This window comes from Ylistrum balloti, unplaced genomic scaffold (assembly GCF_031769215.1).
Source record: "Ylistrum balloti isolate Yb309-2 unplaced genomic scaffold, AGI_CSIRO_Ybal_v1 Utg369736, whole genome shotgun sequence".
NCBI lineage: Eukaryota > Metazoa > Mollusca > Bivalvia > Pectinida > Pectinidae > Ylistrum > Ylistrum balloti.
In genome coordinates this window covers 62,183-186,499 of record NW_026781948.1, presented here as the reverse complement: position 1 = coordinate 186,499, position 124,317 = coordinate 62,183, and the positions used below count along the sequence as shown (strand labels likewise).

Genomic DNA, 124,317 nt, shown 5'->3' with positions numbered 1-124,317 from the left:
CAAAGCCCAAATTGACACACATATATAACAGTGTCCTTACCTCGCCTCTCTCTCTCTCTCTCTCTCTCTCTCTCTCTCTCTCTCTCTAGTAGACAGATAAATGGATGGAGAGAGAGAGAGAGAGAGAGAGAGAGAGAGAGAGAGAGAGAGAGAGAAGGAAATCAATCAAAGTGATTTAAGCAAAGACGATACACACATACATATATATATATATACTGGATCCTACCCAACAGGAACATTATAATATCTTTACCCTCCCTGTCCCTCATAGGCTTCAACTGCTTCAGCCATGTCTCGCCAGGGGCTGCAAGAAAATAGTAGTCATGAATGCACTCGAAATCTGTAAAGTGTTCAATTAAATTGGCATTGAAGTTGATATTTTTGATTGTGAATTGATGGAAACCTGCTGTACTGATGTAATGTTTCAAACGAATGTTTTTCTATAATGAAGTCTAAAGTATAATACATTACACTCCTTATAAAGCATGACGTTCTGTGTTCAACGGAGGCATGTGATATTTAGGATCAACTCTACATTATCAGTTAACCGTTGTGATCGTTGTCTCTATAATTGCTATGTGTGTCTGTAAACATGTGTACCTTCCGTCGTCTCTTCTCCCATTCAGATTTACATGCTGGACTGGTATTCTCACACCATTGGCACTGACGATCACGTGACTAAGTTCAGATTCCAATATCTTCAAAATACGATCAGCTTCACTTGAACGCATGTCATGTTCTCCACAGAGCTTCTGCTTTGCCTCCGATAGTTTACCTTCATGCCATAGCTGATAAGACTTATAAAGATTCTGAAATTAAATTGAAAAAAGTAACGAACAGGTGTAACTGCAATTGATGGTAGGTGTAACTTATTGACGGTAAGTGTATCTATTATTGAAGGTAAGTGTAACTTCGCTTGACGACAAGTGTAACTGCAATTAACACCTAACTGATGGCAGGTGTAACTGTAATTGACTGTAGGTGTATCTAACTGACGATATGTGTAACTATGATTAACAGAAGGTGTAACTAACTGATGGGAGGTATAACTAACTGACGATAGGTGTAACTGTAATTAACAGAAGGTGTAACTAACTGATGGGAGGTGTAACTAACTGACGATAGGTGTAACTGTAATTAACAGTAGGTGTAACTGACTGATGGTAGGTGTAACTGATTGATAGTATGTGTAACTAACTGATAGTAGGTGTAACTAACTGACGGTAGGTGTTACTTTTTGACGGTAGGTTTAACTAACTGATGGTATGTGTTACTGTCTGATGGTAGGTGTAACTGACTGATGGTATGTGTTACTGACTGATGGTAGGTGTAACTAACTGATGTTAGGTGTAACTAACTGACGGTATGTGTAACTAACTGATGTTAGGTGTAACTGACTGACAATAGGTGTAACTGACTGATGGTATGTGTAACTAACTGATGGTAGGTGTATCTTATTGACAGTAGGTTTAACTAAATGATGGTATGTGTTACTGACTGATGGTAGGTGTAACTGACTGATGGTAGGTGTAACTGACTGATGGTATGTGTTACTGACTGATGGTAGGTGTAACTGACTGATGGGAGGTGTAACTAACAGATGGGAGGTGTAACTAACTGACGATAGGTGTAACTGTAATTAACAGTAGGTGTAACTGACTGATGGTAGGTGTAACTGACTGATGGTATGTGTTACTGACTGATGGGAGGTGTAACTAACTGATGGTAGGTGTAACTAACTGACGATAGGTGTAACTGTAATTAACAGTAGGTGTAACTGACTGATGGTAGGTGTAACTGACTGATGGTAGGTGTAACTAACAGATGGGAGGTGTAAGTGACTGATGGGAGGTGTATCTTATTGACAGTAGGTTTAACTAAATGATGGTATGTGTTACTGACTGATGGTAGGTGTAACTGACTGATGGTAGGTGTAACTGACTGATGGTATGTGTTACTGACTGATGGTAGGTGTAACTGACTGATGGGAGGTGTAACTAACAGATGGGAGGTGTAACTAACTGACGATAGGTGTAACTGTAATTAACAGTAGGTGTAACTGACTGATGGTAGGTGTAACTAACTGATGGTAGGTGTAACTAACAGATGGGAGGTGTAAGTGACTGATGGGAGGTGTAACTGACTGATGGGAGGTGTAACTGACTGATGGTAGGTGTAACCAACTGATGGGAGGTGTAACTAACTGACGATAGGTGTAACTGACTGACGGTAGGTGTAACTAACTGACGGTAGGTGTAACTAACTGATAGTAGGTGTAACTGACTGATGGTAGGTGTAACTGACTGACGGTATGTGTAACTAATTGATGTTAGGTGTAACTGACTGACAATAGGTGTAACTGACTAATGGTATGTGTAACTAACTGATAGTAGGTGTAACTAACTGACGGTAGGTGTTACTTTTTGACAGTAGGTTTAACTAACTGATGGTATGTGTTACTGTCTGATGGTAGGTGTAATTGACTGATGGTATGTGTTACTGACTGATGGAAGGTGTAACTAACTGATGGTAGGTGTAACTAACTGACGGTATGTGTAACTAACTGATGTTAGGTGTAACTGACTGACAATAGGTGTAACTGACTGATGGTATGTGTAACTAACTGATGGTAGGTGTATCTTATTGACAGTAGGTTTAACTAACTGATGGTATGTGTTACTGACTGATGGTAGGTGTAACTGACTGATGGTATGTGTTACTGACTGATGGTATGTGTTACTGACTGATGGTAGGTGTAACTGACTGATGGTATGTGTAACTAACTGATGTTAGGTGTAACTGACTGACAATAGGTGTAACTGAATTATGGTAGGTGTAACTGACTGATGGTAGGTGTAACTAACAGATGGGAGGTGTAACTGACTGATGGGAGGTGTAAGTGACTGATGGGAGGTGTAACTGACTGATGGTAGGTGTAACTGACTGATGGTAGGTGTAACTGACTGATGGGAGGTGGAGCTAACTGACGATAGGTATAACTGACTGATGGTAGGTGTAACTAACTGACGGTAGGTGTAACTAACTGACGGTAGGTGTAACTAACTGATAGTAGGTGTAACTAACTGATGGTAGGTGTAACTAACTGATAGTAGGTGTAACTAACTGATGGTAATTGTAACTAACTGATAGTAGGTGTAACTAACTGACGGTAGGTGTAACTGACTGATGGTAGGTGTTACTTTTTGACGGTAGGTGTTACTGACTGACGGTAGGTTTATTTTACTGACAATAATAGGCTTAAACATAACAAATTATTTTTATAACAGAACAAGCAAATTGGTAAATCAGAGAAGTTCTTGCTGTTAATGTTTTCGAGGATGGAGTAAGCTTGCGGAAAAGAGATATATAGAAAAGTTACTTATAAATGATAAAGAAAACCCATGTCTGTTTCATTACTTCCGTGAAAAAAGCGTCCCTTTTTAACAGACCTTTGGCAAAACCGTGAAATGTTTATACGTCAAAAACAAACAGTATATAATCTACATTCTGAGATAGAGTGGGAGAGATTTATGGAAGGCGGAATATTACATTTCCTTGGAACTTACCATAAACAGTGGGTTTTCGTCCTTGGCAAGACGTTCTACCTGACGTCGTAAGTAAGGGTTGTTGTCTAGTTGTATAAACACCATATTCAGCCAGTTATCAAGGCCACACGTATTAATTGTGCCGTTACCGCCAGGACATACACCTAGAGGGAAACAGAGTGTGGCATGATCCGCTATAATCCTGTTACTAGTGACACAAAAATGTTCGTTTTATATACAAATGATACTTTATTTAGTAAGTTAGCATTGTTCGAGTTTACGACGAATTTAACAATATATACATATTGGATTATTTGTCGTTTGTTAATTATATAGCTGTGAGAATATACAACACTAAAGTATAGAATCGATACGTCATATTTATGTCAAAGTATCTTATATCGAACACATCGTTTCCCTGGAATACCAATTGGGGTTGGACTAAATCGTTATGCGTTGAAGTAGATGCGAAAAAAGTGTGTTATCACAATAGAAAAAACAAAGCATACCAGAATATATGACTGCCCTCGCGCGCGACAAGTTGTACTAAATGCTAGGTGTAAAGTGATTTTGGTTGTTCTATGAGCCGGACTGTCCATGACAACTACATGTTGATTTACAAAAGTGAATAATACCTTCATGACATGACAACTCATTAAGCTGTTTCATGTTGATTTACAAAAGTGAATAATACCTTCATGACTAACTTATATATTGGCACTACAAAGTCACATAATGCCTTAAACTGCATCATTAAGCTGTTTCATACTTCTAGGACTCGTCACTGGATATATTGGCACTACAAAGTCACATAATGCCTTAAACTGCATCATTAAGCTGTTTCATCCTTCTAGGACTCGTCACTGGATATAATGGCCTAAATTGTTAACCCTAAAATTTGAAGTTTACAAGGTGTGGAGTCATTTTTATGACGTACTGTAAAACAGAATCATTCCTTACCTTGAATAGTCTCTTCTTGTGGATCGGATGACCTGGTTTCCTCATTGTATCCTGAATTGTTATCCCCCGAGAGTCTCAGAATGTGGTAATGGCCATCACTCATCGTGACTTGGTTTCTGTCTGACGTTCCCTGTGTGGAGGTAGATACCATGCCGAGGTTTCCGACTACATCACATTGGTATTGATGTGATTGTCCGCAAACATACAGTCCTGTTGAAGCATGCCTCTGTTGTGTTTCCTCAAACACTTGAGCGTTATTGTAATTATCATCGGCATGATGAATATTAATGAAATATAATGCATATGCAAAAAGAAAAAAATATACCAAGATATTATGTAAAAAACGTGCACCGCTGTCCCTCCGCTCTCTGTCGCTGATAGTGTGACCTTCACATACACCATTGTCCTTCTGCTCTCTGTCACTGATAGTGTGACCTTCACATACACCATTGTCCTTCTGCTCTCTGTCGCTGATAGTGTGACCTTCACATACACCATTGTCCTTCTGCTCTCTGTCACTGATAGTGTGACCTTCACATACACCATTGTCCTTCTGCTCTCTGTCGCTGATAGTGTGACCTTCACGTGCACCATTGTCCTTCTGCTCTCTGTCGCTGATAGTGTGACCTTCACATACACCATTGTCCTTCTGCTCTCTGTCACTGATATTGTGACCTTCACATACACCATTGTCCTTCTGCTCTCTGTCACTGATAGTGTGACCTTCACATACACCATTGTCCTTCTGCTCTCTGTCGCTGATACTGTTACATTCACATACACCATTGTCCTTCTGCTCTCTGTCGCTGATAGTGTGACCTTCACATACACCATTGTCCTTCTGCTCTCTGTCGCTGATAGTGTGACCTTCACATACACCATTGTCCTTCTGCTCTCTGTCGCTGATAGTGTAACCTTCACGTGCACCATTGTCCTTCTGCTCTCTGTCGCTGATATTGTGACCTTCACGTGCACCGTTGTCCTTCTGCTCTCTGTCACTGATTTTAACTTTATCTTTTGTTTCCGTCCCTTGCACGCCGACTATTATAAAACCCTCTTCTGAAATTTCATCAGATCCGTCGTCAGTTTTGTCCTTACTTTGTTCTTGATCCGTTATGTCCTTACTTTGCTCTGTCATCGGTGTCTCCTTACTGTTGTTTCCCTCCGCCATGATTCAATACTGGAAATGATTTGACAACTTTTGCATAACTGCGAGAAAACAACCTTTTAAAACTGGTCACTACTGTCAGATAGATCTCAGTAAAAACTAGGAAGTAGAAAGAAAATCACTCAGGTAGTATTCCAATCATGTGAATGATATTCTACATAGCATTCACTTTAAACATAACGATATTGTACATGTCGAAAAGTATGCTCTACATTTCTCCCTCCAAACTCGAATTTTACGTACAACCCACTAGACGAACTCCTATCACAACTGTCTCCCCTGTTCATACTTTTGGATGAATTCAATGGTCATTACAACCGTTGGGGTTCACCGGAATCTAATGACAGAAGAACAAAAAATTGAAAACATTATATCGGAAAATAACCTTTGTTTTCACAATAATGAATCTCTATTGTCATCCCTCTTCCGGAACATTCTCGCACCTTGCTTTAACATTATGTCACCTATCGTTGTTTCTCGATTTCGAATGGACGGTGCATGGCGATCTCTGTGGAAGCGACCACTTTCCAATATTTCTAAGGACTGTGGATCCACAGAGCATGTACCCCATTGGAAATTATATAAAACAGATTGGAGTAAATTTGAACATCTCGGTATCAAATTTCTCAACACCATTTATTTCCTGAATTTAGAAGATCCGATAGAATAATTTGCTACCGGACTTCTTGAGGTAACCGAAGAATGTATACCATAGTCCTATAGAAAACACAAGAAAAAACCTTGGATAAATGAAGGTGCATAGGATGTGATGAGCCATTCACCAATAAACATTGCATTGATCTTCTGGTTACTCGAGAAACTTTTTATCATAACGTTACAAGTTTAAAGACCCTTTTTGAAACTGTTGAGATTTATAAAATTTTAGGTTATCTGAAAAATGCTCGTTTAATTTTTTGTGATAATATAACCATTTAAGATTTTTAGTGTTTGTCTTTTACCTTTTAGTTTGTTTGATGTAATTTCCTTTTTAGATCGCTGTGTGTTTTACCGGTTGATGGTCCTAATGACCTTTTATGTGTTGACGAGCCGTTAAGAATGTAATAATAATAGTTTGAAATTTGTATTCCGTTCCAATTTATCAATTTAAGTCTGTATAATGGGTTGTATAAACAAATAAACGTCGAAATTTTCGTGTTGTTTTTCTAGTAAAAATTATAAAATTCTCCATGATATGAGGCATTGTTAGTGAAAATCAAAACACAAACGCTCAAAGGACATTAGTATCGTCAAAGAAATGATATGTTTAGAGGAAACGGTTCAATTGCTGACTTAATATTGATAAACAAAACATTTTATTATTTCTACTCCAAAATATATCAATCCATTTGAAGTTTCAGAATCGTGACGTTCTTCTTCACAAGGAAATTATTATCACTTGAAAGTAATACTTTTGTTGGAGGCGTCGACCTTAATATTTACAAGAATCATTGTAGATATAAAAAAAATAAACAAACTGCTTGTTTACAGCTGAATTTCCTGTTATGGTTACGCCGTACCTACAATTTCATACTGAATATGTCTGAAAAGAAATCCCGAATGCGTCGGATACCATTTCAGTGGCTGGGCTATAGACGACACCAGCAGCAACAAGCAAAGGAAAAGTGACACTATCAACAAATTTGCAAGTGATGGTACGACAGACAAACGGATAAACGAGGAGCCAAAACCTATACCAGTTCACTGCTCTTCATCAGTGCCGAAAATTTCTCCACTAGAAAAATCTACAACCGATAATACCAGGATTGAACAGACAAATGATACACCAAAACCAATACAAGTCCACTGCCCTTCATCAGTATGTAACATACAGCGCGAACAGTTTGGTGGATTTAAACCTGTGAATCGTAGTAGAGTCCAAAGATTCTACGTGCATGGTATCAATAAGGCCACTTCGTCAGAGGAGCTGATGCGACAATACCTCGAGCGAAAAAATGTCAAAGTTACTTTTCTTCGATATTTCGAAAGGGACTACAAACGAACAGCCTCGGCACAACTAAACGTGGTAGATGACGGCAAATGTTTTGTTGGAAACCGGTCTTTCTGGCCAGAAGGCATATATGTACGCCCGTGGCTACCTCGCGAAGTATTTCTAACTGAGAATGGGCGTGGCTGAAAAACTGAACATTATGTGTTGGAACATCGAGGGGATAATGGCTGGCACGCCGTATCTTCTTAATTGTCTCAATACACACAGCATTGATATATGCGGTGTCTCCGAACACTGGTTGAGAGAATATAGCATGTCCTTTTTTGATACTTTTAAAAGTAGCGGTTACTCTTATATAGCAAAACCAGTCTATGAAATTGACCCACTACGTTACAGATGTAGTATTAGAGGTGGTGTTGGTATTCTGTACAAAGACAAATCGCTAATTGTTCAAGAAATCCCCGTGGATAGTCCGAGAGTTATTGGAAGTGAGATTCAAACTCAGAGTGGGGAGCATATATATTGTTTTCTGGCTTATATGCCAGCCTCCTCGAGACCTATTGAAATGTTCACTGACCACATAGACCTATTAGAATCGCTTATCTCTGTTTATTCGGAACAAGGACTAGTGATAGTTATAGGTGACTTAAATGTTAAAATTAAGGGTCCCCGGTACCAATTTAAAGACGACGAGAGATCCACAATTTTCCGATCATTTTTAGATAGAATGAACCTACTGTCTGCCAACGTACAATCAGACTGCAAGGGACCTGGTTATACATTTTGGCCTCAGACGGGTAACTGTACTTGTATTGACCATGTTCTTGTCCAGTCAAATAAGATTGACTTAGTTGATTCATGTGAAGTACTAGATGATGAAGCTATGAATGTGTCTGAGCACAGCCCTATTGTATGTTCTATAAAGGTCTCACCGTTGCTATATCGGTGTAATGCATCAAATACATCAAATTTCGTGAAATATAACTGGAAAAAAGTCCTGCATAACGGTAATATTAATAATTATATGCTGGAGTTGGGAAATAATTTAAAGTTAATAGAATTGCCTGCCGGACAAATGTCTAACGAATGCATAGACCAGTTCTCCAAAGATATTGTTTCAGCTATATTGCAATCCTCCAACTCTACCTTGCCTATAAAAAAGTACAAAAGCTATTTAAAACCATATTGGTCTAAAGAATTGTCAGAAATGCACACTTCGGTGCAAATTAAAAGGCAAAAATGGCTAAATGAAGGAAAACCTAGAAATTTCTCTCATAGTTTTCTGCAGTATAAAGAGAGCAAAACTTCTTTCAGAAGAAAACTTCGTGATGCATTTAATAGGTATATGTCTGAACAATTTAATGAAATAGAAAAATCCAGTGAACTTGACCAGAATTTATTCTGGCATTTATACAAAGGTAAATCTTGTAAAAGCAAAACACTTCAGACTGAAATGAAATACAACAATGTAATTTTACAAGACCCCAAAAATATCGTCGAAGCGTGGGCGACACATTTCGAAAATTTGTTCCATGATAAACCGAATGAAGAATTGGACAACACGTTCCAAAGAGAAATCATAACCCGCGTGAACGAAATTGAAAAGAAAGTTCATAATGAGGTAGACATATACCTGAACGAATGCATTACCACTTCAGAAATTGCCTTGGTGTCTAGAGGTCTCAAATCTAAAAAAGCAGGAGGGTGGGACGGTATAGTATACGAACACATTAAACATGGTGGAACAGTACTTTTTGAATATATCGCCACCTTATTTAATAATGTCATAAAAAACGAATACATTCCAAAAGACTGGAAAAAAGGCATTATTATAACATTGTATAAAGGTCAAGGTAAAAAGAAAGAAGACCCCAACAGCTACAGGGGGATCACATTATTACCTGTATTTTTTAAAATGTTTGAAATGGTTTTAGCACAAAGAATCCAACGAGTTTTAAATTCCCGTGTATTTCCAAATAGACAACAGTCTGCCTATCAAAAAGATTTGTGTAGTCTATGCACATCATTCAGTCTTCAAGAATGTATAAGTCACAATATTGAATATGGTTCCAACGTCCATGTTGCTTTCTTAGATAGTAACAAAGCGTTCGACACTGTGTGGCACGCTGGACTATTGTACAAAATTTATGAATTAGGATTAAATGCGAAGACGTGGATTTTACTAAAATGTATGTATACAAATGTTGAAAGTTGTGTTTTATTCAATGGGTTAAAATCCTCCATGCTCAAAATGGAACGTGGAATATTACAGGGAGGGGCATTGTCTGCCAAAATGTACCTAGTATTTATTAACGATTTACTAAATGAAATAGAGAATTCTGGCCTAGGAGCAGTAATTGTTGATTTAAATGTTAATGTTCCTACTCAAGCAGACGACATCTGTTTGGTCAGTACGAGTCTTAGAAGTCTTCAGAAAATGATATCAATAAGTGAAAATTATAGTAAAAGATGGCTTTTTCATTCTCTGCTGTAAAAAGCAAAATTGTTACCTTCACAAACCCAAATAGTAGAACTTGCGCTGTGTATAATGAGCTTTATCTGTACAATTGAATTATACCACAGACTGATGGCATTACACATGTTGGTATCTTATTAAACTGTAAACAGAACTCATTCGAGAGAACAGCACGTGCATGTAATAAGTTAAGATCGGGTACGATGTCCCTTGTTCGTTCTGGTGCACATCCTTGTGCTCTAAACCCTTTAACAGTGGTGAAGCTTATCAAAATTAAAGTTTATCCATCAGCCTTATACGGATGTGAGCTTTGGAAATTGACAAAAACCGAAATAATAATGCTAGAAAGGGCGCAACATTTTATTGTTAAATCTATTCAAGGGTTTGAAAAGAGAACCAGAACAGATATGTGTACATCTTTACTTGGTTGGACCTCTATCGAAGCATATATAGATATTAGAAAGTTGTTGTTTTTTGGAAGATTGTGTAGATTGAAAACAATGTCTTCTGTTTATAAAGTTTTCATTACCAGACTATTTTTGTTTCGACTAGGTAGACCATACCAGATCGGTTTCATCCCAGACATAGTCAAAATATTAAAAAAAGTATTCACTGTTTCAAAATCTAGATACTTTTGAAGAAACTGGAATTTTTCGAAAGAAAAGCCATTGGAAAACAACAGTATATAATGCTGTAATGAAATATGAAGAGTACAATCTAAAGGAACGTATGAAGTTTGATGATGATTTTACAAGGTTTAGAGAAATACATAACCAACCCAAACCTAGTATTTTATGGAAGTTAGCACTTCGATTTCCTCAATACAGAAAATATATACATTACATAATGAAAATAGTGGTAACCATTCGTAGCTTGACTACCATGGAATTATGTCACAAATGTGGGTTTCTATATCAAGACCCTATGACACATCTAGTGCTACAGTGTACTTATACTTCCGAGTTGAGGGACCAACTGTGGTGCTGTATAATTAATACCACTGATATACTGTTTAGTGTTTATTTACACTCTCTCCCAGACCTTCAGTTATTACATATATTGATTGGAGGAAATGTAAACTATCAAATTAGTGCAGAAGAGCTGATTGAATTCAGGATAAAATCCTGTATTTGTGTGTTCAAGATGTGTAAACTATATTATAATTAATATATATAATGATAAGGATAACAAATAGTCCATGTACATTTTGTAGGAGTCATGTGACTTAACAATTCATTATAATTTACCTGATTTGTGTCAGAAAATTGTATTTTGAAACTCTTTGGGTATACCTTAAAATACCCCCTTTCGCTTAATTTGCACTTGATATGCCTACTCCTAAAGCATAAAGTGTGTATCTATGTTATTCATATTCTGTAATCATTTATATATGTATCGTATGCTTTGTATATATGTTCAACATTCTTCTGTAATCTTCATCTCTGGAGGCAATAAAGAGAATAATAAAGAGAATAATAGCACTTACCACAATACGTAATGCCTGAAGTTCAGGGCAGGAGAAAGAGTAAAACAAATAAATCCAAATTCATTATATAACAACGTATTACAAGCTATATATAGACTGAAACTCTGACTTCATATTTAGTACAAACGCATTCCGAGAAGTGTATTTATAGAACGAGTTCCTAGTAAAACGTGTCGCCAGTTATACAATGACTCCAAGCATTACTGTTGTTCCACAAACTTATCTAAACAATCTGTGTAGTATGTTGTTTAGTAGTTAATGTACCTGTTACCTTTACATGCATCAGCTTAAAAGTAAATCATCATTACGGTAATTAGATATATGTCGTATGAAGTAAAATTAGTATAATGAACAGCGTCCAACCTACACATCCCTCTACCACTGTAGAAGCAAGCTCTTACCAAAGCTACCTCCATTTACTTTAATTTATGACAGCCATAATCATACGATATCAGTACTTCTATCATAGAAAAGAAACATTGTGTATGGTCAAAAACAGCCGAAGATTTGAGTGTAGTTTTGTACCAAAGAAAGGTTATTGATAAGCCATCGTATGTAAGAAAATAAATCCAACGAACATAATTTATTGTATTGAAGTCTTATTCCACCACTTTCATAACGAATATATTATGTAACTCAATCACTCATCCACGCTTTACTGCACTGACTTACAGATGATGAAAATGTACACAATGACAACATCCACTATTTTTACAACTTACAGCCACTTGATTTCCCCCTTTTATTTGGCACTCCCCCCTCCATCCCCCATCTCTGTCTCTTCCAACGACAATCATAGATATGTTATGCATGTACATATTTATTCCCTTAAAGTTTGGCATCTACTAACTTGTTTTCGGATCCGATTCCTCTGTAGGTGATCCGTTTTGCTTAAGTAATCCAATATAGAAGTTGATTTTTACAGTTATACGCTAACAATAGAGTGAAGAGATGTAAAATCTCGGTACCAGCTGTGTGTCCCTGTCATGACATATTCTACTTTCACTTTCGAGATTTGTGGGTTTTTTTGTACCAATCTACCATAAATCAAGTGCAAGGCCACAGCAACATCAGTGGAAGATTCTGCATAACTAATACTTAATTATCGAAAATTACGTTTTTCTGTGCGTCGTTCGATAACATTTGTATATAAATGTGTATATAACTTTACTTACGAAGATGTCTTTGTAACCCTTATGTACTTTGAGCAGCGTTAAGGTTGACACAATCTACAACTAGAACACAATGTATTTATAGGAAAGGGGAATAATCAACAGAATTAGCTGTACAACATTTTCACACATGGCAACCATCACACACACACACATCGTGTCACACACAAACATACCTCACAACCATCACACATAAACACCCACACACATCTGTCACACACAAACATACCTCACAACCATCACACATAAACACCCCACACACATCTGTCACACACAAACATACCTCAAAACCATCACACATAAACACCCCACACATCTGTCACACACAAACACACCTCACAACCATCACACACAAACACCCACACACATCTATCACACAAAAACACACCCTCAGAATCATTACACACAGACACACACCCTCACAACCATCACACATAAACACCCCACACATCTGTCACACACAAACACACCCTCACAACCATCACACATAAACACCCCACACACATCTGTCACACACAAACACACCTCACAACCATCACACATAAACACCCACACACATCTGTCACACACAAACACACCCTCACAACCATCACACATAAACACCCACACACATCTGTCACACACAAACATACCTCACAACCATCACACATAAACACCCACACACATCTGTCACACACAAACATACCTCACAACCATCACACATAAACACCCACACACATCTGTCACACACAAACATACCTCACAACCATCACACATAAACACCCACACACATCTGTCACACACAAACATACCTCACAACCATCACACATAAACACCCACACACATCTGTCACACACAAACATACCTCACATCCATTACACATAAACACCCCATATATCTGTCACACACAAACATACCTCACAACCATCACACGTAAACACCCCACACACATCTGTCACACACAAACATACCCTCACAATCATCACACATAAACACCCACACACATCTGTCACACACAACCATACCTCACAACCATCACACATAAACACCCACACACATCTGTCACACACAAACATACCTCACAACCATCACACATAAACACCCCACACACATCTGTCACACACAAACATACCTCACAACCATCACACATAAACACCCACACACATCTGTCACACACAAACATACCTCACAACCATCACACATAAACACCCACACACATCTGTCACACACAAACATACCTCACATCCATCACACATAAACACCCCATATATCTGTCACACACAAACATACCTCACAACCATCACACGTAAACACCCCACACACATCTGTCACACACATCTGTCACACACAAACACACCCTCACAACCATCACACATAGACACGCAACACATCTGTCACACACAAACATACCTCACAACCATCACACATAAACACCCCACACATCTGTCACACACAAACATACCTCACAACCATCACACATAAACACCCACACACATCTATCACACAAAAACACACCCTCACAATCATCACACATAAACACCCCACACACATCTGTCACACACAAACATACCTCACAACCATCACACATAAACACCCACACACATCTGTCACACACAAACATACCTCACAACCATCACACATAAACACCCCACACACATCTGTCACACACAAACATACCTCACAACCATCACACATAAACACCCCACACACATCTGTCACACACAAACATACCTCACAACCATCACACATAAACACCCCACACACATCTGTCACACACAAACATACCTCACAACCATCACACATAACACATAAACACCCACACACATCTGTCACACACAAACATACCTCACAACACACACAAACACACACCATCACCAACCATCACACACACACACACACACACAAACATACCTCACAACACACACACACATCTGTCACACACAAACATACCTCACAACCATCACACATAAACACCCACACACATCTGTCACACACAAACATACCTCACATCCATCACACATAAACACCCCACACATCTATCACACAAAAACACACCCTCACAATCATCACACATAAACACCCCACACATCTGTCACACACAAACATACCTCACAACACACACACCCACACACATCTGTCACACACAAACATACCTCACAACCATCACACATCACACACACACATACACACACATACCTCACACACTCACACAAAAACACACCCTCACAATCATCACACATAAACACCCCACACACATCTGTCACACACAAACATACCTCACATCCATCACACATAAACACCCAACACATCTGTCACACACAAACATACCTCACAACCATCACACATAACACATAAACACCCACACACATCTGTCACACACAAACACACCCTCACAACCAACACACATAAACACATACATCTGTCACACACAAACATACCTCACAACCATCACACATAAACACCCACACACATCTGTCACACACAAACATACCTCACAACCATCACACATAAACACCCACACACATCTGTCACACACAAACATACCTCACAACCATCACACGTAAACACCCCACACACATCTGTCACACACAAACATACCTCACAACCATCACACATAAACACCCACACACATCTGTCACACACAAACATACCTCACAACCATCACACATAACACATAAACACCCACACACATCTGTCACACACAAACATACCTCACAACCATCACACATAAACACCCACACACATCTGTCACACACAAACATACCTCACAACCATCACACATAAACACCCACACACATCTGTCACTCACACAAACATACCCTCACACACAAACACACCCTCACAACCATCACACATAAACACCCACACACATCTGTCACACACAAACATACCTCACAACCATCACACATAAACACCCCACACTCATCTGTCACACACAAACACACCCTCACAACCAACACACATAAACACATATAGCTGTCACACACAAACATACCTCACAACCATCACACATAAACACCCCACACACATCTGTCACACACAAACATACCTCACAACCATCACACATAAACACCCACACACATCTGTCACACACAAACATACCTCACAACCATCACACATAAACACCCACACACATCTGTCACACACAAACATACCTCACAACCATCACACATAAACACCCACACACATCTGTCACACACAAACATACCTCACAACCATCACACATAAACACCCACACACATCTGTCACACACAAACATACCTCACAACCATCACACATAAACACCCCACACACATCTGTCACACACAAACATAACTTACAACCATCACACATAAACACCCACAGACATCTGTCACACACAAACATACCTCACAACCATCACACGTAAACACCCCACACACATCTGTCACACACAAACATACCTCACAACCATCACACATAACCCACACACACCACACACAAACATCACACACACCCACACACATCTGTCACACACAAACATACCTCACAACCATCACACATAAACACCCACACACATCTGTCACACACAAACATACCTCACAACCATCACACATAAACACCCCACACATCTGTCACACACAAACATACCTCACAACCATCACACGTCAACACCCCACACACATCTGTCATACACAAACATACCCTCACAATCACACATAAACACCCACACACATCTGTCACACACAAACATACCTCACACACACACATAACACACCCCACACACATCACACACAAACACACACACACATAAACACCCACACACATCTGTCACACACACACCTCACATATCACACACAAACACACACATCACACACATAACAAACATCACACAACATCACACATAAACACACACATCTGTCACACACAAACATACCTCACATCACACACACACACACACATCTGTCACACACAAACATACCTCACAACCATCGCACGTAAACACCCCACCCACATCTGTCACACACAAACATACCTCACAACCATCACACATAAACACCCCACACATCTGTCACACACAAACACACCCTCACAATCATCACACATAAACACACCCTCACAATCATCACACACAGACACACACACAACCATCACACACAAACATACCCTCACAATCATCACACATAAACACCCACACACATCTGTCACACACAAACATACCTCACAACCATCACACGTAAACACCCCACACACATCTGTCACACACAAACATACCTCACACACCTCACATCACACACACACATCTGTCACACACAAACACACACACCATCACACATAAACACCCACACACTGTCACACACAAACATACCTCACAACCATCACACATAAACACCCCACACTCATCTGTCACACACAAACACACCCTCACAACCAACACACATAAACACATACATCTGTCACACACAAACATACCTCACAACCATCACACATAAACACCCCACACACATCTGTCACACACAAACATACCTCACAACCATCACACATAACACATAAACACCCACACACATCTGTCACACACAAACATACCTCACAACCATCACACATAAACACCCCACACACATCTGTCACACACAAACATACCTCACAACCATCACACATAAACACACACAACACACACATCACCCACACACATCTGTCACACACAAACATACCTCACAACCATCACACATAAACACACCCACACATCTGTCACACACAACACACACACACATCACACACACACACAAACACACACACACACAACACACACACACACCTACAACATCACACATAAACACCCACACACATCTGTCACACACAAACATACCTCCCATCCATCACACATAAACACCCCACACATCTATCACACAAAAACACACCCTCACAATCATCACACATAAACACCCCACACATCTGTCACACACAAACATACCTCACAACCATCACACATAAACACCCCACACACACACACAAACATCACACACACACACACACACACCACACACAACCATCACACACACATAAACACCCACACACATCTGTCACACACAAACACACCTCACAACCATCACACATAAACACCCCACACACATCTGTCACACACAAACACACCCTCACAACCATCACACATAAACACCCCACACATCTGTCACACACAAACATACCTCACAACCATCACACATAAACACCCCACACATCTGTCACACACAAACACACCCTCACAACCAACACACATAAACACATATAGCTGTCACACACAAACATACTTCACAACCATCACACATAAACACCCACACACATCTGTCACACACAAACATACCTCACAACCATCACACATAAACACCCCACACACATCTGTCACACACAAACATACCTCACAACCATCACACATAAACACCCACACTCATCTGTCACACACAAACATACCTCACAACCATCACACATAAACACCCACACACATCTGTCACACACAAACATACCTCACATCCATCACACATAAACACCCCACACATCTGTCACACACAAACATACCTCACAACCATCACACATAAACACCCCACACATCTGTCACACACAAACATACCTCACAACCATCACACATAAACACCCACACACATCTGTCACACACAAACATACCTCACAACCAACACACATAACACATAAATACCCACACACATCTGTCACACACAAACATAACTTACAACCATCACACATAAACACCCACAGACATCTGTCACACACAAACATCACACACAACACACACCCACACATCATCACACACAAACACACCTCACAACCATCACACATAAACACCCACACACATCTGTCACACACAAACATACCTCACAACCATCACACATAAACACCCACACACATCTATCACACAATAACACACCCTCACAACCATCACACATAAACACCCCACACACATCTGTCACACACAAACACACCCTCACAATCATCACACATAAACACCCACACACATCTGTCACACACAAACATACCTCACAACCATCACACGTAAACACCCCACGCACATCTGTCACACACAAACATATCTCACAACCATCACACATCAACACCCACACACATCTGTCACACACAAACATACACACATCACACACATCACACACACAAACACACCCTACAACACACATAAACACCACACACATCTGTCACACACAAACACACCTCACAACCATCACACACACCACACACACACAAACATACACAACACACACATAACACACACAAACCACACACATCTGTCACACACACAACACACCTCACAACCATCACACACACATCTGTCACACACACACACATCACACACAAACATACCTCACAACCATCACACATAAACACCCCACACTCATCTGTCACACACAAACACACCCTCACAACAAACACACATAAACACCCCACACACGTCTGTCACACACAAACACACCCTCACAACCATCACACATAAACACCCACACACATCTGTCACACAAAAACATACCTCACAACCATCACACGTAAACACCCCACACACATCTGTCACACACAAACAACCTCACATCATCACACACAACACACAAACCCACACACATCACACATCACACACACAACACACACATCACACACACACACACCCACACAACCATCACACATACACACACACACATCACACACAAACATACCTCACATCCATCACACATAAACACCCCACACTCATCTGTCACACACAAACACACCCTAACAACAAACACACATAAACACCCACACACATCTGTCACACACAAACATACCTCACAACCATCACACCACATCACACACATCACACACACACACACACATCATCACACACACACACACACATCACACACATCATCACACACAAACACACCCTCACAATCATCACACATAAAAACCCCACAAATCTGTCACACACAACCATACCTCACAACCATCACACATAAACACCCCACACACATCTGTCACACACAAACACACCCTCACAATCATCACACATAAACACAAAAACACACCCACACAATCATCACACACACACACACCACACATCATCACACACACACACCTCACACACACACACAAACACAACCATCACACACAAACACACACACACACACCCACACACATCATCACACACAAACATCATCACACACACAGACACACACACCATCACAATCATCACACACACACACACACACATACCCTCTTACACACCCTCTTACACACCCTCACACACACACACAACACACACACACACACATCATCACACACAAACACACCCTCATCACACACACACACACACACACAATCATCACACACACACAAACACACCCTCACAATCATCACACACAGACACACCCTCACAATCATCACACACAAACACACCCTCACAATCATCACACACAAACACACCCTCACAATCATCACACACAGACACACCCTCACAATCATCACACACAGACACACCCTCACAATCATCACACACAGACACACCCTCACAATCATCACACACAGACACACCCACACAATCATCACACACCAACACACAAACACACACACACACACACACACACATCACACACACAGACACACACCTCACACACATCACACACAGACACACACCACATCTGTCACACACAGACACACACTCACACCATCACACACACCCCTCACACACACACACAATCACACACACACAAACACAAACAAACACACACACACAAACAAACACACAAACACACAGACACACACACACAGACACACACAACACACATCACACACACACACACCCTCACAATCATCACACACAGACACACACTCACAATCATCACACACAGACACACACAATCATCACACACAACACACACACACATCACACAGACACACCCTCACAATCATCACACACAGACACACACCCTCACAATCATCACACACAGACACACCCTCACAATCATCACACACAGACACACCCTCACAATCATCACACACAGACACACCCTCACAATCATCACACACAGACACACACACAACCATCACACACAGACACACCCTCACAACCATCACACACAGACACACCCTCACAATCATCACACACAGACACACACACAACCATCACACACAGACACACCCTCACAACACGGCATCACACACAGACACACCCCTCACAACGGCATCAACAGACACACTAACACTCTCACCTATCTAACCTGACACAGAACACTATCTTTAACGGCCTTCGAGAAGCATCAACCTGACCTCCATGTCGGCAATAACACATCTTTGAACCAGTCAACCTATCTAACCTGACCTCCATGTCGGCAATAACACGGCTATCTTTGAACCAGGCTTCAACCTATCTTAACCTGACCTCTATGTCGGCAATAACACGGCTATCTTTGAACCAGAACCTATCCTAACCTGACCTCCATGTCGGCAATAACACGGCTATCTTTGAACCAGTCTTTAACCTATCCTAACCTGACCTCCATGTCGGCAATAACACGGCTATCTTTGAACCAGTCTTCAACCTATCCTAACCTGACCTCCATGTCGGCAATAACACGGCTATCTTTGAACCAGTCTTTAACCTATCCTAACCTGACCTCCATGTCGGCAATAACACGGCTATCTTTGAACCAGTCTTTAACCTATCCTAACCTGACCTCCATGTCGGCAATAACACGGCTATCTTTGAACCAGTCTTCAACCTATCCTAACCTGACCTCCATGTCGGCAATAACACGGCTATCTTTGTCCAGTTTCCATGTCGGCAATAACCTATCCTAACCTGACCTCCATGTCGGCAATAACACGGCTATGTATTAACCATTCGGCTTAACACCTATCCTAACCTGACCTCCATGTCGGCAATAACACGGCTATCTTTGAACCAGGCTTCAACCTATCTTAACCTGACCTCCATGTCGGCAATAACACGGCTATCTTTGAACCAGTCTTTAACCTATCCTAACCTGACCTCCATGTCGGCAATAACACGGCTATCTTTGAACCAGTCTTTAACCTATCCTAACCTGACCTCCATGTCGGCAATAACACGGCTATCTTTGAACCAGTCTTTAACCTATCCTAACCTGACCTCCATGTCGGCAATAACACGGCTATCTTTGAACCAGTCTTTAACCTATCCTAACCTGACCTCCATGTCGGCAATAACACGGCTATCTTTGAACCAGTCTTTAACCTATCCTAACCTGACCTCCATGTCGGCAATAACACGGCTATCTTTGAACCAGTCTTTAACCTATCCTAACCTGACCTCCATGTCGGCAATAACACGGCTATCTTTGAACCAGGCTTCAACCTATCCTAACCTGACCTCCATGTCGGCAATAACACGGCTATCTTTGAACCAGTCTTTAACCTATCCTAACCTGACCTCCATGTCGGCAATAACACGGCTATCTTTGAACCAGTCTTTAACCTATCCTAACCTGACCTCCATGTCGGCAATAACACGGCTATCTTTGAACCAGTCTTTAACCTATCCTAACCTGACCTCCATGTCGGCAATAACACGGCTATCTTTGAACCAGGCTTCAACCTATCCTAACCTGACCTCCATGTCGGCAATAACACGGCTATCTTTGAACCAGTCTTTAACCTATCCTAACCTGACCTCCATGTCGGCAATAACACGGCTATCTTTGAACCAGTCTTTAACCTATCCTAACCTGACCTCCATGTCGGCAATAACACGGCTATCTTTGAACCAGTCTTTAACCTATCCTAACCTGACCTCCATGTCGGCAATAACACGGCTATCTTTGAACCAGTCTTTAACCTATCCTAACCTGACCTCCATGTCGGCAATAACACGGCTATCTTTTGTCGACAGTACACGACGGATTAGATGACTATGTGTTATTTTTCGTGTTCTTACATAGGTCTTGACGCTATAGCTGTCTATTGCTCTCTGAGGTTTTGGGTTTCTCCACATTCCGACATGTTTTATTGTTGCATTTTGGTATCTAGTTATAGTTTAGAACTAGTGAAATGAGTAAGGTAGGGCGGACCAGCAGATGAAGGAGGAGGATTCCACTTTCCCAGGGTTTAGAAACAAGTAGCAATCCACCCTAGTTCAATCTCCATTGGTATCCTGGGGATCCTATTGTATGTATTGTGTAGTTATTCCTAATTTAGTTATTGTCATTCATACACTACAACGATTACAATGGAGTAGCCACAAGGATATGGACGGAGCCCAACTGTAGGTAAAACAGCCCCCGTATTGGCACTCTCGTTGTCTATACCGTCAAATATATATAGATTGAAGGCGGAATTATTGGAATAGTCCAAAACTTACGTATAACAAAATAAGAAACATTTCATAACCGACAATTTACGACATTCAGTTAAAACCTTGATGAGCTTGAATTGACTATTCTTCTTGGAAGAATTATGCGGTTTTCAAAATAAAAATGTATGAAATGCTATTGGAAAAGCTTAATTTACTATTCTGCAAGGGAAATGTAGCGTTATCGAATTCACAAAGATTCAGGGTAACTTTTGCATTCCTTTCACATGTGTGTGTTTTTTAAATCTACTTTACTCTATTAAATCTCACTGCTCTTCTATTCTCTTATCGTTTTTTCCAGTCAATCCGTCCATCCGTCGATATTTGCGTCCTTGCGTGGGTGTAAAACAAATTACACAATAGCACTTGAATTCCGTGACACGCTGACCTTGTATTTATACCACATTATCACACCATCAATTTCTACGCCTGATTAGAGTTTTGTGATCATCAGTCAATGTAAAAGGCCAAACTTTAACATTTGGTTTAGTGTTGCTTTTACGTCCTGTTAACCGCCACGGTCATTTAAAGACGTGCCAGGTTTGGACAGAGGAAACCTGGAGTTTCCGGACAAAAACCAGTTACCTGCGGTTAGTACCTGGCAACTCCTTCACGTAGGCCCCTAACCCTCGACCCGGAACTTATATTCCAATACCAATCTTGTTATCAGGATAATACACAATCATATAGCTTAACGTCAAGTTCCTAACATGGTTATTAGATTTTGGGTCTCATTGGTCGAGCTTAAGGTGACACTTAACGGTAACTTCGACAGCGGTCAAATGATAAGCGGTCAAACTTGACTTTTAAACTTTAACCTGTACTGATGACCAACAAAAGCCAATCAGGTGAATCAACCTTATAGTTAGGATTATTTTTTCAAAAACATCATCCCATGAAAGCCTCAACAGATCTAGATCATATTCATGGCCACTATACAAAGCTAGTAGTTCAGTAGTTTATATTCACATAATAATATACGAAAGTTCTACACAGTTCACTTCAGTTCTCATTGGTCGAGTTTATATGGACAAATGTCACACTGGACAACTTTTGAACAAAAATATCATTAATGTAAAATATCAATCCTTAAGCATATGCAAAATATTTCTGCAGCTTACTGACACACGAAAAATAGACATTGTTTATTTTTGTTTTTCAAAAATAGAAATAAGGCGGTTTTTCGGTCTCGCGAGAATTCAACTTTAAATCAATGTCATCTTGATTATGATAATACATCTTTTCTTAGCGATCACATCTAGAATTCAACAAAAAAACTCTAAGTCACTTTAAAGCTATCATATTTATTTTACAACCTGCATGTCGAAAAGATGTCGCCACGACCACGTAAATAAAGTAAAATTGAGGGCGAGATTAAGAAATATCGTTCGATACAAGAATTTGTCTTTCCTATGTACAGTACTATGTTTTGCATAGTGACATGAAATCGAGGCTATAAACAACATGGCGTCCTAACGTGCACTTGCTGTAAAAGTTTAAACTAGAAAGGTAAATGTGAGCTTCGTCACTACGGAGTTTTTATATCATTGATTAGTACATAAAGGCGTTGAAATGTTAGACCATGACATATTTATATATAATGTTTTGAATAGCCGGTATGTTTCCATTTCAGTATCACTTCGATGTCGATGATATCCGATGTTTGGTACGCTATATGTAATCACCTTACTTTACATGAGTTTGTCTTTACCATCACCTTAGATAGTCATTTGCTAGAGTATACATATGATTTGATATATATGAAGTGAGTTGTAGAATTGGCCGTGTACATTACAAATCAGTAATGCATTTTGTTTTTAATTTAGAGCTTATTCACAATCTAGAGAAATCAAAGATGTCGGTTAACGAACGTTTGGTACAAAATGTACGATAAATTACGGGGGAATGTCGTTTCGGTACCAGGTTGTTTTGGTTCTTCAAAGAATAAGTCGTTTTGGCACATTCAAAATAGTTTGATTTATGCATTTAATTAGGATTTTTAAGGTGTGTTGTCATGAACAAATATTACTCTTTCCATTACTAAAAACTGTTCATTCAAAATAACACTCTTGCTGTGTAAACGATGTTCCCAAAATGACATTTGTAAGTATCGAAACAACTGGATGCTGAACCAACTTGGTACCAAAATGACTAGAATTCACTCACCATCCAACATATGAAATAAGCACTGCCTAGCTAATTGTGAGTGCATTGGGATTTTCTCACATTTAATGTAGACATTCTGAGTAAAACTGTAATTTTTTTATGAGAGATATCAATAATTGCAATTTTTGGCATTAGTTTCAAATTATTAACATATATGTTAGGTTTGAATTAGTTCAGATTTTAACAATACTTACAGAGTTTGACAGTCCAAACTTTTTAATATGCTGGTTTAATTGTAATTTTATGTGGAAATGTTCCAGGCAGGATGTCGCGAAGTGTGGCATGGCGACGAACATGTAATGATCTAGTCAACTGGCGCCAGACTGAAGCTCTCAATGCCACCATGTACATCCTGCGAGAGACTGGCCCAACTGGCTTTCTGCTACAGGAGGAAGGCGAGTCAAAACCCTACAAGGTATGGTACCATATGACAATAATCGGGTACATTGCATAATCAGGCAGTCGGCCCTTGTCTTTTATCTTTGTATTTCTACATTAATAGCGACAAATATAGTTATTTGTCAAGTAATAATATCAATCCTCCTATTTAAATCAGAGATGTGTTAACCCCTGGACTTATTACAGGAGAGATATGCTAACCAATATTCAAAGTGTTCTAGCTATCTTTCTGTGATTTTCTGTTTGTCTTGGTTGTGCTTGATAGACTTTTGACTGTGACCAAGACAAAAACACAATTATGGATAGATAGTTGGAACCCCTTCAGACTAGTTAGCGAAGTAAACATTTACCACTTTCACAAATATCAAATGGGTGGAAATCAAGCTAATCTATCAAATTCATGTTGTGTTAATTACTTGTCATAATAGGTTAGATATGTTGATCAGAACATTCTTCCCATTAAGTACCAGGACACTGTTAATAGTTTCTACAATATTCAACAATACATTTTGTTGTGTTAGAAGAAATCTTTAGTCATATGTGTAATATATTGTTGATCTCTGCATAATGAGATGATGTAAATGTGACTGCAGTTTTAGTATGTAAAGAAAGTTGTCCTGATGAAGCCAAACACATACAGATAAGGTGAAATGAATGAATCAAGTAAAATGTAGATAGGTAATCCCAATTCTGTTTTGATTGATTCACATTTACACTTACCCTGGATGTATCAATCCATGCTTTTTCTCAGTGTGAGGTTTTCTTGTCTCACACTGAAACAGGGTACACATGCTCTTTATACACTAGAAAAATTGAAGTGACACCACTGACATAACCCACTAGTAGAACCACTTCTATGAGGTCACAGACATATACTTTTTTCATCTGCTACAGAAATCTTGTGTTATCCACAAAATGGAAAATCCTATGTTATCATCACAACTTATTATCAGAAATATATGTAAAATACCAAGAGTATAATTTTATTTGACATTTATTGACTCGTTCAGTAGAATTATATTATGTGTAACATTTAATCACATTGTGTGAAACGACTGTGGTACAGAAGTCGTCACTGTTCATATGCCGTCCACATGTCTTTTGATTACACACAATATGCTTCATCTTGCACTTGGACAAGGAAAACTGGGTAAGAGAAAAACAATCATTCACCCTCTTTAGGGTGAGATAGGGGGATCTCAACCCTCAGGGGAAGCCTAGTGTTTGACAACATAATAATCTCCCCCTCTGGTTGAGATCCCCCTATTTCACCTTAAACAGAGTCAAAGATTCTATCATTCTGATTCAACCATTCATCAATTCCTTGCTAACCTTAGATGATCCAGGCAAGGATCTACCATGGTATAAATTCACTGCTCAATTACTACAGCTTTGGTTCCATCTCTAACCAAAGAAAGCAATGATGGTGTCAAGCTGAGCATAAAAAAGTGTCAGAAAGGATGAAGATGTAACCATAAAAGTTTTTTTCAATTCAGAATTTAACTTTTACTAAATTCTCTTTTTAACTCATAAGAGTTTTCAGGTTAAAGTAGTCATACAGAATTTTACAAATAAGTCATCATCAAAATCTCAAAAAAGTTAAAAATGATAATTTTCTTAGAGAAACTGTTAAGAACTGACCGTTATTGGTTGCAGGCCTACCTGGGGGACCCCCACACATGTACCTGTCCTCAGTTTAAGAAGGACAGAGATCTGTGTAAACACATATGCTGGCTGCTGCTCAAGAAGTTCAGGGTGCCACAAAATGATTCCAGTAAGCATGATTTTAGGATTGGTGTGTGATAATGAATAAATTCTACAATTATTAGAGATGTCAAAGTGGTCAGTTTTCAACCAGAAACAGCACTTTAACAACAAATGTTAGATGTGATAAGCCAATGTTTAAAATGTATTTACATTATGTACCACCTGATAGTAAACTCATAATTCTGTAACCCAAAATACCAGAGGCTCTAACATCTGTGGAGAGCATTGGGCAGATTAAAATGGAATATAAATATGATATACTGGTAATAGGTATTACCAATTGAGATACATAAATAACATCCCTTCATATGTAATTGGTTCTGTTAGGAAAAAAACATGGATATTTTGGTGGTGCATTGTATTCGAGAAGCCTATCCGTTTGCAAGGCAGGTGTAAGTAAATTGCAATGCTGTAAATTTATAGAAAATTTCTGCTTTGTTTGTAAAGATATTCTATACAATCATACTCACAGAATTCATGTTCAGTTATAAGTAAAAATATGATTGCAAAAAATTTCTGACTTTTGAATCATAATATTTTTGTAATTCTCCCATCAAGTTTTCCATGGCGTAGTTATATCATTAGTATTTTCTGTTGGTCTCAGTAACATGGCAGCTTGGTCTAGTGGAGAGAGAAATCAATGGCATTCTACATGGCTTTGCTGCAAAGCAACAGCGACAACAACCCCAAGGGCCACGATGGCAGAGGGCTCAGTCAGGTAACAGTGAGGGTAAAGAGAGTGGGAGGGAAGCCCTACAGCAACGGCCAATTGGGGATGATGATGTTTGCCCTATTTGCCAAGATGAGCTCCTGTCAAAGCACCTTCCTGTGACATACTGCAAGTGAGTGGAAATTGTCTTGAATACTGAAGTCATGTATGTGATTCTATGATAACTATGAATGAGAATTAAGGGTTGGGTTATTTATCCAACCTTCTGATTTGCCTTTTTTTCTAGATTAGGATAATGGAGTACTAATTTGTGTTAATAATAATCTGACATTGAATGTCACAGATTTTAACTCAATAAGGACTGTCCTGTAGAATGACTGTAAAGGGATTGCTTGCTGTAGTATAAACTTGTCCTATCATGGATAATAACCTCAACTAGTACAATTATCTAGTAACTGAGAGTTTATAGCAATAATGTACTTATTACCATTCTTTCTAGATCATTACTTCAGGATAGAATTGTAAGAATATCATATGAATAAACAACTGATTAAAATGGTATAAACTTGATTTCTAGACTTGTGTATCCTGAGTGCATTGTGTATGTAGGTGATTTGGTTATTTGGGTCGAGGTTGTAGCACAAGTTAACAGTTAACGGCTGATACATCTTAAACTTTATGCTTGAACATTTACAGTATTTGTGATGTATATAGGACCTAGCAGGAGTTTCCATTTCATATGTGATTTATAGAATAAGTCTAAAAACCTTTCGTTTTGCTACACAGGCCTTTGACATGTTAAAATGAAAACAATATAACAAGTTTAACAAAGCAGACATGAAATGGAAATAAATCTTAGATCTTTTTTTACCACATGATTAGAAAATGCATGAAACATACTTCTCTATGTCACACCTGAAATCCTCATTACTTTATATCTACGGTCTCCATTGTGATGTCACATTGTAATCTACACACATGTAATGTCCATTCATTGTCTAATTCTAAAATTGCCAGGTAAAACACAAAAATCCTGGCTTTAATCACCTAATAAAACTGTGAAGATGTGATGAATGAGAGTAAACATTTGTTATATCTACTGATGCTGTGTCTTTGTTGGGGGGAACATGGTCTGTTGATTAGAAGATAATTATATGTGCATGTAATTAAATTCAAATTCTATCTGCACAGATTTGGATGTGGAAACAGCATTCATATCAAATGTATGAAGGTTTGGGCAGATCACCAGAAGTCTTCTGGCGATACAGTCATCAAATGCCCATTTTGTCGTGAGGATTTTGGACCCTTTGAGCTGCTCAAGCAGGAAAGTCGGAATGCCATAGGGGCTCCTCAGGGTGGCAGAATGGATCGCCATCTTGGAACTGATTGTCAGAGTTGCCATATATCACCAATAGAAGGAAAATGCTACAGGTTATTGTGCCTTCTTATATATATTTCCTGTTTCTGGTGTAAATCTACACTATAACAAAATGCAATCCTTGCACACTACTCTCAGAAAATCTAGTTTTTGTCTTTGATTTCTTAGTCAACATTTCCAGCTTTTTAATGTAATATGTTTGATTATTGGGATAAATTAAACAGCAAATCTAACCATTACAATCTTGTAGCTTCAGATCTGTCTCTTTACAACATGAATTGTGTATGATAGGTGTCTTGTGTTATTACTAGTATATGTATATGTGTATGATAGGTGTCTTGTGTTATTACTAGTACATGTATATTGTGTATGATAGGTGTCTTGTGTTATTACTAGTACATGTATATTGTGTATGATAGGTGTCTTGTGTTATTACTAGTACATGTATATTGTGTATGATAGGTGTCTTGTGTTATTACTAGTACATGTATATTGTGTATGATAGGTGTCTTGTGTTATTACTAGTACATGTATATTGTGTATGATAGGTGTCTTGTGTTATTACTAGTACATGTATATTGTGTATGATAGGTGTCTTGTGTTATTACTAGTACATGTATATTGTGTATGATAGGTGTCTTGTGTTATTACTAGTACATGTATATTGTGTATGATAGGTGTCTTGTGCTATTACTAGTACATGTATATTGTGTATGATAGGTGTCTTGTGTTATTACTAGTACATGTATATGTGTATGATAGGTGTCTTGTGTTATTACTAGTACATGTATATGTGTATGATAGGTGGCTTGTGCTATTACTAGTACATGTATATTGTGTATGATAGGTGTCTTGTGTTATTACTAGTACATGTATATTGTGTATGATAGGTGTCTTGTGTTATTACTAGTACATGTATATTGTGTATGATAGGTGTCTTGTGTTATTACTAGTACATGTATATTGTGTATGATAGGTGTCTTGTGCTATTACTAGTACATGTATATTGTGTATGATAGGTGTCTTGTGTTATTCCAATGTACACTGTATATATTTACAACAGGTGTCGTGTGTGCACCAACTTCCATCTGTGCCAGACCTGCTTCAACACTGCTACTCATACTCAACACCCATTTGAGTATCGTCATGTGAGTATTCTCTTGTTCATTTAAGATGGAATATGTTTAACTAATGTTAATAACCTAAAGCTTGATTCTGAAATCATCTGTAACTAATCAAATGTATAAATATATACAAATGACCTGACAAAATATAACAAACTCTGTCTAAATTAACATATATTTGTGAGTGATTTATTTTTGTGACATTCAAGTATCAGAAAAATCTCAAAAGTGAATTGCCACAAACATGCTCACTTCCCAACATATTAATGATTGACTGTAAGGTTCACAGAAAGTGTATCACTATGAAATAGTCTAGACACGTAAAACACAAAAATTGATAGCTGTGAAAAAGGATTAACAAGAACAACTGGGTAATCATACATATTAAATGAACTAGATTAATGATATGACATTCAATTCTAGATTGAAAAGAACAATAATTTGCCATTCACTTGATCAAAGTGAATATTTTATATTAAGAAAATGCAAATGCAGTTTGTACATTGTACATTCTTTAATGTTAGACAATGGGCCAAGTAAAATGGTGAGAAGTCATACATTTGTCAAGTTCAATCATTTATATTCATTATGTTGTCAACTATATTGAATAAAAAATTGTTGGTAATTGTAAACATTTTTAAGTATATCTATTGCATAATTATTAATTTGTTTTGTCTACAGAAGCGTAACCAGCATTGGAAAGCTGCACAAAGGATGTATGGAGCAGTACTTCCGCAGGCTGTAGCCGAAAGTCTAGCGAACCGTGAAATCTCGGAAAATGACTATGACCTTCTCATGCAGCTTGACAGGTAAATGATACAACAGAATATATGAAACCATGTAGAACAACTTTGTTTACAGGAATATAGATTGGTTTCCACAGTGTGCTACTTTATCATTTGGTACTCTTCAGGTTTTTTGTGGTGTGAGAACTGATATCCATTGTCCAACTGTAGCAATTAATTCTAACACAAATTCTATGTTTCGGCCTACAGTAACACTTCAACCCAACAGAGTGACATTCCAGAAAGTGTGGTGAATTCATTTCCTCTTGAGAAAGTACGAGAAAATGGCCCCCTCCTCGCTCCAGGGATGCAGTGCAGAGTGTGTCTCCGTGGATACCAAGTTGGACAGTTTGTCAGGAAGCTGCCTCGCTGTAAACACAAGGTAGAAACTTAATGCCAGGTCTTTGTCCTAGAGTCAAGATAGAAATATGAAGTGTGAATATAACTATAATCTTCATGATAATAAAAAATACAATAATTTGTAATTTCAGTTCCACAGAGACTGTATAGATAACTGGCTCCTCCACTCTCACTCAACATGTCCAGTTGATGGCCATAGTGTGTGGGATCCCCACTCGGATCAGATAGATGATACAGAACAGCGTACCAGGTACCTCTATACCCATTACTTTGTAACACAGCACTGAGGTTTGATTTGTTGAAAGTAGATACTGACCTAAGGTAACTCAGTTTCTATTGATTTTTTGACAGTAAGTACAGACCTAAGGTAATTCAGTTTCTACTGATTTGTTGACAGTAGATACTGACCTAAGGTAACTCAGTTTCTATTGATTTGTTGACAGTAGATTCTGACCTAAGGTAACTCAGTTTCTATTGATTTGTTGACAGTAGATACTGACCTAAGGTAACTCAGTTTCTACTGATTTGTTGACAATAGATACTGACCTAAGGTAACTCAGTTTCTATTGATTTGTTGACAGTAGATACTGACCTAAGGTAACTCAGTTTCTATTGATTTGTTGACAGTAAGTACTGACCTAAGGTAATTCAGTTTCTATTGATTTGTTGACAGTAGATACTCGATACTGACCTAAGGTAATTCAGTTTCTATTGATTTGTTGACAGTAGATACTGACCTAAGGTAACTCAGTTTCTATTGATTTGTTGACAGTAGATACTGACCTAAGGTAATTCAGTTTCTATTGATTTGTTGACAGTAGATACTGACCTAAGGTAACTCAGTTTCTACTGATTTGTTGACAATAGATACTGACCTAAGGTAACTCAGTTTCTATTGATTTTTTGACAGTAGATACTGACCTAAGGTAACTCAGTTTCTATTGATTTGTTGACAGTAAGTACTGACCTAAGGTAATTCAGTTTCTATTGATTTGTTGACAGTAGATACTCGATACTGACCTAAGGTAACTCAGTTTCTATTGATTTGTTGACAGTAGATACTGACCTAAGGTAATTCAGTTTCTATTGATTTGTTGACAGTAGATACTGACCTAAGGTAACTCAGTTTCTACTGATTTGTTGACAATAGATACTGACCTAAGGTAACTCAGTTTCTATTGATTTTTTGACAGTAGATACTGACCTAAGGTAACTCAGTTTCTATTGATTTGTTGACAGTAAGTACTGACCTAAGGTAATTCAGTTTCTATTGATTTGTTGACAGTAGATACTCGATACTGACCTAAGGTAATTCAGTTTCTATTGATTTGTTGACAGTAAGTACTGACCTAAGGTCACTCAGTTTCTATTGATTTGTTGACAGTAAGTACTGACCTAAGGTAACTCAGTTTCTATTGATTTGTTGACAGTAGATACTGACCTAAGGTAACTCAGTTTCTACTGATTTGTTGACAGTAAGTACTGACCTACGGTGACTCAGTTTCTACTGATTTGTTGACAGTAGATACTGACCTAAGGTAACTCAGTTTCTACTGATTTGTTGACAGTAAGTACTGACCTAAGGTAACTCAGTTTCTATTGATTTGTTGACAGTAGAAACTGACCTAAGGTAATTCAGTTTCTATTGATTTGTTGACAGTAAGTACTGACCTAAGGTAATTCAGTTTCTATTGATTTGTTGACAGTAAGTACTGACCTAAGGTAATTCAGTTTCTATTGATTTGTTGACAGTAAGTACTGACCTAATGTAACTCAGTTTCTATTGATTTGTTGACAGTAAGTACTGACCTAAGGTAACTCAGTTTCTATTGATTTGTTGACAGTAAGTACTGACCTAAGGTAACTCAGTTTCTATTGATTTGTTGACAGTAGATACTAACCTAAGGTAACTCAGTTTCTATTGATTTGTTGACAGTAGATACTGACCTAAGGTAACTCAGTTTCTACTGATTTGTTGACAGTAGATACTGACCTAAGGTAACTCAGTTTCTATTGATTTGTTAACAGTAAGTACTGACCTAAGGTAACTCAGTTTCTATTGGTTTGTTGACAATAAGTACTGACCTAAGGTAACTCAGTTTCTATTGATTTGTTGACAGTAAGTACTGACCTAAGGTAACTCAGTTTCTATTGATTTGTTGACAGTAGATACTGACCTAAGGTAACTCAGTTTCTATTGATTTGTTGACAGTAAGTACTGACCTAAGGTAATTCAGTTTCTATTGATTTGTTGACAGTAGATACTCGATACTGACCTAAGGTAACTCAGTTTCTATTGATTTGTTGACAGTAAGTACTGACCTAAGGTAACTCAGTTTCTACTGATTTGTTGACTGTAGATACTGACCTAAGGTAACTCAGTTTCTACTGATTTGTTGACAGTAAGTACTGACCTAAGGTAACTCAGTTTCTATTGATTTGTTGACAGTAAGTACTGACCTAAGGTAACTCAGTTTCTATTGATTTGTTGATAGTAAGTACTGACCTAAGGTAACTCAGTTTCTATTGATTTGTTGACAGTAGATACTCGATACTGACCTAAGGTAACTCAGTTTCTATTGACTTGTTGACAGTAGATACTGACCTAAGGTAACTCAGTTTCTATTGATTTGTTGACAGTAAGTACTGACCTAAGGTAACTCAGTTTCTACTGATTTGTTGACTGTAGATACTGACCTAAGGTAACTCAGTTTCTACTGATTTGTTGACAGTAAGTACTGACCTAAGGTAACTCAGTTTCTATTGATTTGTTGACAGTAAGTACTGACCTAAGGTAACTCAGTTTCTATTGATTTGTTGATAGTAAGTACTGACCTAAGGTAACTCAGTTTCTATTGATTTGTTGACAGTAGATACTGACCTAAGGTAACTCAGTTTCTACTGATTTGTTGACAGTAAGTACTGACCTACGGTAACTCAGTTTCTATTGATTTGTTGACAGTAGATACTGAACTAAGGTAACTCAGTTTCTATTGATTTGTTGACAGTAAGTACTGACCTAAGGTAATTCAGTTTCTATTGATTTGTTGACAGTAGATACTCGATACTGACCAAAGGTAACTCAGTTTCTATTGATTTGTTGACAGTAAGTACTGACCTAAGGTAATTCAGTTTCTATTGATTTGTTGACAGTAGATACTGACCTAAGGTAACTCAGTTTCTATTGATTTGTTGACAGTAGATACTGACCTAAGGTAATTCAGTTTCTATTGATTTGTTGACAGTAGATACTGACCTAAAGTAACTCAGTTTCTATTGATTTGTTGACAGTAGATACTCGATACTGACCAAAGGTAACTCAGTTTCTACTGATTTGTTGACAGTAGATACTGACCTAAGGTAACTCAGTTTCTATTGATTTGTTGACAGTAAGTTCTGACCTAAGGTAACTCAGTTTCTATTGATTTGTTGACAGTAGATACTGACCTAAGATAACTCAGTTTCTACTGATTTGTTGACAGTAGATACTGACCTAAGGTAACTCAGTTTCTATTGATTTGTTGACAGTAGATACTGACCTAAGGTAATTCAGTTTCTATTGATTTGTTGACAGTAAGTACTGACCTAAGGTAACTCAGTTTCTATTGATTTGTTGACAGTAGATACTGACCTAAGGTAACTCAGTTTCTATTGATTTGTTGACTGTAAGTACTGACCTAAGGTAATTCAGTTTCTATTGATTTGTTGACAGTAGATACTGACCTAAGGTAACTCAGTTTCTATTGATTTGTTGACAGTAAGTACTGACCTAAGGTAACTCAGTTTCTATTGATTTGTTGACTGTAAATACTGACCTAAGGTAACTCAGTTTCTATTGATTTGTTGATAGTAAGTACTGACCTAAGGAAACTCCGTTTCTATTGATTTGTTGACAGTAGATACTGACCTAAGGTAACTCAGTTTCTATTGATTTGTTGACTGTAAATACTGACCTAAGGTAACTCAGTTTCTATTGATTTGTTGACAGTAGATACTGACCTAAGGTAACTCAGTTTCTATTGATTTGTTGACAGTAAGTACTGACCTAAGGAAACTCCGTTTCTATTGATTTGTTGACAGTAGATACTGACCTAAGGTAATTCAGTTTCTATTGATTTTTTGACAGTAAGTGATGACCTAAGATAACTCAGTTTGTATTGATTTGTTGACAGTAGATACTGACCTCAGGTAATTCAGTTTCTATTGATTTGTTGACAGTAAGTACTGACCTAAGGTAATTCAGTTTCTATTGATTTGTTTTCTATTGATTTGTTGACAGTAGATACTCGATACTGACCTAAGGTAACTCAGTTTCTATTGATTTGTTGACAGTAGATACTGACCTAAGATAACTCAGTTTCTACTGATTTGTTGACAGTAGATACTGACCTAAGGTAACTCAGTTTCTATTGATTTGTTGACAGTAGATACTGACCTAAGGTAATTCAGTTTCTATTGATTTGTTGACAGTAAGTACTGACCTAAGGTAACTCAGTTTCTATTGATTTGTTGACAGTAGATACTGACCTAAGGTAACTCAGTTTCTATTGATTTGTTGACTGTAAGTACTGACCTAAGGTAATTCAGTTTCTATTGATTTGTTGACAGTAGATACTGACCTAAGGTAACTCAGTTTCTATTGATTTGTTGACAGTAAGTACTGACCTAAGGTAATTCAGTTTCTATTGATTTGTTGACAGTAAGTACTGACCTAAGGTAACTCAGTTTCTATTGATTTGTTGACAGTAGATACTCGATACTGACCTAAGGTAACTCAGTTTCTATTGATTTGTTGACAGTAGATACTGACCTAAGGTAATTCAGTTTCTATTGATTTGTTGACATTTGATACTGATCTAAGGTAACTCAGTTTCTATTGATTTGTTGACAGTAGATACTCGATACTGACCAAAGGTAACTCAGTTTCTACTGATTTGTTGACAGTAGATACTGACCTAAGGTAACTCAGTTTCTATTGATTTGTTGACAGTAAGTTCTGACCTAAGGTAACTCAGTTTCTATTGATTTGTTGACAGTAGATACTGACCTAAGTCAGTTTCTACTGATTTGTTGACAGTAGATACTGACCTAAGGTAACTCAGTTTCTATTGATTTGTTGACAGTAGATACTGACCTAAGGTAATTCAGTTTCTATTGATTTGTTGACAGTAGATACTGACCTAAGGTAATTCAGTTTCTATTGATTTGTTGACAGTAGATACTGACCTAAGGTAACTCAGTTTCTATTGATTTGTTGACAGTAAGTACTGACCTAAGGTAACTCAGTTTCTATTGATTTGTTGACAGTAAATACTGACCTAAGGTAACTCAGTTTCTATTGATTTGTTGATAGTAAGTACTGACCTAAGGAAACTCCGTTTCTATTGATTTGTTGACAGTAGATACTGACCTAAGGTAACTCAGTTTCTATTGATTTGTTGACTTTAAATACTGACCTAAGGTAACTCAGTTTCTATTGATTTGTTGACAGTAGATACTGACCTAAGGTAACTCAGTTTCTATTGATTTGTTGACAGTAAGTACTGACCTAAGGTAACTCAGTTTCTATTGATTTGTTGACAGTAGATACTGACCTAAGGTAATTCAGTTTCTATTGATTTTTTGACAGTAAGTGATGACCTAAGGTAACTCAGTTTGTATTGATTTGTTGACAGTAGATACTGACCTAAGGTAACTCAGTTTCTATTGATTTGTTGACAGTAAGTACTGACCTAAGGTAATTCAGTTTCTATTGATTTGTTGACAGTAGATACTGACCTAAGGTAACTCAGTTTCTATTGATTTGTTGACAGTAAGTACTGACCTAAGGTAACTCAGTTTCTATTGATTTGTTGACAGTAGATACTGACCTAAGGTAATTCAGTTTCTATTGATTTGTTGACAGTAAGTACTGACCTAAGGTAACTCAGTTTCTATTGATTTGTTGACAGTAGATACTGACCTAAGGTAACTCAGTTTCTATTGATTTGTTGACTGACCTAAGGTAACTCAGTTTCTATTGATTTGTTGACAGTAAGTACTGACCTAAGGTAATTCAGTTTCTATTGATTTGTTGACATTTGATACTGATCTAAGGTAACTCAGTTTCTATTGATTTGTTGACAGTAAGTACTGACCTAAGGTAATTCAGTTTCTACTGATTTGTTGACAGTAAGTACTGACCTAAGGTAACTCAGTTTCTATTGATTTGTTGATAGTAAGTACTGACCTAAGGTAATTCAGTTTCTACTGATTTGTTGACAGTAAGTACTGACCTAAGGTAACTCAGTTTCTATTGATTTGTTGACAGTAGATACTGACCTAAGGTAACGATACTGACCTAAGGTAATTCAGTTTCTATTGATTTGTTGACAGTAGATACTGACCTAAGGTAACTCAGTTTCTATTGATTTGTTGACAGTAAGTACTGACCTAAGGTAACTCAGTTTCTATTGATTTGTTGACAGTAGATACTGACCTAAGGTAACTCAGTTTCTATTGATTTGTTGACAGTAAGTACTGACCTAAGATAACTCAGTTTCTATTGATTTGTTGACAGTAGATACTGACCTAAGGTAACTCAGTTTCTATTGATTTGTTGACAGTAAGTACTGACCTAAGGTAACTCAGATTTGTTGACAGTCTATTGAACTCAGTTTCTACTGATTTGTTGACAGTAGATACTGACCTAAGGTAATTCAGTTTCTATTGATTTGTTGACAGTAGATACTGACCTAAGATAACTCAGTTTCTATTGATTTGTTGACAGTAGATACTGACCTAAGGTAATTCAGTTTCTATTGATTTGTTGACAGTAAGTACTGACCTAAGGTAACTCAGTTTCTAAGGTAATACTCAGTTTCTATTGATTTGTTGACAGTAAGATACTGACCTAAGGTAACTCAGTTTCTATTGATTTGGTAACTCAGTTTCTATTGATTTGTTGACAGTAAGTACTGACCTAAGGTAACTCAGTTTCTATTGATTTGTTGACTATTGATTTGTTGATTTGTTGATTGATTTTTTGACAGTAAGTGACTGGTAACTCAGTTTCTATTGATTTGTTGACAGTAACTAAGGTAATTCAGTTTCTATTGATTTGTTGACAGTAGATACTGACCTAAGGTAACTCAGTTATTGATTTGTTGACAGTAAGACCTAAGTTTCTATTGATTTGTTCAGTAGATACTGACCTAAGGTAACTCAGTTTCTATTGATTTGTTGACAGTAGATACTGACCTAAGGTAACTCAGTATCTATTGATTTGTTGAAAGTAGATACTGACCTAAGGTAACTCAGTTTCTATTGATTTGTTGACATTAGATACTGATCTAAGGTAACTCAGTTTCTATTGATTTGTTGATAGTAAGTACTGACCTAAGGTAATTCAGTTTCTACTGATTTGTTGACAGTAAGTACTGACCTAAGGTAACTCAGTTTCTATTGATTTGTTGACAGCAGATACTCGATACTGACCTAAGGTAATTCAGTTTCTATTGATTTGTTGACAGTAGATACTGACCTAAGGTAATTCAGTTTCTATTGATTTGTTGACAGTAAGTACTGACCTAAGGTAATTCAGTTTCTATTGATTTGTTGACAGTAGATACTGACCTAAGGTAACTCAGTTTCTATTGATTTGTTGACAGTAGATACTGACCTAAGGTAACTCAGTTTCTGTTGATTTGTTGACAGTAAGTACTGACCTAAGGTAACTCAGTTTCTACTGATTTGTTGACAGTAGATACTGACCTAAGGTAACTCAGTTTCTATTGATTTGTTGACAGTAAGTACTGACCTAAGGTAATTCAGTTTCTATTGATTTGTTGACAGTAGATACTTGATACTGACCTAAGGTAACTCAGTTTCTATTGATTTGTTGACAGTAGATACTGACCTAAGGTAATTCAGTTTCTATTAATTTCTTGACAGTAGATACTGACCTAAGGTAATTCAGTTTCTTTTAATTACAGTGACCTTATGATAGATTTAGATAAAGGTTTTAAGGTGCCATCCCAGTTTAAAGTTTCATATATTTATAGCTTAGAATTCTCTGATTCTTTATAGAGCACCTAGACAAGCAAAGGAAAATGGTCAGACATCCAGAAAGGAATTGGTCCTGGAGGTGCCAGGAATTGGAATTGTTAGGCAGACAGAAGAAACAGCTGCTCGTGAAAGTGCTCTTAGAGGTTTTGGAAGACGACTTCCTGGTACACAGCCCCAGCTTAAACAAAGTCGTGGTTCCAGCTCCGACAGCAAAAACGTCATCCCTCTTAGATCAAGCTTTACATTAAGTGGTGTCAGCTTTGGTAACAGGTACAAACTAAAGGCAACAGCAGTTACGGTGATAATAAATACTGGGAGTGAAATCAGTCCTCTGTGTTATGGGATGAAATATTAAAGCAGTTACGGTTATAATAAATACTGGGAGTGAAATCAGTCCTCTGTGTTATGGGATGAAATATTAAAGCAGTTACGGTTATAATAAATACTGGGAGTGAAATCAGTCCTCGATGTTTAGGGATGAAAGTTCAAAGGCAGTTACAGTTATAATAAATACCGGGAGTGAAGGCAGTCCTCAGTGTTTAGGGATGAAAGTTCAAAGGCAGTTACAGTTATAATAAATACCGGGAGTGAAGGCAGTACTCAGTGTTATGGAATGAAAGATCAGAAAAGTAGAGATACTGGGATGGAATGTTAGAGTGACGTTGATATCAGGAGGGAGACTCAGATAAGTGGTGATTTTGAAGGAGAGATGGTGGTGATCTATAACAGGGCTCGAATAATGGTCAGAGGGGATGTATTATTAGGAGGTAAGGCCAGAGGGGATGTAATATTAGGAGGGAAGGCCAGAGGGGATGTAATATTAGGAGGGAAGGCCAGAGGAGATGTAAGATTAGGAGGGAAGGCCAGAGGGGATGTAATATTAGGAGGGAAGGTCAGAGGGGATGTAATATTAGGAGGGAAGGCCAGAGGGGATGTAATATTAGGAGGGAAGGCCAGAGGGGATGTAATATTAGGAGGGAAGGGTAGAGGGGATGTAATATTAGGAGGTAAGGCCAGACTGGGATGTAATATTAGGAGGTAAGGCCAGACTGGGATGTAATATTAGGAGGAAAGGCCAGAGGGGATGTAATATTAGGAGGTAAGGCCAGAGGGGATGTAATATTAGGAGGAAAGGCCAGAGGGGATGTAATATTAGGAGGTAAGGCCAGAGGGGATGTAATATTAGGAGGTAAGGCCAGACTGGGATGTAATATTAGGAGGAAAGGCCAGAGGGGATGTAATATTAGGAGGTAAGGCCAGAGGGGATGTAATATTAGGAGGTAAGGCCAGACTGGGATGTAATATTAGGAGGGAAGGCCAGACTGGGATGTAATATTAGGAGGTAAGGCCAGACTGGGATGTAATATTAGGAGGGAAGGCCAGAGGGGATGTAATATTAGGAGGGAAGGCCAGACTGGGATGTAATATTAGGAGGTAAGGCCAGACTGGGATGTAATATTAGGAGGTAAGGCCAGACTGGGATGTAATATTAGGAGGGAAGGCCAGAGGGGATGTAATATTAGGAGGTAAGGCCAGACTGGGATGTAATATTAGGAGGTAAGGCCAGACTGGGATGTAATATTAGGAGGTAAGGCCAGACTGGGATGTAATATTAGGAGGTAAGGCCAGACTGGGATGTAATATTAGGAGGTAAGGCCAGACTGGGATGTAATATTAGGAGGTAAGGCCAGACTGGGATGTAATATTAGGAGGTAAGGCCAGACTGGGATGTAATATTAGGAGGTAAGGCCAGACTGGGATGTAATATTAGGAGGTAAGGCCAGACTGGGATGTAATATTAGGAGGTAAGGCCAGACTGGGATGTAATATTAGGAGGGAAGGCCAGACTGGGATGTAATATTAGGAGGTAAGGCCAGACTGGGATGTAATATTAGGAGGGAAGGCCAGACTGGGATGTAATATTAGGAGGGAAGGCCAGACTGGGATGTAATATTAGGAGGGAAGGCCAGACTGGGATGTAATATTAGGAGGGAAGGCCAGACTGGGATGTAATATTAGGAGGTAAGGCCAGACTGGGATGTAATATTAGGAGGTTAGGCCAGACTGGGATGTAATATTAGGAGGTAAGGCCAGACTGGGATGTAATATTAGGAGGGAAGGCCAGACTGGAATGTAATATTAGGAGGGAAGGCCAGACTGGGATGTAATATTAGGAGGTAAGGCCAGACTGGGATAGTGAAATTATCTTAGAAGATTATCTAACTGTAATTTTTTTTTAAAATTTGATTTATTTATAACTTGTCATCTGTAATCTAGATGATTGTCTTCTTGAGAGAGAAGCTGTATATAGAGTTAACTGTATTTCATAATAAAAACCTTACAGTTCTGAAGGGGCCTCTGGTGGCAGTGAAACAACTCCAGTTGAAGATCTCCCTGGCAACCGACTACTCGGACGTGCTCAGGCTCGTCGCTCAACCCTCAACAAAAAGCTTGCAGTTAGAAGTCAAAGGCCAAAGCAGAAGGAAAGCAGGACACAACAAGAAATAAATGGTGCTCAGTTTGACATTCATTCAATGCCAGTCGTACCACAAGAGCAGCATATTGATGATGTGCTAGGTCCTATGACCCCAACTCAGAGAACTATCATGAATCACCTCGCCATGCTGCACACACCAGATGAGGACGAGATCCTGGGCGACATTAATCCATCCACACCTCAGCGAGTTCATTGTATGCGTACCTCTATGCTCAGTAGCACGGACATGAGATCACCGTTTGTGCGAGATTTACCTCCCCTGATTGAGTCTGAACAGGAACACGAGACACCAGACTACCCAACTATTGGAGAGTGTGATCAGGAGACAGCTTCCCTCAACAGTTCAATCAGTCTGAATCAACACAGATACAGACATACAAATAGACAGCCTGAGATGGAGGCACAGACAGACACTGTCGTCACGACCTCTGTAAGGTCAACACCTGAAATCAGATCATGCACTGGGTCTCAGAGGTCCTTGACAAATGGTGCAGTAACCCCTTATGGTGAAACTGTAGGAGGAAGTGAGGTCAGTGAAGGTCAGACGAGCATAAGAAGTAGGGGCAGACAAGCAGGTAGGCTATCTTACTTCTGTATGTTAGTTAAATCAATACAGAAAAATGTACTACAGTTAGTTATGTCTGAATACACACTCAGGGGAGAGAAATGACTTTTAAAATGGCATGGAAAAGTGGAACTTATACATTATTTGATAAAGTCTAATTGTTTTTTTTTTCCTTTTAGCTAGTCTCTATCAAAAAAACTTTGACACATTTCTGAAACTAATATTAATTTGTTTGTCAGTTATTGATCGCAAACTCATTAATTGTGTAAAATACCTAGTTTGAATTTTTTCCATAGGTTTATATAGACACTTGGATTGTCAGATTAAATTGAAGAAAATTGAAACAATATCTTATATCAGTCTGGAATCCTATATGTGCTAAGTTTTTTTAAACCTCTGTGCACATGTAGTAAAGAGAAGATTTAAAGTATTCTGTGTGACTGTACGTCCATCCCAAGCAAAAAGCTGACAGATTTGATGGTTACTGATATACTGATTCATCATAACTAATCCCTTGTAGTAGCCACTCTAATCAAACATTGATCAGAAAAGCAAAATTGTCACATGGTTTGGCAAATGTCTTAGTGGATGAAATGAAGGACAACCCTCAGTAGAAATATACAGTATATATCTGTACTTTACTATTGTATTGTATCCTGTTTAATTCTGGATCTCCACATCTTTTATATAGCTTTTTTTTTATTTTAGTCAAATTTTGTTGAGTTTTTTTACCTTAGTCTACTTGTATCTTGTATCCTATATCTTAATGTAATCTCAAGGTGCTTTATTTCTTTGTGTTACATGTTGCTAAATAAATAATAAAACTACATGATTTAAGTCTTAACTGCATGGTGCTTTGTATCATAGCCTAACTGCATGGTGCTTTGTATTGTAGCCTAACTGCATTGTGCTTTGTATTGTAGTCTAACTGCATGGTGCTTTGTATTGTAGTCTAACTGCATGGTGCTTTGTAATGTAGTCTAACTGCATGGTGCTTTGTATTGTAGTCTAACTGCATGGTGCTTTGTATTGTAGTCTAACTGCATGGTGCTTTGTATCATAGTCTAACTGCATGGTGCTTTGTATCATAGCCTAACTGCATGGTGCTTTGTATTTTAGCCTAACTGCATGGTGCTTTGTATCATAGTCTAACTGCATGGTGCTTTGTATCATAGCCTAACTGCATGGTGCTTTGTATTGTAGCCTAACTGCATGATGCTTTGGTATCGTAGTCTAACTGCATGGTGCTTTGTATCATAGTCTAACTGCATGGTGCTTTGTATCATAGCCTAACTGCATGGTGCTTTGTATTGTAGTCTAACTGCATGGTGCTTTGTTTTGTAGTCTAACTGCATGGTGCTTTGTATTGTAGTCTAACTGTATGGTGCTTTGTATCATAGTCTAACTGCATGGTGCTTTGTATCATAGCCTAACTGCATGGTGCTTTATATCATAGCCTAACTGCATGGTGCTTTATATCATAGCCTAACTGCATGGTGCTTTATATCATAGCCTAACTGCATAGTGCTTTGTATTGTAGCCTAACTGCATGGTGCTTTATATCATAGCCTAACTGCATGGTGCTTTGTGTTGTAGCCTAACTGCATGGTGCTTTGTATTGTAGCCTAACTGCATGATGCTTTGGTATCGTAGTCTAACTGCATGGTGCTTTGTATCATAGTCTAACTGCATGGTGCTTTGTATCATAGCCTAACTGCATGGTGCTTTGTATTGTAGTCTAACTGCATGGTGCTTTGTTTTGTAGTCTAACTGCATGGTGCTTTGTATTGTAGTCTAACTGTATGGTGCTTTGTATTGTAGCCTAACTGCATGATGCTTTGGTATCGTAGTCTAACTGCATGGTGCTTTGTATCATAGTCTAACTGCATGGTGCTTTGTATCATAGCCTAACTGCATGGTGCTTTGTATTGTAGTCTAACTGCATGGTGCTTTGTTTTGTAGTCTAACTGCATGGTGCTTTGTATTGTAGTCTAACTGTATGGTGCTTTGTATCATAGTCTAACTGCATGGTGCTTTGTATCATAGCCTAACTGCATGGTGCTTTATATCATAGCCTAACTGCATGGTGCTTTATATCATAGCCTAACTGCATGGTGCTTTATATCATAGCCTAACTGCATAGTGCTTTGTATTGTAGCCTAACTGCATGGTGCTTTATATCATAGCCTAACTGCATGGTGCTTTGTGTTGTAGCCTAACTGCATGGTGCTTTGTATTGTAGCCTAACTGCATGATGCTTTGGTATCGTAGTCTAACTGCATGGTGCTTTGTATCATAGTCTAACTGCATGGTGCTTTGTATCATAGCCTAACTGCATGGTGCTTTGTATTGTAGTCTAACTGCATGGTGCTTTGTTTTGTAGTCTAACTGCATGGTGCTTTGTATTGTAGTCTAACTGTATGGTGCTTTGTATCATAGTCTAACTGCATGGTGCTTTGTATCATAGCCTAACTGCATGGTGCTTTATATCATAGCCTAACTGCATGGTGCTTTGTATCATAGCCTAACTGCATGGTGCTTTATATCATAGCCTAACTGCATGATGCTTAGTATTGTAGCCTAACTGCAAGGTGCTTTGTGTTGTAGCCTAACTGCATGGTGCTTTGTGTTGTAGCCTAACTGCATGGTGCTTTGTATCATAGTCTAACTGCATGGTGCTTTGTATTGTAGCCTAACTGCATGGTGCTTTGTATTGTAGTCTAACTGCATGGTGCTTTGTATTGTAGTCTAACTGCATGCTTTTCTTCTTTCTTTTATCTTTTCTTTTGCTCCTGTGCTGTTCAGACATAGAATACATGTTGAGCTTTATCTCAGAAGATCGAGGACACAGTGCTGCCACAGGAAGTAATCGAAGTAACCGTTCCCGGAGCCGAGATAGAGTGGAGTCTGCTTCAACTAGTTCCACCATTACAGAAGAAGAGTCAGCAATCAGGAAAAGACTGCAGGTATAAGATACACATAGATTGATGGCACAGGTCAGGAAGCCTGCCATTATGACTACCTACATCAATAGCTTTGGACCAAACCTTTATTGTGAACACATCACCTTCCATTTATTGTATGATCCTACATCTATAATTCTATCATACATATATTTAAGTGTAAAATGTCTCAGATTACTGCATGTATTACACAGATAGCTCTTATACAAACTGTCTCACTAACATATGTACATAATTATTTAGTTATTTTCATACCACAACATCACACCATTATGTTCTCCATCTGCTAAAACTTCGATGGTCATTGGTCAAGGTTCAAGGTCAGAGATCACCACTGATCCAATATGAATAAAGATGTATACAATTAAGTTTTTAACAAACTTTTGACACCACAACATCACACAATCAGGTAGTACACTTGATTACATCTTGATGATTATCTGTCAAGGCCAAAAGTTATGCTGGACAACTTTTAAAATAAGATGCTTGTAATTATGTTCAAGATATTTAATGAAACTTTTGTTAGATCTAATTAAGAAGTGTCAGGACCTGTTTGAACTCCTACACACTCTATAGATCACACCTGATGTTTTATTCTATATTTACAGCATTACAAAGACTTGTATGTCGGCAACAGTCCAGATGGTCAATCTCCAGTAGATGCTGTCACAAGGGGGCGCCCTCCACGCAACCCCAGGCGACAGTTTGGTGAACACCTAGCACTGAGGCAGACTAAAAGTCGCAAGAAGATGGAACACCGTCGTCAAAATAATGACCTTGCTTTAGAGGGAAATGCATTTGGGAATCTCACACTAAGAGATCTCATATGAATAAAATGTATATTTCCTGCTCATTAGAAGTTAATCAGATGATTTAACATTCTTTTATGAAGTGTTATGCAATATTGTAATATTTTCTATGAATTTAAAGCATGACAAGTGTTGAAGGGATTCTTCACATGACCTTTACATACTCCTAGTTACCTTTGGCCAATAATTAATACTAGCTACCACTTCACAGGTTTCGAGTTGTCTGCTGTTGATCCTTTCTCTTTTTCTCAGCCTTAAAACACAACATAATGGTATGTAACATATTGTGTAGAAACCTTGAGAGTTACAGCCAGAGAACTAGTGTATAAGGTATAAGAGATGGTGTGAGCAGACAGTAAATCAGTGTTTGTAGATTTTATTGAACGCAGAGTGTATGAGATGTTTCAGACAAATGTCCTTCAGCTTTGAGACTGATTGATATATAACCGTAACTGTTATCATTTTGTGGTTGATAAAGTGTGTTCAGTGACTGCACTTTAATTTTTTTATGGGACAACACAGGGTACATCCTTAGTGTACTGTTGTTTGATCACCTCTAGTGGACACTTGATTTGCATAATTAAAGCTATATTTGTACATGGTGCATCATGATTTTTCATTACTTTGTCTTAATGTTTGTTTTTTTTTCTTCAGTTTTCTATTTCAAATGTACAAGATCAGTTCCTGAATTTTGATCAGAAATAATCCAAAGCTGAAAACTGTGCTGGATGACATTGGTATGAGCTAGAATGCCAATACGTGGTATGTAGTTGTAGAATGGCCAATTCTAGTATATTAAGCTGAAGGTATTAAGTGCAATTTATAAAATCTTCAATGAATATTGATAGGATGTTGAGTGCTTAAGTGTATGACATGCAGTCAGACCTGTCTATAAAGGTCACCTTTAATCAAAGATCGCCTGTCCATAAAGGCCACTTTTTTGGTTCCCTGAGTAATGCAATTTATAGTAATTGAATATCTACATAAAAGCCACCTGTGCATGAAGGCCATTTGTGTATAAATGCCACCTGTGTATGAAGGCCACTTGTGTATAACTGCCACCTGTGTATGAAGGCCACTTGTGTATAAATGCCACCTGTGTATGAAGGCCACTTGTGTATAAATGCCACCTGTGCATGAAGGCCACTTGTGTATGAAGGCTACCTGTGTATGGAGGCCACCTGTGTATGATGCCTACCTGTGTATAAAGGCCATCTATGTATAAAGCCAACTATGTATAAAGGCCACCCATGTATGAAGGCTACCTGTGTATAAAAGCCAACTGTGTATGAAGGCCACCTGTGTATAAAAGCCAACTGTGTATGAAGGCCATCTGTGTATAAAGGCTACCTGTGTATGAAGACTACCTGTGTATAAAGGCCACTTTTCTGGTTCCCTTTGATAACTTTTATAGACAGGTTGACTGTATATGTAAAACTGAATGAACCTTGTTCCTGTGTTCTGACCGGCAGTATTAACAGACTTTCTACAAGCACTTTATAGTAAATACATACAGTAAATTAGATATCTATGGTTCTCCACTTCTGTGTAGGTAGTATGTAGATAAATATTGAAAAATTAGATACAGTTTTCACAGACAGGTCAAACTCATTGTTCCTTGAAATATTTGTGACGTAAGATTCATGAAAATGAAGTAGTGTTCCCTAATTTTTTTTCACTTCAAATTATTAAGTTGAATGTGCATTCTATTTTTAGATGTGAGAGACAATCTCTATAACAGTATTTGTGAGAAGGTTGTGATTTAAGATGATAATCCATGTTACTGACAGTATTCTTTATATTGATAATTGTGTTCTCTGTATGTTGTTAGACTAGATCTTGTGTTGTCTGTGATGAGTAGACCTGAGATATACTGTGTTTACAGGGATATCTTGTTTCCTAGTCAGTGTCAGCTGTGTGGTATATTGTTTTACCTGATCCTCCCTGTTATATCACTATGGTATATCTGTACTATTCACTAGTCTTTTTGTTCTTAAGTCTGTTATCTCTGTGTTTATTTGAACTTATTTTGATGATTTTTGAAGTTCTAAAGTTAGCATACACGTACATGTACTCCTTAACTACAAAACTACTGTCCTATATGTTCTACAGATCTTATATATAGATTATGAACTCTTCTTTTTTTGTGGAATCTTTGGACGGGGTTATTTAATCAGAGTTCCAGTCTTGTTGTGCCTTCAGCATTGTTTTCCTCTTGTTATTAGCCATATTAATCATATAAATGGCTACTTCTCCCTGTGATTACATGTTTGCTTTTGTGTGTATTCTAATTGGAGTTCTTTAAATGATTCCTATTACAATTTAATTAGTTTGAGTAAACTTTTAATTCTAATAATCTGATCGATATTGGAAGATTGAATTTGAAACATTTTTCACAAATAGACGATGGAATTATACTAGAAAGAGGGACATCAAGACATATATATGATATACAGCTGGGGATTTGAAGTCTACTTATATTTGGAATGACCTAGTAACTTATACAATGGTTTATAAAACAACGAGAAATTAGAAATATTTTATTTTCATCACTAATTGAAAGTTTGTATTGAAATAAGAAGTTTTTGAATGTGTTTCTATCTTGTATGTTATATTTTGTATACTATATATTCTGTAATACAGAGGCTGCTTGTTAATGTAAAAATAATGAACAATTGTATGTAAATGAAAATTTGATATTATTGACTGTGATATGGTTTGTTGAGATACCTTATATAAACACTACTATATTACATAGCCAGTATAAAATTCACTTCCTGCTGACTGGGAAACAAAACAATTATTGTTGGTATTCAATGTTTCTGGGGTTTTTTCACAACTCTTTTTTGTCTCATTACTAAGGTTTTGTTCTATTCTAGTGAAGATGTTTCTACTGCTGATTGTTCTTACTCTGATTTATCTATGACTGGAGATAAATTCTCTGTGATTTATCTATGACTGGAGATAAATTCTCTGTGATTTATCTATGACTGGAGATAAATTCTCTGTGATTTATCTAAGACTGGAGATAAATTCTCTGATTTATCTATGACTGGAGATAAATTCTCTGTGATTTATCTATGACTGGAGATAAATTCTCTGTGATTTATCTATGACTGGAGATAAATTCTCTGTGATTTATCTATGACTGGAGATAAATTCTCTGTGATTTATCTATGACTGGTGATAAATTCTCTGTGATTTATCTATGACTGGAGATAAATTCTCTGTGATTTGTCTATGACTGGTGATAAATCCTCTGTGATTTATCTATGACTGGAGATAGATCCTCTGTGATTTATCTATGACTGGAGATAGATCCTCTGTGATTTATCTATGACTGGTGATAAATCCTCTGTGATTTATCTATGACTGGTGATAAATTCTCTGTGATTTATCTATGACTGTTGATAGACCCACTGTGATTTATCTATGACGGGAGATAAATCCTCTGTGATTTATCTATGACTGGTGATAAATCACCTGTGATTTATCTATGACTGTTGATAGACCCACTGTGATTTATCTACAACTGGTGATAGATCCTCTGTGATTATCTATGACTGGTGATAGATCCTGTGTGATTTATCTATGACTGGTGATAAATCCTCTGTGATTTATCTATGACTGGAGATAAATCCTCTGTGATTATCTATGACTGGTGATAAATCACCTGTGATTTATCTATGACTGTTGATAGACCCACTGTGATTTATCTACAACTGGTGATAGATCCTCTGTGATTATCTATGACTGGTGATAGATCCTGTGTGATTTATCTATGACTGGAGATAAATTCTCTGTGATTTATCTATGACTGGTGATAAATCCTCTGTGATTTATCTATGACTGGAGATAAATCCTCTGTGATTATCTATGACTGGTGATAAATCCTCTGTGATTTATCTATGACGGGAGATAAATCCTCTGTGATTTATCTATGACTGGTGATAAATCACCTGTGATTTATCTATGACTGTTGATAGACCCACTGTGATTTATCTACAACTGGTGATAGATCCTCTGTGATTATTTATGACTGGTGATAGATCCTCTGTGATTTATCTATGACTGGTGATAAATCCTCTGTGATTTATCTACAACTGGTGATAGATCCTCTGTGATTTATCTATGACTGGTGATAAATCCTCTGTGATTTATCTACAACTGGTGATAAATCCTCTGTGATTTATCTATGACTGGAGATAGATCCTCTGTGATTTATCTATGACTGGTGATAAATCCTCTGTGATTTATCTATGACTGGTGATAAATCCTCTGTGATTTATCTATGACTGGTGATAAATTCTCTGTGATTTATCTATGACTGGTGATAGACCCTCTGTGATTTATCTATGACTGGAGATAAATTCTCTGTGATTTATCTATGACTGGTGATAAATCCTCTGTGATTTATCTATGACTGGTGATAGATCCTCTGTGATTTATCTATGACTGGTGATAAATCCTCTGTGATTTATCTATGACTGGAGATAGATCCTCTGTGATTTATCTATGACTGGTGATAAATCCTCTGTGATTTATCTATGACTGGTGATAGATCCTCTGTGATTTATCTATGACTGGTGATAGATCCTCTGTGATTTATCTATGACTGGAGATAGATCCTCTGTGATTTATCTATGACTGGTGATAAATCCTCTGTGATTTATCTATGACTGGAGATAGATCCTCTGTGATTTATCTATGACTGGAGATAAATTCTCTGTGATTTATCTATGACTGGTGATAAATCCTCTGTGATTTATCTATGACTGGTGATAGATCCTCTGTGATTTATCTATGACTGGTGATAAATCCTCTGTGATTTATCTATGACTGGTGATAAATCCACTGTGATCATAAAGACAAAATGACAATATTTATTTAGATGTCTTTCAAACAGAGTAGCTTCCTTTATTTATTGTGTCCTGGACAAGATGGCATATTGTTATTGTTTATGTAGTCTATTAAGCACTGCAGATGTTACAGCACTTCCTTATAAATAAATTATTAAAAACAGGTCATTGTCTTTGTTTTACAGTTTTGTATACATCATGTAACATGTAGTTAATATCAGATGTAAGTGTCATAAGATATGTGAGTGATATGGCAATTAAGTACAAAACATTTATGTTTAATCCAAGTTTTCACTATACAAGGAAATCTTTCTGATATTTGATGAATACATGCAGCTAGTCAACTTTCCCTGGCACTGAGCTACAAATAGAACCGTCTTTAAACTGTAGCAATCTCAGTACACCTGCATTCTGAAACTGAAACTCTAGACAAGGCAATTATAACTAGAAATAACATAACCTATACACAACACAAAACACAACACAAAGCACAAAGCAACGTGATTCAAAACACAACACAAAACACAACACAAAGCACAAAGCAACGTGATTCAAAACACAACACAAAGCACAAAGCAACATGATTCAAAACACAACACAAAACAACACAAAACGACACAATTAAAAACAAACACATAATAATATCAGATAATTCAAAACAACAATTAAAAAACCGACACAAAGCACAAGAAGACAATTCAAAACACAACACAAAACAACACAATCCAAAACACAAAACAATTAAAAAACAACAAAATTCAAAACAACAAACTAACATAATTCTCAACACAAAACACAACACAAAACAACATAATTCAAAACACAACACAAAACACAACACAACACAAAATAACATAATTCAAAACACAACACAAAACAACATAATTCAAAACACAACACAAAACAACATAATTCAAAACACAACACAAAACACAACACAACACAAAACAACATTATTCAAAACACAACACAAAACACAATAATTCAAAACACAACACAAAACACAACACAACACAAAACAACATAATTCAAAACACAACACAAAACACAACACAAAACAACATAATCCAAAACACAACACAAAACAACACAAAACAACAAAACACAGTGAAAATGTCTGATCTAGGAAAAATAGATCACAGATTTTGATTCAATACCAAAGATTACATCGTAGTTGAAGCAAGAACGACTTTTTTTGTCCCAGAATTGTTGGAGTATGAAATCTGAGATATAGGAGCTATGACAGGAATTGTTGTGTCTTCTTACTTTTATTGGTTCTTTAGCAGTTTGATCTTTTCGGTTCTTTCTTCTTTCTAATCCCTCCAAAAGTCATACATCTACAACTAGAGATGAACATGAAGTTTTAGAATGATCTGTCACAGATTACTCAAGATAAAGTGAAAACCATCAAAACTACATGTATTGTAATCAACATTGTCAGCCGTACACCATGTTGTTAGTATAACTGTCAATGTATAATTAGGGACCAAACAGAGTTAGCAGAAGGAGATAATCATCGCAGAAATTCTTTTGAAATAGCAATCAAAAACTTTCAAAATCAAACATGGGTGCCTGTCGGCCATATTGTTACTTCAATCAATCCTCAGCAGAAAAGAGAATCTACACTTCTATAGCTATAGGTGGCATCCTGTACTCCTAAAGAAATAATGATAACAAGTTAATTATAATATCGGTGTACTTCACCGTAATATACACTGATAATATCGATGTACTTCACCGCAATATACACTGATAATATCGGTGTACTTCACCGTAATATACACTGATAATATCGATGTACTTCACCGCAATATACACTGATAATATCGGTGTACTTCACCGTAATATACACTGATAATATCGGTGTACTTCACCGTAATATACACTGATAATATCGGTGTACCTCACCGTAATATACACTGATAATATCAGCTGCAATATACACTGATAATATCGGTGTACTTCACCGTAATATACACTGATAATATCGGCCGCAATATACACTGATAATATCAGTGTACTTCACCGCAATATACACTGATAATATCAGTGTACTTCACTGCAATATACACTGATGATATCGGTGCACTTTACCACAATATACACTGATAATATCAGTGTACTTCACTGCAATATACACTGATAATATCGATGTACTTCACCGCAATATACACTGATAATATCGGTGTACTTCACCACAATATACACTGATGATATCGGTGTACTTCACCGTAATATACACTGATAATATCGGTGTACTTCACCACAATATACACTGATGATATCGGTGTACTTCACCGTAATATACACTGATAATATCGGTGTACTTCACCACAATATACACTGATGATATTGGTGTACTTCACCGTAATATACACTGATGATATCGGTGTACTTCACCACAATATACACTGATGATATCGGTGTACTTCACCGCAATGTACACTGATAACAATTCTATAATCTAACCAATGACATCCATAAGCGTGAAAAATAGCCCATCATTTTTTTTTTCAGTCATTTGTATGAAATAATAAATGGAAAACTAAGGTCTTATTTTCGTGTAAGAAGTTGTCATTTAATGGAAAAACTGGTAATATATCGATTCAAAAGATGCATGTCGTAAATTATGGGGAAGTTTTATGGTCTTTGTAGTGATTTCATTGAGAAATATTCCATTTATTTGTTAGTTTTCAGAAGCCCTTACTCTTCCAGAACACCTTGTCTTATTCTCCTTTTACTTATTCTGGAGTAGCCGTATAATCTTTGTTTCTTTTTTTCTTATTTGGCATTTTTATTTACTTATTTTGTACTAGAGCCAGGTCTCAGTATTTCCTATGAAGCTAGTAAATACCCTGTCATTTATCGCTTCCAGGCATATTTTTCATGTTTCACCTGGACCTCTGTATCATGTGTCACCAGCTCCCTGAGCAAATATCAGGATACTTAAAAAATATCATTTCTCATTCAGACAAAGCTGCATATTAAACACATGATAATGGTAATCTAGTAACAATAATAGTCAGGGACTTGACTGTATTTATGAGAAGAAAATGAAATTGATAACCACGAGAAATATGAATTTGTCGTCATGAAACAGAATTCACATAATATATGAAAAGGAAACATGTCGAAATTAATCTCAAAACATGGCAAGATTGTGTTTTTTTCCCAATTCACTTTCTGTGTCTCTAAATATCTATATTATATCTATATTATATCTATATTACGGTAAATCTGATGAAAGATTATAAGAACCCTACAAAAAGACACACTATAAAGCAGTGAAGCATGAAATCACTCTCATGAGGTTTCTATAATATGTTGTTGTGATCCGTATCTTTAAACATTCCGCTTTATGGAGGAACCCATATCCGTCAAAATTCGGAAATTATATACATCCTGTGTTCCGCTTTGTTGGTCTTCCAAAACGAATCAAGATGGCGTACAAACCTTACGAAAAGCGACACCGGGATTTGCAGGAGGATGTGCGTCCCCCTAATAGTAGGCTTTTTGTCATCTGTGGAAAGGGTGTCAAAGAAGAAACTTTCAAAGAAGCTTTCGAAGAATATGGAACAATCGAGGACATTTGGGTCGTAAAAGATAAACGAACCAATGAAGACAAAGGTTAGTGTGACTATCAGCTATTGTAATAATAAATGCACGCGTGTGGCTATATCCAATATAGCCTATAGCCAGTCATAGAAACAGTATCACCGCATAGTCTTCATACTTCAGCTAATTAAGTCACACCCGATTTATCATATTCATATAAATAAACTCGCTCATTTCTATAAAAAGCAAACAACGCCCAACTTTGCGCAAAGGATGTCTGAACGAGTTGGCCATTCCCGGCGTGGCTGGTGCAAAACGATACGCTTCATTAAGCAATGCATTAGTTACTTAGTTCTTACAGTATCCTTTAAGACCGTTTGCAAATAAACAATATTGATCTATACAAACTCGAAAATGAAAATTGAAGGCTGTTCACTGCATGTTGCGAGACTTATTGAAGGAAAGCTACTCGTGTTGTCTATATACTCAATTTGTATTATATGCCCATATGGGAGATACTTCTAAGTCCCTGGCCTATCTTAAAAGTGTCGACAAGCATCGGAAAGCGTCTTGTTTGAAATATGATTATGATTCATCACGATATGAATTTTCAGTTTCATAACTGTACATAGGCCAACTTTAGTGATTTTGCTACAGCAAGATTGACAGTTTGGCACACATGTACACTTTTTCACACATAACATTGGTTGTAGTTAAGTGTCTTCAGACTGTATCTCCCAAAACAGTGACATCACAATATATTATGAATAGATGGAGAGTTAAATTATCCGAGATTGTTATTCTAGTATGGATATTTTGTGCAGACTGGCATCCGTAACTCAATTAAAATAGTTGTGTAAACATGCTAATCAAGTATTTAAGTCATTAAGCATATAAAGATTTGAGTTTGAAGAGACTGCTCTTGAGTGTGGGATACACAACACACAAGTGTACTGTTGACTATTGAGTGAAAATCAACTCTCCTTAACATACTGTAATAAAGTTTTAAAACATCAACATGAAACTTGGTACAATAGTGTTACTGTGATGTATTTTCTGATGTCACTAATTTTATTGAGTACATTAAAAGATATTTTCTCAAGACACTTGTCGCTAGTTGACACTATTTAGACAGACCTGAAATTCCTGTTTCCTATGTAAAATATCATCTTTTTAATTTGTTCATGTAATATAGTATCAAAAATGTTCCTCAAAAATCTACAGAGGATTTTAGCTTTAACTAATTGCTTTAAAATCATGACAAATTTTCTAGATGAAAATGCACAAGTTTGCATATTTGATTTATTTTTGAACACTAAATTTTTCTGTCTGAATATTAATGTCCTTGAAAAAAATGTACAAAAGGTAAGGAATGCAACTTGTATGTACTTGTCATAAAAAACATAAGTGATCAGGGTTTTCCATAATTTTGTTAGTAGTAGGCTGTGTAGTGAAAGTAGGAGGCTGGCCTGCCGTGTATGTGTAGCGTACGGAACTGGATTGGTGTAGGTGGCCAAATGATCAAAGTAGCTGGTCAAATTGGCTGGCGACCGGCCCTTATGGAAAACCCTGAGAATATTGTGTATTTCTCCAGTGATGACTGCACTCTACAACATCCTTATTGTGTTTTAATGGAGCTATATAGAACCATTAGATATTATCAAAAACCTTTTTGATTTGGCTTTCATGATCAAGACCAAGGTTGTTAGTTTATGTATTCTTTCAGTTTGTTTTTACTGACTAGATGAAGTATTATGATAGACAATATCAAAGAAACTCTGTAATTCTGAGGTCCTTTTAATCTCTGTAACCCCTTGTAATTCTGAGGTCCCTTTAATCTCTGTAACCCCTCGTAATTCTGAGGTCCCTTTAATCTCTAACCCCTCGTAATTCTGAGGTCCCTTTAATCTCTGTAACCCCTCGTAATTCTGAGGTCCCTTTAATCTCTGTAACCCCTCGTAATTCTGAGGTCCCTTTAATCTCTGTAACCCCTCGTAATTCTGAGGTCCTTTTAATCTCTGTAACCCCTCGTAATTCTGAGGTCCCTTTAATCTCTGTAACCCCTTGTAATTCTGTGGTCCCTTTAATCTCTGTAACCCCTCGTAATTCTGAGGTCCCTTTAATCTCTGTAACCCCTCGTAATTCTGAGGTCCTTTTAATCTCTGTAACCCCTCGTAATTCTGAGGTCCCTTTAATCTCTGTAACCCCTTGTAATTCTGAGGTCCCTTTAATCTCTGTAACCCCTCGTAATTCTGAGGTCCCTTTAATCTCTGTAACCCCTCGTAATTCTGAGGTCCCTTTAATCTCTGTAACCCCTTGTAATTCTGTGGTCCCTTTAATCTCTGTAACCCCTCGTAATTCTGTGGTCCTTTTAATCTCTGTAACCCCTCGTAATTCTGAGGTCCCTTTAATCTCTGTAACCCCTCGTAATTCTGAGGTCCTTTTAATCTCTGTAACCCCTCGTAATTCTGAGATCCCTTTAATCTCTGTAACCCCTCGTAATTCTGAGGTCCCTTTAATCTCTAACCCCTCGTAATTCTGAGGTCCCTTTAATCTCTGTAACCCCTCGTAATTCTGAGATCCCTTTAATCTCTGTAACCCCTCGAAATTCTGAGGTCCTTTTAATCTCTGTAACCCCTCGTAATTCTGAGGTCCTTTTAATCTCTGTAACCCCTCGTAATTCTGAGGTCCCTTTAATCTCTAACCCCTCGTAATTCTGAGGTCCCTTTAATCTCTGTAACCCCTCGTAATTCTGAGGTCCCTTTAATCTCTGTAACCCATCGTAATTCTGTGGTCCCTTTAATCTCTGTAACCCCTCGTAATTCTGTGGTCCCTTTAATCTCTGTAACCCCTTGTAATTCTGAGGTCCCTTTAATCTCTGTAACCCCTCGTAATTCTGTGGTCCCTTTAATCTCTGTAACCCCTTGTAATTCTGAGGTCCCTTTAATCTCTGTAACCCCTCGTAATTCTGTGGTCCCTTTAATCTCTGTAACCCCTTGTAATTCTGAGGTCCCTTTAATCTCTGTAACCCCTCGTAATTCTGTGGTCCCTTTAATCTCTGTAACCCCTTGTAATTCTGAGGTCCCTTTAATCTCTGTAACCCCTCGTAATTCTGAGGTCCCTTTAATCTCTGTAACCCCTCGTAATTCTGAGGTCCCTTTAATCTCTGTAACCCCTTGTAATTCTGAGGTCCCTTTAATCTCTGTAACCCCTCGTAATTCTGAGGTCCCTTTAATCTCTGTAACCCCTTGTAATTCTGAGGTCCCTTTAATCTCTGTAACCCCTCGTAATTCTGGGGTCCCTTTAATCTCTGTAACCCCTTGTAATTCTGAGATCCCTTTAATCTCTGTAACCCCTTGTAATTCTGAGATCCCTTTAATCTCTGTAACCCCTCGTAATTCTGTGGTCCCTTTAATCTCTGTAACCCCTCGTAATTCTGAGGTCCCTTTAATCTCTGTAACCCCTTGTAATTCTGAGGTTCCTACAATTTTATTTTTTTTGACTTTAACCTAGTGTTTTGGTGAATTAACTGTTCTCACATATTTTTGGAAACACCAAAAGAACATGTAGCCTTCAGGGTAAGTCATGTAAGTTAAGCATGCATTGCCAATCACACTAAAAGCATGCACAGGTGAGTGAATCTATTTATAGACTGACTGTTCTCACCTGTGTTTTCGCTGGGATTACAATACATTACACACAGATTTGTATTCAGACTGGCAAGATGAATAGGTGGTATGGTTAACAAGTTAAACAGTGATCTTTAAAACTATTTGTCAATGGTTGCTATAATAATGTATGTGTTTTTTTCTCTAAAAATAACATATAATAGCACATAATGTATATACTACCTGTAACAACTTTGGGATCATTCAACAACTCCAACATGATCAGGATTGTATAATTAGACTTTTTTTTTCTTTTTAATGTTTACTAGGATTTGGACAGGCATTTGTAGGGTCTAATTATGGGCTCCAACTTGATCATTCCCAATAAAAAATTAAAAACTTTCCTGTATTTCCCCTAATTAGACCTTAATTTTTCCAATCAGCATTTTGTATTTAAATTGTCTAAGTCCTTGAACAATTTCTCTGTGTTAAAATTCTGGAGGAACTAGGGCTATATTTTTCTGTCAGTTGGCTGGTTCTGTGCTGATGATATTTGAAAAAAAAAATGAATTTTCGATCACAAAAAAAATATTACTGTTTCAACAAATTTTGATTGTTGTATGTTGCACATTCCAAATTCAAATCCTCATTTATAATTTTATTTTACAGGTGTAGCTTACATCAAGTTTTCCAAGTCATCCGAGGCTGCTCATGCAATGGAAGAAATGAATGGCAAACAGTTGGAGGGCTCTCCTAAACCTATTAAAGTATGTAGATCAACATTTACCATTAACAGAAAGCTATAGATAATGTAAAGGGCCAATGATTTTTCGCGATCGCGGACAGAATTTTGGTTTTTGAATAGGAACGAGAATCCAAGTCAGAAAAACTCCCATATATTCATATTGAATTTGACTGAAATTCTGTATGCTTTTCATTCCAATCCCAATGTCTGTGCTGATTTTCATTAATTTATGGCATAAACAAGGAAATTGTTTGAACAGCTTGAACCGTGCTTCGGAAACATTAGCGACATCCCACACTGGACCAGTTTACGTTGGTAACCAAAGTCACATGGTTAGTGCATGTACACATCGTGATTGACAGTGGTGACAAGCCAAGCACTTCGAGTGTGAAAAAACGTAGACTTGATCCTATTAAAAAAGTCAATGAGAAATCTAGGGCATCACCGTTCCCAGATGACCTTTATGAAAATGACGACGATTTATTTTGCAAATTTTGCCAGTACAGCATTGATTTTACCAGAGCTGACATGGTCAAGAGTCTTATAAAATCCAAGAAACATGCTGAGAGAATTAGGATCTCAATCCATATTTGTTTTAATACTACTGCTGCAATATATTTTGCGATACTAGTCAGAAAACTAGTCTGAGATATCATATTCTAAGATTGTTTATGAGTTCAATTGTTCCAGTCAGGAAAATTTCAATTATCCAGTCAATAAAGTTTTGATGACTATCTGCTATGTCAGTGTTTGATCTCATGAAACCGATAAAAAACGGAATTCATGAAAATCTGAAACGGAATTGGTGCAAATTTGAAATCGAAAATCATTGGCCCTACATGTATTAGGTGTTATCATTCATGTGACTTTATTTTAGTTAACAAGAAACTTTGATCAAACTTTATAAAAAAAGGTTAAGTTTTAGAATTCCTAAGGCAAGTTGTGGAGGGGTTTGATGGTCAGTGTCACTAACTCAATATCTAGAAAGTAAACATCCAAGTAAAATTTAGTGTCATTATCCTAGAAACTCTGTAGAGACTTGGGTGTAACATTAATGGAATAATTGAAATCACTTGTTTTGAAATTTTTTTGGTATATTGTTCTGTTAAATATCTGCATTTTCGTTTGGATTATGTCAGGACAAATTAAAATCCAATACCGAAGGTCTCATAGTTTGACATTTGATTGGTACCAATAACTACCTGGAGCTACATCTTGCACAAAATCATGTATTACTTTTTCACTCTATGATAATTTTTTTTTTACAAAGATAATAAAATCTATGTGCCTAGATTCCGTCTTACTCTATTTCAAACTTTTGCCATTTTTCATTTGCAAAATGCATTTTAGTACAGAAATTTTTATTCTATCATCTTTGTGTCCCAAGAATGGCATGTTGGACATACATTCTGTTTCTGTCTGGTCAGATTTTTGTCATTGTTTAAGATTTTAAAGAAACCACTTTCATGGGTTTAAGGCTGATGTTTGTACATAATGTACAATACATATCATTAGCCCTCAATTGGTTTTTTACCTCACAAACTCGATAAGTCACTCTGTTGAACTCTGCGTTATTGGAGATAATAATCCCCAATATTGATAAACTTCCTCCTTGAATGGTATGGTAATACCTGAAAATGACCCAAGTGTAAATTTCAGTATAGAAACAGCCAGTCATAACCAGGAATTTAGAAAAAGAAAGTTGTTAGTGAAACTGGTCTAGACATACATATACCGTTTTCTAGATTTAATTGGGATTTATGACTTAGTCTAGACACAGATATTTCATTGCTGTTTGGTTTGAATAGTATATTGTAATAAACAAAACAGAAAACAAATACACATACTATTGACTGTATTTTCCACAGAATATTTTGTGTTTTAACGCTTTTTATAATCATTTTTTGTCAATCTGCTTGTTGTATAGGTTCTCATTGCCAGCAGTAAAAGGGAAGGATCTGTTCGAGATCCTAAGGAAGATGAGAAACTGCTAAGATTGTTTGTTATTGTTCCAAAGTCATATACTCGTGATGACCTGAAAAAGGAGTTTGAGGTAAGTGACTTGAGATATTTTTTTGTCAGATGAGACACCTTATTCTCAGTTTCAAGATTTTTTTTAATGTTTTTAATGTTATGTTATTTTCTATTTGTTAAAATCATGTAAACTTGATGTTTACTATAGTAACCATTTTAGTAAGACAAATAGAAATACAGACTTGTATTCTCTTCTGCAACAAGAAAGTAATGAAGGCAGCCACCGTGTTCCTAAAAATACATCTCTTTACTGAACACTTCAGTAATATCAGTACTTTGTACTGAAATGTTGATAGTTTTCATTTCATGAACATTTTATTCTCGCAGGATAATTATCGCTTCTAAGTCATTGCATATAAGTAAATATATTCACAGAGAATATGAATGGATTTTGATTAATTTTTAATGATTGTGTCAGAGTGAAAGTGAAATGTCATTTATGATAAATTTTCTGTTTGGTTAAGCAATTCAGACCACTTACAATGGCAGACAAATATTTCAGAAATATGGTGATGTGGAGAGTGCCACATTGGTGACCGATCGAGTGTCTGGGGAGTGTAAAGGCTTTGGTTATGTGCGTTATCACAGGGCCTACCATGCTGCCCTGGCCATGGAGACTTGTGATCCATGTACGTATCTCGGGAATCATTTTAGGGTTTTTTTTTTTTAAATTTTCCCATCATGCATCACGATTTTGTTGAGATTTTTCCATCATTCACCAGTGATAAATTTCAATATTTCCATAATCCATCATGTGTCTGTCAAACTTTGAACTTCCCTGTTTAACTATATGACTTCTTTTATTGATTTGCTGATATTTTCCTGTAAACATGTAGATGGCACTATCAAATTTTAGCACTTTGTCATTTTTTGGAAATCTAAAGATGATTTGTAAATAATTCAATGATGAATTTGTGCCTCCACAATAATTGCTAAATAGAAATTAAAACAAACTGCAAATGCTACAGTTATATTTTAGCACAATACTTTCATTACAAAAAGCACTGAAGTAAGATGACTATTTAATGTACATTTACAGTAGTCACAGTTCCATAATTAAGATGTAAACTCATTGAGATGTGGATAAAATTGTAACACCGGATTTGTCAATACGAAATAATTTACAATTCACTTAGAAAAATCCTACTTGTCTGTCCTATGTTTTTGGTATCAATACTTAAATGATTACTTTGATTGATGTACAGAGATTATCAAATGTATGTAAAACTGATAATTATGAAAAAAAATCCAAATGTTATTTTAATGTTGTTTTCAGCTTTCAAGCCAAAGTTTGCTGACCCCAAGCCAAGTAAGGATGATTATGACAATCATAATCGGCGAGATCGTGGCGACAGGGACAACATGTACGGAGGATACCAAGGGGGGTACCGTGACATGATGGGAGGTTATAACACCAGAGGAGATAGAGGTAAGTTTTCTGTTAAGGGAGTGACCCAGGGAAAATTATGTAGAAGGCAGTAACTATCAACAGGGTATTAAGGGTTGACTCTAGAGTTTAGAAAGGTAGGCTGTCCTTCAGATAAATCATTTGTCACAATAGCTAGTCAGGTTTGGTCACTCACAATGGTTTTGTACTTCTACTAAATGAGAAAATCTAGAAAGTTATTGAGGTCCTATCATATACAAAACATATCACAAAATGTAACCGGATTGCCAATAAGATAATATTTAAAACATTTCTTTACCAGTAACTTTCAACAATGATTTACATTAAGGTGTTACAAAATTTACTAAATCCTAAATCTGTATTTGTGTTGGACACTTTTGATTTCATATCTCTTATGCTGATATTCTGATACTTGCTTTTGCGAAAAATATCTAATATATAAAGAATAGAGAATCAAGCAAGATTTAAATTCAATTTAATAATAATGTCACCATGGATGATACTAATTGACAAGGGTTTATTTAGGTAAGATATTTTATAGATTTATCTGTTTCAGGTATGAAGAGGGGTTACCAGGATATGGGAATGTCTCGATTTGAAATGGGTCGTAGCAACAACCGAGAAGAGTATGGAGGTGGAGGTGGCGGTGGCTATTACCAGGAACCAAACAGGAGTAAGTTGGCAAATTTAATAAGTACACCACCTCAATAGTAAAATATCTTATATAGATAAAGGAGTTTAGATAGAATGATTTTTAAATTCAAATCAGTTATTGACAACATATGCTACAGTAGATATAAGTGTGAAAGATTAATCTGCTGATTATCTGTCTGGATTTGGATTGTTCATAGATTTCTGATATTGTGTTAACAGTGTCAGTTCCAACACCCTCCCAGCCCTTGCTATCTATGGGCAACAACCCCCAGCCTGGACCTATGGAAATGCTCCAGTCCTATCAGAGTCATGGCAGTACAAGACTTCACATCACAGCACCCATTGGTCTCACCCAGGGCTATCTCACACGCCTCTTCAGTCTCATTCCGGGCCTCGAGTACTGCGATCTTAACGAGACCACTGGTAAGTGTGGCTGTATCTAATTCATATTTTTAGTGTCGACTCATCAAACTGAAGTAATGTCCACTTCAAACAGATAAAAGTTAAATAGTATCCAAAATATTTAAGTTTTTGATCTGATTTCTTCTTTACAGATATCTGTTATTAAGTCATAAGTGATGCTTTTTTCATGCTAAAGCCATAATTCACCAGGAAATTGATTAGGAAGAAATTAATGGAAAGGATGTTTAACTGAATTGTCATTGATTAGGAAGAAATTAATGGAAAGGATGTTTAACTGAATTGTCATTGATTAGGAAGAAATTAATGGAAAGGATGTTTAACTGAATTGTCATTGATTAGGAAGAAATTAATGGAAAGGATGTTTAACTGAATTGTCATTGATTAGGAAGAAATTAATGGAAAGGATGTTTAACTGAATTGTCATTGATTAGGAAGAAATTAATGGAAAGGATGTTTAACTGAATTGTCAGTCAATTTGGTGAAAAATTCATTGATTTTTTTATTCTATGAATATTAAAGAGTTAAATTGTTCCTAGGATTTTCCATAAGATAAGAGGACAAGAGTAATGAGATTTTCTTATACTGACTTATCAATGGCAGCCCTTCCCTCTTCATGATAAAAGGTGTAGAACTCATAGTTATACTCAATTTTAGATACATATTCTGCCTGTTTTAGTGATCCTTGTTTCCTCTACTTCAGGTGTAGCTTATGCAAGATACACTACTGGGCAGTGTGCGTCTTACGCTCGTGACAAACTTGATGGTTTTGAATATCCCATTGGCAGTCGATTGATGGTGAGGTTTGCTGACGGACCAAGCACTGCACCAACACAAGACACACAACAGGACATGAGTGGTGGCTATGACAGGTAATATTATATATACAATCAACAGTTGCTCTACTGACTAGTGAATGGATTATCATCTCTTTATAATGTTGATTGGAAATATTGAAACAGACTCTGTCCACCCTTCCATTATATTGAGGAATTCCATGGTCCATATCTAGAAGAAAATTAAACAGTAATTACACTAACATGAGTGATACATAAGGACTGGAGAGTGTGTTCTACAGAGCGCATGCTGTAGATGCTATATCCACAAACATTTTTTTAGGTATCTGTGCACTAATTTAAAATCTGGTTTAGACAAAGTTTGAAAGGGAAGCTGTGTCTACATAGAGAATGTTTTAGAATAACGTCATTCCTCAATGCTTTGTAAATCAGCAAAGGATGTTGTATGGTATGTGATGTGTTTGAAAACTTTTTATGGTTGGGGAAATACTGATGATGGTGTCTTGTTATTGTGGTAGTGGGATAACTGCAAGTTACTTTGGCAGCAACAGAAATTTATCTCATTACTAAATTAAATGATGGGGGCTATAACAAAAACTAAAAGGATACAACCATCTGAAGTTTCATTTTACAGACATTGTCAATTCTTCATCAACTAGAACTACACGTCTCTTTTATCTCATTGCTTGTTTTTAATGTTACCAGTTATCGTGGCTACTGTGCAGCACGTCCAGACCAACACAAAGCTGAAGACATGATTCAAAGGGTGAGTACATTGTATATATAGACATGTTGGGTTTGTGTGTTGGTTAGAACATCTCGGTACATATATGCATGGAAGGACGAAAACAAAAAGTAAGTATTATAAGTAGGAACAAGAACTATTTTGTTTGGATTAGTCCATTTATTCTGGATTTATCTTCTCTGATATCATGAGTACACTAAATCCACAAATTTACAAAATAAGTAAATTTATTGAGTGTGTGTGTGTGTACTCATCCCATAGAAGGTATGGGCTGGGCCAAATTCCGTAGCCACCTATATTTTCTGTTGGTTAATAGTCTGGATGTTTGATGATGATGATTATGATGATTGATGTTTGATGATGATGATGAGGATTGGTGCTTGTTTGATACATGTAATTCTTTGCGAATGATAATGATATGTTATGTACAATTTAGAGTGAAAATGATGTTAGGCCCTTAAATTGTATGGCGTGTCTGTGTATTGGTGTGTGAGGGCATGTGTGGCTTTGAAAGGCTGCAAGTGAAACATTTATGTTTTGAAAAATCTTTGAAAAATAAAAAATTATAAAAAAAAAAAAATTTATTGAGTTATCAACAAAATCAAGTGTCCACTGATTATTTTGGAATAACCATGTAAATTGAACCCCTCAAAATATATTATTTTTTCAGTAAGTAAGCATACATCTTTTTATACCTTTTGCCAAACCCAGGACGACAATTGTAAACATTTAACAATGTACATCCTTTAATTATTACGGCTTATTAAGTACTTACAGCTGAAGTTAAAGTAAACCTTGATTTCAGAGAAGGAAATATGCTTAGTGATACCCCCAAAAAAAAACTGAAAGGTTATTTGTTCTGTAAAAGTCAGTGATGATTTATGCAATTATGATAAAAATTGAATTATATCATTTATATCTGAGAAGATTTTACTGATAGAAACGTTATGACGGTATAACATTTGGTAAGTCTTATCAATGATATCATCTATAAGTTTTTATCACAGAATTTATTTGTTCAGGTTTTCTTGCAGGCGGCCCTGATACTTGAGAAAGCTGGCATTAACCCTGACCGAGTGCTGACTGGCAACTCGGGGGCAGGACTAGGACCTGTAGGTGGGGATATGGAGAGGGTGGCATATACTTCCATACCCCTCCCTTATCCTCAATCCATGAAACCAGAGGATACAGAGGTAGTACAGAGACTGTTTATTGTTTGCCAGCCCTCAGGTATACCAGAGAAAGTTTTACGGGACGCCTTTTGTAGATTTGGGAATCTCATCGATGTCTACTTGCTTCCTGGTAAGTGTTAAAACCTGAAAAGTTTCCGACATACATTTATTGTTTCATTTACTGCTTAAGAAAGTTTAAAGAGGAAGCTTGTTCATAGACTTGTGCATTACACTTTCTTCTGTCAAAATGTATCTTCTTCCTCTACTGGTCTTAACTTTTTATTGTTAGGTTATCAAACCCCAAGGGTCAGAATGACCTATAGCCATTGTGTTTTGTCCGTCATGGTACGCCATCTGTTTTGCGCCGGCTGCCATGCATGATCTTTTCATTCAAATGACTTCTACTCAATAACCAAAAGGCCAAGGATGGTGATATTAGGCCTGTAGCATGATGGGATGAAGGGCTACGAGCTTGGTTATATAAATGACCTTGATATGCTTTCAAGGTCAAGGGGGTCAAATATGTTAAAATATCTAAACAACTTCTTCTCAATTACCAAAATGTCCATGGTGCTGATATTGGGCCTGTAGCATGCTGGGATAAAGGGCTTCGAAGTTAGTTCATCATGACCTACCGTCACGGTCACAGGGGTCAAATGTGTTGAAATGCATAAGCAACCTCTTCTGTGTTACGAAAAGGCCAAGGATCTTGATATTGGGCCTGTAGCATGTTTTTTCAACAAGCAATATGTCTGGAGTAATGGCATTTGTGTAATACATGTATGAAGAATATGATTTAAAGTTTGCAGAAAATATTTTTATGAACCAATCAGTGCCTTCTATGTAAACTGTAGCATAGTTGAGCAATATATTTTTGGCCTATTTGACCTCTTTCATATAGGTCTTTATAGTCAGATGACCCTTAAGGCCTGTGGGCCCCTTGTTTATCTTGTTTCAGTTGATGCATTTGATTAAAGCGTTTCAGCAGTAGTCATCTAGGATTGAATTAGAATATTTAACCCTGCTGTAGCTTTGCTATTGTTTACTCATCAAGATGTAAGAATTTTCATGAAGGGCCAAGAAGAATAAAAATGCAGAATATTGCACTTTGTTTATAAGAAAACAATGGCTAACTATGAGATTGAACCCTTCCAGACTTCACACTTGCTCTGTCATTTCATTCCATAATATTTGAACTGAATGATTTTCCTGGTCAAAGTTGCTAAATTTATGTGTGGAAAAAAAATCAAATATCTAAAGACTTGGGCTATGAACATTTGACATGTTTTATCTCAAAATAAAAGACACTAACTAAAACAGTAATCCATGTTGACAAAAAGGATCAAATCTCAAAATGAGAATATCCATGTAGAAGGACTAAACTGTCATGATGAAAATAGAAATAAAAATCCTCTCATAGTACTGCTTTTAACTTTTAGTGACAAGTTTTTTCCCCTTATGTACACAGCTCGTAATTATGGCTATGCCAAGTTTGCCTCCAAGGACTCTGCCATGCGTGCTATCCAAGTGTTACATGGTCAGAATCTGGCTGGTAATCGTCTGAAAGTGTTGGAGGCAGAGCCACCTAAAAACGAGCACAATGACAACGTAGGAGGTGATGAGGAGCCAAAACGACCCCGCTACTGAGACAGGTAATACCTTTCTTCCTTACCCACTCTCTCTCGTTCCCACTGTTCTACAGTAAAAAGGACAGCCTGTTTTCCACTTATTCTCAATCCAATTCAACTCTATATTTCCATCAAATCTGTGAAAATCGCTTTCTTGGTCTTCATTTATGTAAACTGAGTGAAACAGTTTTGTGGGGTATCTGATATATAATCTGTCTGTCTCCTTAAACTGGCAATTTTTCCTTACTTCTGTAGGGTAATCAAAGTGGCATATACAAAAACCATGGATGATACTGTACTTAATTCAGTTTTGCCCTGAAATCATCCTTTTAACAAGATGCACTTTAACCTCTCCTGCAACTACCTAATGCATTTTTGCCTATCTACTGCCTTTGACTGCTAACTGAGGCAAATTACTTCTTTTGCTCTGAAGACTAGACTATTGCTGTTTATTAGCTTTTGTTGTAAATTTAACTCCATCTTTTCTTTCTTCTTAAGGTAACACTTACCTCCGCTAAAACTTTATGTCCTGTTTAGAATGATTACATGTAATTTACAGTAGACATGAACTGGTTTTTTTTACCTACTCTTGTATCTGATGTAGACATGTGTCTTACTTATACAGATGTCTTGCATATACAGGTGTCTTGCCTATACAGATATCTGACTTAAACAGGGGTCTTACCTATACAGGTGTCATAGTAGTACAGGTATCTGATTTATGCAGGTGTCTTACAAATACAAGTGTCTTATAAATACAAGTGTCTTATTAATGCAGGTGTCAAACATTTAAAGGTTTTCTTACCTATGCAAGTGCCTTATAAATACCGGTGTCTGATCATTCCAGGTGTCTTACCTTTACAGAAAATAATGTTCTTGTATAAACATCACATGTTGATCTAGTGTATGTACTACTATGTACAAAAATGTTTTTTTTTTGGATATGTTATTTTTTTTTCTTCTAAATTTCATTTGAAAGTAGTTCTGTTCTAGATGTGAAAACAAGAAGGAAAATTTTTTGGTTTATTAAAAAAAATCATAAGAATTCAGTTAGTTCTTCAGATGTTTATTATGTTGCTTTACAAAAGACTTTGATTATCAGATGTCTCACAGATTTAAAAACTTTGTAACAGATTGAGTAAATCTTGTCCTTATACAAAACCTGTAGTTCTGATCATTTTAATGTTACTGGTGAATTCTGCATTCATTTCAGGCCTAACACTGTTAATTCTTCCTATGTGTTTATAAAGATGTTCTTGAATGTGTTTTGCTGAACCACATGATGGGCTGAATCCAACATTTGGCTGACCAATGTTGTAATAGACATTTTCTGACTAGTATTCTTTTTTACAGCTGACTGACCATTCCTGACACTGATTTTACTGACCAAGAGACTTGCGGATGACCAAAACAAACCGGACAATAATCTGTTGGAGCTTTACTGACTTGCTGGGAAGAAGACAGCGTCACTTGATAACGAAACTTACAAAGTTACAGATTTTAATTAACTTGATTGACTTGATGGAATTGTCGACGGGAAGTTGACAATTATCAACAGGAAGAATGACAAATTTCCACGGGAAGGTTGACGTTTGTCGATAAGGTTGACCTATTGTCGACAAGGTTGACAAAAATTCTGAAAGACTAACATTACCTGTTCATCTTAAATGTAGTAATTCAATATTGTAATGAAAGAAGATTTGACTCAGTTTACAATCAACCTGTGCAAAGTTTAATGATGACTACATCAAAAGATTGTGTTTTAATCAGACTTTGTAGACCTGGCCAAATCCAAATGTATTTACTAAAATATGACTTCATTATGGACTGAAGAACAAAAAAATTCATATTTTCTGTCACAGAAGAAAAGTAGAGAAACTCATCAGTTTTAAAGACTCTTATTTCATTGGTAACAAAATTTTTGTTTGATAGATGGTTTTGTAGATAGGAAAGGCTTTGTCAGTTTATCCACTTACCAGTAGCATTACTTACAGTGTAGCTTTTGTTGTGTAAGTAATCAATGTACATGTTGACATTCTGGTGTTAAGTATCAGACCTCTTCTGTTTTCTGATTATTATCACTGTACATTTGTCATATTCATTCTCCACATGGGATTATACTGGAGATATTCATTCATAAATCATTGTTTTCAATTGTTTAACAATTGCTGAATTGATAATGTTTTTAAAGACATATACTACATGTATCATACTCCAAATTGTAACTCTTTTTCCAAAAGAGTTTGTCTTTCCTGTGTAGTTCAATACGTAGTCACAGAAATACATTTAAGAGTGCATCAAAATGAATCAAGAATAATGTCCTGACCATTTAATTTTGAATTATTTTATAATCAGCTCATAACATTTGAAAGATGTCTACTACACACGCCCAGTTTGATCTATAGAATGATACCTGAATTTTTGGATATTATGAAAACAATTCATTATATATTAAGTGCTATATGAGAAAATCCAACATCATCTGATGTATAGACTACACTAAACAGGGTATTTATCCACATCGCACCAAAATTACAACTTTTATAGATGATATTAAGGCAGTGTTAATATTTATGGTTTTTATGACATTGTATATATCATTGATATTCATGAACATGTTTTCAACATCCTGGTACACATCTTAACATCTTTACATTCAGGACAGATTTGGAAAAATGGGAAACAGTGACCAAAAAGCTACATTTTATCATTCTTGACAAATTGAATTTAGTTTCATATATACATTGCATGACATTGGTTTGAAGAACTTGTGATTGATATTAATCGTTAGTCATTTTGACCTTTGATTTCTGTATCTATCATCTGTAATAATTAAGAATGGCAGTCCATTTTCTTCAACTATAGACAAGTACAGCATGGCTCATGTTTGATAATTATTTTTGTCTTTTTTCATTTAATTTGAAAATCTTTATTGTCATATTGTTGTTGAATTACAAGTTTTACCTGTCTCTGGTATACTAAATATCTGTCTGGTTTTCCAAGTGTCACTTGGAGTTGTTTTTGGTGTCAGCTCGTGAGTTTTTACAGTGTTGTATAAGTATCATTAGTTAACTAGGTCATTTTGTTAGGATGGACATACATATACTGTTCTTGTTTGGTATGAGCCTATACTTACTGTGTAAACTATGTATGGGAGGATGTGTGTTGTACTATTCTTCAGGTCAAGGCAAGATGGTTCTTGTGTTATATTGGTGACTTTTCAGAATTGAACATACCCTCATAGTGTTGGGCCAGCTCTTCACAGTAATGGCATTCGCTGGACAAATCAAGCTTTTTTGATTGAATTCTATGTATAATTTAGTCCTCCTATAGTCTAACTGATTTAATGTTAACATATCAAATTGCATCGAAACATTTCCTGCACATCACAGATATGTATTGTGTCAATTACATTACTAACATGTTGAGATTGCTCCAGTGCTCTCATCATTGTATAGAATCAAACAAAACAAGTATATCGGACAAGATTCAGAGAATCTCCTTATTTACAAAGTGATTTTTTATTTGTCTATTATTTATGAAGTAAAATTATTATTTCTATTTTCAAGTATTTGAAATTTTGATAGAAAAGCAGAAAGTTTTTTAATATTTTTGGTGAATATGGTTTCAGGAAAATCTTTCATTTTCTTTTATGATAGAGAAAAAGTTACTGATGACATAGTAATCTTCGACTTGCTCGTTTATGAATCATTATTGCCATGATGCTTTGCTGTATATTGGTTAATGTTCAATGAGAAATTGAAAAGGAATCAAAGTAAATGAAAATGACATGCGTTTCCTTGGCATCTAATGAATTATGCTTATGTATGAGATGATTCACTTTGTACTTTAAGTATGTGTATTTTTGAAAACTTCAGTGGTAATAAAATTTTATGGATGACATACTTCTGAAGGACTAGTTCTTTTGTGAAAGAGACCTTACCAGATTGAATGGCATGTACTTTTTTGTCTGTAACGAGACCTTAATTCAGACAAATGAGAATCATTGACAGAATCATGAAACAAATCAGAAATCTGTAGTTGTACCTATGTTATTGGTAATCTTAATTTAGTGAGATATTTTTTTTTTGATGATATTATTGTGCTAAAATATGCAGGTTCTGTATGTCGTTAGCTATTACAGTTTGTTAACTAAAATACAATAATGTCAAATTAAGTCTGTTTACATTATGTTGCCGTAATTTATATACAGTGAAAAGAAGCTGAATCACATATGACTGACTGCGTTTTAAATGGTTTTTTTTTCTTAAAAATTTCAAGCACAATCCCTCTGATAAATGCAAAAACCTTTTAATCTCACAATTGAAAGCCTTGTTAAGTGATTTTGGGAATATGGAAGTGTGACATGAGGTACTCAACAGCCAGAAGATGGAAGACAAGAAAAGTATCAAGATGACTTTCCTAGGACTACGCCTGTTGACGAAGGAGACGACTTTCTTCCACCTGTTGACTTCTTGCACACACACCTGGTGGTGTAGACCTGGACAGACTTGGAGACAATGGCAGTACCTGTGAAGTACACCTGGACAGGTGACATCAATCAATCATGTATCGGAGAATCTGTCTTGTGCAGAACTGTTTTTAAGAGGACAAGTAAAGTTGTGGTTGACTTTTATGTATGACATCGACTCTTTGTATAGTTCCACAAAGTAAGGGTTTAGGTTGATACTGTTATCTGCAGAAGGTGTTATGTATCAGATGCTTCATTCATTAGTATAATTCTTAGGATATTAACAATAAAAATCACTACAGAAGGGTAAATTTGATTTATGAATTGTTACTTTTTAAATGATATTGCCTAAAAAGTCGCCTTAAGCTGTTATAAACAAGATGTACAATCGTAGGTTTAAACATTCTACAATATATTGTCAGTTATATGTAGTCATAATAAGTCCGGTTTCTGTATTGCAGTTTAATGGAAACTATAAAGATTACAACAATCAACCTCATGTAGATGAATTTAAGAATTTTATCTCTACTCTTGTATTGAAATATAATTTGAAAGTGAATTAGAGAAAGAAATTGACAGGGTGCTTTTATAACATTTTAGGCAACCGCAGATTCTGAAGAAAGAATATTTGGTACCTAAGGAAACATAGTGGTTGAATCCTTCCTCGGTACTTCATTGGAAACTAGTCATGTTACTGCTGGTCAGCGACTGAAGAATGATGGAGTTTCCGTGACAAACTGGTAGATTTACTGCTGGTCAGCGACTGAAGGATGGTGGAGTTTCCATGACAAACTGGTTAGATTTACTGCTGGTCAGCAACTGAAGGATGACGGAGTTTCCATGGCAAACTGGTAGATTTACTTGTCTTGTCTGACTGCTGGTCAGCGACTGAAGGTTACAAAATGGATTTGTGGCAATGTAACTAAAGAGGAAGATTTAAGGGCAATCTTATTGTGATAATAGGTATGTTTGCTATATATGATAGTTAATGTCCTTTGTAGGGGTACATTTGTAGTAGTCTTATGTGTAATGCCATGACCTACATTTATAGGTTCACCTATTTTGATTAGATTTAGCTCTGATTCTTTCAAAGAGGCAGTTACCATATGTTCTTTTTCAAAGTGTTTTAAGATGAAATGTTCTTTGAAACAAAAGGACAAGTACTAGGATCCAGGTGTAATGAATTTTCCTTTTGTTTTGCAGACTTACCATCAGGTCAATTTGTTACCAACAGAGACATCTGTCTACATGTGTGCAGTGATATTGACCAACTTGCCATCAGGTCAACTTGTTACCAACAGAGACAATGAAGTAATATTGGTCAACTGTGCCATTTGTTCTGAGATCCAATTTCATCACAAACTATGGCTACTTTAGTTGTTTTGTAGAAAGATTAAACTCTCTTTGGTAGCTTATAATTTGCAAGTTTATGGCCACAAGAAGCTATGATGTGCACATCAAGAGGACTACAGCTCGACCAGCATTTTCACTTAGTATCTGGACATTGTCTGCTCATGCTTGCATCATTAAAAAGTACAGCAGTCATTGGTTCGTGGTTGAACAGCGAGACTTATCCTGTGATTCTCTCCAAGTAATCAACAACATCAGCAAAAAAAACAATCTTGGTCAATTTTTTTTTGGTGGGTTGATAGAATATATATCAACAGAAATTTAGTTCATTTATTGAAAATGAAAAAGATCAATCATTTTAGGTTAGATTGAAGTAGAATATCAATTTGTCAAAGTTAGGTTTGTAAATTAAAAGTTGATGAAAAAAACTTGTAATTCGATGTGATGTGTAATGAAGACTTTATTCATAAATAAATAAATAAGAAAAATAGTTTTTTTTTCTTAGCAAGAACTTGCACAACAATTTATCACAGACAATTAATAAATATTTACATAAATTACCAGATATTTTCAACATCGATATAGATGGACAACAGATACAAATTAAATCACTTTGCATTCAAATTTCATCCATTAAAAACAACACATATTGTTATAATTGTGTGCATGGCATTATTACCAGTAGAAGAGACTTGCATAACTAAGGAGTGAAAAGTAAATTCTGAATATACATGTTCATGATGAAGTGCAATCTTGAAGTTAGAATTCTATTCAAATAGAATTGCCTTACACATTGCAAATCATCAGAAATGTTTGGAAAGTTTTTACAAATCTTTCTAGATGGTTTGCATGGCTTTCTTGCCATTCAACAATCTGTTTCATGAATTTGGGAAGCAGTTGTTGGTTTGAAAAGTATTTATCCACTTTTAACAATGCAACTTAACCAAATCTCGCTACCTAAACAGTATGTGTGATAATCTGAAGAGTTTTACACCCATTTAGTTTCATCTAGAGCCTGTGCTACATCTTATAAATTACCTCTTTCCAACACATTCAATGTATCATTTGAAAATCTTTCAGGAGATTAATGGGTATGTGGTCACAAAAAAACAGCTATTAATGTTTGTACAAATCATCTCTCTTGTTTCATAATACCATCGTGCGACTTAACCATATAACATTTCAGGATGCACTTTTTGTTTCAACACAAATAAGAACTATTTGCAACTTTTTCTTTGAAGGTAGTCATATTAAATAAAATTCAAAATCCCCAAGCTTATGTATTTTATCAGTTATTGAAATCCTCCTGGTGTATACCCCTGCAAAGTTTTGAAACTTTCTCTACCACAGCAGCCTGACTGCAAAGACCAGTCGTCCGAAGTGAGTTGATGAGAAAATCAACCATGGATGAACGGACAGATTTGCCTCGCCATTCACACAGGATTCGAAAGTTAGTGTTGGTAGGCTCCCTGTCGCACGCCGTTGAAAACTTCTCCATGGTTTCCATAGAGACTCCCATCTGAGTACCAAGACGCTTGCATTCTGCGTGAGAAAGTTCCCGTGCCATACACATCAAACTACTGTGTGACAGAACATTCTTGGCAGCTGTAAGCAATAAATGTATACAAATATATGTTAGAAGCCCATGAAAAAATAGAAAAATATGGGAAAACAAAATAATGAATTTTTGTTTTTCAAATCTGATTGGTATGCCATTTAAGATCACTTCAGATATTTTTCTTAAATTTTTCTTTCTTTAACTTTAGTTTTATTTCAAACTCAAAGACCAATGACTATTTCACTACAAAAAACTGAGTTCCAGGTGAGATATGAGAAGCTAACTTAACAGAAATAGCGAAGACAAAAAGTATTACATCATTAATTGCCACTAATTCATCATATCTATGTTTGGACGAAAGATATTTTGGAATGATATAAATTTTTCGAAACTAATAACGCTAACACAATGCATTACATATATTTTTACTTTAATAAGATGGTACAAAACTGAATAGCACCTATTGATACAACTCTAGATTTAGATAAGGAAAGCTAAACGGTGAATTATACTTTATCATACAGCTATTTCGTCCTTCTAGGACTCGTCAGTGATGCTACATCACAGTTATTTCATCCTTCAAGGACTTGTCAGTGATGCTACATCAGTTATTTCATCCTTCTAGGACTCGTCAGTGATGCTACATCACAGTAATTCCGTCCTTCTAGGACTTATCAGTGATGCTACATCAGTTATTTGGTCCTTTTAGGACTCGTCAGTGGTGCTAAAGGCTTAAATCTTGAAGACTAGGAGAGGACTATGGAAAATTCATAGTGATTGGAAAGAAAAGCCAAAAGTTAGATGTGCACTAGCCCCACACTCAATAATTTTGTAATTTATATATATATCTGATAATTAATAACGAACCATTCCATATGCCAGTGTTTGTTCTGTCACTGTTTTCTTGATAATAACAGTGTAATGACAGTTTATTTTCAAAACCATTAAAGAAAACGTGGCAGTCTACTCTACCTTCATCTCTGTGTTTGAGTTCTTCCCTGGAGTTGTCCTTGTCATGGTACTTGGTAGGAGGGCGAGAGGTAATTTCGTCTGAAACATCAAAATAAGTAATGATGTAATGCAGATCCCTCTGCTGATAGTAAACTAATTTACTGGGAAATGACAAGGAAGTGATGATATATATTTAATAGTCAATGATTGTGGGAAAAAAGGTACGTGATGGGTTATCAACATCTGAAATTGTTTTATATTTTCATAGTTTGAACGTGTCTAAATAAAACAACTCCATTGTTCCATTTCTTGGTCATTGTTACATATTGTGACTTGTTATGTCGCTTTTCATCATCTAGAAGAACTGCACAACAATAGAAGAGTTGAAAACAAGAATTGTATCATACCTGTTGGTAGCTCCGTAAGGTCCCGGATAGGAACAGATACTGTGTGACACGTTTGCCCGGATGTAGCGTCTTTGAATGTAAATGTAGCGTTTGGTGGTTTGTCTTGGTCTCTCTTGATCTCCAGTGGAACTTGTAAATGGTTGTCTGTGTTTTCTAAATAAGTTAGGGTATATTTATCCCTAAGTGGGGCTCCAACCACTCTAATTTGACCATCTAATTGAATGATCAGTGTTTCACTTTGTCTGATGATAAGATCTTTCGACCTGCTGGATTTGACCTCAATGAGGTTGTGCTGCGCGTGTTCTGACGTAGCCTCTGGAACCCTACATTTTTCCAGTATTTCTATCCAGAATGTTGTAAGTCCACGGTCTTTGTCACGAAGCGTATTGTCAATGAATGTACATAAATTACAAAGTTTTACTTTTCCAAACATCACGAGGAATTCTTTCTTTAATGTGTCTCTCATGTTGAGAAATATTTTCTTTATTCTTGCTAATCCGATGCTTTAAAAGAAAAAAAATGATAGGTTCATCAAACATTTTATCAAAATATTTTTAGTGTTTTAAATAAATCATGACTTTTGTTCCAGAATCATTCATATGTGATTATGTCAATAGATAGACCATATATGTTCAGTGTCTTAAAATATCAACTGCATTTTGGCGAGGATGAAGAAAGAAAAAAGTGGCGAGCCAGTTTTGTCTTTCTGTCCCGAGCCAAAATGCAGCCTATATTTTAAGGCACAGATCGTGTATTCTATTTATCCTGCAACATTACTTGAAAATGAGACAATGAAAATTTCAACAGTTTTGTTATTGAATTTGTGTTTACCTGACATTGACGATGAAATTTGCCAGATGGCGGACGCCAAAATAATTGTTCCAAACTTTATCAGATATAACAGCAACTTTATGAATTTTTATCAACAGACTTGTTCATTACGACATGTAAAATCGCTTATTTCAACAACTATTTATATTTTTAAACGTAATAGTTAAGTAAATTTAGAAAGTAATTCTGTCGAATTACGGCACGTGCTGAATAAAATATATTTTCGAATTTATAGGGTATCCACACCTTCATTGGACATTATCATCAAATGAAGATGCAAGTGTACTCTTAAGTCCGATGTCGAGGATATGATTTTCCTCATAACATATGATTTTAACGGCTTAGAACCAACAAAATTGTTTATCGTCTTGGCTGGATTTTACAAAAAATACCTAAGTGGACATGACTCTGTAATACACTTGAGAGTAAAATACGGTGAAGCCGAGATAAACACACATCTTACACCTATTTGGTCCTTCTATGTCTCATCAAGAATCTGGGGTAACTGGAAATCAATAAAGATTTACTGATCGTAATTGCTGCTTTATCAAATTCATTGTTACAAATCAAACGTGATACTTACCACCAGAGACCTCGTGTCTGGACACTGTATACACCGTGTTCTACCTGAGTGATGTGACACTGAGATTTATCCATCACCTGAACCTGGTCATCTTTGTACCTTATGACCACTAAATGTGTGTCCTTGCCATCATCGCTGTCATCTCCATCAATGGTAAGCTGAACGAGGATGTTTTTCTGGATGTCTACGGATGAGTCCTTAGCGGACACCTCAACAGCATCCGAAACCGCGAGTATTCCTAGAATACCACTAGAGGCCTTGTCTTTTGAAGAGGGTCTTTCGTTAACATTTTGCTCAGCACTCTCTGCACTCACAAACTATAATTTAGAACAAACTCCATAGGAAAAGGAACCAAAACAAGACAATTTATTATCCTCTACTACGTTTAGTCAGCATGGCTGATAACCAGGAATCTGATGCAAAACTCGGCACGTTATCAATATATTTTTTTCAAGTACAAAATACTGTGAAAGCAACTGCCAAACAATTTGTATAGGTCCTAAGCTATGGAAGCAAACAAAGTATAGAAGTTACCTTCACCAAGACCTTTGTGGGATCTTGTACAGCACCATGTGGAAAGTTGATGAAGACTTTTGAGTTAGTTGGGGATTTAAATGTGCAACCTTCCGGGACTATTTCCTCTTCGTCAGATGGTTCCTCTACGTAGGCATATACCGCTTCTAACTCATTTGTCTTGAACGAAACTTGTACGTGTTCTGGAAGAACTTCCTGCGGTAAAGAAAAGATAAAAAGTAATTGTTTAATGCTTATCGAAGTTTATATTTTCCACACAAAGCTGTTCACTTATTTATCTGTAATGATTCATGAGTAATGTCAAATATTTTATGATTGTAAAATTGTTGTGTTTTAAAAAATTCCGACCTTTCTGTGAACCTGATTCATCTAAGCTTAAATATTCCTATGTTGACCACACGAAAACGCTTTGGTAAGATCATTATACAATGTACGTATACTGCATAATAAACTTTACGAGGATAGACAAAAGTCTTAAACAAACTATAAAACACACTATAAATTTTGATTTACCTTATCATACTTTTCTAATATAGACCATACTCCTCCCTTTCTGATTTTGACTATAATTCGACTTGCGGATCCCTTAGGAGGAATGGCGGTAATCTCCACCTCGACATCTACAGTTGTCATCAAGATCCCATCACTGATGACGTATATGTCTGATACTAGTGTCTGGTCTGGCGTTAGGTTGATCTCTTCCAGCCATTGAACCCTGTCCTTCATATCACATGCGCCAAATCGACATTTGGCAAGCTCTTTATGTACTTCCGGTCGGTAGAAGAGTCGGGCGTTTAGATCTGACGTGTCCTCAATACAAATAGTCACTCTGAAAATACAATCAGTGTTGGTAGTTTAAATCATAGAAGTTGTCCTCCATCGCTAAATGTTAGGAAGTGTAGTTTAGTGTATGGTTGAATCCGCAGAAATATGAAATAATCCGTAGACTCGTATCTAAGTGTCGTAGTTCTTGGGCAAAGCATTTATACTCCACGTACTCTAGATGACATGCGACGTGCCTCTCGTATGTTTAGAGAGGTAACCACCCGCTACTGCAAGGAGATACCGCTTCAAGACTTTTCACATGGCGATACAATCAACAAACAAACAAGGTCTTAATCAGGAAGAAGATGAGTGGTAGTCATAGGCTTATGATCAACTTAATATGGCTTGAATGAAGAAATCCTGAAAGTACGGGAGGATTAATACTGAATACTTAGATATGGCTTCCAATTACACAGATCCTATGCATTTACCAAGACAATCGAACGAGTCATTTTAGCGCCCTGTTATGTCCATAATTCGCAAGTGGCCTCTGATAACACATATTTTAGATTAACATCAATCATTTAGATAATTTTTTTTCCTTTAAAGCATTTCAGTAAATTTCAGTAAATGCATTGTAAGATTTCAAAGTAAAATATTTTAAATTTAGATATATATGATGAACGTTGTTTTTCAAAATACAAAATGGCGACTGTTCATTGCTTAACTAAACACACACTTACTTTCCCGCACTGATGACGTCTTCTGAAAACTTGGCGTACTGCTGATCAAGTGATGTAAGAATTTCTGGTGTTTGAGGTGGTGGCGGTGGAGGTGGACTGATAACATCAACATATACACATGAACACAAGTCTACCAGTTATTTGACTTTGTTTTTTGAATATTGAACTCGTATATAAATATTGAAACCTCTAATATGTATTGACGCCAACATACAACATTGTTTATGTATGTTTACGGTTACATAAAGGATATTGGTTACTGTTTACACCTTGTTTATCAATTCGTTTTCTCTCTAACTTAAAAAAGCTACTGCTTACACTTCCTGTTCTGGTTCTTGAGGATCCTCAGCTTCCTTTCCCTTCTTAACCCCTTTCTTATTGACTTCATTTTTCTTTTCCTTCCCTTTGACTTCTTCTTTCACTTCCGGTTCCGTCTCTGATTCTGGTTGTGGAGGAGGCGGCGTCTCTTCGCGTGCCTGCATATCCAGTCTGTGACAAGATATACAATAACACCATTAACAGTAAATTTGATTCCTGTGATACATTTCTGATGACAGTAGAAACTGTGTTACAACTGTGTTCTGGAAGAGTCAGCGTCTTCTTTTACGACGACACCCGTCATGTAAAATATGGTGTTTCTTCGCATAAAATAATTTCACTTTCTTGAATGAAAATATGATTAACAAAAAGAAGCCTAATGGGCCTGCAGCGCTCACCTGGTATATATATATATATTAGCCATATATAGGCGTTTTAGTTCAGGAGAAGAAGATATACATAGACAATCTTCACTCACTCCCGTCATTACTGGATAGGAAAGCTTTTCTTCATATTTATTCATACCTTATATTGTCTATATATAATCATACCTACCCTGTCGATGTCTCCTCCGTGACACCCTGGAGTTTATCAAACATCTTGCTTAGTGTTTCACTATATTGTTTAAACCACTTCGATTCAACATGACTGAAATCAAAAATGAAAGAAACATGATGAAGTGTGTGATGGTGATTGTACCTGGATGCTACTGCCATATTAATGACCAATTACACTATGAAATTATTGTTATGTTTCTAATTTGATCTCCGCTATACTTAAGAGTTGCCATAATGCGGCGAAAAACAATCATTTTGATGCTTTGACGACCACGTTGCATGTTGAAAAAAGTGGTCGACATTGACATTCATGTTGATTCATGATAACACAATATGTCAATTTGATAAATTTTATGACGAGTGTTGTATATAGTGGATATTCAGGTGCGCATGCCGAGAAATTTTCACCTTCGCATCGTCCATGGGAGGGCTAATTTAAGATGTGGGCGAAAAATTGTTAAACTTATTTTATCCTTTCATACAATACCCAGAGGTCGAAATTCTTGTATAATGGTACACATCGAAATTCACATTGGGCGAAAATATCTCAATGATCAGTAAATTTCTTTTATACATTGCAGTCTTGTATATGCTAATTTTTAATGTGTATATTTAAGTCTGCAAGTTACTTTGTTTATACCAACCCATTCGCTAAAAGTGGCTTAATGACAAAACATGACACGTGATTTAAACTGAACAGAGACCACGTGACCATCTCCATCATTGCGTCTGCCGGTCCCTCCTCGTTCCTAAAATGGGATAAAGATTAATCAATTTAATCTGCCAAGACAATGTTGCCAAAGTAGCATATTTTTAAACGGTTTGGGAAGGTCCATACAATTAAAAAATACCATAAAGAACGGTTGTTTGAAATTAAACATAGATATTTGACTTACGGTTTCACGGCATCTATGAGTTTAGACAATGATGAACAGACTTCAGTTGATTTGTCTACTGCACACTCCAGGAACGCGTCCTTCTGTCTATGAAAGAAAAACTATAAATTTATCAACACGCCCATCTGCTCAGCAGCATCCGAAGATATGGCAGACTTTAAGTTTATATATATATATATATATATATATGAACTTTATATTTCTTTATATCTATGTATATTCGAAGAATTTATTAACATATATGTTATCTTTTACATTTTTTGTACCCCATTTATATCTCTGCTCTGATAAGAATCTTTCTGTATCCAAAGGAAAAGACTTATCTGTTTTTATCGTCAGTACTCACGCATCTGGGACCGGAAATTTAATGACGTCATTGGTCACAGTGATCATTTTGACACACATGGCACACGTAGATGATATTTTTTTTGACAGCTCCATGTACTCGTCTGTGCATCCCCAGTTCCTGTCAATTAACACAATTGCTAATCAATATAAACAATAAAACATATTTCCTTTAATCTAAATATATCCTTTAACAATAAATTAATCCATAGTTTAATACTTTTTTTCACCGCTGCCTATATTTTTTTCCCACATTATTTATCTTAAAGACACAGATTCTTCAAAATGGAAAGAAAAAAGATGAACTTTATGTTGCTTTTTTAGAATCTTGTATAGATTACAAATCACAAAACAAAAGGATGCATCAAACACCGATAAGCACTCTGGTTCAATAGTGTACAGATTTGACAGACTTGAGGTGTAAAGATTCGCCCTGTCTTTCTATTACTATGTCTATGGACTTGTTGAACGACGGGTACTGAATCGACACATAAAAGAAATTAATATTGATATTTTGAAGAAATATCTAAACGTTACTTGAAAATGACGATTTGGCCAAGTACATATTTACATGGAATTCGTGTGAGCTAAAAGTTTCCTAGTTGTGCTGGAGCTGGGATAGACACATGTTGATCAACCCTTTGATTAAGTATACCGTTCTTGTGATCTTGCTTAAATGCGCAGTTGTACTATAGGATGTACGTGTACTTTTACCTGTGTAGGCAGGCGTCTAGGTACATATTTCCCATATCATGCGTTAATTACCTGCAGCCTAATCACGCTCAGATTTCTTTTTACTGTCCGCTGCCAAATTTTAATGTGCTATCGACATGCACGATATCAGAATGGAACGTTTTCTATAAACAGTATTATCTGACAAGCGGATGATAGACACCCGGTGTCGGTTGGTAATTTTATTACCCCGGAAGTCTTATATGTTATTAGCAGTGTCAATGCCGTTTTGTGATGGCTTCTATTGTTTCCAATCGATACAATTTTTCTTTTTATGTAATACTGTTTTGGAACCCAACTCCAGGCCTACAGCATAAACTGCTCTTTTTATAAGACAATAAAAGGTGATCAAGCAAAGTTAATTCTGCCCAATTGGACAAAACGTGTATTGAACAAAAAAGTGAAAAAAGTGAAGTACTCTATTTTCATTTTCATACATGTCTGAAGGAATATTCATTTGAACTGGAAACCGATATATTTAAAGTTCATTCTGTCACAACTGATCTCATTCGTGATAACATTTTGTTACATTGCCTTTTGTGTCTTTTGTGCAATCTTTAACATATCCTTTTTTAAAAAGATAAAAGGCAGCTATATAAAAGATCTACAAGCGCTGAAGGCAACTTCATCCACGAAAAGAGAGAGAGGGTAGGTACACAACATGTACCCTATAATCCACTCTATATGGATATTGTATGTTTCTGATTTATAAGAATATTGACGTAACATACTTTTAAGACAAACTTTTGAGACTGTTTACCTCCAGAGTTCATCATCAATCATGTTTTAATCATTGTAAATTCACAAAATTCAAACAATCAAATGAATTTCCAATTCAAATTCTTACACTGGTAACATAGTCATAATTCAAACTCGAATTCCATGAAACTAGGAAAAGTATGAAAAAACGAAAGATTTACATGGAGACCTTGGTCAATCCAAGTAAGTAATGTCACATTCTCAAATGAGAACAAGATATACAACAACACAACAGGCAAACTAACGAGCAGCAAATACGTCCAGCTTCATGTTGCATAAAGAAACCAAATATTTCTCAATGATATCACTCTGGCGACCATTAAGCTACCCATAATGTTCATCAACATACATCGTTTGAACCCTTGTGTTACGAGTTTGTCAGTCAGTTGACGACATGGGAACAGGCCCTTGAATATCGACTCAACTGTGATATGTAAATATCACAGGTTGGAGATGCAGGAATAATGCTATCCAGAAATGAAAAAATCACAAAAGGGAAATTCATTCTTGCATTGAACGGCTATATGTCGTCAAAGTGTCCCCTACATATACCATTTGAACACATATCGCATTATATGCGTATAAATTCATTTTTTCACAAAATATTTTTCTTTTTTAACAACATAGGTAATCTCTCGGTCTTTTAAATGCAGTCAGACTTTTAAAACCTCTCCGTTTATGGGCGAATACTATTCGTTTGGCCTATATGCATGAATTATATTTTTAGGTGTTTTACTATGTGTCTCTCGGTACTTTCTAACGAAAGATGGCCACCTTTAATACAGCTGCTTACAAAAGATTCATAGTCAGTATAATGGGGTTATTAATATACTGCTTACCCAGTTTACCAAATTAAAATCGTTCGGACAGGTTTACATATAATTTTATGTATACACACTGCAGTGAAATTCAAAGCTACTCTACATTCATAGAATATATATAATATGTTTATCCTCATGAAATACGCTAGTACTAAAATTTATATAATTTTGTACCTAATTACAATTTGCGGATATACAAATGCGACGGTTAAGACTCCCAATGACCTATATAAATATTAAAAAAACCACCACGAAAATAAATTAATTGACGGTACAGAAGGTTAATTTCCTGTCTTTTTTAAATGAATTGCATACCAGAAACAAATACAATGGAATTCTACACGTCGAAATTAAGTTTATTAATCAACATATTGCTGAAGCCGTGACTATTATGATAAACGGTTTACTTACTGCTTGAGTGTGATGACACAGTCCACTGTGAGTCGGACACAAGCTGACCATAAGGTAGTTATGGCCACACAAGTCTTTTGGTAGTACCTACATATAGAGAAGAATAATTAGAGTATTAACTTCAATATTTCTTTAAACACATCCAGTCAAAAAAATTATGTACGATGTTTTGATGATTACATGGTCACCTTTATCAAACAAATAGGCAGTGCGATAAATAATGACCTCGCTAACCTGCAGACACGATATCACAATAAAACATTTCTTATTATGAAAATCATATTATTATAACAATTAAAACATGATACTTCAGATTTAAAAAAGACGTCTTATCCATCACAAAATTTTCTAATATCACATTAATACAACTTTTCGTATAGGACAACTTTGTGTAAAGTTTATGAGGGGTAAACTTGCTCTATACCAATACATAAATATTCACGACCATTTATAAATAATTGACACATAAACAACCGCCATGTAGAATTTCGATACATGAAAAGCAAACGTATTTATATCATTGTCAGCGATAACCGATACTTAAACCTTTTATCTGTTAAAGTTATTGCATTTTTTTTTATCTATTTCGTTGACCAGATATAACGTAATACCAACTTTTCAGCTTGTTCTGGGTCTTCAGCTATGTTAGCACTCACATCCATGTATACTCCTGTGATGTATTGGATCACAGTTCGAAACTCGTCAAACACAGATGACAGTTTGGAGGCCTCTCTAGCGCTGATACTAATGTAGGGGAAAATGTAAGTAGAATGCCATTGTTTAATGTCATTTTTCGAACATTCTGTTTTCCACAGCCATCGATAACAGATTGTGATATATATATATATAATATTAATGTTAACATATTTATTGTTTAACTGCAAATGTATTCGTTGAGTTGTAAACGTTAAATTCAGGTGATATCATATAGATTGAACTCTTATTCTGTAATGACAACAAAAGATTATAAAAACGTGTTCTACATTATACTTGCAGCTTACCTGTCCATAAGAATCATTTTGCCTTTTACTTTTGTACACGCCCGATATGCACTAGGTAAGGCGAAATCCTCTACCCTTCGCCAGGCATCACTGCAAAAACGAAATGTGTACTTATAGTGTTTGTGTTTTTATAAATCCATTTTGTTTTCTATATATTTGTCTTTTGATAACTTTATTTCTGTTCAAGAAAGTGTAAATGAGCCTGCCTAATGATCATTTAAAACTCAAGAAGAGGATTCATATGTCAACAAATCGTTATTCAAATTTAAAATCGACGAAATGAAAAACATTTGACTGTTTCGGAAGGGTAAGCGTCTACTGCCGATCCACAATACCCGCCTTATGAATCTAGGTCATTCGAAGTTCCGTTTAGAATAAAAACCAGTTTGATAACGAAACCATTCGGGCATACAAAAAGATGTCGTAATTTTCATATACCAAATAATTTGAGAAGAACGTGAAGTAGACGTAAAACCTTTTAAGTTTTAATTACTATGTTAAAAATATTAGTGTCGATCTGTAGCAAGCAAGAATATCAGGGATACAAAACGTTTTGATAACATTGTAGCTCTTCTAGTAAAAAATAACGAGTATTGTGACATAATTACAGCATATGTATATGTGATTTATATGCATGCCACGTTTTAACTCGTTCTAATAATGGCACGGTTCAGAATAATCACATGTATTTGACGCTGTCCTGAAATTGTTTGGTTTATGAAAATTAGGAAATTATTAAACTATAGGGCTGCTGCACCTCCCTATCTAAATTTTGACTTTTCTTTCGATCATTTTGGATTTCTACCTCAATCGCCTCCTAATCTTCAAACTTTAGATTCTTAGCATCACTGACAAGTCTTAAAAGAACGAAATAGTTATATTATGCAATTTTATTCATTGTTCGGCTCTCTTGTCTCTTACTGTAAATTATTCTATTAAGCTATTCACTTAGGTGTCTTTTGTACAATCCTCACGATATTGATTACGGGACAAAACCGTATAATACAATATGACTGGTATTGACATTCTAATCTATATACGATTAACAGCAATTAACGCCACATTTATCCACACCGATACGAGAAGTTATGTATGAAAGTTGTATTAACGTTGGTGCTATTTTTCCCCGCAACCACTTTAGTACAGCAAAGCCACTACGATTATGGCATTTTCTAGGCATTGTTTTTTATATTTCTTGAAATAATGATTGAAATTATGATTAATTCTCATTAAAATCGTTATTTATTTTTTTGTTAAATGTTTTAAATAGAATGAAAGCTATTGCATTAAGCTGACACCGCTTGATTATATGGTCACATTTGTGTGTGTATGTCAGATCCAATACCTGCGTATATGGGTCAACTGTGCCGGGCACACGTCAGTGAAAAAGTATACTGAAGTTCCTAGACACACCCAGATATGTATATATTAGCCTATACTATCCCGTCATCAAACCCTTCACGGGCCAGATCAATTCTTTTGACAATTTTTGACACGTTCACTCTCTAGATCCGTAATTGTAATCAGTGCAGGTACACTTTATACTACAAGTGATTCAAATACTTATATTTTCGTAGACTTTAAACTATGTTTCGTCTACATTTATTTACTTTTGACTTGTAAAAGATTTTGTTTCTGTATGATTTGTACATGTATTATTCAATAAATGTATTGAACGACCTATATAACGCAAAATAAAAAAAACTATATCAACGACCTAGAAAGAGGGTAGTGATACAAAGCACCTTGTCTGTCTCTCTGCCTCTCGTTCAAAATTTACGCACATAGCATCACTGACGAGTCCTAGAAGGGAAGGACGAAACAGTGAGATACTTGCATACAATATCTTTCCTTGAACAAACATAACGAACCTGGCCTATAGGATTATAATCAATGTTTTTTTTTGTGATAATATGCTAACGTCCCCAGTTGATATATATATAATATGAACAGGTGATCACCTTGTTTGTTAATCATTTTGTGCAACGCTTATCTTACATCTAACTTGACACTTCACCTCCACAAAAATAATGACCATGTTAACAAATGTTATGATAACCTATCCGGTGATGAAACACATGATTATCAGAGCACCTTGTATACTTGTTCAATTTATACACAAATTTATGTCGCCCTCGAACACATATAACTGGAGGAACCCGCTTTAATTTGAAGTATCAAGTTGGTTCATTCAGAATAAAGTATACTGGCTCTTCTTTTACTTTTGTAGATTTTGGTTTTAAACACTTAAGGTGATAACAGGAATACCCTTGGCTGAAAAGGTATTATAGATCAAAATGCTTCATGACTTTGAGGAATTAATTTTCATACGAAGGCATTGTATAGCTACTTAAAATGATGACACAGTTGTGCTGAAAAGCACTAGACAACTGAAATAAATCCTAGATAGCTAAGTGTCAATGAATAATATTGTAAATTCCATATCGATCAAAGACCAGTTAGCTTCAAGAAAGTTTTTTTCTTTCTTTTTAGCGAAATACTGAATGATCTTTTGCATTTCTTTTTTCAAGTAACGCTGTCAAAACTAAACATGCATGTCTAGTTTTCGCCTTAAAATTTTGTTTTCAAATAAATTAATATTTGAGTTTATTTATAATGAATTGTTAAGATTACCTGTGATGCTAGGCAGTGAGATACGATCTAGGTCGAGTCTGATGTTACGTTTATCATACATCCACGTAAGTACCATTTGGTGTACAGCTATGTTCTTACAGAATACTAATAAAACACGTCACAATACCAAACTTTATTGGTCTATCGACATTTCACCTCGGACAATTGTGGAAATTGATCCGAAGTCAGAATTTGCACTTGAGCCCGACCACTTTCATTTATGATGTCAGATATTTAATAGGGGCTATTTATCACGTCATTTATAGGAAATTATACATAAAGTTCTGATTTGTCTGTGCCAGCACATTGTGAAACAATAAAAGCAGTAAAAACACATCTAATACATGGTATTATCCACTTAAACTTACATGGGGCTCACTAAACCTTTTCTGTGAAATATGAAACTATTTCTAACTAGGAAAATTCTTTATGCTCGTTTATATAAATAAAGTTTTAACACCATGGCAAGTCTCTAATCAATTTAAGATTTGAATTTGAAAGTAATTCTATAACAGAGGAATTTACAAAGGACTGTGCCTATCTACTGCATAAAACAGCGGAAATCTATTTCCATGCCGGTGAACTGTGAAATATAAATGTATTTTGAGCTCAGAAAATTGGTCAAAAGTGATCCTTGATTGCAATGTGCTTTTAGCACTCATTTTCTTCATGTAAATTTATTCATTGCGCTTTAAACTTTCTTTTTCTGTACTCTCAGCTTTGAGGAATAAAGAATGATGATGATGATGATGATCACGTCATTTATAGGAAATTATACATAAAGTTCTGATTTTCGTAAATATATAGATGGACCGATATCAAAGCAAATGGGGTTTATCCCTGATATCCTAGCAATCTTAACCAAATATGAATTATTAGAATGGATACAGTATTATATCCTATGCGCAGAATTCCCGTCCAAGGCTCAATGGAAACTTTTAGTTAAAGGAGCTATTCAAATACGCGAAGATCGCTTATTGATCGAGAGAATGAACAGTGATGACGAATTCGTTCGATTTCGATCTGTCCACTCTACCTATAATAAGCCGTATGTCATGCCCAAAACACCGGACATCGACAAAAGGACAGTCCTTTATATTTGTAAAATGCTAACGTGTGTTCCTGTAGAACAGTACAATACATGTACGTTGTGTAACAATCCGTTTTACGACACAATAAGACATTTTGTCACAGAATGTACAAGTACATTTATTTTGAGAGACACATTCATGACAAAAGTCGTGGATTATTACGGTGTACAACCATATTTGATCATGTCCAGCCTTGCAGAAGAACTCCTGCTCCAGACAATATTTAGAAGGAACATTTCGGGATTTGAATTTGAAAGTAATTCTATAACAGAGGAATTTACAAAGGACTGTTTCTATCTACTGCATAAAACAGCGGAAATCTATTTCCATGCTGGTGAACTGTGAAATATAAATGTATTTTGAGCTCAGAAAATTGGTCAAAAGTGATCCTTGATTGCAATGTGCTTTTAGCACTCATTTTCTTCATGTAAATTTATCCATTTCGCTTTAAACTTTCTTTTTCTGTACTCTCAGCTTTGAGGAATAAAGAATGATGATGATGATGATGATCACGTCATTTATAGGAAATTATACATAAAGTTCTGATTTGTCTGTGCCAGCACATTGTGAAACAATTAAAGCAGTAAAAACACATCTAATACATGGTATTATCTACTTAAACTTACATGGGGCTCACTAAACCTTTTCTGTGAAATATGAAACTATTTCTAACTAGGAAAATTCTTTATGCTCGTTTATATAAATAAAGTTTTAACACCATGGCAAGTCTCCAATCAACTTAAGAGTTAACCACATGTGACTAAGGCCGCATATTTAACACCACGCCGAAATAATGTAGTTTTCAGGATACCTTTCAATATCATTTGCTATCTTTTATCGAGTCTCGTGAGAATTTGACACTGACCTTGGTATAGAAAACTCCTCCAGTGATTTCCATATCTTTTTAATGTCCAGTGCCAAGATGACAGTCGGATCATCTTTCTCTTCCGCATATCTGTAAATATTAAAATAGGTCATTATAAAAGAAGTTTAAAATATAACAGGCGATGTTATCACAGTTTGAAAATACAAACAAATGAAGAATACAACCAACCAATTCATACATACATACATACATACATACATACATACATACATACATACATACATACATACAAACAAACATAAAACACATACATACATACATACATACATACATACATACATACATACATACATACATAAAATAAAACACACACACATACATACAAACATACATACATACATACATACATACATACATACATACATACATACATACATACATACATACATACATACATACATACATACATACATAAAACACACACAAACATACATACATACATACATACATACATACATACATACATACATACATACATACACACACACATACATACACACACACATACATACATACATACATACATACATACATACATACATACATACATACATACATACATACATACATACATACATACATAAATACATACATACATACATAAATACATACATACATACATACATACATACATACATACATACATACATACAAACATAAAACACACATACATACATACATACATACATACATAAAACACACACACACACACACACACACACACACACACACACACACACACACATACATACATACATACATACATACATACATACATACATACATACATACATACATACAAACAAACATAAAACACACACACATACATACATACATACATACATACATACATACATACATACATACATACATACATACACAAACATACATACTTACATACAAAATGCAGTTTGCAAACAGACAGCATACTTGAAAGAAAGGACGACACAAGATAATACTTGCCAAACACTCAGCTTTCTTTTAAGTATACGCAGTATATAACACAGTTTTATTAAGACAAGAAAATGTTATAAAGCCCGGACAAATCTCACCAAATGTGAGGCAAACGAGAAGGACCGTTATGTGTCTATCTCCTATCCTTTTAAAACAGGTTTGTTTCCTTATGGTTTTCGCGTATTCCTGTCATTCCTACAGTATATTCCATACCATTGTATGATCTTAAACTAAAGCATTATTTACGACATTCAGGTATAACAGTAGAGGACAGACCAATGTCAAAGACTTACATTGGTTCGAGAATTTAACCTCGTCAAATATTTAAATAATTTAAATAATGGCCAAATTTTCTACCATTTTACTACACAATTAAATTCTCGTTTTATATCTAGAGCAGCAAAGAATTGTTATTTAAATTCCTCTGAATATATCGATAATTGGACGAACATATAGCAAATCTGTTTAAATATCCATTAGCTTTGGGATGTATACATTGGTGTGAATTTATTCGACAAAAATCGATCGTTTAAAGTATTATCTTAAATGGAGTCGGATTGTATCAACGATATCAGGTAAATTTCGGAATGTATTTATAAAATATTTATATAACATTGTACTTTTATTATGGACGAGGCACTCAAAGGCAAATGATTGATGTTTCATTCTCTCCTTTTGTGTCGGACTTCAAGCCACATTTAAACTGGCTATTACCCTGGATTATAGGATTTACGACAAGAAATGGCCATTTTAATTCTCTAAGAGGTGGAACATAGTAATCAGTTCGGGCCGTGTACATTGTCACCTGACTACAACATTGTTCACACAGTCTACAGATACGTACATTGCTGATATAGATATACTGATCTATATTGCCCTGACAAAATGGTATACGTTCAAACTAGTGTTGCTCTTTGACAATAACTTCAGGGAAAATTATACATTGATAAATGTAGTGACTCTGGTTTCCTTTATCTAATATGAACCATTTGATTACATCCTTGAAAATATTGAAAAATAAAACCCCTCGAAAATAACCTTTTCAGTATATTTTAACAAATCATATCTTAACAGATCATATCTTAACAAATCATATCTTAACAGATCAGATTTTGAAAATCGTAATTTAAAGGTCAGTTTTGAACAGGTCAGATTTGAACAAGTCAGATTTCAACAGATCAGATTTCAACAGGTTCTTCAACTTTCAAGATGGACAAGATATCTTATCAACGATTTGGCAATACATGCTCTCAAATCTTGTAGAATCAAGAATTTTCGATTAATGTCATAATTCGATCATAAGTACTTCAAGAACATTAACCAATTTCATGTCCCTTCACATGAAATAATCAAATGATATGTAAAAATCATATTCACGTCTTTTTTATAAGAAAATGAATAACACGCAAGAATACCCTTGTTTGTCCGTCATTAAGTTGTAGATACTCTTAGTGTAAATACACTATATACGTGAAATCAAAACTTGGATTAACAAGGTGGAATCGTAATGACGTCATATATTACTTAGCTGTGTCAATATTGACTGACTGGCGATTTCTATTTCATGTAATGTTTAATCACGTCTGTAAATGTCGTATAACGGTGTGTTAATATGTAAGTGATAATACATCAAGGTAGATCACATTTACCTGATACATGGTAAAACTATTTAACGTAACATATGGATGTGTACTCATATGACTCTGGTGTTGCCAACACGAAACATTGTGTTTGATTACATTTTGGAAACTTCTCAGTTGATGAACTTAAATATAGCATAGGTAAAGTTTTCTGCAAGCGATAATATTTGTTCTGAAAAAAAAAAACATCTATTTCACAGCGAAGGTTAAAATCAATACCTAGCGGCGATATAGGCAAAGTATAGACGCCCGAAAGATCAAACAATAATTGAGGAGAATGTCTCTGCAATGGCGCTTCATATATAAATTAATGTACAGAAAAGGCCAACCACCAGTTAAAGGTATATTTGGCAGTTAACGCAGGCAACATTTCATCTTGTTCCATACGAACCCGAAAAGTGGAAGGTTTTTTAAATTCTGAATGTCATGGCAACACACCTATATATATACATATATAGAAAATCAAAACATAACCATGGCAAATAAAATTGTATGAAATCGCTAACGTTTTCCGGCCTTGTGGCCATCTTCAGGCATTTGAATTACGTTACATAGTAACCCATATTGTGACGTAATCTTACTGTTTCAATATAAGGGGAGTTAATGACGTTAATAGTCCCAGCGCAATTGGTAATGTGCGTTGAGGGACGGATTGAACAGTTTAACAAAAAAGTCTTCTTTGCTGATTCGCTTTGACATTGTTACTATGTGACGTAATTCAAACGCCTGAAGATGGCCACAAGGCCGGAAAACGTTAGCGATTTCATACGATTTATTTGCCATGCTAATGTTTTGATTTTCTATATATACGATACACAAAGCTTTTATCTTTTTTGAAATATATATATATATATATACATCAGTTTAAGTCTACTTCTGTCCGTGTTGCCGTTGACGAGATTATGTAGAACGAATCACACACTTCGGTGTTGGGTAGTCCTTCATTCATTGTTATCCCGCCACATCACCACCACCAATAGAATGACACAATGAATCTTAACTCCAACTCAAATGCAATAATATTAGGTCAAAACACGAACAAAAGAAAGATTTACACGGACACCGTTGCAAATTTACAAGTAGAATAAGACAATGTGTTCCGAAGGAGTAAGCGTTTTCTGTTTCATACACAAGCATGATCTTATATATGATATGTTGAATAAATCGTCCAGTGTCTTTATGGTTGTAGTTTTATGACTTGTTCCGGACGAATAGTAATGTCACGTTCTCAAAGGAAGAACAAGATTTACAAGAAAACAATCATCAGGAATGATAACGAGCGTCGAACACATCCAACTTCACATCACAAACGGAAACAAATATTTCCGAATGAGATCAATGTGATGATCATAAAACTTCTCAATAGTTTTAATCAATCTCCATCACTGAAATTCCAGTGAAATTGGAAACATGCTTTTCAACTATAGAATCAGGTGCAACATGCAGGTAAGAGAGGTAGTTATAACTACCTAGAAATGGAAAATTCATAACATTGAAATCATAACCATCACGTTTATAACTGTCCCAGTTGGTTTTGTTGTAGAAAAGATCGCGGTAAGCGGCTGTAGAAGAGTCTGTCGTACCCTTGTTTTCCTGGTAGGTATATGCAATTGTTGTTATATAAAGATAAGACATGATCAATATATCATAGAAACAGATTGACTTTGCATGTCCTTTGTTACCTGTTTTGATAAACTCACCCTTGTAGGAAAATAAAAACAGCTCAGCCAAGAGATTAAACAGTTTGTTCATTTAAACTAATTACTGTTTGACATAAGTTGTTGAAGGGTTTACCATCAAACGCAATGCCAACTTGAAATTCGATCATTCATTAGCATGAATCTTCTCTTTATCGAGCGGCCTTGACAAGTGGAACAGAAACACATTTGACAACAATATACACTACCGATCTTTCTTTTTACAGTGAACGTCTCCTTCCTCAAGCCAGACTTTCAACTTTCCTACAAATAATTGCTTATCATTGTCCAAGCTTCTGATAGAAACAGGTCAAGTTAAATTATCACAGTTGTTGCCAAGTACATTCATTTGACTTTGTCTTGATAATACAGTCTACAAATCGACATGAATTTGACCAAAAGTTGAGTAAATTTTACACATCGACTTGTCGCAAAAATTATCTTAAAAAAACTCGTTTTAGAGTAATTACATCGAAAATAACTGGATTGTGGGAATATGAGGATAAAGTGATGGATACAATTTTCAGTCCTATCTATCAAAATTTTACTGTCACTTACTTTTTCTTTGCAAGACGCATCTTCTCTTCTAGGATTTTCCTGAAGTAGAAATAGAAAACAATCAATTGATTTAATCAGAAAACGTCATATACACGGAAGACAATATCCTTAAGAAAGCATGGGATCTGGTTTGTTCAAATAATGGACATGAATGCTGATATTGATGTAGAGACGGGATGAAGTACCGATAGACTGTTTATTTTATGCCTCGTGTCAAGTTCAGTAAGATGTAGTCTTCAATTTATCAAGCTAGTGTTTTACGATAAACGATTTTGGTTCATGTTCTGAGTAATCAAATGCGGTTATGTTGACGGCATGTGAAAGTCGAGAGAAAATTAAAAGCGTTCCAAACATTCCAGTAAAGGTGAGAAGGAAAAACACTTCCGTACGATGTTTTTTATGATATTTCTTCGTAGTATTAGTCCTTATATTGTAACGTTTGGAACAGAATGACTTTTATCTATTTTATCGTTAACTATGTTAATTAATGAGTCTTCGGCATTGACGATAAAATACATATTTCACACAATCTTACATACAGTACCATAGTGACGTATCATAATGACGTCACACTAGTGATATGACGTCATTGATTCAAACACATTGTTTTTCAATTATCTTGTGGAATGAAAATTATTTGAAGCCTATGTCATCTCCTGTCTATAGAACACCTTGCTCGCCTAGGCCTGTTTACTGTTATGTATAAGCTGTTACCTGTTTGTCTCTTCTTTCTTTTTCATGTTAGATTTTTTTCAAACATTTGTTTTAGAATAACATGTTTTTGGAATGAGGGTCAAACAATAACTTTTTCATTTATCATTTTCCTAATAATTGAAAAACAACTAAATAACTAAACATATACAAGAGAAAAATCAAGGTTATATTGGCGTTTTAACTGATATCGATATCTTAACAACCAGTGTCTATTACAATGTTGCTTTTACCTATATCGCTGTAGGTAGATAAATTAAAGACCATGAGGAGATGTAGAAAAAAAAAAAAAAAAACTAGTAACAAAGGATAAATTCTTAATTAATCCACAACAATGTAAACAAACCTTCTGTTGTTTTCCATATATTTTTCCAAAACGTAGGCAAAATGTCGACCGTCCATTTGGAATGTCCATTAAGTCACACGTATATACACTAATTTAAGTATCAACACAAAATAATGCCAGCCTGTAACTAGACGCTAAGGGATCAGGCCTTTTAATCTAAAACCCTACCTAGGCTTACTATATAACGACACGCTGTAGAATTAACAGCCTATCATTAATGCGAACATTATACAGGTCCATGGTAATTGTCTGGTCGTCTTTTGAAAGATCTTGCATTTCTTCATGGTAAATTATCTGGATACTTTATACAGCTGTATGATAATTTTCACTGGTTGTTCGTTATAAGATCTCTTTATATTCAATATAATGTTCTATCGGGAGATTAATATTTATACAACCATAACAAAAAGTAGTGTACAGCTTTAGAGTTGTTGAGAAGAACTGAGAGAGTGCACGTGACAATGTCACTGTGGTTTTAGATTTTAAATGAGCAAATGGGTGAATTCTGTTCACATAAAACAAAACCTAGTCTGTAATTTGACAGAATAAACGGATTTTTACATGATCAATGCATTTATTTGGTTCGTCGTCCCATCAGCAGTCAGAGTGGTTTAGAGGCAGGGTCGCCTTGAAGGAGCTGGCGGCTACCTCGCTGAACGACATACAGAATGCTCGGCGCATGCCATTCAGAGCTGCTGATCGGTTAAGTGTCTTCAAGGCACAGACACGCTGGCACAGACCGGTCCGATTAATATAGCTTCTTGAGAATCACAAACCGCCATTACGATCAAATGACGATGGTTTAATTATAACCGAGTATGTGTGAACTAGACGATCGATATTTGAGAATCAAGAATATAATAATTAGCAAGAATGCTGTCTTCAAAGAATTGGCAACTTCGGGATTTTGTAAAGAAAAACAACTCACAAACCGCGACCATTGGAATGTTGTGTGAGGCACAAGAACACAATACAGTGAGTATATTTGTGTATTGTGACATCTTTAGTACACACACAAAAAAAAAACAATGCTTAAAGCAGAAAGAAAGAAAGTTAGGCTTTATTTAACAGGATTTGTGAAAATCAGAAAAAATCTTCCCCAACCCTCTTCCGTGTTTTTATGTGTGGCATATATTGTTGATGAAATCGATTTGGAAAAGTATCAAACTATCTACAGTAACTCAGTGTCAGTGCAGATTTCTAGTCACATCTCGATTTGGAAGAAATTCATGATTTTTATTTCAATTCAATGCTGAATATGTCTTTAGTATAGACAAGGTTTGTACAGTCTTGGCAGGCCGTGAAGACTGTTTAATTGTCCAGAGTAACTTTGATTTCAGGCGCGTGCCGATTAGTGGATTATAAGTTAGTTGTGGGTATGGATCAACCTGTCGAATTTTAATCCATCTCTTGGACTGAAGTATAAATACACACGGTGACAAGAATCATTCATATACATATAAAGAAGACATCTTGTTAACTTTCCTGATACAGAATTAATTTTTTTTCTAAAAGATTTCGTCCCAAATACAAAAAAATGCTGTATATGTATGTAGCGGAAGCCAATTTTCAGCTTCTAGTGTTATTAATCAAATGTAAAGTTACATTCCGTGTTGTGTCCTTCCCATGACAATAAAATGGGTTATCTCCCTTCGTAATCCATCTTAAATCTAAACCCCAATTTGCCCTTAATTGTTAACAGGTACATGACGTAGATTGCCTTACACTGGATCACGGTTAAGGTAGGCTGGTTGGGAAGGTAGCACCTTAGTTAGTGTTGGATACATATAGTTCTCTCGCCTACTTCGACATAACGAACATTACGACAGTTTGGTGAGGCATGGATAGTATAGTCATAAGGATATTTATCATATTTCTGATTAACTAGTCTAGTCTCGAGGGGAAAATAGTGTTATTCGTGTATAGAGGTTTTTATGGAAGAGAGTTTGGAAAAGGGTGAAGGTATTCTAAAATATATTATACAGAGATTTGTGTATCAAACTCAACTGGTATAAACCAAATACATTGAAGTAATAAACAACTGGTCATGGGCGTGTATATAATGTATATATATATATATATATATATATATAGATATATTGTCTCTCAGTTGTAACACAAGAAATACAGGATGATCTCGATAAATGTATAGACGATAGCTATTTTTCTACATACATCAGAGTATATTCTAATTAAGATTTTGAAAAGTAATTTTGAATGATACTCAAGTTATCAAAATGATATAGTAGCCTTTTAATACTATAATACTCATTAATGATATATTATATATATTATATATATATTATATATATTTTCGTGGAAATATTTAGAATTAACAGCGAAAAAATCTCGGTAGTGTACATCCTTCACTTAAATTAAACAGAAATACTGATAATGATGTAATTATCGGGAAATGACACCAATATCAATGTGAGTGTAACTTAAATGTGACCGAAACAGGAGAAGGCTAGCTCACACCTAGAAACTTTGTTATGACTAAGTGTCATTTGATAACAAATTTAAAAACACTGACGTCACAATTTGTGTGTCAAACGAATATCGTGATATTGATTGGATGGTACGAGTATCTTGTCCATCGCTTCTCACGACGTGACGCGCCGAAGGTATTATTTCGACTTGGAACCAAATCAAAATATTTCATAAACCCTATAATCAATTTCAACCGTGTCGTGAAATAGATTATACATACATCGAAGATGTTTAAAAGTTGTAAGGTGATTAAATGTTTTTCATCTCAGAATATATTACCAATGAATTTCAATGAATATTTTATGTTGTGATCAGCTCTAATTAGACTTCTAAACATGTTCAATAAATTCATGTTGTTCAATAAAATATATTGATAATTAAAATGATCACATCTAACTACCTATTGTACTTATTCTATAGGTAGGTACAGACTACTGTGACATGTCGGTTTGACATACATATAACGACGACACTTGACGCAATATGTATGTCAACGCGGCATACGTATCTCACAAATATGTCTCCATGGGGTAAACATAGTTTGATGAAGATACTGATGTGACAGACTGCATGTCTTAGCACCAAGTATTTTGTGACAAGCTATCTATCTCAGCGAGAGGTATCTGTTGACGAACTTTATGTCCCGCAACAGATGTCTTGTGACTTCCGGCGGAAAGCCGACGGCAGATATCTTGTAACTGATTTTTTGAAAACGATGGTAAAGGTTAGAGGTTATGATGTTAAGAGTGGTGAAATCTGAATACATATTTCAATGAGACGCCATGATCTACATGTATAAATTCAAACCTTAGGTTAGGACAATATGATAGAGACAGTTATAGCCTTGCTAATCTTACGTCTTTTTAAAAAGGCAATCATCTGCTAGTACAGAACAATATATGATCCTTGGAGCTTTTACAAACTGGATTCATTCAGCTGTAAATACATATCATTTTTTTTTACCTTTATCCACAATTTGCACCAAGAACGACCAAACATTAAACAACTGGTGTCATTTGATTTGAAAATTCAATATCCGTCATTCAGTTTTATATAGGAAAGGAATTATATCTGGTAAGCGTGTCGTGTTGCATATGTTCCACATGACGGCTCGTGAGATATCGAGTTATTATTGGAAAACTGAATCTTGGTTATTAATTATGTAAATACATATACACTGATCGATGCAAGTAAGATATATATACTAACCATAGATAATGATTTTTATTTTGTCATGTCCCTCTTGAACAAAGTTCGTCTAGACTTAAGCAGAGGTCAGTGGACAATCACATTTATTACCAGCAAATATTGAAGATCCTTAATTTGTTTAATTCATATTTCAAGATTTTCACTAACTGCGCTAATAAAGCTTTGAGCATCTCGGACCAAAAACACCGGCAAAGAATTACTGGATATATTGCGACGGGAACAGTCAGTGTAATTTTGTAGTAGTGACTACCACACTGAACAACATATAGGAGGCCCTATACATGGTTCCAGAGCAATTAGGGGGATCTGTTATCCAAGAACACACTCATGTCAGCACAGACCGGCCCGTTTCTTAGACAAACCGCCAAGGGGAAGGAGGTCGAACCATGCACCACGGGCGCGAGGTAACGTAGGTAAACATTCTAACCGATTGAGCTACCGCGCCCCCTGTCGATAAACAAATCAATACACTAGGTACATAAACTGTTTACGTGTAATATACATCGACAGGCAAATAACGTAAGTATGCGGGAGGAATTTCAATAGGCCTTATACATACAATGTTGTTCGAGTGTTGTATACCAGCAGTGACAAGTCATACTATTTGTACCCTGATGAAAATTTCTGACATTCAATAATGCTGTTATTTTCCGTGTATAGCTTTATAACGATCGATTTTAAAGAAGTGTGATTTTTTTTGTCAGCGTTGTATTTACAGATGAATGGTGAACTCGTGTATCACGCCTAGCTGCACACTAATGCAGTGACACAGCCTATCGTGCTGCCTGACTATTGAATATCAGAAAAGTTATTAACTCCGAGTCGTATAATGAATGGAAGCAACACAGCGAATGTTTTAATTTTTCCTCTTAGAAATTTTATTCAGTATGGAAATTAATTCCAAATTGCAATCTAGTGGTTTTTCATGATTTAAATGAATATAACAAATAATGATAAAAAACCAACAGGATATTCAGCGATAAGATCTCAGGTGACAAACAGAAAAAAAGTTAAAAATAATATTTATACTGATTATATAACGACATATTCAAAAGTATTCTTTTCAACTTTGATCATATTTCGTCAAAAATACTCGATTTAACGAGTTTTTTTCACGTCTCTAAGGCTTGAAAATAACCATTTTTGATAGATGAATTCCATATTAATATCATTCTATGTGAACAATCAGATGAAGACTGGCTAGTTATATATCTATATACTTATATGACCGATCACACGCTATAACTGTCATTTCCGAGAAAGAAATTTAGAAATAAACGGACATTCGATGCTGGTTGCTGACTCCTCATATTTATGCCACCACCTCGTTACCATCCGTCTCTACATCACTTCCTTGCCATCACTTTGTAACCATTCCGTCTCTACACCACTTCCTTGTCAACACCTTGTAACCATTCCGTCTCTACACCACTTCCTTGCCATCACCTTGTAACCATTCCGTCACCACACCACTTCCTTGTCATCACCTTGTAACCATTCCGTCTCTACATCACTTCCTTGCCATCACCTCGTTACCATTCCGTCTCTACATCACTTCCTTGTTAACACCTTGTTACCATCTTATTACCACATTACCTCCTTGTAATCGCCCCGTTACGCAAACAAACTTCGTTACCACCCCGTCACCAAACCAGCACCTCGTTACTACGAAACCTCCTTTTCAACATCCCAATACACCTCGTTACGACAACACCAAATCGTTACAACACTACGTCTTCGTTAGCGCCTCCTTAACACCCCGTCACAACATCATCCCATCAGCACAGCACCACTTCGTTACACCTCGTCACCACAACATTGCCTCGTTACCACCTCATCACCACAATGCAACCTCGTTACCATGTCGTCATCACAACACCATCCCGTTACCATGTGTCATCACAATACTACCCCGTTACCATGTCGTCATCACAACACCATCCCGTTACCATATCGTCATCACAACACCATCCCGTTGCCATATCGTCATCACAGCACCACTCCGTTACTATGTCGTCATCACAACATCATCCCGTTACCATATCGTCATCACAATACCACCCCGTTACCATGTCGTCATCACAATACCACCCCGTTACCATGTCGTCATCACAATACCACCCCGTTACCATGTCGTCATCACAGCACCATCCCGTTACCATGTCGTCATCGCAACACCACCCCGTTACCATGTCGTCATCATAACACCATCCCGTTACCATGTCGTCATCGCAACACCACCCCGTTACCATGTCGTCATCATAACACCATCCCGTTACCATGTCGTCATCATAACACCATCCCGTTACCATGTCGTCATCGCAACACCACCCCGTTACCATGTCGTCATCATAACACCATCCCGTTACCATGTCGTCATCGCAACATCATCCCGTTACCATGTCGTCATCATAACACCATCCCGTTACCATGTCGTCATCGCAACACCACCCCGTTACCATGTCGTCATCATAACACCATCCCGTTACCATGTCGTCATCATAACACCATCCCGTTACCATGTCGTCATCGCAACACCACCCCGTTACCATGTCGTCATCATAACACCATCCCGTTACCATGTCGTCATCGCAACACCATCCCGTTACCATGTCGTCATCGCAACACCACCCCGTTACCATGTCGTCATCATAACACCATCCCGTTACCATGTCGTCATCATAACACCATCCCGTTACCATGTCGTCATCGCAACACCATCCCGTTACCATGTCGTCATCGCAACACCATCCCGTTACCATGTCGTCATCGCAACACCACCTCTTTCTAATTCTAATTCTTTACCGTACTATGTATACCTGTTTTAATTAAATCCATATCTTCTGCAGTTTTAGTACTCACATGGTCTTAGAAAGAGATTTCCGCTGCTTATTGTAATTTTAAGCGACTTTCTGAGTGACCTGTACATGTCATTCCCAAATCATTTTGTCGTATTTGGGTTTACTGTGCATTGGAAAACGTTGATCCGTTTCGCTTGAATTTTAGCCTCTAATTTGCCAAACTTCACTGTCATTAAAATGTCCATAGTCACTCGTCGACTCTTGACTTTATATTTAGTTCTGGACCTATGATGATGACAAGCAAATATGGCAGAGAATTTGATGTGTCCACTCGACTGAGCTGGCGGCTAGAAAGTGACCATACAGAACGTTTACCTAAGGTAACACGTGTCATGGAACATGCGAACACGCTAGCCAGGCGATGTCGCTGAATACAAAAAATCCTTTATATACTGACGAAATGAGGGAATATCACACGATCCTAGTTCCGTTGTTTTTAGAGTATTTTACTTTGATAAAGTTACAATATTTTGTTTTTTGTCTTTCGTTATAAGCGAAAAGATCAAATACGATATTACAGAAACGACAAGTATATAAATAGGTTATTTTTGTTTGTGTTTTTTCTTGAAGTTATGAACCTTATGTGGAACTAGTAACTTTCATTTGACTAGAATTATAAATGTTTAAGATTAGTAAATCAAAAAAATAACTGGATCTCGGTTGTATACGGTGACAAAGTGGCGATGGTAACGAGGTGGTGATGGATTGGCTATAAGGTGATGGATTGGCGATAAGGTGACGGATTGGTTATGCGGTGACGGATTGGCGATAAGGTGACGGATTTGTTATAAGGTGACAGATTGGCGAAAAGGTGACGGATATGCGATATGGTGACGGATTGGTTACAAGATGACAGATTGGCGATATGGTAACGGATTGGTTACAAGATGACGGATTGGCGATAAGGTGACGGATTGGTTACAATATGACGGATTGGCGATATGGTGACGGATTGGTTTCAAGATGACGGATTGGGGATAAGGTGACGGATTGGCGATATGGTGGTGAATTGGCGATATGATGATGGATTGGCGATAAGGTGATGGATTGTCGATAAGGTGACGGATTGGCGATAAGGTGACGAGGTTCTCAAGATGTGTTATGAAGTGTTGACCACGGTTTTACGAGATGGTAACGAGGAATTTGTGTGGTGAAGAGGTGGTGACGAGGTTTTGCTGCTAGTGCGTTTGTGGTATATACAAAATGAAGTATCTGCGGAAAATCGATCGATACCAGAAATAAACGGCTGGAAGACATCGACTGTGGTCAGGTGACTCCGGGTAGAGTGAAGAAAAAACTATACGTTTGTTCGCTAATATTGGACATTTGGATTATGGAGTTTGTATTTGTTGTCACTAAGCAATAATTCGATCAGATATTGATATTTCAGCGTTGGTGTTATTTATTTTTACATTTTATAGATAAATATAGTACATAATAACAAGACACTGCAATATAAAGGCAGCACTTCGATATCGAATTTCTTCAACATGCCCTTCAGTTATCTGATCAAGGGGATCTTTTTCCGTCGTGATTTCCTTCACTCCTTTGGATAGACCGTAGATAATTGATCAACTGTGTCTCGAAGGGGTTGAGTTCTAACTAGACATTCCGCCACGTTGAATTATTTAAAGGAATATCATTAACAAGTCGACATGGTCGGTCGGTTTAATGTTTAAAGGATTATAAAACCGATAGTTCAAGGAAAATTGGTAAATGAATATCGACAACACAACACTGTACAGAAAGGAATATGTGATTTAAAGAATAAACCACTGTATGGTGCATACTGTCCTATAAGCTATAGAGGCATACTACGTTAAGATTCGCGTCCAGTTTTATTTTCTGATTTAGAATAGCCATTCTTTAATACTAATTGCCAGTTGATTTCAGAAATTATATCATCATTTATAGATATTATTTTTACAACGGTTTCTTAACAGGAAAATATTTAGGAAACGAAACACATAACAGTGACATCACATACAGATTTTACTGACGACAATCCTACAATCAAAACAGGCAGGCTTACTTCAAGATTGTTTGTTTGTGCGTGTGTTTGTTTGTTTATTTGTTTGTGTTTGTTTGTTTGTTTGCTGTGTCTATTGCCCAATCAACAGACAGTGTCTCCTCATAGTAATCAGTGGCTACCTCGCTAAACAACATGCAGGAGGCCCGTCGCATGAAACCAAAAACAACAGGGGTAAAGTATCCTGTTTAAGGGCACAATCACGTGAGCGCAGGCCGGTGATCAGTTTCTCAGAGAAACACAAATCACCACGGGTAGGAACTGTAGAACGGCATACTTTAATCCTCAGCGGTGACACCGAATACAGTAATTATACAAAAGGGACATATACCGAAAACCCTAAACACAACACTGTTTCTCGACATATACCTCAGCTCACTCTTTTTTTCTAAATTTAAATACCAAAATAAAGAACGGAAAGAAAAAAAATGTCCAATCCATTATCATTTGATGGGGTATTTAAAGGTTAAGTACTTCGTTCTTCAGTCTAAGCTAACTGATTCCAAAAGAAAGCAATATTAAAGAATCGACTCTCAACAAATACAGGGAATAGATCTTTCAGCTAGTATCTCTTCCTAGTTCTAACCTCACTTTTGAATCGCCGTACTGTGTAATTCAGACGGTGTATACCTTACTACCGTTCCACGAGTTAGAATTATCCTTAGTTGCCCGAGCTATCGGTATCTGAGGTCGACAGTATACTGAACTATGTCGGTGAGGACTGAAAATCTGTAACCGACCAAACATTATCGTCGACTTCATAATCAAGAAGAAGAAGAAGAAAAAGATGATGATGATGATGATGATGATGATGATGATGATGGAGTATTATTGAATAAAAATAATTAAAAAACAGATTAATGTAAATAGTAACGATATGTCCTTGTATAACACTGACGTTTACTTTGTGTACAGGAACAATTCGAGGTAAATAAAGTCGTTCCTTCATTGAAGTTAACGAAACCCAGCATTCTATCGAGGTCAGACAAGATCGGACGTGTAAACGTTTACCACTTGATGACTGACAGTAACCAGACGTCTGAAAGGTCACCAGACACTAATTCTACACTTGTCATAAATATTGATGTAAGAATTTCCCGACGTCAATGAATAGGTAAAAAGAATCAATGATGTCCTAGTTTCTTTCAACCATTTTATCGTTTTTTTAATCTATTAGAAATTAAATGTAAATTTTCTAACAAAACAAACAAATTGTTAGGACGAGGATAGTAAGACATAATACATATTGTCATATATTTTACACCAAGTTATTTCTATTTTTATTCAACTTTTTGTCTGGAAATTGAAATACATATAGATTATCTAATATCCAGCCAACAAAGTGAAACGGTACATATAATAAATGATATTTCTATTGTCAAACATGAGATTCTTAAATGTAGAATGTTTTTTTTTTTTTTTTTGTAACTTTTTATTTTTTTCTTCAAACAGGATACATTGCAAGACAATAAACATACCACACTTTCTCATTTATATTTTATATCCCATTCAGCTTTTCTTCTTTCAGTCACTCATCATACACCTACATTCATACATCACCTTCACTTCATCTATACAACACTCCCAACTGATATATTAATTATATAGGATATATTCATTCATCCTTCACCTATACTACATTCACTCATATTTCACCTGCACCTCATTTATATAACAAAAACACTCATAAAAGATTGATTCACTTATATTTCATACACTACATTTTCACTAATTCTTCATATATATATCATACACCTATACAAACTCCCCTGAAGGATGTGTTCACTCATTTTTCCACTATGTATACATATTCACTCATCCTTTACCTATACTACACCTATACAAACATTCTTACCTGTTATTATCACTCATACTTCACCCACTCAAAAAACACAGAACAAATACACATAACTACATAAAAGGAATATATCTCAGAAGGAGAAAGAGAGGGAGAGAGAGAGAGAAAGAGAGAGAGAGAGAAATTAAGAGGGAGCTGCCTGGGAATGTATAACCACATACTAGAAACACAAATTTATGATGCAAAGTTATCTCAATTAACTTTTCCCATTTCCTCCATACTTTTTAAAACTCATCCAGTACCAGATTCCCTTTTCCAGTAGCTATGAATTTCTGGACACAATATGTTTCCTTAATTAGATTCTTGAGACCATGAATAGATAATTCCGTTTTTAAACATCTAGAGCTATAGATGTACTGTTTCATTATCAATATTATTGTGTTGTTCACTACAAAATTGATATTGTTCCTATTCAATATTCCAAATAAAAAGGATTCTTTATTATATGCAAAAGGTATTGAAAGACTGTCCACAAGATATTCAAAATTCTGTAAAAATCTTTGTACTTTTTCACATTCCCATAGGGCATGAATAATTGTTTCTGGTTCTGTTCCACACTGGAAACAGGAAGAACTATTTTCTATCCCTATTTTTGATAGGTAAGTGTTAGTAGTTAAAATATGCTGATTTATCCTATATTGTAACCAATGTAATTTGGTATTTTTTGTTACTTTAAAAGGCAATTTGTATATTTGTTTCCATTTTTCGTCACTGTATTCAAACATGGTGTTCCATTTTTGTTGTAGACAATGTATTGTTGTGACATAATAAAAGATAAAAATCTTTTGATCCTTTTTTATTTTTAAAGTAAATCTCAAAAGCCTTTGGTAAATATGGGTATACAACTGGATGACTGGTAATATCTGTGTCAGAAATAAGCTTTTTAACAATATGAATTACCCCCTGATATTCTAAAAAATTAGTTGGCACGCCATATCTGGTTACAAATTCCTGAAAACTATAGAAGACTCCTGAATTAATATCCTTTATCAAATCATTAATTATCATAACCCCTTTGGAGTACCATTTCTTATAAAAAAGCGTCTTGTCCCCCACTCTTATCTTATTGTTATGCCAAAGTGGTGTTTTTAATATTGATGTTGTCTTATTTGAGAAAAGTTCCTCTGTCCGGCTAAGTTCTATGTGAGCTTTAAAGACATCTTTCCAAAACTGATTTTTACATATTTTGAGGTATTCATTTATAAATTGTGGTCCACAACTCATTAACATAGTTATATCGATGTTTGTATTTAACAAAATCTGCCATTTTGCACTTTGTGTTAATAGTCTTCTTACCCATGTTAGCTTCAGAGATCTGACAAAACTTTCCAGATTTAACATCTTAAGTCCTCCTTCTTCATATTTTTTGTAATTACCTCCCTTTTCACTTTATCCCTTCTGCTGTTCCACAAAAAATGGTATATTTCAGTGGTAATGCATTTTAGGAAGCTTTCATTTGGATTTGGTATTGATATAAAAAGATTATTGCATTGTGAAATTAAAAGCGATTTCATAACATGTATTTTCCCAAATGGAGTCAAGGCTCTCCTACTCCAGCTTTTAATAATTGCCTTAAGTTTCACAAGTTTTTTTATCGAAATTCAGTTCTGTGTAGATCAACATGGAAATCAATACCTAATAGGGTAAACTTATGGTCTCCCCATTGTAGATTGAGTTCAGGGTAAAAGACTTCCTGACTATATTTTTTACTTCCAATCCAGATAACTTGGGTTTTACAGGCATTTATTTTCAAACCGGATATTTTAGCAAAATCATTTAATTCACGTAAGGTTTCTTTTAGCGACTTCTTGGAACCGTCTAAAATGATAGTGGTGTCATCTGCATACTGTGATAAAAGAATAGGTGTATTCTCTATTTGAATACCTTTTATATTCTCATTATTTCTCAATCTTATCGCTAAGATTTCTGCACATAAAATGAATAGGTAAGGGGAAACTGGATCCCCTTGTCTACACCCTCTTTTAATCTAAAAAAATGTTGACAAATTCCCCCCTTGATTAATAGAAGAACATGGTTGAGTAAGAAAAAGTTTTATCCAATTTCTAATATCTTCACCAAACTCAAAAAAGTCAAGTACTTTGTCAATAAATTTCCAATCAACCGAATCAAATGCTTTTTCGAAATCAACAACTAATAGAAGACCCGGTATATCATTTTCTTCTGCAAATTGCATTGTATCATAAATGAGCCTGATGTTTTCTCCTATATATCGACCTTCAATGAAACCAGACTGATCTAAATCTATCAATTTATTTAGGACTGTTTTAATTCTATTTGCGATAGAGCCTGATGCTATCTTATGTGTTACATTTAGCAGTGAAATTGGTCTCCAATTTTTTATAAAATGTCTAGGTTTATTTCCTTTTGGTAAACAAGTGATAATTCCTTGGCGTTGAGTTACAGAAAGTTTTTTATTGAAGAAACCATAATTAATTGATCAAACAGCAAAATCACCCAGTTCTTTCCAAAAACATTTAAAAAATTCTACAGAGAAACCATCAGAGCCTGGACTCTTATTATTTTTCATTTTCTTCAATGTTTGAGAAGCCTCACTAATAGTTAGTAAACCTTCTAGACTTTGTGATTCAAATTGATTAAGTTTTGGAATATTCATTTCACTTAAGTCTTGTAAATTCATATCATGAACATTACAACTATCAACTGCATAAAGTTTTTCATAAAAAAGCTTTGTTTCCTTTAAAATATCTTCTTGTTTCCTTACAATTTCTCCATTCTCTTTTTCTATCTGAGGAATTATCTTTGAAGTAAAATTTCTATTCTCAAGGTTAAAAAAATATTTTGATGTCCATTTTGCCTTAGATCTAATAATACTTCCTTTTAGTTTATGCTGTCTAATTTTTCTTAATTCTTCTTTTTTAGAATCTAATAATGTATAATCTATGTTATCACTAGATTCTAGGGTTTCTATTGTTTTTATTAGTTTGTTTTCTGTCTGGTTTTGAAGTTTTTTCTTATATGCAGAGAATGATATGGTTTTTCCTCGAATTTCAAGCAGCAGTGTCTCTAAGAAAAACTGATCATTGATGGTAAATTGAATGTCACTGTTTGGTATTGTCTGAATAGCATCTAGGTTGTATATAGGTAGTGCATACTGCTTCTTGATATCAGTAATGTGTTTGTTGATTATTTGCAGAAAGTCTATATCATGAAGTAAAGAATTATTAAACTTCCATAGTCCTTTTCCTTAAATGTAGAATTTATCATTATATCAGGTCGACTGTGTGATAAGATATACTAATATATTACTGTAAAAACTACAGTGTAATGATATCACAATATTGTCTAAATATCCAATTAAACAAAAACAATCTTAAATAGCCAGATCGAATTAAGTAAACTGATGACGTCCTTACTTTAGATACAGCAGTCATTCCCAGGAAAAAACAGTTATAATTAGAAATAGAAAATAGATTTCTTTCGACCTTCTCACGACAACGTGCACTGCTAATACAATTATTATACTATCCATTAGTTAATCTAATGATCGAATTGAAACAAGAATGATCAAATATTAAAAGATAACTGATTTCGATAAACTGTTTAATTAAAATCATTGATTTGCGAATCTTGTCATAATGCAATACACTGGAAATGATTTTTTATATTTGTTTAGAATGTCTAATTATACCCATGCAGGTGTACCGTTAAGTCAAGAAAGATTGTACAACGATGATTCACAGAAAATTTCAAACGTCAATCACTCGTAAGAGAAAACATGTAAACTAAAATAACAAGATTTTGAAACATTCAAATTGGTTCCAAATTAATGTGTTATGATAAACCTTGTATGATGGCGTGGTACTTACTTGCCTGCCACGGTAGGTCGGGTGATGTATCAGACTCGGTGTTAGCTCGGGTTTCTTTGTAATACCCTGACAGCATCAATATTACAGGTGAGAATACCAACGACTCACCTGTATAGAATGGTGGTAGTATACACACTGGTCTGTGTTTATCCACAAAGCGATATCTCTAACAGCTCAGTTTTACATTATATATGGGCTGTGAAGTCCCCTATACACAGACTGGTAAAATATGTTTTATAAATAAACACAGTTTGCTGATTGTTAATGCATTTCACCCAATCAGAATTCTGTTATGAAGGAGATGGTGTATATTTACCTGTACTGTTTACCTGTAGACAGGTAACGAGTTGTATGTGCCACAGGTATAACGTTTAAATGTCCACGCAACCACTTTCACTGGTCAGAGATAAACAAAGTGAGTCTTTTATGTTCTAACTTATTGGAAACCTGGATTGACACCAGCGATCGGACTTCTGCTCGAGTAAAGCAATATCGACACAAGGAAGGAATTCATGTTTTTAGATAAATTTAATGATTCACTGGTTCGATACATACATCGTTTCAGAAGAAACTTTCTAGATATATTGTGTTTACTGCTTTCCCCGATTTTTCGATATCGTGTAACACGTCTAGATATAGGACATTTCTAGTATATCTTTAAATAACCCTATATCTGTTGACAGGACATTAACACAAAGTCATGACATTCCTAAGATTGTATTCCAATTTGAAATATTCCTTCATCGTTTAGATGAACGGACAGTTTTCATGTGCTGGGAAGAAAACGTGTGAGAGACCAGCATTATTTCAGGAAGGAAACACATATGACTAAACCGAAGTTGATGACGTGTGCAGAAGTCTGTAATCTAGGGAAATAATGCTGTATTTTATAAATCCGAAGTGATAAAATACATGCATTGTATCAGAAGAATCGAACCCTGGATCCGTAAGGAAAAGTTTCGGTAAAAAGTTAAAATACTGCTTAATCCGACGGATTTATTGGTTATGAAATTCACCAGTTATGGAATAGCTATTTCGTGATTCAAAACATAGAATTGTCCTAAAATACGCGCCTTACATCTCAGTTTTTAACATGATTTGACGCAAACGTACATTTTCAATATTGCAAAATGTGGAAACGAAGCAGAAACGAAACGTTACTGAAGTAAACGGAGTCCATTTCGTTTCGCTGAGCTCGTTTTGTTTTATATTTTATCAATACCTCGACATACGTATACTAGAATGCTTTCAAAACGATGCAAATTATAGGTGGTTTTATTCATTATTTTGTTTCTGACAAAAAAATCTCGAAAAAATTACTGATAAACATGAAAATGGATGGACATGAGAATTCACATAACGACAATTAAGTTGTATAATTTTGTGTAATAGATCCATTTTTGATCGGATTGGGACGATACGCTCTGATCATTACGGTCAATACAAATTCAGTTTAAGTGTACCGGAACGAAAACAGAATTAGTGTATTATTGTTCTATGTGATCCAAAATCAACAAGGTTGAAAACCGCATCAAAATCGGTCAAATACCGGAATATTGACAACTTACATAACAACAAGAAGACACAAATTAGCTTACAACGTTTGGTGTAACCTGCATTAAATTCTGGCACATTTCCGAACTTTAAGAAGTCGATTGATACGAAATATCTTTTCAACTTGCTAAAACAATATGTAAGACGGCACTGGGGGATTGTCAGGAAAATAATTAAATAATGTAATGAAATTGTTTTAATTAAGCATCTGTTTGTCCATTCAGACGGCTACTTTTTAAAATGAAATTCAAGTTAAAATATTGTAAAACGGAGGGCAAGGTACATACTTAGTGAGAAGCAAGAATTTGTCTTAAGATTGACTGCTGAGTATGTACCAAAGAAGGGATATGCTACTTCATAAGGGACAAAAATTTAGTGAGGGACCAGTTAGTGTTTACCTAATCAGGGATGTGGTTCTTCGCGAAGGACATGAATATTCCTGGTGAGGGACTAGTGAGGGACTACCTTACAACGGACAGAGAACTTCTCAGGGACAAGAATACACCTCGTGAGGGACTAGTGAGGAACTACCTTACAAGGGACAGGGAACTTTTCAGGGACAAGAAACCACCTCGTGAGGGACTAGTGAGGAACTACCTTACAAGGGACAGGGAACGTTTCAGGGACAAGAATACACCTCGTGAGGGACTAGTGAGGAACTACCTTACAAGGGACAGGGAACGTTTTAGGGACAAGAATATACCTGGTGAGGGACTAGTGAGGAACTACCTTACAAGGGACAGGGAACGTTTTAGGGACAAGAATATACCTGGTGAGGGACTAGTGAGGAACTACCTTACAAAGGACAGAGAACTGCTTAGGGACAAGAATATACCTCGTGAGGGACTAGTGAGGAACTACCTTACAAGGGACAGGGAACGTTTTAGGGACAAGAATACACCTCGTGAGGGACTAGTGAGGAACTACCTTACAAGGGACAGGGAACGTTTTAGGGACAAGAATACACCTCGTGAGGGACTAGTGAGGGACTACCTTACAACGGACAGAGAACTTCTCAGGGACAAGAATATACCTCGTGAGGGACTAGTGAGGAACTACATTACAAGGGACAGGGAACGTTTTAGGGACAAGAACATACCTGGTGAGGGACTAGTGAGGAACTACCTTACAAGGGACAGGGAACGTTTTAGGGACAAGAATACACCTCGTGAGGGACTAGTGAGGAACTACCTTACAAGGGACAGGGAACGTTTTAGGGACAAGAATACACCTCGTGAGGGACTAGTGAGGGACTACCTTACAACGGACAGAGAACTTCTCAGGGACAAGAATATACCTCGTGAGGGACTAGTGAGGAACTACATTACAAGGGACAGGGAACGTTTTAGGGACAAGAATACACCTCGTGAGGGACTAGTGAGGAACTACCTTAAAAGGGACAGTGAACTTCTCAGGGATAAGAATACACCTCGTGAGGGACTAGTGAGGAACTACCTTACAAGGGACAGGGAACTTCTCAGGGATAAGAATATACCTCGTGAGGGACTAGTGAGGAACTACCTTACAAGGGACAGGGAACTTTTCAGGGACAAGAAACCACCTCGTGAGGGACTAGTGAGGAACTACCTTACAAGGGACAGGGAACGTTTCAGGGACAAGAATACACCTCGTGAGGGACTAGTGAGGAACTACCTTACAAGGGACAGGGAACGTTTTAGGGACAAGAATATACCTGGTGAGGGACTAGTGAGGAACTACCTTAGAAAGGACAGAGAACTGCTTAGGGACAAGAATATACCTCGTGAGGGACTAGTGAGGAACTACCTTACAAGGGACAGGGAACGTTTTAGGGACAAGAATACACCTCGTGAGGGACTAGTGAGGAACTACCTTACAAGGGACAGGGAACGTTTTAGGGACAAGAATACACCTCGTGAGGGACTAGTGAGGGACTACCTTACAACGGACAGAGAACTTCTCAGGGACAAGAATATACCTCGTGAGGGACTAGTGAGGAACTACATTACAAGGGACAGGGAACGTTTTAGGGACAAGAATATACCTGGTGAGGGACTAGTGAGGAACTACCTTACAAAGGACAGAGAACTGCTTAGGGACAAGAATATACCTCGTGAGGGACAAGTGAGGGACTACCTTACAAGGGACAGGGAAAGTTTTAGGGACAAGAATATACCTCCTGAGGGACTAGTGAGGAACTACCTTACAAGGGACAGAGCACGTTTTAGGGACAAGAATATATATATATCCAGAAAAGGACTAGCTAATACTTAACAAAATGAGTTAGCAACACCACCACATTTCTGTCAGTCGTTCGTTGACTGGGGGCGCACGGTTGCTCGTGTAACTTGCAGTAATGACTAAGAAAATGTTTTACTTGTTTCCATGAAGTGCAGGAAGCCGTGACTCCTCACAAGTTTATCTCTAATCATCACGGCCATAAGTTAGACAACTACACATACAAACAAGTATTAAGTTCGACAGATAGACAAATTGAATGTAAAACATCGCAGGAATTCTGTTCACTGAGATGTTTATTTGTCAATCGAAATCGATTTTTTGATGAGAACAAATAAACCATGTTTGATTCTGAATGATTCTATATAGGTTAGAGATCGATTGTAAATATCCGCACGATATTCCTCTCAGTCTAATGATAGATACAGAGACGCAAAGTCTGAAACACTTGATTAAAGTACACAAATATATGGGATTTATTTGAAACCGAAAATAAATTCGAATAATGTCAAGTTAATGGAAAGAGTGGTGGCTAAGATATGTTAACTTGTTTCCGGAGACTTGGTCCGATAACGTTTATTTCATTAATCTGACAAATTATCGATATTTTCATGCGCTACTGTTACCAAATGTTGATTTCACCAGGCTTATTTAATCTATGCTTTTGGATGGGAGGACTACAAAGTTTGATACATTCGTAATTAAATCAGAAAAATCCGTTATAACGATATTTGATCCACCGAGATAAATAACGAAGTCGTGACAAAGATAAAAAAAAAACTTCAACTAAACAGACAGAAAAACAAAGCTATGGATGTTATACACAGAAAACTATTGATGATAAAATATTCACTGGCAAGGTTGAACCGTGATCAACACTGTCATGTACATCACCTAGATGATTCTACTCCATCGTATAAAGTGTTGTAAATATTGTACAAGTGTTACGACTAACGTTCTGGTCAAAGTTCTTTCAGGAAATTTAAAATGAATACTAAAACAAACAATACGTGTTTTCTGTAATACCTTTTAAAGAATGACTACACAAACATCTTACTATGCATGCTGGTCGTAAGTTGGACAGCGTTTTACTGGCGATTTCATTGGACACAGCGAATAGACAGTGTATTAATATACTTGGTTAGCCAAAGCGAGTTATTTCCCTTGGGTAAGAAATAAGGGTGATCACATACCCTGGTTTATTGTAATATGTTTCAGACCATATTAATTTCACTTAGTTTAAACATAGTTTATTGTCAAGTGTAAGAGCAAAAGGATTAGACACAAGTTATTTCAACTTACGAGGTCTTCTCTTTATAGTTAAATGTACATTAAGAAAACAACACGTGATGGCATATAAATATACAAATCAAAGTGCATGATTAACATATAGTACAATGTATATATACATGGTTCCCACTAGTATGAAATTTACCCGAATCTATCAGATCGCTCAATATATTGCTGTACAGCGTTGCATACTCCTATATTTTTTAAATTGTCAATATCGGGAGAGCCATATAGTAGTAAGTCAAGACTGGGGGCAAGGTGCATATCAACTACTTGGATTTCGTAAAGCATGAGGTTCCTCAGGGGGTCAAAGTTCGGACAGTGCAGCAAGAAGTGGTCAGCATCCTCACAGGGACTACCACATGAACATGAGGGTTCTATGTGTAAGTTTGCTCGGTAAAGATCGTAGTTAAATGTACTTTCTCTGTTGCGGAGTCGACAGTGAAGTGTGTTTATGTGACGTTTTCCGTGCGTTCTAAAGGATGACGGTATGGTTGTGGGTGAGTGTTTTGCCGATTTGAAAGATTTCAGAGTGTCCGAGTTCCTTGTGTCTGGTTGTAGTTTGTTCCAAAGTTTGCAAGAATGTGGTATAAATGAGGTGTTCATGGATTGAAGTCTGTATCTTGGAATGTAGATATTGTCGTGGTTTCGTGTTTGATATCGTGGTTCAACTGGTTGATTGGGTATTAGGTTGTTAAGAAATGACGGTGTTAGATTGTTTTTGCATCGGTAAAATAGTGTAAGTTTTTTTCGTAGCGTCGTTGTTTTAGTGTGACCCAGCCTGTTTCTGAATAAATGTCTAATTTAGTGTAAAGTGGTAGTCCTGTGACAATCCTGGCCGCCTGGAGCTGCACTCTTTCCAATCTGTCTTCGTTTGTTGCACCGCTATTGTCCCATACTTCTGAAGCATATTCCAGGAGAGGTCTGATGATAGTAAAGTTTCTTTAAATTTCGTCTCGAAAGAATATACTTGAGTTTACGTAATATTGCTAATTGCTTAGATGCAGAGTTTATTATGTTTTCGATATGGGCATTCCATTTACAGTCACTACCAAATGTCAGTCCGAGATGTTTATGTCTGTCAGTCACATGTATTGAATTTGAAATCTGGTGTGCTTGGTAAGGTACGGTTAGAAAACATTCCACTGAGTGTTCTCCTAAAGGAAACCGGAAATTAAATATTGTTAAATTTTGCAAAGGATAAATAATTTTGTAGATGTACTTCAACTGAAAACTTCAACTGGCTAGAAAGTACTCCATGACCAGTATGTAAGAAAGATACCTTCTTTTTAGTTGTCAATCAATAGCCTACTGCATTATCAGAACGTGCGAAAAATTATATAGAATCAAGAAATAACACCGATAACAAAGATTATATAATGAGACTTCCACGGTTATCAACTTAAAAAGTATGCTGGGAAAAATAGTATCACTAAAACAGATATGATATACCATTCTTATGTAAACACTAGAACAGATATGGTATACCATTCTTATATAAAATAAATACACTACAACAGATATGGTATACCATTCTTATGTTAAATAAATACACTACAACAGATATGGTATACCATTCTTATGTTAAATAAATACACTACAACAGATATGGTATACCATTCTTATGTTAAATAAATACACTACAATGGATATGGTATACCATTCTTATGTTAAATAAATACACTACAACAGATATGATATACCATTCTTATATAAAATAAATACAGATATATGATATACCATTCTTATATAAAATAAATACACTACAACAGATATGGTATACCATTCTTATGTAAATACCACAACAGATATGGTATACCATTCTTATATAAAATAAATACACTACAACAGATATGATATACCATTCTTATATAAAATAAATACACTACAACAGATATGATATACCATTCTTATATAAAATAAATACACTACAACAGATATGATATACCATTCTTATATAAAATAAATACACTACAACAGATATGATAGACCATTCTAATGTTAAATAAATACACTACAATGGATATGGTATACCATTCTTATGTAAAATAAATACACTACAACAGATATGATATACCATTCGTATATAAAATAAATACACTACAATAGATATGATATACCATTCTTATGTAAAAATAAATACACTACAACAGATATGATATACCATTCTTATGTAAAATAAATACACTACAAAAGATATGGTATACCATTCTTATGTAAAAATAAATACACTACAACAGATATGATATACCATTCTTATGTAAACACAACAACAGATATGATATACCATTCTTATATAAAATAAATACACTACAACAGATATGGTATACCATTCTTATGTAAAATAAATACACTACAATAGATATGGTATACCATTCTTATGTAAACACCACAACAGATATGATAAACCATTCTCATATAAAATAAATACACTACAACAGATATGGTATACCATTCTTATGTAAATACCACAACAGATATGGTATACCATTCTTATATAAAATAAATACACTACAACAGATATGATATACCATTCTTATATAAAATAAATACACTACAACAGATATGGTATACCATTCTTATATAAAATAAATACACTACAACAGATATGGTATACCATTCTTATGTAAAAATAAATACACTACAACAGATATGATATACCATTCTTATGTTAAATAAATACACTACAACAGATATGATATACCATTCTTATGTAAACACCACAACAGATATGATATACCATTCTTATGTAAACACAACAACAGATATGATATACCATTCTTATATAAAATAAATACACTACAACAGATATGGTATACCATTCTTATGTAAAATAAATACACTACAATAGATATGGTATACCATTCTTATGTAAACACCACAACAGATATGATATACCATTCTCATATAAAATAAATACACTACAACAGATATGGTATACCATTCTTATGTAAATACCACAACAGATATGGTATACCATTCTTATATAAAATAAATACACTACAACAGATATGATATACCATTCTTATATAAAATAAATACACTACAACAGATATGGTATACCATTCTTATATAAAATAAATACACTACAACAGATATGGTATACCATTCTTATGTTAAATAAATACACTACAACAGATATGGTATACCATTCTTATGTTAAATAAATACACTACAATGGATATGGTATACCATTCTTATGTTAAATAAATACACTACAACAGATATGATATACCATTCTTATATAAAATAAATACACTACAACAGATATATGATATACTATTCTTATATCAAATAAATACACTACAACATATATGATATACCATTCTTATGTAAACACTACAACAGCTATGATATACCATTCTTATATAAAATAAATACACTACAACAGATATGGTATACCATTCTTATGTAAAATAAATACACTACAACATATATGGTATACCATTCTTATGTAAAAATAAATACACTACAACAGATATGATATACCATTCTTATGTTAAATAAATACACTACAACAGATATGATATACCATTCTTATGTAAACACCACAACAGATATGATATACCATTCTTATATAAAATAAATACACTACAACAGATATGGTATACTATTCTTATATGAAATAAATACACTACAACAGATATGATATACCATTCTCATGTAAAATAAATACACTACAACAGATATGGTATACCACCATTCTTATATAAAATAGATACACTACAACAGATATGATATACCATTCTTATATAAAATAAATACACTACAACAGATATGATATACCATTCTTATGTTAAATAAATACACTACAATGGATATGGTATACCATTCTTATGTTAAATAAATACACTACAACAGATATGATATACCATTCTTATATAAAATAAATACACTACAACAGATATATGATATACTATTCTTATATAAAATAAATACACTAAAACAGATATGATATACCATTCTTATGTAAACACTAGAACAGATATGGTATACCATTCTTATATAAAATAAATACACTACAACAGATATGGTATACCATTCTTATATAAAATAAATACACTACAACAGATATGGTATACCATTCTTATGTAAATACCACAACAGATATGGTATACCATTCTTATATAAAATAAATACACTACAACAGATATGATATACCATTCTAATATAAAATAAATACCCTACAACAGATATGTTATACCATTCTTATATAAAATAAATACACTACAACAGATATGATATACCATTCTTATATAAAATAAATACACTACAATGGATATGGTATACCATTCTTATGTTAAATAAATACACTACAACAGATATGATATAACATTCTTATATAAAATAAATACACTACAATAGATATGATATACCATTCTTATATAAAAATAAATACACTACAACAGATATGATATACCATTCTTATATAAAATAAATACACTACAACAGATATATGATATACTATTCTTATATCAAATAAATACACTACAACAGATATGATATACCATTCTTATAAACACTATGGTATACAACAGCTATGATATACCATTCTTATATAAAATAAATACACTACAACAGATATGATATACCATTCTTATGTAAAAATAAATACACTACAACAGATATGGTATACCATTCTTATATAAAATAAATACACTACAACAGATATATGATATACCATTCTTATATCAAATAAATACACTACAACAGATATGGTATACCATTCTTATGTAAAATAAATACACTACAACAGATATGATATACCATTCTTATGTAAATAAATACACTACAACAGATATGATATACCATTCTTATATAAAATAAATACACTACAACAGATATGGTATACCATTCTTATGTTAAATAAACACACTACAACAGATATGGTATACCATTCTTATGTAAAATAAACACACTACAACAGATATGGTATACCATTCTTATGTAAAATAAACACACTACAACAGATATGGTATACCATTCTTATGTAAAATAAATACACTACAACAGATATGGTATACCATTCTTATGTTAAATAAATACACTACAACAGATATGGTATACCATTCTTATGTAAAATAAATACACTACAACAGATATGGTATACCATTCTTATGTAAAATAAACACACTACAACAGATATGGTATACCATTCTTATGTTAAATAAACACACTACAACAGATATGGTATACCATTCTTATGTAAAATAAATACACTACAACATATATGGTATACCATTCTTATGTTAAATAAACACACTACAACAGATATGGTATACCATTCTTATGTTAAATAAACACACTACAACAGATATGGTATACCATTCTTATGTTAAATAAACACACTACAACAGATATGGTATACCATTCTTATGTTAAATAAACACACTACAACAGATATGGTATACCATTCTTATGTTAAATAAATACACTACAACAGATATGGTATACCATTCTTATGTTAAATAAATACACTACAACAGATATTTTTTACCATTCTCATGTAAAAATAAATACAATACACGCAGTCATACGCTATACTGTCAACATAAAGATGTTTATAAAAACCAGTAAATATTGCTACAACTCCAGTAGGATCACGGATAAATGTATTTCCCTATAGAAGTTTCGTGTAAACGTCTTGCTCTTCCTCTTACGAACCGTTCGCCGGAATAGTCGGATATCCATACCACCAGTTCCCCCAGTGCATCGCTTTATATGCCGTGAACGATAATTGTTGACTGTTTATCGGTAGAAGGATTCCTTAGAAACACACGTGCAAAGTACCGACTACATTGGATACACGTACCTCCTGTCCTCATGTGTCCTCCAGTTTCCACTACCCATAACATCTATATCCGGTTTCGTATCTATACATTGGTAATGTCTACAAATGAGTTATCACCTGATATCACTACATATGTCGAATGAAAGACAGTATGAGCCGTGGGAAGGGTTGAATAGGATAAATACAATATGATAATTTATATTATAATAATAGGACGGAACAATATATCCCAAAAAGCCCAAAAATACACAACAACACCTAGAAACTGGGAAAAAACATAGATGTTTTTCATATGGGAAGAAATCTCATTCCTGGCGGATTTACGGCTCTCGATGTTGTTTTGTAAGGGAGGTAATTCTTACATCTCTGTAACAGATATCTACGGACAAAATCAACATACTATTTATTTCATTGAAATTAACAGAAATAATTCCGATTTCCCTGGATTTCGTTTCCGAGTATAATAAATCATTACTGGTTTTTGTTGTTTATGAAGACTTCTATATCTTCTGTTAAGTCGGTAACTCTCACTGTCACTTTCGCGTACGACACCTTCACTTCCAGGTCTATGATAAATTTTGTTTTATAGAATACACCATGAAAAGAAACCGTATCAACGGTACTACAATATCACACATTCGTCTACTTCATACCAAATATTCTTTCATTAAACTCGCATTTGGTCTTCTCCGTATCTTCCTTTTCTTATTAAGGAGTTGCTCTAGTGACAGTCGTCCAGTGTTGTGGTCAACGAGAGGTGACTGTCACCCAAGCAAAATGACGTAAATGACAACTTGGTTAAAAGAAAGAGTAATTTGTCATTAAATTTCAGAGTAATGACAGGGTAATTTGTCACCGAATTGAAGAGGGTCCCTTATTTAACCGTATTGACAAAATGATCAAGCCAGTTGCTTATAAAAAAGTCACAAACCCTTTTATAATTCTTTAAAATCAATATTAATAAAAAGTACGTTTAAAACTTATTTTGAACAACGTTACTGTAATGGGGTTGACACTGTGTACAGTATCAAACAAACGACTGGTCCGAGGTCTGAAATACCGGACTAATCAATTTATTGATATTTGATTTCGCGTTACGTCAGATACTTTACATGGCTTGATGATGCTGGAGTTCACACTTGTATAGTTTTACATAAAAGAGATTGTCGATATGATCGATATTGGTTTGTTTCTGTGAATGGTTTAGCGTCGATAAATAAAACTCTAGGAAGTACAACACGCGATTCGCTCTTGAGTCGATAAAGTTATTGAAATGGAATACAACCATGGGAAAATTCATTTTACCTTGGACAAAAGACTTGTAGGCCGAAAGCTGTTCAATAAGACGTTGGGCGGTTACTATATATTCTCGCGAGAGTGACCATTAACCAGTCTAAGGACTATCAGTGACGGTAGTCAGTGTACATTTTAAGTACAATAAGTGGTCCGTAACCATTCTCACGACGTTGGTCAGTAGCCATTCTCACGACGCTGGTCAGTAACCATTCTCACGACGTTGGTCAGTAGCCATTCTCACGAGGTTGGTCAGTAGCCATTCTCACGACGCTGGTCAATAGCCATTCTCACGACGTTGGTCAGTAGCCATTCTCACGACGCTGGTCAGTAGCCATTCTCACGACGTTGGTCAGTAGCCGTTCTCACGACGTTGGTCAGTAGCCATTCTCACGACGCTGGTCAGTAGCCATTCTCACGACGTTGGACAGTAACCATTCTCACGACGTTGGACAGTAACCATTCTCACGACGTTGGTCAGTAGCCGTTCTCACGACGTTGGTCAGTAGCCATTCTCACGACGCTGGTCAGTAGCCATTCTCACGACGTTGGACAGTAACCATTCTCACGACGCTGGTCAGTAGCCATTCTCACGACGTTGGACAGTAACCATTCTCACGACAGTAATAAGCAGTTTTGTCCTCAGTGATAATTAATAAATGACAACTCTCGGTACGGTAAGTATATTTATTGAATTTTGTCGTATTTGTTGGCATGGTTTGCCACGAATGAAGAGAGTACTTCGAACAAGCCGTGACAGAGTCATGTGACTACCATTTTGTCAACTGCTTTCTACAATAATGCATAGTTTTATAGAAGCTAGGAAATGCTTCAAATCTGTTGCACCACCCTCGATCCAACTTGAAACGAAGTATAAGAGGAGAAGTGTATAATCACATAAGCTACAATTAACACACTAATCAACCAAATTAAAATACAAAATAGTTACAAAAAACAAGTAATACCGCAGAAACGTAATCGTGAAAACTGAGAGAACTGAACACATATTGGATCAATTCAATCCAGCAGTGAGCATTCGAATGTACAACATTTATGAGAGTTTCTGTGTACTTCACTAAACGAACCTGTAACTGATATCATTTAAGCAA

The 124,317-nt window shown here is 35.9% G+C and overlaps 5 protein-coding genes across 7 annotated transcripts; 4 read left to right on the top strand and 1 right to left on the bottom strand.

The window, feature by feature from the left end:
• Positions 1-25,495: 25,495 nt before the first annotated feature.
• LOC132543037 (uncharacterized) lies at positions 25,496-46,614 on the top strand. The gene is made up of 12 exons (XM_060206493.1): positions 25,496-25,645; positions 27,286-27,403; positions 28,001-28,238; positions 29,258-29,497; positions 30,508-30,592; positions 31,250-31,377; positions 31,564-31,735; positions 31,845-31,963; positions 39,781-40,029; positions 42,104-42,831; positions 45,627-45,787; positions 46,393-46,614. The coding sequence occupies exons 1-12, from the start codon at positions 25,496-25,498 to the stop codon at positions 46,612-46,614; spliced, it is 2,610 nt and encodes an 869-aa protein (XP_060062476.1).
• An 8,266-nt stretch (positions 46,615-54,880) lies between these two features.
• LOC132543039 (RNA-binding protein 45-like) lies at positions 54,881-74,741 on the top strand. 3 transcript variants are annotated; one of them, XR_009553959.1, is made up of 13 exons: positions 54,893-55,079; positions 59,285-59,382; positions 61,288-61,413; positions 61,897-62,023; positions 62,671-62,823; positions 63,359-63,475; positions 63,676-63,879; positions 64,580-64,748; positions 65,379-65,439; positions 66,441-66,720; positions 68,059-68,242; positions 73,290-73,652; positions 73,893-74,741. XR_009553959.1 is itself a non-coding variant. In XM_060206496.1 (12 exons), exons 1-11 carry the CDS (start codon positions 54,893-54,895, stop codon positions 68,235-68,237), a joined length of 1,701 nt encoding a protein of 566 aa, XP_060062479.1. In that variant the 5' UTR covers positions 54,881-54,892; the 3' UTR covers positions 68,238-68,242; positions 69,572-72,123. The 3 variants fall into 3 exon arrangements, 2 of the variants coding, with proteins under 2 accessions (XP_060062479.1, XP_060062478.1); XM_060206496.1 differs by lacking the exons at positions 73,290-73,652; positions 73,893-74,741 and adding an exon at positions 69,572-72,123 and having other exon boundaries at positions 54,881-55,079; XM_060206495.1 differs by lacking the exons at positions 73,290-73,652; positions 73,893-74,741 and adding an exon at positions 69,572-72,123 and having other exon boundaries at positions 66,453-66,720.
• A 586-nt stretch (positions 74,742-75,327) lies between these two features.
• On the bottom strand, positions 75,328-96,824 carry LOC132543032 (uncharacterized). Its single transcript, XM_060206489.1, has 18 exons — positions 96,769-96,824; positions 95,712-95,750; positions 90,842-90,931; positions 86,252-86,341; positions 85,866-85,994; positions 85,251-85,337; positions 82,529-82,648; positions 82,183-82,269; positions 81,931-82,035; positions 81,285-81,377; positions 80,730-80,900; positions 80,412-80,507; positions 79,417-79,732; positions 78,904-79,098; positions 78,370-78,686; positions 76,956-77,458; positions 76,570-76,647; positions 75,328-75,644 (listed from the first exon to the last, which is right to left on the bottom strand). The coding sequence occupies exons 1-18, from the start codon at positions 96,822-96,824 to the stop codon at positions 75,328-75,330; spliced, it is 2,889 nt and encodes a 962-aa protein (XP_060062472.1).
• Positions 96,825-97,336: 512 nt separating this feature from the next.
• On the top strand, positions 97,337-103,295 carry LOC132543031 (adhesive plaque matrix protein-like). Its single transcript, XM_060206488.1, has 2 exons — positions 97,337-97,500; positions 102,212-103,295. The coding sequence occupies exons 1-2, from the start codon at positions 97,337-97,339 to the stop codon at positions 103,293-103,295; spliced, it is 1,248 nt and encodes a 415-aa protein (XP_060062471.1).
• A 9,730-nt stretch (positions 103,296-113,025) lies between these two features.
• Positions 113,026-114,870, top strand: LOC132543030 (RNA-binding protein 25-like). The gene has a single exon (XM_060206487.1). The coding sequence runs from the start codon at positions 113,026-113,028 to the stop codon at positions 114,868-114,870; it is 1,845 nt and encodes a 614-aa protein (XP_060062470.1).
• The last annotated feature ends 9,447 nt before the right edge of the window (positions 114,871-124,317 follow it).

Coding starts and splice junctions, on each gene's coding strand:
- LOC132543037 (XM_060206493.1), top strand. CDS start 25,496: ATGTCGCGAAGTGTGGCATGGCGACGAACATGTAATGATCTAGTCAAC. Junction 25,646..27,285: donor GCGAGTCAAAACCCTACAAG/GTATGGTACCAT, acceptor TATTGGTTGCAG/GCCTACCTGGGGGACCCCCA. Junction 45,788..46,392: donor CAATCAGGAAAAGACTGCAG/GTATAAGATACA, acceptor CTATATTTACAG/CATTACAAAGACTTGTATGT.
- LOC132543039 (XM_060206496.1), top strand. CDS start 54,893: ATGGCGTACAAACCTTACGAAAAGCGACACCGGGATTTGCAGGAGGAT. Junction 63,476..63,675: donor TTACCAGGAACCAAACAGGA/GTAAGTTGGCAA, acceptor TTGTGTTAACAG/TGTCAGTTCCAACACCCTCC. Junction 63,880..64,579: donor CGATCTTAACGAGACCACTG/GTAAGTGTGGCT, acceptor CCTCTACTTCAG/GTGTAGCTTATGCAAGATAC.
- LOC132543032 (XM_060206489.1), bottom strand. CDS start 96,824: ATGGACGGTCGACATTTTGCCTACGTTTTGGAAAAATATATGGAAAAC. Junction 81,378..81,930: donor AAGCCACTTTTAGCGAATGG/GTTGGTATAAAC, acceptor TTTTGATTTCAG/TCATGTTGAATCGAAGTGGT. Junction 76,648..76,955: donor CCTTACGGAGCTACCAACAG/GTATGATACAAT, acceptor TTGATGTTTCAG/ACGAAATTACCTCTCGCCCT.
- LOC132543031 (XM_060206488.1), top strand. CDS start 97,337: ATGCATTTATTTGGTTCGTCGTCCCATCAGCAGTCAGAGTGGTTTAGA. Junction 97,501..102,211: donor TTCAAGGCACAGACACGCTG/GCACAGACCGGT, acceptor CGTCTTCGTTAG/CGCCTCCTTAACACCCCGTC.
- LOC132543030 (XM_060206487.1), top strand. CDS start 113,026: ATGTGGTTCTTCGCGAAGGACATGAATATTCCTGGTGAGGGACTAGTG.